The sequence below is a fragment of the Engraulis encrasicolus genome, chromosome 21, assembly GCF_034702125.1.
Source record: "Engraulis encrasicolus isolate BLACKSEA-1 chromosome 21, IST_EnEncr_1.0, whole genome shotgun sequence".
NCBI classification, from domain to species: Eukaryota; Metazoa; Chordata; class Actinopteri; order Clupeiformes; family Engraulidae; genus Engraulis; species Engraulis encrasicolus.
In genome coordinates this window covers 23283402-23427580 of record NC_085877.1, presented here as the reverse complement: position 1 = coordinate 23427580, position 144179 = coordinate 23283402, and the positions used below count along the sequence as shown (strand labels likewise).

At 41.9% G+C, this 144179-nt stretch overlaps 4 protein-coding genes and 1 long non-coding RNA gene across 5 annotated transcripts in view; all 5 read right to left on the bottom strand.

Moving 5' to 3' along the window:
* The window catches only part of LOC134437306 (basement membrane-specific heparan sulfate proteoglycan core protein-like), a 65789-nt gene extending 20111 nt beyond the window's left edge, over window positions 1-45678 (bottom strand). Inside the window, exons 1-14 of the mRNA XM_063186797.1 lie at window positions 45480-45678; window positions 43087-43359; window positions 42916-43002; window positions 40509-40775; window positions 39945-40217; window positions 37883-38191; window positions 37473-37754; window positions 34544-34794; window positions 13575-13860; window positions 12374-12625; window positions 5806-5907; window positions 5229-5330; window positions 4821-4906; window positions 3946-3967 (exon numbers count right to left, since the gene is read on the bottom strand). Of these exons, the coding sequence (XP_063042867.1) occupies window positions 3946-3967; window positions 4821-4906; window positions 5229-5330; window positions 5806-5907; window positions 12374-12625; window positions 13575-13860; window positions 34544-34794; window positions 37473-37754; window positions 37883-38191; window positions 39945-40217; window positions 40509-40775; window positions 42916-43002; window positions 43087-43359; window positions 45480-45678 (2791 nt within the window). The remainder of the gene's footprint in view (window positions 1-3945; window positions 3968-4820; window positions 4907-5228; window positions 5331-5805; window positions 5908-12373; window positions 12626-13574; window positions 13861-34543; window positions 34795-37472; window positions 37755-37882; window positions 38192-39944; window positions 40218-40508; window positions 40776-42915; window positions 43003-43086; window positions 43360-45479) is intronic.
* LOC134436999 (uncharacterized) lies at window positions 30204-32638 on the bottom strand. Its single transcript, XR_010032301.1, has 6 exons — window positions 32568-32638; window positions 32262-32336; window positions 31930-31998; window positions 31092-31154; window positions 30702-30767; window positions 30204-30371 (listed from the first exon to the last, which is right to left on the bottom strand). It is a non-coding gene; the product is annotated as an uncharacterized LOC134436999 (long non-coding RNA).
* Window positions 45679-63797: 18119 nt separating the features above from the next.
* On the bottom strand, window positions 63798-104897 carry LOC134437305 (cell adhesion molecule-related/down-regulated by oncogenes-like). The gene is made up of 13 exons (XM_063186796.1): window positions 104864-104897; window positions 104272-104307; window positions 103170-103436; window positions 101695-101967; window positions 99312-99623; window positions 98924-99205; window positions 98447-98692; window positions 98099-98161; window positions 97863-97961; window positions 96286-96310; window positions 96061-96194; window positions 95781-95831; window positions 63798-64087 (listed from the first exon to the last, which is right to left on the bottom strand). The coding sequence occupies exons 1-13, from the start codon at window positions 104895-104897 to the stop codon at window positions 63798-63800; spliced, it is 2112 nt and encodes a 703-aa protein (XP_063042866.1).
* Window positions 104898-111800: 6903 nt separating this feature from the next.
* LOC134437304 (galactose-3-O-sulfotransferase 3-like) lies at window positions 111801-115867 on the bottom strand. Its single transcript, XM_063186795.1, has 4 exons — window positions 115647-115867; window positions 112146-113209; window positions 111963-112052; window positions 111801-111817 (listed from the first exon to the last, which is right to left on the bottom strand). Exons 1-4 carry the CDS (start codon window positions 115865-115867, stop codon window positions 111801-111803), a joined length of 1392 nt encoding a protein of 463 aa, XP_063042865.1.
* A 24272-nt stretch (window positions 115868-140139) lies between these two features.
* The window catches only part of LOC134437302 (galactose-3-O-sulfotransferase 3-like), a 4843-nt gene continuing 803 nt past the window's right edge, over window positions 140140-144179 (bottom strand). Inside the window, exons 2-4 of the mRNA XM_063186794.1 lie at window positions 141614-142612; window positions 141356-141508; window positions 140140-140179 (exon numbers count right to left, since the gene is read on the bottom strand). Of these exons, the coding sequence (XP_063042864.1) occupies window positions 140140-140179; window positions 141356-141508; window positions 141614-142612 (1192 nt within the window). The remainder of the gene's footprint in view (window positions 140180-141355; window positions 141509-141613; window positions 142613-144179) is intronic.

Below are 144179 nucleotides of genomic sequence, written 5' to 3'. Positions count from 1 at the left end.
CTCTACTCTACTCTATTTTACTCTATTTGTACTCTATTCCACTCTATTAAACTCCCTTCATACAAGACATATTTCAGCATATGTATAGGCTATTATACATCCTTTCACCGTGAACATACAGTATGTTTATTATAGGCTACCTACTGTATTAATTATAGTGTACACTGCAAACACTGAACTACAACAATAGGCACATAAAGGACAGAAAAAGAACAGAGGAGAGAGAGAGAGACTTACAAAGAAGAAGAGGCAGTTGTCTGCTGTCCATCATGTCCAAAAAAAAGTATGAGTCTCATCTTCCTTCTTTTCCCTCACTGGCCTCTTGACTAATAGTGTGTGTCAACCAAAAGACATGACTGGTGGTCTATTGTGCAATGCTTTTTGTCTGTGTGTGTGTGTGTGTGTGTGTGTGTGTGTGTGTGTGTGTGTGTGTGTGTGTGTGTGTGTGTGTGTGTGTGTGTGTGTGTGTGTGTGTGTGTGTGTGTGCGTGCGTGCGTGCATGCATGTCTCTGTGTGTGTCTGTGTGTTATGCTGTGTCTGTGTGTGTGATATTTGCTGAGTGGGCTGAAGGTGCTTGTTTTCATGACTGGTGTAACATGGCACTTCAAACAACACAGAAGTAAATCGTTGGTTTTTTTAAAAAGTTGCCCTCTACACCTTGCATGGCTTTGTGTGGCACTGACATGCCTGTCTGGCCGTCACAAAAGTCACTCGCCGTCCGGCAGCCAAAAGTTACTGACAGCAGACTGTAGTTGGCCTATTAATGACTCATTTGAATCATTCATTGTTTGACTTGTGAAGGTGATTAACTTGTAGATTTGCCTTTTAGATTAATTTGTGTCTTTGCACAGAATGGTGTGTGTGCGTGTGTGTGTGTATGTTAGTGATCTATTGTGTGTGTCCTACATTCCAGGGGTACACAAGAATCTCTCTAGGTCATCCTCAGACGAGCCTTCCATCGTTGCTTCTAGTCATCCCGATTCTCCATACATCTTTTCAGTTCGCTGAAATCATTTCTGTACCTTTCACAATCAGCATTTCAAGATTGCTGTACAATATGCCGATCTTTTGAAATAGGCTATTTGTCTGGTGAAATCCCTCTGATTCATTTCTATGGAAGGGGAACTCTGGTGACACAGTTGAAACTAACTCTTCCATAATCTCTAAAGACTAATACTATAGAGCTCAAGAAGGAGCTTACACATGATAACATTATCTCTGCAGACAGTTGATTCACGGAACCACTTGGAGCAAGATCCATGTGTTCTTTGAACCTACATGAGCTAGATTCAAAGAACACAGGACTGTGCATGCATATACAGAAAACTTGGCGAATGATGGGCGGGGACGGGGAGTAACATTTAGGAGCTGTTCGGTATTTGTACTATGGACATTGTACTATGCAGAGAAACTTCTGACACTCCTGGACACTTTGTTGGTGACTTTGTCTTGGCGTCTAGTGCCACTCAGTAAAGGCACATGTGACACTGTGGACACTTGGTGTGTGTGTATGTGTGTGCTACTTAACACCTTAATTTCCCCCTTGGACCAATAAATGATACTCTACTATTTGCTGGGTTCTGGGGCTCTTCCTCCATCCACTCAACAACATGGGCGCTGGTTGGTTGGGTGCTGGAGCTAGCTAGGATTCACCATCCCCTCATTCTAAGTTTGTGAAAATATTCTTGTGCAAGTTGGTCTAGCACCACACTATATACGAGATAACTTTTGTTAGTTCCAATAACACATTGTGAAATCTTATCATTATAAAAGTGAAAAACCTCATGGTACTGAAATACCAATCAGTTAATACCAAATTCTGTTTCTAAATGAAAGAATGCAGTAAATAAATGTTTTGAGGAAAAACAACACGAGACTGTGGGAACAGAATAGTATGAGTTCATGTTGCCACAGTTTTTGTGAAGTTGTCTCTTCATTTGGCTGCTGGGGAGTTCCGAGAGTGACGCCACAACCAGCAGGGTGGTGATGGCCTCTTGTGGTAAGGACAGGATATGACATGATATCATATGACATGTTTTGAGGCAACCTTCATATTATAGGCCTACAGAAAAATACAGGTTACAGGTTCCTTGGAAAATATGAATAAGTCTTGTGACTCACTCAAACACTATAAGTCACTCACTCACTCACTCACTCACTCACTCACTCACTCACTCACTCACTCACTCACTCACTCACTCACTCACTCACTCACTCACTCACTCAAATATAACAAGCAACATTTACTCCTTTTGGCAGAGGGTTCTCTCTACTCCACAAATAGCCTCTAGTGAGGTTTATTTTTATGTGTGCACATATCAACAAACCTACTTCCTGTGCTATTAATTCAACAACAAAAATAATGTTAATCATCATCATCATCATCATAACCATCCTTTTAATCATTACAATAAACTTGCAGGTGTAGTGGATGCCAAGATGATCTCGGTTACACAGGTCAGTTACTCTCCCCAATATCCTTCATATTCACATAACTCCTATTCAGGTGTGACTGAAAAAAGGAAATCATATACAAGAGTCAAATACCATGTTTGTTTCTCCGAATTTTATTCAAATACAAGCTGGACTGGACAGTCAAGACATGACTATATCAAATAAATGTAATAGGAACATTAAGTCTGTATTAAACAAAATAAACAGATAAATATAAAATAAATAAATAGAAAGCTGTATGGTAGCATTCAGTAGGGCTTCACTAAAATATGTGTTGTTCACTGATAGCATGATCTATTACTTTAAATCCTTTTCCCCTTTGTTGTTTGTGTTTACAAGTATTATGATTGTCCTGGTGGTTCCATTGTTGATATGCAAAAAGGACGCGAAAATAAAGAAGACTGATGCCAGGCGAAACATGTGATGTGTTGCAACATGGTGAGCTTGACCCAATATTTTGTCCAACATGGGCAAAACCCAAAAACCAAACACCCTGTTCGCTCCTTCTGGGGCTGGTAAACTATTAACTGTATATATTTAAGCCTTCGTTGGAGCTAATGATAAACTATTTACATTTATAATTTAACCATAAAAATAGGTGATGAAGGCAGTAAAGTGCAGGCCGATGGTGTTGTGCTATATCCATGGACTATGCTGTTGTTTTACGTCTTTGTTTTATGTACTGTATGTTGCTGTTGAGCCATCCATGACCTTGTTGTTATTCTCTTTCCATGGTCCACACTGTTGTTTGGCGGGCATGGTCTTTGGCTTATTCTATGTTCATGGCCATTGGTTTTCTTTTTGTTCCATATTCATGGCCTATGGTGACGTTGTTATTCTGTCTCCATGGCCTATGTTCTTGTTCTACAGCGTGACCCATGTTGTTATTCTGGGTTCATGGCATTGGGCCTATGTGATATATGTTGTTGCTGTTCCGTAACCATGGCCATTAGTGTTATTGTTCCATGTCCATGGTCTATTTTGCTGTTGTATTTCCATATTTCCATGGCCTTTAATGCTGTTCATCTACATATGTGACTTTCATTTTTGTTCTTTGTCCATTGCCATGCTGTTGGTCTATGCCAATAGCCTATGGGCCTATCTACAGTGAGACCTATAATAGTTCATGTCCCGTGTTGTTTTTCGGTGGTCATGGTTTCTGTCTTATTGTACGGTATGGCTAGAGAATCTCTGGTATGGCCTATGGTGTTGTCATTCCATGTCCAAGGCCTATGTTGTTGTTCTGTATCCATGCCATGGCCTATGGTGTTGCTCTGTATCCATGGCCTATGGTGGTGTTTTGTATCCGTGGCCTATGGTAGTGTTCTGTATCCGTGGCCTATGGTGGTGTTTTGTATCCGTGGCCTATGGTAGTGTTCTGTATCCGTGGCCTATGGTGGTGTTCCATATCCATGCCACCATGTTGTTCTTATTTCGTAGTTCATATCACCATCGACATCTTGCGACTGTACGGTGGAGGAGGAAGCTGACCTCCAGGGGGCCTCGTTTGGACCTGAGACATGTAACAAGTACACACACACGTGTGAAATAGAACAGAAAGACAAACACTCACACCCACACCATGACACACACACACACACGCACACGCACACGCACACGCACACACACACACACACACACACACACACACACACACACACACACACACACACACACACACACACACACACACACACGCACGCACACGCACACGCACACACACGCATGGACACACATTCCCGCATTCTCATACACACATGTACATTGGAAGAATGCCTTCTCTGTATATGTAGAACTGCTGCCTGTGTGGACTGTTATATGTCCACTTCCTGTTACGTATGTATAGCCTACATTCATATGCATGTATGCATGCTGTGCACAAAGGCGGCTTCACAAAACAAAAAGGTGGTGGTGCCATGGGTAGCATGTGGGTGGCACGGAATAGGAGATGCTATGTAACTTTGCTTACAAGGCATTGTAGTGAAAAGCGTGTGTTAAGGACAAAGGACATTAGCTTTCTAGGCTAACTTATCAATTTTATGCATATGATTTTTACATGTAAAATTAGCAGGTCAGATGTCGGATTCAGTACTTACCTTGAAAGATCAAATGAGATTTCATTCATTCATTCATTCATTCATCTACAGTAAGGGGCCCTTTCATATGACTTTGTCCAGGGCCCAGCAAAAGCTGTCAGCTGACAGTAAATCCTCAGCTTCTCAGATACGAGGGTTTCTTGTGCACAACAGAAACTTTTTTGTGCCCACCAGAAACTACAGTCACATATAATTTTTAGGGCACTGTAATATTGTTATTACATGTGATGCGCGGGATTAAAGTAAATCCTGAGCTCCTCAGATACGTACCTTTCCAGACACGTACCACTTCCGGCCCATCTCCTTCAGTTCGATGTCAGTGTAGACCACCTCACTGGGGCCAGCATGGGCCCCTCCTGGAACGAGTAGAACAGTATACATAACAATTAGAGGTAGCCTATGCAGTTTTTCTTTCATGGAGTGTTTTGTTTTTTTGTCTTTTTTTAATCCTTCCAAAGATTTTCTTAGTTGTATTAGGAAGTGTGTAAGTTCACATTAGACTCATTTCTCACACTCACATAGACACATTCTCATCCTGAAAGCCCAGTTATAACTACAGGTGCTGTCACGAGTGCTGCTTAGAGTGCTTATTTCTTAAATTAAAATAGAGAGAGAGAGAGAGAGAGAGAGAGAGAGAGAGAGAGAGAGAGAGAGAGAGAGAGATTTAGCCCTACAAACTCACCACGAAACCATACAAAGCCATGTTTCTCCGCCTCCAAAGCTGCTGCTCCACGATGGTCATCACGTGCCTGTTGACTGGAGCGTTCCCTCCCCCAGACACTAGAGGGCGGCAGCGACCATAGAGATCATTACAGAGCAATCATGGACAACCTGGATTCATAGGCTAAAAATGTATGGGGAACAATATCTAGCCTACTGAATTTGACTACTTACAATCGTCCTGCTTGGCGACACAGCCCTGCAGAAACAAAACATAACCCTGGTATCATAGCATCACAAGTTATTGCTGTCTATAAAATGTAATATAGTTAATTAAACTTTCAAGCTAACATACATTGTGTTCTGTTTTGAGATACAACTGTGAGTGTGGTATATGTTTGAGTTGTGTGTGTGTGTGTGTAATTTTATTTTTGACTTTGAAATGGCCAATTAGCATTGTAAGCTATGCATAATAGTAATGCATTCTATTTCCAGTGCGTCACTGAGCCCCACGTGTGGTGTGTGGTGATATATCCCATTTTTGTTGTTGATGTTTGTTTGTTCTTTTAGAATCAGGCTGGTTGTGTTACTGTACCTCTGTAGTGATATAACAGCGTAGCCAGCAGGATGAGCAAGGCAAGAGACACGAACAGGCCCACCAGCAGCCATAGCATTAGATGCGTGTCTGTAGGCATATCTGATGGGATGACAGACAGACATTGAAACATGAGACATGTGTCTTTGTGTTAACCCTTCAGTCGTGTTTATGAAATATAACTTTTGTGCTTAGCAAACACCTTTGTCCTGAGTGATTTACCGTCATTCTAAAGATAATTGTCATTACATTTTGCATTTACATCACACTTAATCATCATAACAATTCATAATTACTTCGTTTTATATTGTGCTAACGTTTTATATAGCGCTGCCATTTTATGGAACCAGCTCGCTTTACAAAAAGGGAGGTATGCTCAGTAAACAGATTTGATCTGAAGTGCTTTTTAAAGGGAGACATCGTGGGGACTTGGCATATGTGGAGAAGTAGGCTGTTGCAGAGGGCGGGAGCAACAACAAAGAAAGCTCTGTCACTTATACAATGTAGTGTCACCAATAGCTCTGTCACCGATAGTACTGGTGTGGATGAGAAGTTGGTCCTTGCCACAGGACCTATAGAGTGTGAGTGGGGTTGGAGAGTTTCAGAGTGGAAATGAGGAGTAAGGGAGTGGAGTGATTTTGTCAGGAGAAGAAGCTGTTTGAGTGTGGGAGCAATGTGTTGCCACTGCTTTGTGTGCAGGGCCGGCCCGAGGCATAACATACCTATGCGATGGCTTAGGACCCCCACCAGGGCCCCCCATGAGCAGCAAAGTTCCAGGAAGAAATGAACTCTCCACCATTTTCCCTAGTCATATATTTGTTTCTCAACATACCACTTACTGCCACAATGGAAACAGGAGCCATTATATAGGCTCGGGGGACACCTCAATGACCGTGGGAACAATGTAATTTTTCATAGGCCTACCACTTTTAATTGTAAAAACCCTACAATAAACGCAGAATATAATGAAGAGTAATAGTTTTGAAGCAAAACTAAGATATTCCTTCGTGATAAATGGCGGCGGTGGTAGGGGGGGCCCTGTATGAACTTTTGCTTAGGGCCCCATAAAGGCTTGGGCCGGCCCTGTTTGTGTGCGATATGACCCTGACAGTTGAGTTCTGAATTTAGGGTAATCTTTCCAGGGCTTGGGTAGGCCATGTGGCCTACACCATTGCAGTAGTCCAGATGGGAAGTGATAAATGTATGGATGAGCATTTCAGACACTTTTATTCCAACTGACTGGCAGTTATTTAGGTACAGCATACATTTACTGGAGGGATGTGGCGTTATAAGCTTTGATTACGGGCACCTCAGCAAAGGATTGTGATGAACTGAAATTGCTCTGGAAATCATTTTTCAATCACATTGAGTCAACACAAAATACATAGGTTTGTAGAATAGGAATAATGCTATTTTAACTCAATTGTTCAAGTTGCTGCTAAAGCAAAACAATTGTATGCAACCGTCTACTCTCAAATGTAGAAAATCCAGCATACATTTTACGGCAGCTCCTCAGCTAAAATAAAATACACAATCTTTCCCTAGTAAAGCCTTAGGTTTACGTGTTCTTTCTGTACATATATATTTTTTAGCGAAATCAAAAGAATAGTGAAATATTTGAAGATTTTAGTTAATGAAACTATTGATGCCTTATTAGTGCAAAATTAATACAAGTGACTCAAGCAGTGGTGTTAACATGAAGTTTATTCGCAATCAACAACAACATGCCACCAACAGACTAGGTTTCTCTTTGTCACAATGACATGCAGGCTTTAAAATGGCATATTATGCAGATTAGTATGTTAGCAGTGCAAACTGTCAAATAAAAGGCATGAAAAGCTTTTCGCTTAACTGTCCAGCATTTTCTGTTGATATTTTTTTGTTGAAATTGTACCACAAAGTATTTTCTCATGTTCCTCAGCAATAGCAAACCAAAACACAATTCATTTAGTTTGAAGTTCGAAGTAATATGTGCATTTTAAAATGCCCTCTTCTGAGGTGTTCCCTTTCTCAAGACCACTTAAAATTCAAGCTTACTTCACCAATATACAAGTCACACAACTATTCATAACGAAAACAGTTCATTTCTAAAAGTCGATATTAAACACATTATTGTTAGAATAATATGTAGTGTCAGTAGCTACATTTGGCAATACCATAATAAAAGACAAAACAAACACAGCAAAGACAAAAACAACGGAAAAATGCATGTTCCGGTAGGCTAATACTTGATTTCATACCATGTGAGATTCCCTGATAAAACGCCTATAGTACTGGGATTTGATTGCTATGATGAGACCTGGAGGTAATATGTCACTGTGTACTCGATAGCAGTAATTCTCAACTGGTGGGTCGGGACCCAAAAGTGGGTCGCGGAGCTGTGATGCAATGCACTAAAAATGACTATGATGTTGAAGACAGAGTGAAACATGGTTAATAGGCCTTTTCCTCTCCACTACTTCATAAGACACATTGTATATCAGCATACAATGCAAATAATAATGCATATTATGAAATGCATGATAATATTTCCTTATTATTATTGGAAGAATCTGACGTGCGACACGCAGTTTGGGTCGCAACGTATTGACCATGGTAAATTGTGGGTCACAAGACTATTCCAGTTGAGAACCACTGCTCTACAGTATAGTGTAACTTTCAGCATTAGCCGGGTTTAGCACTTAACCATATTCTTGGAACACACTTCAAGTGAACAATTCAGACTTACAGTATGATTATGTAACAGCTACAGCTCCTGCTGTGCCTACTGCTACTGCTGTTCTATAGCTCAATGCTCACAGTGCCCCAACACAGTGACAGCACGTATTGACGCTGGCCGTGGGGTAGTGCACAACATTGCGCGAGGCTTTTGTCTTATTCTCAGGGTACCGTGCTGTATAGCGTGTAAGTTCATGTTTTTGTTCCGTTCGTAGTGTGGGTGTGAGTGTGTACAATAGGTGCGTGGGGTGTGGGGTGTACAATGCAGTGGACTATACAATGAACAAATGAGAAAACAGTCAACATTTCAGACCCAACCCCCCACTACCGTACTAATGCTCACAAACCCTGGCCAATATTTCAACACTTCAGACCCTTTCCCTGATATATTAAAGTATGTAACTGCTCTATAACTTATTTGGGGTGCTGTTTGCCACAAGTCAGATAGTCTGGTAGCTACCTATGCAATTTCTGGTAGGAAAGGTGTGGTTTACGATTACCCATGGTCATTTATTGGGCATAACGAATGTATCATTTTGCATATACACATACATCCGTAAGTAGTGCAGCCCCCATAGCCAATCGAGTAAGTTTTATCTGTTCAAACAAACTGCAAGGTTCCGTTTGTCCAGCCTTTGCACCCCTACCAGCTCTCTGATTGGCTCCCTTGCTTAGGCAACCTTGCTTTGGGCAGCTGCCATGCTGTCTTTCAGATCGGAAGGATTGTGCAAAGCAGCATGGGATTTCCCAGGCTAGGATGCTGTGGTGCTGGGGTGCATGGTGCACTGTGCTGTTGTATGTATTGTATGTATTATGTAAAATATGTACAGAATGTACGTGTGTATGTACGTATCTATGTACAGTATGTGGGTCATTTCACGTGAAATCAGACACTTTGGGACCCGACCGACCCGGATTTCGATCATACTTGGTGTGCCTTTTCAGTAGCAAGGTAGCACCCCAGAACTGCATTGGTTTGAATCTGACACTAATATTAAGGGAGAAACAGACTAGGAAAGGTTCACATGTGAGGGTAGGACACTATACATTCAGCCTTGAATATATCAGTCAGTGTTAGTCACAAAAAGATGCCTGTGGTGTTGTTTGAAAGCTCTTTTCTGGCTCTACATATTACACAATCACCTTGGAATACAACTACTCTCAGAATATGAATTATGATAAATTGAAAAATTAAAAATTGAATATCTAAAAAACCTATATTTTAAAATGGCTAGTTCCTTGTCCAAACGTAGCCGGCAATGTCATGAGCAGCACCTAAAATGCTGGTGTTCGGTTTGTTATTCATTTCAGAGAGAATTTGACTCACAAATATGGCGTCATACAGACCACTTACTAATAATATGGTAATACCATAGTAGCATCACATGACAAAACAAAAACAAAACAAAAATGGTCAGTGTCCATGGTCCCAGGTTTCAGAAACTAAGGCAGATGTCCATTTATACACACCAAATGATGATATGTGAATGTTTGAACATTCCTTCTCTGTGTACCTGTGCCATCTTCCCTTTACCGTACTTTAAAGAGATAATCAATGGCTACACTCTCATTTTGTACTCTACCAGTGCATGTGAAGCAACAGCTGTGTCTTTTGTAGATAATGTATAAGTACGTCCCGTTGCAGTTACAGGTTCCACTACCAGAAGCACATCCTGATGATCCATGACAAGTCTATCTGGTCTGAAGGGAAAAGTGAAGGATGGAGATGGCCCATGAGGATGCAGGAAGTTCAATTTCACCTCTCCAGTGCTCGGCATACATTCCTCAGCACATGCTAGCCACCAGTTGCCATCATATACAGCTACAACATACCCTTTGATGCTTGAAAATGTAACACATTCCTTTACTGAGCTCACTCTTTCAACTCTGCCTTCTCTGACATTATCCTTGACTGACTCCCTTGAACCAGGAACGTTTTTAAAACTATAGTTTTGTAATTCAAGATGCTATTCAATCATTTCACTGGAACAACCAGTGCAGGCCACAATCCATCCATTTGTATGCTACTACCAAGATCAGTTGAAACTGGGAAAAAAATCTGTTTTGTTGTTATTTCAGACTGCAACATTCATGATACAATTGCTGTACATCTGTTTCAGAAGCTCCTAATTCAGTTCCTCAGTGACACTTCATCAATGACAGAACGTCCAAAGAAGATCCTATATTTTTTCTGATGGCTGTGCTGCACAATATAAGAACCTTAAAAACACAACAAATTTGTGCCACCACGAGGCAGATTTTCACATACCTGCAGAGTGGCAGTTTTATGCCACATCACATGGCAAAGGTCCATGTGATGGCGTTGGAGGGACAGTTAAATGGCTTGCTGCACGAGCAAGTCTGCAACGTCCTATTGACAATTAAATTGTAACGCCATACCAACTGTTTGAATTTGTCAAGGATAATGTCAAGAACATCCATTGCCAGTTTGCCACAACAGAGATGTACCATCATGAAGCTGAGAACCTGTTGAAAAGGTTTGAATCTGCAAGAACTATTCCGGGTACTCAAAAACTACACAGCTTCTGCCCATTGTCAATGGACACAGTGGAAGTTAGGCCATTTTCAGCATTCAGAGAAGGCAGAGTTGAAAGAGTGAGCTCAGTAAAGGAATGTGTTACATTTTCAAGCATCAAAGGGTATATTGTAGCTGTATATGATGGCAACTGGTGGCTAGCATGTGCTGAGGAATGTATGCCGAGCACTGGAGAGGTGAAATTGAACTTCCTGCATCCTCATGGGCCATCTCCATCCTTCACTTTTCCCTTCAGACCAGATAGACTTGTCATGGATCACCAGGATGTGCTTCTGGTAGTGGAACCTGTAACTGCAACGGGACGTACTTATACATTATCTACAAAAGACACAGCTGCTGCTTCAAATGCACTGGTAGAGTACAAAATGAGAGTGTAGCCATTGATTATCTCTTTAAAGTACGGTAAAGGGAAGTTGGCACAGGTACACAGAGAAGGAATGTTCAAACATTCACATATCTTCATTTGGTGTGTATAAATGGACATCTGCCTTAGTTTCTGAAACCTGGGACCATGGACACTGACCATTTTTGTTTTGTTTTTGTTTTGTCATGTGATGCTACTATGGTATTACCATATTATTAGTAAGTGGTCTGTATGATGCCATATTTGTGAGTCAACTTCTCTCTGAAATGAATAACAAACCGAACACCAGCATTTTAGGTGCTGCTCATGACATTGCCGGCTACGTTTGGACAAGGAACTGGCCATTTTAAAATATAAGTTTTTTAGATATTCAATTTTTAATTTTTCAATTTATCATAATTCATATTCTGAGAGTAGTTGTATTCCAAGGTGACTGTGTAATATGTAGAGCCAGAAAAGAGCTTTCAAACAACACCACAGGCATCTTTTTGTGACTAACACTGACTGATATATTCAAGGCTGAATGTATAGTGTCCTACCCTCACATGTGAACCTTTCCTAGTCTGTTTCTCCCTTAATATTAGTGTCAGATTCAAACCAATGCAGTTCTGGGGTGCTACCTTGCTACTGAAAAGGCACACCAAGTATGATTGAAATCCGGGTCGGTCGGGTCCCAAAGTGTCTGATTTCACGTGAAATGACCCATGTATGTACTATGTATGTATGTTTGTATGAATATATATGTATGTATGTATGTATGTATGTATGCATGTATGCATGTATGCTCAGTTTCTATGTGTGTATATAACTACTCATTGCTCACAGAGCCCCAGTGCACTGACAGCGCGCGGTGGCAGGGACACCCGGCACGCCAGCGACACCCTTGCCAGTGACCCCCCTGCCAAGGGTCCTCCTCCTCATCATCTCACCTCGGGGTCGCACGCTGACCCAGCTGTCGGCCGAGTCCCCGCGCTCGGCGTGCCGGCACCGGTAGCGGCCCTCGTGGGCCTGCGACGCGGCCAGGATGGTCAGCTCGCCCGTGAGGGTGGGCTGCAGGTGCATGCCGTCCTTGAAGATGTCGGCCGTGGCCTTGGAGGGCGCCTTGCGGTAGCGGCAGTGCAGGGTCAGCGGATCGCCCTCGGTCACCGGGTGGGCGGGGCTCTCCAGGAGCACGTCCGTATCTGCGCAATACAGTCACACTACATATACACACACAGCAGGAGTAAAAAGCCCAATACCATCACACTGTGGGCTACAGTTAAATCAACACCTAGAGCAGTGTTTCTCAACAGGGGCGGGCGATACTGTGAGAGGGGGCGGTGTTTAGTTGCCATTGAGGGGCATTTAATTTTTAATACTTAAGGGGGCGTTGTCAGGCTTATGATGAGGTCAAGGGGGTGTTTGGAGGCTTGTGATGAGGCCAAGGGGGCGTTTGTTCAACCACTGACCTAGACAGTACTCTGGAACCAAGTACCCACTGGATGATGTTAAATCGACCCTCAGAGTGTTGATTTAACTCTACATTCTTTTACATTGCAGCAGGAGTAAAATGCACAATACAGTCACGCTGCATACACAGCAGAATCCCGTCCATATCTACGCGATACATTCACACTGAAACAGTCACACTGAAGATGTGTTGGTGAGAGTAAGGTGGGGGTTGGCGGGTGGGGGTATCATTTTTCTTTACTTGATGTTTACTTTTCAATGAAATGTCTTAAGTGTCCATTAGCTGCATGGTTGGGAACTTCACCCATCGCCACCAGTGCTTTAAATGGCTGATAGGTATCTGGAAATATAAACCTGAGTATTACATGCAGGTACACCATTAACCCCTTAAGACACGACATTATAAATAAGCTGCTATCAGAATGGCAATGACCAAGTCGTTATGTATTACTAAAGGCCCTGTGCACTGTCATAGTAGTGTAGTACTATAGTAGTTAACTTTCAATGTCTATTACCGCGTGCCTCAGGAGGTACGGCGTGCATTAAGGGGCTACAAGTCTCTACTCTGAAGTGATACATGTCGGTATTCCGTACTGGTGCATACTGGCCCAGTGCATACTGACTAAAGCACTGCACGCCACACACCATTAACTCATCACACCAACCCATCCATCCACTTACCATGAAAGGTGACGTTGACAGGGTTGCTGCGCAGCCCGGCCTCCGACTGACACCAGTAGACCCCGCTGTCGGAGGTGTGCGGGTGGACGATGGTGCAGGTGGAGCCCACCACGGACCGCCAGCCCGCTGGGCACTCGGTCATCTCCCCGCGGTCCTCCGTGAACCAACGCAGCCTCCAGCCTACAGGGGGTTCTGAGTTACCTGCGGTCTCGCAGCTCAGAGACAGGGACTTGTAGACGAAGTGCTGGGTCCTGTTGGGCCTGACCACCACTGAGGCTGGAGGGCTGTGTCCTGTAGAGAAAGGGAAAACATTTGCACATTGTAATGATAACCCCTCTGATGTCTGATGAGGTTGCTGGCTGCCACCTTGGTGGATACACTCTGAGCATGGATGTGTGTGTCTGTGGAGATGCCTCAATAGTTTGCTGTCCTGTGAAGAGAGGGAAATATATACAGGTACTCTATGTGAAGTACTACAGTGTATAAAAAGTATGTGTGTTGGCTAGGTGTATATGACTACAGTAATAATGGCGTATCATCCAAAGGCAATGTTCTGTGCAGTAGCCCTGTGACGTGTACAGTTCCAGTTCCACTATCGTACTCTATATTTGTTGACATAACTTACTGCGTAGCCCGGCCTACACCATATACACTACACCATAGCACTACACCGCTGCAACATTACCCAAGAGTCTGTAGTGACACATAACGACTTGGTCATTGACTTGGTCAATATTACAATAGGCCTAGGGGCTTTGTGTACACATAATTACAGGACTGTCACAGTTTGTCTCTTCACATGTTAAGCTGAAAAATGATTTGTTCTGCAATTTGTTCATTATGTGATCTTGAATGACTGGCTTACCAATGACCCAGACTGGCTGCAGCTTGCTGTGTTTGGTGTAGTAGGGCGGGTCTCCCCTCTCCGCCCGGCACATGTACAGGCCCGTGTGGCGCAGAGCCACCGGCCTGAGGGTGTAGGAGTCTCCGTTGCTGTACACCAGGGTCTGTTTGACAGGCGAGTCCACCCTTAGTAGAGCAGATTAGTGAAATAATTATTCACTTTGGTATTAAAGCATGACATGACATAAATGTTATCTTAGGACCACTGTTTTAGAAAAAGTCCCTGGCCACTTAAACAGTCAACATGGAGGCCATTGCCACTAAATGGGTAGAGTAAAAATTTTTCACTTTGGTATAAAAGCATGAGGTCTGGCAGAAATACTCTCTAAGGGTCACGGTTTGGGAAAAAATCCTGTCCACTCAAAAATGCATTATTCAAAATTTAAATTCATATTTTTTTTTACCTGTACCACTGGAACCGCCAGCCCTCTGTGGAGCCCAGCACCTCGCACTTCATGGACACGGAGTCACCCTCGGGCACCCAGACTTGTGCAGGGACACTCAGCACAGCCAGGGGGCGGTCTATTAGTCGATAGGAAAAACAAACAATGCAGTTCAAGATTAAAAAGGCAAAAAAGGTTTTAGCCTTAGTTTATTTTTGTCACACGTACCAGCGTGTTTCGAACCACTCAGGAGACCTTCTTCAAGCTCTTTTATACAGGAAATGCATTGTGTCTAGCACAAATAAAACTCAGAGCTAAATAGCAGAGTTGCCCTGAGACCTTTCTTTTATGTATTTGATGTTGAAGATACCCTTTTCCCTTGAAGAGCACATGTGCTATAGAATATAAAAGGGCATCCAAATGATCATTATTACAGAACTTTATATTAGAGAACGTCTATAATAACATTTCTCTCTCAGTTAACTGAACAAATTCATGTTTCTTAACTAAGCCAAACTCACCAAATACTGACACGCTGTATGGTTCGCTCATCTCCGAGTAGGTCATCTCTCCCTTCCGCCTGCCGATGCAGGAGTAGTCATCGCCACGGTGACCGTACACCAGGGTGACGCGGTACTCCTTCTCGTGGTTGACAGGGCTGTTCAGGTAGCTGTTCTTATACCAGATGTAGTCCCAATCTGAGTCTTCTGTGTCCCAGACGTCACAAAGAAGGGATATGGTCTCTCCACTGAAGATACGGGTCCAATTGGATAACAGGGTCACGAAGGCCTTTGGTCTTTCTGTTTAGATTTATTTTACACAACATATAAAAGATAAAATAGAGAATCAACTATTATGAATTGGAACTCATTAAAACTCAGTTTAAATCCATCAGTTAGTGTATGTACCGTATATGATATGACACTATGACACCTACAGTACTTGGTAAATATCTAACAAAATCTTCATTATAGGCCGCAATCATCAGGTAGTCATCTTGGCTATATGTTAGTCACACATCTAGACTTCAGTACGCATAATATTTAAGCCATAATACATTCAGTGAAACATTGGGAATATCATACTACAAAGACCTATGGATGACCATGTATCTTAAAATATACCAAGGTGACATCATAGCTTTTCCACATACAGAACGGAAATGAGGACAATATCATTGGCTGTGAACAAAGCTCATGATGGTTTTATTGGTTACTGTAGTTACTGTATATTACATATTGACAGCTAATGTTGTTGTGGTTGTTGTTGGTGGTCATTTATGCCTCTTTTCCACTGCCGGTTTTCTGGTAGGCCTACAGCTCGACAAATTTAACTCTATTTAATTTAACCCATTTTTTGCTTTTGAAATAGGCACGACACAGCTCAATCATGAAGCAAAAAGTGCCGACCGAGTACCGCTGGGTCGAGCTGTAGGCCTAGCAGTGGAAAAGAGGCATTAGTTACCTGTGACGGTTATCCATGAGACATTGCTGTAGTGGGTGAAGTAGGTGGGACTTCCCCTCCCGGCATTACAGAAGTACGGGGCTTCATCGGACGTCTTCACATAGTTGATGCTGTAGTTGTTGGTATCCGACAGGGCAAAAGGCTGCGCGTTCTGGGAGTCTCGGTACCAGTAGTAGGTCCACCCACCAGCTTCGGACGGGTCAACCTCACAGGTGAGTGTGATGGCCGAACCAGTGAAGACCTGCTCCGACCTGTTTGAAGTTAGCCGAGGTTTCGGCTTGAACTCTGCAAATGGGAGAAATCAACATTACAAATGTTTGTGATTGTTGGACGCTCTGCCGTAAGTAATCATGTCCACTCATGTCATGCATCAACTGTTGAAATTACAAGTGAACAGGTAAAAATACATGATAAGACGTGATGGCACTCTTTCAAGGCAGCATTGTGTCAGCTGTCAATAGGGATAGACTAATTACTTTTTTTCTGTATAAGTTTTATTAAATACATAATCCCAAGGCAAATTATTGAAGGACAGTGTGTTTTGGTGGATGTTTAATGAATTAAGTCTTTCATTTAACCCCATTTGTACAGACCCTTCATCCTCTTCCACCTCATCATGTCAATAACATCTGTCGGATAAGACAAATTCCTTGGAAATGTATTGTACAAGTGAAAGTGAAAAGTGAAAGCCCATTGGGAAACTCCAACTCCCATTGTCATGGTGACACAGCACTCCACAGCACACAAGTGAACACTCCACACTGCACACAACGAAATTGCATTTATGCCTCACCCGTGCAAGGGGGCAGCCCTCAGTGGCGCCCCATGGGGAGCAGTGCGGTGGGACGGTACCATGCTCAGGGTACCTCAGTCATGGAGGAGGATGGGGGAGAGCACTGGTCAATTACTCCCCCCACCAACCTGGCGGGTCGGGAGTCGAACCAGCAACCTCTGGGATGCAAGTCTGACTCCCTAACCGCTCACCCATGACTACAAGTGTAGGCCAATAAATCTCATGCTAATTCTCATTCTGAATCAAGATTCCAGATTATTCTGATGCGTCATCGCTACAAAATCTCACACCCAAGACGTTATAGTATGTTGACCTCCTTTGCGTAGTGAATCAATAGGTGACAAATATGTTTCAGTGACAGTTTACTGTTTACTGAAGTTTACTGTAGGTCTAGGCCACCATGTCTTGTGTCATGATGGAATACAAAAGGTGAGCCTTTGGTTCCATATATTTAGTGTTAGGAATAAATACTCACAGGAGATGATTTTGCACAATTGCTTTTTCCTCCTCCCCTTGACTTTGACCTGTGTTAATTCTTGTTGTGTATATGTGTGTCTTGAAATGTCCTTGTGGGCATTGTGTGTATTTGTGTAAGCTAATTGACACCTTATTTCCCTGGAGGTCAAAAAAGGTACTCTCCTCCATTCTACTCTACTCTGCTATACCTTCGGTGTCATACATATATTGAAGCATTTGGATGTAAGACTGGGTTGCTCACCTATCACATCCAGCGTGATATTGTGACTGATCTGTGAGACCAAGGGTCTGGAGTCTCTCTCCCCCTGGCACCAGTACTGGTCCTCGTCCTCGCCCTCCGCCCCTCGGATCGTCAGGGTGTTCCCGGTTCTGCTGTAGCGGGCCGACTGGGACACAGTGTCAGTGTCCTTGGAACCACGGCGGTACCACCTGTATTTATGATCACCATCGTCATTATCATAATCATAATCATCATCATCATTACTGTCATCGCCATCATCATAATCATCATCATCATTACTGTCATCGTCATCATCATCATCATCAGAATCAGCATCACACTGATTTATGATTGTGGTTATTATCATGATCACAATTATTGTTATGATGATGACGATGATGACGATGATGACGATGATGATGATGATGATGATGATGATGATGATGACGACTGCTTATTTGTATAGCACAATTTATACAAACTACTTCATACAAACAAGCAACTTGATACAATTTAACGTTTTAAGGCTATATGGTTGTTACCAGAATATCAGTAACCAAGTCATAATGTAGACTTTAAGTCATATGGTAGCAGTGTAGTACTGTGGTACTGTATAGGGATGCAAATTATCGATTAATTCATTAATCATTAGTTGATAGCCTTATCGATCGACTTACGATTAATTGATAAGCGGCGTTTTCCCCCCAAAATCTCAATGTTTCTCGGAAAAAACCTACTAAATCTAAAAATTTTAATAAAAAATTGAGATAAAATACCCCATTTAAATTCATTCTATTTCAATTCTTAAATCCAAGGGTGATTTAAATATTCCCATTATTCACACCCATCTTCACACACACTCTTCACATGCCCATTTCACCTGGGTCTCTTGTCAGTTGAATTGTCGATTAATTGCGATTCATGTTTTTTAATCAATTATTAAGGCATTGATCGATTAAAGTCGATTAATCGATTGATCGCTTGTATCCCTAGTACTGAAGCTTTTTCAACCAATAATGAAACATTCCACTGGGAAAACAGTGCAAGTGCATGATTTAACAGATAAAACAAAATACAAACCAAGTAGCTAAATACAAAATATGAAAAAAACAAGAAATGCACTCAGAGAGTACCAAGGAAGCTGTTTGATAGAACATTTGACTATGTTACACCCTATTTTTCCAAGTCTTTCTGTCTTGTTTTTGTGGAGTTCGAAACTGGAATGACAAATCTCGCAATATCCTGCAATGGTGAAGAATCTTTTAGAAAAAATCCTGGATCCATATCATGATCCGGATCATCACCAAAACATAATCACTTGTTCCTTTTGTCATTTCACACAACTCATCAAAATCCGTGCAAACTTTTTGAGTTATCCCGCTAACAGACAGACAAACAAACCAATGCGACTGAAAAGACAACCTCCTTGGAGGCAGGCAATATGGAAATGAGAAAATACTTGCCTGTAGGTCCAGTCTTTGAGGTACTCTATGGCACACGTGAGGGTCACTATCTCACCACTGAAGATGGGACTTGGGGGCTGCAGAGACAAGGTGGCGGCGGGCAGTGCTGTTTGGGAAGAGGCAGATAAACAAGCTTTAAGAATGGGTTTGAATGCAAGGACACGACCTAGATTGTTCACCCACTAACAGGGAACGTGAGCTGACCGCTATGAAACAGGTTAGGTACTGGTGATGTGTTGTTGCAATGGTAATCCTTTTCAGTGCGAGAGGAGCCGCAATTTCAGTCATTTGGAGTCTGTCGTTACCAGAATGGCAAGGACCAAGTCCCAATGTATCACCAAAATTAGTAGTTGTAGCAGTGTAGTATGTATGATAGTAATTCGCATTAACCCCTTAAGACACGGCTTTATACATTTGTTGTTACCAGTATGGTAATGACCAAGTCGTGGTGCATTACTAAAGGGCCTGTGTTGTGTCATAGTATTGTAGTGCTATGGTAGTTACATTTCAATGACTATTACAGCGTGCCACTGGAGGTACGGCGCGCATTAAGGGGCTACGCCCTTTTCAAGAAACTAGTGGGGCAGTGAAGGGAGATACACACATATATTATTCACAGACAGCAGGAAAGGAAAAAGTCTGCTATGGCCTGGTAATGAAACATTCAATCATTTACCAACTTATGAAGAAGATCAACTCAATGCCAGAGGTGTCAAACGTAAAAGGAAAAAAAAACACAGTTTCCCTCCGACACAAGTAAATCTGAGTAACCATTAGACCTGTGTACTTTTCTTACAATCAGTTAACTCTACACTGGTTGGATCAAGTTTGTGATGGGTCCTTGTTAGGTTTTCAGTGTTTTTCAGTATCAACACAGTCAATCTATCTCATTAGATACAATGGAGTGATGTAACAGCTATGTAATGCCATGTGCTAGTGTTGTAATTACACCACAAAAGTAAATTTACCTTTACTTTTGACACCACTGCTCAATACTGTCAAATCATGCTCCTTTAATCCCCTTCTAGAACCAAACCACATCTTTAATTTCAAACACATGTGCGGTGCATTGCTGACTCACGTGTCACAGACAGGTAGACGTAGGTGCTCATGTGTGAGGATGTGGGCCTGGTGTCCTTCTGGCCCTGGCACCAGTAGTGGTCCTGATCCGACTCTGCTGCCGCCCGAATGACTAAGGTGTTGCCGTCTCGACTGTAGCGGTCCGACGGTGCCACCGGACTCTGAGAGCTGCCCTTGTACCACCTGTACTCCCAGTCGTTGTGTGGCTCTGTAGCGCAGGTCAATGTGACGGTTTCGCCGGTGAAGATGGGATTCTGGGGCTCTGCAGTCAGGAAGCTGGTTGGCAGATCTGGAATGTCATGAAAGAGTTAATTGGAGGTAATGACTATAATGCGAAAAGCACATACACATAATGCTGAAGTATTAATTGTGTCCTGCTTCAAACCACCCTGTAACATGCAAAAACATTAACGACAAGGTGTTGCTGTTCAAACTAGGTTGTCCATTTTCTGTGTCAGCATATTGACCAATTTTGACATCTTTTACTGTGTCCTTGATGGCGGGTCTGGTCACTCATCAGTGAAGTCGTTTTGCTGTTACAACTCATTTGCTACCGTGTTCTCTGTCTATATTTTCTGTTTTGGCCTTCTGCAACCTACGTTGTGATTCCATTTACAGCTTATTTTTGAAACACATATCACCTGAGAAAATACAAATAATCAAGGACAGCTGAAAAAAATCACAGTATCCTATGACTTGTTCCACACTCCGAACCTGCCTGTCGTGGCATTGCCCTTTACCATGCCTCCAGAACTGACCGTAGAAGAAGAAAGTGATTCAGCTCGCGGCCATGCCGTACTACGCTCTGATGACGTAAGTAAGCACTCCTATCCTCCTGACTACCAGGGGGAAAAAAATTAAAAAATCGTTGTTTTTTTTCACTCCCCCAATTGTTTGAAGTCAAAAAATGAGATTGACAAAAAAAATTTCAAATTTTTATTTTTCATTTTAAAGATTTAATGTGTCCATTACAGTGGACATTGGAAGGCCGTACATTGAAAATGTACCTTAATTGCTATCAATCAATCTGGATGAAAAAGCATAACAATCAGTTTAATAATTAGTAAATTTGAGCATTTATGAGTTTACAATGAGTGTTTTATTGGTTTGAGGTGGAAACTGGATGTGTCTGTGACCATTATCATTCATGCAGGTCATCTCAAGTCAAAGCAATTTTGTTTTAAGCAACTGGATTTGCAGTTGAAGCTTGAATGACATGTGGTCCCTCAACTGAGGACTTTCACCAGAGTTGACTAATTTTATAGTTCTGATGTGTGAAATATGGGTTATTATCTCTGGAACAAACATGTGTTCATGTCTATAGGATTAATTTAGTCTTAATTTAATTTTTGGTTGAAATATTGTTCAGACACACATCAGAGTCATGCTCCACATGGGGCGACAAATGCATCAATAGGAAAAGTTCTGCTTATTCTGATTCTACTTTTCCTGCTTGAAATGAATCCTAAGAGGTCTCTGAACCTTCAGCATCTTCCTCAAACATCACATCTAGGATTATTTATCAATAATGTGCTGTAAAGTGTCTCTTCTTCTGATTCTGATACTGACTTTCTGATTAGAAAAATACTAAGAAAATGGAAGATGTCACTACCAATGTCCATTTTGGAGGACATTTCTTTAACGCCTAAATATGGGAATTAAATTATGTTACATTCATTTAGAAATGGTTTAATTGTGCTCTGGAGAGATTAAAATAACATATAAAGATGATGTTTTAAGACAATAATTGCCCACTTTAAAGTATTATGCATTTACTTTCCCTTTAACCAAAAGCAGCCTATTTTTAATGGACACCATTTTCCTTGCAAAGAAATAGAAAGTTCCCAAAACCCCACCCCTACACACATGGTATCATTGGAAAGCTCTGAATGTCCTCTTCAAAGACCATTGGGAGTTAGCACAGTAGTGTGTATGGGGTGGGAGATATTGCGGTTTACAAATGTCCTCTAGAGAGGACAAAAATGAACTGCTGGTAGTCAGGAGGCTATCTCTACTATCCTTGTTTGAGACTGCTTTATGGAGCAGCACACAACATGTTCATACTGTACTGTATATAATAGTCTTGACACGTACCTGACACGGTCAGGTAAACAGGGTCGCTCATCAGCGACGAGGTGTTGCTGTTGACCCTCTCGCCCTGGCACCAGTACTCGTCCTCGTCCCCGTCGGTGGCCTGGCTGATGGTCAGGGTGTCCCCGCCTTTGCTGCTGCGCTCCGAGGGCAGCTCTCCTGTCTGGGGGCTGCCTCTGAACCAGGTGTAGCTCCAGTCACTGCGGGACGCCGTGCCGCACTCCAGAGTGACCGTCTCACCCTTGAAGATGGGGCTGCCCGGTTTGACAGACACCGACACCTTGGGCAGGCCTGTGAAATAGAGACAGACGAGTGTTATGCTTAGAGAGTGACCGTCTCTCCCTTGAATATGGGGGTGTCAGATTTGACCAACACGGACAGCTTATCCCTTGATTTAATGAGCATCATGTAAAAGCAGAGAGTAAGGAGACAGCAGAAGCATTAGGGGTTGCTAGCCTAATTCAAGATTAGCGCAGGGCATTTGCCCCTGGGCCCAGGTCTCTTCCATATTGGCCTATTGGCCTATTATGACATTGGCAGGCCGTATGGGGGGCTCTATCTGTGTTTTGCCATGGTGCCCTGTGTGCAAGAGTTCGGAAAAAATGAGTTTTTGAAATGTTTTTTTAAAATCTGACCAAACAGAAGCTAGGACAGTTCATTAGTAGATCTAGAGCACCTGAGACAAATCAGAAGCACCAAACAGTTGACCAGCATGGCCTGGCCAGAACGGAACCTGACACTATAATTACTGCAGTGCTGTAAAAAAAAGTTTACTTTTATGAAGACCTACGTACCTGATACAGCCAACCGGACAGCCTGGCTGGTGTGCGAGTGCTGGGAGTCTGTCTTGCGGGTGCCGCGGCAGGTGTAGTCCCCGCTGTCGGCCTCCGAGGCAGGGCTGAGGCTCAGCTCCCGTCCCTCCCCAATCTGGTTGTGGCCCACATAGCCTCTCTTGTACCAGATGTACCTCCAATCCTCCTCATCATCGATTTCCCCATCATCTTCATCGCCCTGCCCGGCCTCCACGTGACATCGGAGAAGGACGGCCTCTCCACTGAAGATCTCCATGTCCTTGGGGCTGAGAATGGCCACTGCCTGGGGTCTCTCTGGATGACAAAATTGAGACAGTGAATACTCTGGTAGCCCTTAATGCATGCTGTACCTCCAGTGGCGTGCTGTAATAGTATTTAATAAGTTAACTACCATAGTACTACAATGCTATGACTTAACACAGAGCCTTTAGTAGTGCACTAGGACTTGGTCATTGCCATTCTGGGAACAGCCTTATAACGCAATCTTAGCCTACACTGCTATTACAAAATGTAGTAAACAGAGTAAGAAATTGTGTTTTTCATTGTATTGTATTGTGTCTGAAATTCTCAGTGGCCACTGCAGTGCTTGAGGTCTCTGGTAGATTAAATAGAGGTATGGTGTACATATAAAGTGCATCGCTATTATAAAATAAATCTATTGTAATAAATTGGGTTGTACACATTAAAATGTGTAATAAATAATACATGTTGTGTATTTATAGGCGAATGATAATAGCTCATGCTTAGGGTTTGTCTGGTAAACTGTGCTACCATGTTGTGTGACACGTGAAAATACGATTAATGCAGCATATGAATAGTTCAGATGCAAAACCCCCTAAGTGCCTTTTCAGAAAATAATCTTAATTCATTTTTATTTAATACAAAGCTATCAAAAATGCATATTTTTAAATTGTATTTATGTAATATAACTATTTATATGTATTATCAAGTACATGAAGTTTTGCATCTGAACTCTTCATATAATGTATAGCTCCTTGTATCTGAAATATGCTTTTCTGAAATAAAAGTGCTGTGCATACATACGATATATGCCTACTTACCTCTAACGGTCAGTGTCACAGAGTCACTGAGGAGTGAGAACTTGAAGTCGCTCTTCCTCAGCCCCGTGCAGGTGTACTTCCCGCTGTGCGATTGGTCCGCTGAAGATATCCTGTAGATGTTGGTCTCGCCCGCCGCCTCGGACTTCACCTTCTGGCCGTCCTTGCGCCACCTGTAGCGCCATTCGCTCAGCACCTGGCCGGGGATGTCACACCTGAAGGTCACCGTCTCCCCACTGAAGATCTGCACCCAGTCTGGCCTCTGCATGATCACTGCTTTGGGCCTTTCTGGAACAGAATAGAATAGAATAGAATATGCAGGATAGAATAGAATAGAATAGAATAGAATAGAATAGAATAGAATAGAATACAAAACAATACAATACAATACAATACAATACAATACAATAGAACTGAAACTTTGCATAATCTCTAGAGGAGCACCGTCTTCAACCTTTCTGTAAGTCAGGATCACTGGACGAATAGAATAGAATAGAATAGAATAGAATAGAATAGAATAGAATAGAATAGAATAGAATAGAATAGAGCAGAGCAGAATAGAATAGAATAGAATAGAATAGAATAGAGCAGAAAATTTAGAGTAGAATAATACATACACTCATATACTCATAACTAAGATATTCTGAAGAGACTGTGGTAAAAAAATAAACAAATGCAACTGAATTGACAACTATTAGAAGAGCAAAACACACATGGTTGTGTGGTCGGATCATGGTTGAAGTCACTGTGGCATTTGACCGTCCTAATGCAAGGTGCTGTGCAATAAATCACTCAAAACCAAACTTAAAACAGTCAGTATATGGCGAGTTATAATAATCCACCACTGACCTGAAACAGTCAGTAATACAGCATCGCTGATCTCGGAGAAGACCGAGTCCACCTTCCTCATGCCCAAGCAGGCGTACTCTCCCCCGTCCCCTTCCTCCACGGGGCCCAGGTTCTTGTACTCGTTGCTCTCGCTCCACGCCTTGTAAGGGTTCAGCTCCTCCTCGTTCTTGTACCATATGTACTCCCACTCCACCGACGGCTCTCCGGGGACGGCACATCTGAGCGACACCGTGTCTCCCCGGAACAGCTTCGTCCAGTTGGGCTTCAGCACCACAATGGCCTTTTGTCTCACTTGGTGTGGGCAAGATAGGAGAGAGAGCGAGCGAGCGAGCGAGAGAGAGAGAGAGAGAGAGAGAGAGAGAGAGAGAGAGAGAGAGCAGTCAGTCAGACTATGTTTTTGTTCTTTAAACAGCGTTATCACCGCAGAATGTCATTGTGATTTTATTGTGAAGTTGTTGTGTTTTTGTTTATTAAAAACATTACAATTTCCTTCAGTCCGAAGAAGGAGGTATATTAAAAAGCCTTTATTAGCTGTGGCTACTCATAATTGAAATTAAAATGCCAACATGTTGGCATTTTAATTTCAATTATGAGTAGCCACAGCTAATAAAGGCTTTTTAATATACCTCCTTCTTCGGACTGAGTTACCTCTGAGTGCCTGGGACCTTCTGCTTTCTTAATTCTGGATTTCCCAACCCCAAGAGCACCATTTTGGACATTTTTTTCCACACACCTGAGCGCCGGGTTGACTTCTCTCTTTTTACAATTTCCTCATTGAAAGAGGGCACTCAAATACATAAAAGAAATACATGCACAAAATAAATACAATTGCTTATGTGAAGATGTATGTTAGGATGTGTTAAAAATATAAACAAAACATGCCTCCATTAGAATGCCCGGGACCTCAGAAAGGGCAGAAAAAGAAAATGCTGTGTCTTAAGGTACTGACAAATCAAGGGCATCATGGGCCATACAACAGCATGTTGAAATTGGCTGGAATTCTCCTATAAGTGAATGGAATTATTACATCAGGGCCATGGCCTAGCTCAAAGGACATAATATGATAGGCCAATTAAATACAACTCTATTACAATCCGGGATGTAATAACACCAGTAAACTGGCCAAATGCTGGTGAAATGTCATTTTGGCTGGTAGAGAAGACCAACTTATTAGCCTCGTTGACCCATTCATGAGTGTGTGTTTGGCTAGTGAGACATCAACTAGCCATTTTGGGTGGTAATGAAAGAAGTTAATTTACTGTAGAACCCTGATTACAATTGCAATTAAAAAAAAAAACAGAGTTGATGTCTAACAGTTTATCCATGCAGTGGACAGTGAGATAATCGGATGTTGTTAGGCCCAAACACAGGAAATGAGGTAGTGAGATGATGAACACACAATGGAGTGAATCAGCAGTTCCTAGTCAGCGAGCTGGAGTTAAATGGTGTGATCTCTCACTGACCTTCCATGTGTCCATACTTTAACACTGAACTGAACACTGTGTGGAGTGGAATAAAGTAAAGACACTTTATTAATCCCAAAATACATTACGTTGTCCATCAGAAAGATTACACATTATGCACATAAACAGACATAACACATTGTGTACATAATCCCAATACAACATAAATGCATGTTGGTTAAATGCTTTGACACACTGCGTCAACAACACCAGAAAACCAAATGAGAAGTAGAACGAGGATCACTGTCAAGAAATAAATCAATGCTTGCACATAACAGTCTTTAGCTACCACGGCCAAAACCAGGGACAGAGAGCTCATCAAAACAACCAAAGGACACAAAAAATGTACAAATGTATAAAGATCAAAAAGATCTAAAAAGACCCGTGTTCCACACAATATTGACACATTTCACCCAAATCAATGACAAACATTTACGGTAATTATCAGCAAATATTCATACAATCTAGTGTACACATGCCACATTTTGACTCCCTACAAGAAACATCATGCACAGCATTATGCAAATGTCATGGAATGACAAAGAATGATGGACAGTATGCTCATATTTTAACCAGTTCTCATAAAAGATGACAAACAATGGGCATATAGGCAATGGAGAAATATACTTACAAGTTAGCAGATACAGGGCCGTTAGTGCCATGCTGTCCTCCCCAGCTGACCGTCCCACTCCCCAGGGCTCTCTGACACCTACTCTGAATGGGGTGTGTGTGTGTGTGAGAGAGAGAGAGAGAGAGAGAGAGAGAGAGAGAGAGAGAGAGAGAGAGAGAGAGAGAAAGAGAGAAAGAGAGAAGAGTATTGTAAGTGGGAAGAGGGAAGAGGGAGAAAGCGAGTGAAAGGGAAGGAGGTGTGTTTATTATTCCATCTGCTAAGTCTCGATTTCTCCTTCTTGGGGTGTGTGAGTTGTTTGTTTGTGCGTGCACACGCGTGTGTAGGCAATGTGTGTGTGTATGTGTGTGTGCGCGCGTGTGCATGCAGTTACGGATATGCGTATTGTTTTTGTGTGTCTGTGTGTGTGCGTGTGCGTTTGTGTTTGCATATGTTCCCAGGCTTAGCTCATCCCTGGGCAGTGGCCGTGGTGACACAACACAAGTATTGTTCTCGTCCGCATCTGCAGTGTCATTAATGGCATGAATTGATTGCTTTGTTTGTCCCCCGTGTGAGAGGGCAGTAATTCTGCTGTTGAGCTACTACACACTTATGAACATACACATACGGTATTACCGCATTATTATAAACATGCACTACAAAGAATAGGTAGCACTTAATTTCATGGTTCTATTATATGATTGTGAACATACCGTAGGTAGGTAACACTTAAGGCGGTGAACATTGTACTTAATTAAAGAACAAATGTCACAGTATTTTTTGTGCAGCCACACAAAACATCTAATATCATCTAATAACATAATATCCCCTAACATTGTGAGAAAATATAATGTAATATTTGCCCTTTGTATAATAATATTACATGTAAGTATAACATCACTTATTATAACATCACCTGTAGGCTTTGGTCGAAGGTATAGTACAGGGGTGCCATAACAAGGCTCCTCATATACCGATATATTCCAGCCAAGACCACATTACATGGGTCGTGCCACATTATTTGTCTGTGCATCAACTTGCGCAACCAAAGTGTAGGTCTGTTAGTCAGTGCCCCACTGGGATGTAGGCCTATACAAAAATAACTTAATGATAATAATAGTAATGTTCAGAGATGCAATAGATTATTATAATGCTGTTATTAACTTATGGGAATATTATTGACATTCTTTTTTGGTTTATTCTGATGGATATTAGTATTTAATTCATTGAAATATTTATCTTGGTTTGCTATACTTTTCCTGCCAAGTTGCAGCGGACCCCCTAGCATCCTCTCGGCCCTTCAGGGGTCCCAAGCCCCCACTTTGAAAACCACTGATATAGAACATGTGTTTTGTATACCACTATTCATGGTAATGAAAGACACTTTTAAATACACTGTGAAAATGAAGTAGTGTGCAATCCTCAAGTATCACCAAGTGTGTTATCCTCAATGAAGGCACAAAAGCCCATTAAATATTTGTATCTATATAACAGATCAAACAAAGATCTATTGAGGCACAACTTCCTAAGAGGATGTGGGATGATGTATTTTTCTGCACAAACCCCTATTGCTCACTGCTACTGTCTGTAACACAAAAACACATTCTTTCACTTCCTGCTGTAAAGAATGTGTTTTTTGGTTCGCTGAGGTTTTTGGGTTAACCCCTGAGGTAAACCGCCTTGCTTTTATCACGACTCCATGAGTCATTTCTAACATTACCTCTTTGCACCGTCACCCTCGAATGCTTCCATTATCTTAACTGCTCCCCTTATTTTGACAAAGGGCATTGATGTTTACTTAATAAACCATAACATAAACCATTCTTGTTTCATTTATTATTTTCTCAACTTCTGACTTTTTTTTTGGACATACTGACGTTTAGGTGATGGACCATATTAGCATAACCTTTTCTGGTTACTTTTATTATTTTTCCCCATTGTATTTGTAACAAGTGAGTAATAAATGTAATCTGAAATAAATGTTATTAGAAATGCAAACTTTGAAGAAATTTGATTAATTGAAAGATTTGAGGCAAAAAGTCTTTATTGAATTGAATACAAAAATACAGCATATAAAGCTTCCACAATATAACAATGTAAAAATGGATACAAATACAAAAATAGAATAGAAAGCAATACAAAACTTTAAATATATTAAGAATATAAAAATACGGTATCATATGCGCTCTCATGTTTACCATTTTGACATTAAACATTGTAGCTTCCGATTAAAAAAAAATCATTCTTCTCAATAAAAAATGATTAAATCTATTCATATGCTCATGATTTAGCATTAGATTATAGCATATAGCTTCTTCCCGCAAACCTTAACTGCTATGAACTACTATAGACAAGAACAATTCGTCTTTCGCTCTGCATTTCTTTTTTCAACCTGCCTTTATCTATTTCTTCTTCTTTTTTTTCTACTTTTTCACATTCTTTTTTTTGTTTTTGATTTTTTTTTTGTATCTTGCATCTTGTATTACTGTATATAAAAACACCACTAGCCTATACTATACAATCATGGTGAAGCTAAAAAAGGCCATGGTTTGCCTTGGGTACTAAGTAACTGTACATTTGGCAGGGCATATAACTTCAATTATACAGCACATAGGAAAGACTCCAGTCCATACAAAACTAATTTGAATCCCACCCTTACAGTAACAATAGGATGAATACAGTAACTGTCCCCTCACTCTAATCAATGGCTGGAGTACCCTCAAAGAAGGCACCCATGCTCCAGAGGCCGTAACCAATACTCAAGTAAGTCAATGCCCTGATAACCAATACCCTGACAATTCGATGAAGAAATACAAACACAAATGACAATGAAAGTGAAAAAAAACCACTACACCGTAATGACAACAAAACAGAAATGAGGCCCTGATCACATTGTTGTATTGCCTAAAATATAAACTCATTATATAATCAGTATGCTAAAACATCAAAAAGACACAGTAGCAAAGTCAGGCAATGACTGGTCATTTTACTGGCACAACTATTCCATAACCAAATCCATAATCCCAGTCCAAATCTCATTTGGCTATCTATAATATCTCTTTGTTACATCATTACATCATTACAGGAGCAGGCATGGGCAATGTACTGGTCTCACATGTCCATGACTCAGTCATCTGCGAACAAGTTAAAAATAAGTGAACAAAGTGAATAAACACACCACAAATGTAAAAAATACATATGAGCACAGTAGGCCAACAGTGTGGTAAACATTATGTAGGCTTACTGGTGAAATAATCTGATATTTACAAAACACTTAGAAATAATTGGAGGCACATGACAACAAACAATGTAACTACTTATAGACAATACAATGAACAAATAATTGGGCAATGATCGGATCTTGGTAGTTTTCAGTAAATTACACAAAATGCATTATTGTATGTGTGTTCTTATGCAGTATAATGTATGTTCCTTTGTAAGAGTCTATCTGTGTTTATGTTTACCTTGGGTTTTAGGCTTCTTGCCTTTCTTCCTAACTTGTGCATAGGTTGCATCACCAGATCCTGCATCTGCAACATTATGGTGAACAGGAAACGATGGATCAATGGACCATTTTGCAAAAAAAACAGTATTAGGTAAGACAGAACACTGATCAACCCACTTGATGCAACAAGATGAACACACACTCATCGCTGAGGAGAGCTTAATTCATTAGAAGAGACATGATCAAATGATACGATTGACAATGTGTCCCAAAATTGCACGCATGCACGCACACGCACACACACACACACACACACACACACACACACACACACACACACACACACACACACACACACACACACACACACACACACACACACACACACACACACACACACACACGTTACCTGATGAAGCTTGATGATTGATGGATGAGTAAATGGTGTCTTCTTTAGGGGAAGTTGGTTTGGCTATAAGAGAAGCAGAGACAAAAACTGTATTGTATGGGTTTTTTTGATGGGTTTGTCTGCATATTGACACGCAAGTCTGCATGTCATGTAAAGTAAATCATTTATGTTCTGTGTCATGTACTGTATAGTAGGCATATAGCTTCTAAAGCGCAATTCAATTCTGAGCATTGAAGGTTTCAGAGGAGTTGACTCCCCAGATGCAAAAGCATCAACTGACACAGCAAATCAATGACCAACCAGAGGTAATGATGTTTAAGTTATTCTAAAAGGAAAGCTCTTTCTCTGAAGAAATCATCCATACAGTAGACATAAATGAGGCCTGTTCTGCTGCCAACAGCTAATCATTTTGCTGAACTGAATGAACAGTGTTCCAACCATCTTGCAGCTTCTTTCTCCACTGAAATTTTAGCAACAATGTTTCAGAATCATTTCACTGAGCATTTGCAACGGAGCTCACTGAATACAGTAATAGCCTTGATGTGACAGAAGTAGGCTACTACGCTTGCGCAGTATCAAAATATCCTGTGAAAAAAGTGGCGTTACGAAGCTTTATTTTGAGTCACAAAAAGTACCTGAGCACGAATCCACTTTACACAGCGGGTTTAACCATATACATTACATGACAGTTACCCAAAAGTGTGATGGAGACTCATGTTTTCATATTCATTTCCAGAGGTTCTGGTGTTACTAATCCGAAAAAGATGCCCAAAGGCATTGGCAAGATGGCCGCAGAGTGAGATAACTTAGTTAGAGCTACTTTGGGGAGGCGTCTTACCTGTACTCTTCAGAGGCTTCATCTTGATGTGCACATCAGCGTATGTGACATCACTGGGACCAGCAGAACCTTAACATGACAAAATAACAACAATAACACACTAATCATCGAAAAACAACAACGTATAAATCCTCATGTAGCGACAACTCATAGGCCCCTAAGGTAATCCCCCATAGGTCATCGCAATTTTGTCACCATTAGTGCTAATGAAGTGATATTTTCAAATTGTAAGATGAGTTGACACAGAATCAAACAAACAAACAAACAAACAAACAAAAGCGAAAAAGTGCAACAGCACATCCTTGTGCTGTAACCTCAGGAATACAGCTCACCGTGTTTCTTTCCCATCTTGTTCTTGATGGTAACCTCTGAATATGTCACATCATTGGGGTCATCGTCATCTTCACCTGAGACAACACACACACACACGCACACGCACACACACACACACACACACACACACACACACACACACACACACACACACACACACACACACACACACACACACACACACACACACACACACACACACACACAGAGACACACACACACAATGACCAAAGATACAACAACAACAGCCATGTACTGTACATGTTCTGATGCTCTGCCCATATAAATAAAGAACAAGGTTTTACTGTTATCTGTAGTCTTCAATGGCTTTAAGGTAGAATACAGAGTGTCTGACTGGGCTGCACTGGTCTTGGCTGAAAGAGGCGTCCACAACAAACATGTACCGGTATTACCATTTAATGTAAATAATGTATCCCTTTTCAACCATCTGAACTGGACACATAGTTGGCGTAGTATACAAGGCCATTTTGAAAAGTACAAAGTCATGCCTGACTGACCTTTCTCCTTTTTATTCTTCTTGGCAGCTTTTTCTTTTAGCTTGATGTCAGCATAGACCACCACATCACTGGCTCCAGCCACAGCGCCACCTACAGCAGTGGGAGGAATTTTGAAGGGACAATAATTGAGCTATAGAAATTAAGAGTAGCTTTTGTGTTCAACATTTTCTTTTCTTAAGGCTTTACATAGTATGGGCAACCTACCGTAGGAAAAGTTTTTTTTTCTTTTGTGAAATTTGTCAAATGTTTATTAATAAAATGGTCACATCAAATGCATTAGCAAAACACGAATGACACAGAGGAGTTACTACTTCCACTCCACTTTGTGTCATAGCAATATCATCACCATGAACATGAATAAATGAGCTAATTTCTCCATTATGTATGTGTGTATACTACTACCCTGTCATAAAAGTTTCCTTCTACAAGAACCATTATCAAGAATAACATGAAGCTTATCGTAACTTACCGTAAATTATTTAAAATGCTCAGTCTGAACTCTTTTACCTGATGCTGTAGCTGGTTGTCCATTGTTACCATTGCTCTGATGGCCACTAGAGGGGGACAGAGACAAGTTCCTAATAAAAAAGGGGGACTGAGTGTGTGCACAAACGCACATACAGAGAGAGAGAGAGAGAGAGAGAGAGAGAGAGAGAGAGAGAATATCTAACTTACAGGTTTGGTATTGTAGAACCTAAAAACAGAAGTAAGTATTATCCTCTCAAGCGTGCATAGTCGTGAAAAATCGCCTACTGTATCTTCTAGGACAGGGGTGTCAAACTCATTTTGGTCTGGTGGCCGCATACAACCCATGTGGACCTCAAGCGGGCCGCATTAGTAACATCATCGCAAAAAAAAAAAACGTAAAGCAGAGGATTAGTGTTCAGTACTATCACGTTTTAAGTGTGTTGAAATCCTATGCAAAATTTCCTTGATTTCATTCATTCATTGCATTAAATATGGGACAGTTCATTTTGGCAGGGGGTCTGGGGGTTTTCCCCCCGAAAATTTTGTATTTCTTTGATGTAATTTTCTGCATTTTCACGCATTCTAACATCCCGTTTCCAATTTCAGCTTAATAGGAACCAATTCAAATCTAATTACATTTATTATTTAATTACAACCAATACCAATACAATACGAATAAGAAGTATTAACATTTTATCTCTATATATGAGGTCTATAATATATGAGCTTTATCAAATGCCTGTTACAGTACAAATTCACCATTTATAATAGAAGTGGGATGTGCATTTTACTATATACAGTATACAGTAACAGAGGGACCATTATCTTAATGTCATGCAGGTCTCGATTTTGCCCCGAGGGGCGTAATGTTATTTCATTGAAAAAAAAAAACTTAAAAAAAAAAACCGTTATTTAAAAAAAAAATATATATATATATATTTACACCCGGGTCGGATGGAACCCTCTGGCGGGCCGGATGCGGCCCACGGGCTGTACGTTTGACACCCCTGTTCTAGAGTGACCTTAAAGCATTGACTGTTGTCAAATGATATTTTTTTCTTACCTTTAGATTTCCGTTTGCGATAAAGCAGGACCAGTAAAATGACCAAAGCTGAGGCTATGGCCAAGCCTACCAGCACACCAACTGCCATGGAGATAGGGGACCCTGAATATGAACCCGATGAGAACAGAAACATTTATAAGGATGTGATTAAATAATAAAATGCTAAAAACAATCATGTGACATCGATAAACACTTTACCAGCAAAACGCCACTAAAATTCCTAACCTGCAATTTTCGGCATCACTGTGATCCAGCTCTCTGGTGACTCTCCTTTCTCTGTGTCGTTGCACTTGTAGAGGCCCTCGTGTGACTTTGAGACTGCAGGGATGGTCATCTCTCCTGTCCTGGAGGTGTGGAGGAGTGTCCCATCTTTATAGAAGTCAGCACTGATGTTTGATGGCTGATCGCGATATCTACAGCGCAGAGTCAGAGGATCTCCCTCCATCACAGGATGGACAGGACTCTCCAGGATCACATCACCATCTACACACAAAGGTCAGCTGGTTAAAGTGTTCAAATTGTACATTTATTAACTTGGGTGAATAACAGCTGACGGGCTCTACACAAGTTAAGAAAATCATTCTTGATTAGAGGTAAATATTGTCTGCACACATTGCAAATACAGTACAATAACTAGAAATGCACTCAGAGAGTGCAGACCTCCGCCAAGGAAGCCGAATTTGTTCTAATATTTGGTGTGGTGTGATCCATGCAGGCCTACTGTATATAGGCTAGGCCTACATTCATAGAAGTGAACCTTCAATGTTAACCAAATTATATGTCTCTTTTATTAGCTAGGCCCTAGGACGTAGGCCTCTGTCACCTGGTTAGCTGTGGTATTACTTCACCTGACATTGTGGGAATGGCAAATGTGATTGGTCATGCCTGGCTGGCATATATGCCCTACTGTAATTTGGAAATTATTGGATCCCATCGCTGTAGCCTCTGTGACTTTGTTCTTTGTGTTGTAATAAACATTTTGATGATTGATTTCATTTTGATTTTGATTTCTTCACATAAATGTTTTAGTAAGTAAAGGGGTGGATCGCAATCAGGGTCTTCCTCTCTTCCTTTTTCACCTTCTTCCTGAGTAGAATACCCTGAGTACGATCCACCTCTTTACTTGATACGTTTTTTCAACTGGAGACGCACCACACGGAAGAGCACGGTGTAGGCCTATTAACTATCACATAATTAAAAGGCACGTGCTATTAATATCCACCCATAATACTGAATGATATTAGGCCTACTAGGTCAACCTTCCCCTTGCGTTTGCGCTTTGGGATCACTGTCACACAGGCTCGCAACCCAATTTTGATTAACCTTAAATGTTCAACTGGATACCTTTCCCTCCTTGGCGCTGTCTGTTCATCACTAATAGCCTAACCACTGTTCACCGTTAGACCTATTAATTTCCCCACCCTTCTTACAAACTTCAACTGGACCGACGAGAGTAGCTGATTTGGATGACCGGGAAAACGGAGACCAATTAACTCAGCGAAAACTGTGACGATATGCGTGACATTATTAAGCCTATATTAGGCTACATTATGTTTCAGCCATGCAGACACAGGAAATCTGCGCGTTGTGCATTCTATCTGGCTTTGGTCACTCTCGAAACAACACAATTTTGATTTAGTGAACTGGATAGGCTACCTATCCCTCCTTTGCGCTGTCTGTTCATCACTGTTAACCGACTGTTCGCCGTAATATCTCCACTTCAACTGAACAGGTAAACACTCGGAGAACAATTAGACTCCGCGAAAGCTGATTTGGTTGACAGGGCAGGGACACTCGGAGAACAATTAACTCCGCGACGATATGTGTGCCATATTGTGCATTATAGCCTATAGACCAGGGGTGCTCAACTAGAAACTGAAAAGGTCCACTCGCCAAATTTTGTATGTTTCCAGGGTCCAAAAAAGTCGCTACGGACCGATGCAGAAAATAGCCTCACTCGCTGGCCGCACTGGCCTCTTGCTCACTCACTGAGTTGTCATAGTGATGATACTTTTATTTGTCATAAGACTGGCTTCGCAGAAATACACCTATAGATCGCATGGCAGCAAAATCTCATGTATAATTTATACATATTAAATACATATGGATTTTGTCTTGGTCCGGATGACATTGCGTTTGGGTCCGCATCCGGACCTGGGTCCGCCAGTCGAGCACCCCTGCTATAGACTATTATTTGGTGTGCTGTGCTATTGACTACGCAGCCATGTAGGCACAGTAAATCCGCACGTATAGGCATTCCGGCTGTGGTCACTGTCCATCAATCCACCTCGCAAGCACGCTCTGTCATTGCTCAATTCACCTCGACCAGAGAGGGGATTAGATCTTTGAGTGCCATGTGGCATGTGTCAGTGACATGCGGAAGTGCCGCAGTGACATGTCCATTGATTTTATATTAACCACAGACTTATACTAATTATTATCAATAAGTGTAATAATATTTATTAATAAAAATTATTATTTTTAATTATTTATATATTCTAGGTCTGTAATTAATTAGGCTACAACAGTTAACGGGCTTCAAGCGCCGTCACGGTTGGCATGTCACGTTGGTTACTATGGTTACAGTGGCTACTACGATGTCAAACTGTGCCTAACCCTAAACTTATTCCTAAACCTAACCTGTCAGTGAAAAAATGTGTGTAAACCAACCGAACTGTGCCTAAACCTAAACTAATTCCTAAACCTAACCTGTCGGTGGAAAAATGTGTTTTATAGTTGCATGCCAGTGATGCCACTTCCGCATGTCGATGTCGAACTGTGCCTAAACCAAACTCATTCCTAAACCTAACCTGTCAGTGAAAAATGTGTGTACACCAACCGAACTGTGCCTAAACCAAAACTCATTCCTAAACCTAACCTGTTAGTGGAAAAATGTGTTTTATAATAGCATGTCAATGATACCACTTCCGCATGTCACTGGCACATGCCACATGCCACTCAAAGATCTAACTCCTACTGCTGACCACCTTGTGGCAGGCCGCGAAATAGCATGCGGACTAACAGACGGACAGACGTGCCAACACAGAAATCGGCCGATCACATAACCTCCTGACGGAGGTAATAATTAGTAAGTAACAAACAACAGTGCATAAAGCAAACGAATATTCAGAATTCATCAAATCATGTGTCCCTGAACTCACCGTGCACAGTGATGTTGACAGGATTGCTCTGCTCTCCAGACTCAGATTGACACCAGTAAACTCCACTGTCTGATGAAGATGCTGAGCTGGTGCTGCAGGTGGATCCAGTTTCTGATCTCCAGCCAGTGGGACACCCTGCTGACCCTCCTCCTCTGCCTGTGAACCACATCAGGCTCCATCCAGTGGAGTTGCCCTGAGCCCCACAGCTCAGTGACAGAGGCTCACGTGTTAAGATCTGGGCCCAGTTTGGATGGCTAACTACAGAAGCGTTCGGGGAGACTCCTGATGCCAAAACAAAGAAAATGGTGAATATATGAAGATAATATTCTCTGGTTTATTCAAGGTGTTTTTCTGTCGCCGGTGGATGTACCCATGATGACTACAATGTATAACCTTGCAACATTTCTTACCTCTGATCCAGACAGGCTGAGGTTGGCTGAACTCTGTCTTATAGGCAGGCTCTCCTCTCTCTGCTCTGCACACATAGACCCCTGTGTGTCTGAGAGCAGCAGGGCTGAGAGTGTAGGAGCCTCCAGCTCCTCTGCTGCTGTCTGGGAGACGTTGATAGCTCTGAGGACTCTCTTCTGGATTGTATGACACTTTAGACCAGTTGAATTTCCAGCCACCAGATGACTCCTCCACCTTACAGCTAAGTTTCACAGAGTCTCCTTCAGTTAACCAAGGCTGTGACGAGACACTCACAACAGCCTTGGCCTTCTCTGCTTGAGACAAATATTTGATCGAATATTATATAGGCTAACACTACTTCTGAACTTGGCTGTTTTCCAGATGTATTTGTACAATATGATTATACCGGCAATGTCTATGCAATCACAACAATAATGTATGCTCACTTTTAAAACCCACCACAAGAACAGGTCTACTTTCACTTGTTTTTTCCCAGGTGTTTTGTTTTTCTCCTTTGCAAGAGTAATTTCCAGTTGATGACGACAAAGCATTAAAGTTGTACTCCTGAGAAGGCATGTATATGTGTGGTCTAATCTCTTTCCCATTACAATACCAGCCGTAGTTCCATTCACTGTTTCCCCCACCTTCTATGTGGCATTTTAGGGAGACTGCTTCACCCTGGAAAAACTCAGTCCAATTCGACCTCAGGGTAGCAACGGCTCTTGGTCTTTCTGCAGAATGAAAATGAAGTAATTTATACAGGTAAAAATAAATAGTTATAATAGTAATTTATTATACCTGTACATAAAAACACGGCAAAGTCTGTAATAAATTAAATAAATCAATCATTGTCAACAGGGCCGTCGTTAGGCCTATTTTAGGCCCCCCCTACATTAGTAGTAGCCCCCCCCCCCCCCTAACGATTTTGCCAAAATTACCTTTTTTTGTTTTGTTTTTTTTGTTTTACATTTTTCCAAAGACAAACGCAGTAAAGCACTGAATATGAACCACCAAGAAGGCAAGTTAATCTGCATACAGGTTCATGGTTGCTTATTTATTGTTTAATGCCGCTTATATCCTACTGCACAGCAATAAAAGCAGGGTGCACAGCAATATGTTATGCGGGGGGTGGGGGACAAGTAGAGGATTGTGCTTTGTGACTAACACCTCGAGAAAAGTGTAATTACTTACATGGATTAAATCTTCAGACCCAAAGTACCAATTTTCACTCACAATACTCGTGTAATAAATCAATTTGACATTGTCTTGAAATTATAGTTGAGCTTTAATATTTGTCTTAACAGTTTGAAAACACACATGAACTGATTAAAATAGCTACTAATGGAGTAAAAATTACCTAATATCTGCCGGGGATGCATAGTTTTCCAAGTAAGGAACTTGTTTAAATGAATCGCTTCCTGACCACTGCTTCTCCTGGAGACGCGCAGTTAGTAACTCCTTAAAGTTCCTAGTCCTTGTGTAAATTATGCTCTCTGCATTTTTATCTAATCATTTTAACTTCCGTACATAATATTCATCAGTTGAAACATTTTGAAATGTTTTGTTTAGCTTACATATAAGGAATGTTCATTAAAATGAGAATTAAAAAAAAAAAATCACTGTAACTAGTGTTTAAAAACCGGTATGGTGCTCTTAAAATAATTGTTCAAGGAGACGCTTTTGCACACCTCTGTAGGTGGGCAGGTGCGTAGGACATTATCCCAGTGGGATAGTCATTCAAGTGTAAAGAAATCCTGCACACTGTCCATTCCACCAACAAACTTTAATACAACATGGGGAAGGTCGGATGACCGAAACAATGTATTAAAGCTTGTTGGTGGAATGGACAGTGGGCGGAGTTTCTTTGCTCTTAAAATAATGAATTCATAGACAAAACCTTAGCAGGTGAGCTGATTTTTTTTGGCGTGCGCTATGTGCGCGCATTTTCTTCCTCTGGGGCTAAGCCCCCCCTGTCTCTCAGACCTAGTGACGGGCCTGATTGTCAATATAAACAGTTTATACAGCTCTGTATTCTGTAGATGTCGTTTTCAAAGTCAAACTAACCTGTAACATTTAGCAGCACCTCATTGCTGTACTGTGTGTAGTATACTGGGTCTCCTCTCCCAGCTCTGCACCAGTACTGTCCTCCATCAGACACTTTAGCAGAGTTGATGATGTAGAAGTTTCTATTGGTCTGGGCCACCGGAGTAGAAGTCTGGGTGTCTTTGTACCAGTAGAACAACAAACCAGAGCTAATGTCCAACTCACACGTCAGAGTGACAGAGTCTCCAGTGAATAGCTGTAGGTTCTGACTTAATGTAAGTTGGGGCTTTGATTCTGGAAAGGAGAGACCATGTGATTTCAGTCGAAAGCCTCAACACACACAGAGCATATTGGTCTCAGGAAGAAACATAGCTCAGACAACATTTTTCCCAAACACAATTAAGATGTTGGCTGTTAAATACTAAAAAGGTTCAGAGTACTGCTTGGAGCCATATTATGCTCCATGGTGACCTGTTATCTACATAATAAAGCTCTCTCTCTCTCTATCTCCCCCTATCCCTCCCTCTCTCTGTATATGTACGTGAGAGAGAGAAAGAGAGAGAGAGAGAGAGAGAATGTGTTTACCTTTTACATCAAGGGTAATGCGCCTGGTGCTTTGTGATGTTGTGGGTCTGCCAGTCCTCACCCCTTGACACCAGTACTGGCCCTTCTGATCCTTAGCCACCCTGTCAATGGTGAAGATGTTTCCCTCAGACACTGGGACACTGCTTGACCCCTTATACCATTGGTATCTCCAGCCACCAAGAGACTCTATCACACATGTCATAGTGACCGTCTCTCCGGTGTACACAGGACCCTCTGGATTTATGGCCAGTGTAGGTGTAGGAAGGGCTACAGAGGAAGAGATGGAGGAAGATTAAAAGAGAATCAGTGTTTGTTGTGTTAAAATTATGTATTTGACCAAAACTCAATCGAAACATAATGAAAAAATAGTTTGTTTTACTGTAATTTTTCAAATAAAAATCCCAAATCATCCATTAAACGGTCAATACTTTAACAAAAGAATCAAAATCTAAATATTGTATACGTCTTGATTTGTAAGTAGGCTACCATACAATGGATTGTGATAACATAGTGTATTGCACATCATAAACTTTACACCTTAATTATTATTATCATGTATATATACAGTCCCAGGAAAAAGTTTGTACACCCTTTGAAATTTCTTACATTTCTGTCAAAATTGATCATAAAACATGGTCTGATCTTCCCGGAAATCTCAAGAAGGAACGATCAGAGTCTGCTTTAATTAATTCCATCCAAACATTTACATGTTATAATATTTTTATTGGTCATAAGGCCATAACATTCACAGGAGAGCAGGGCATAAGTAAGTACACCCTTGCATTAAGTAGGTTTTAACCCTCAGTTAGTTGAAATATCATCGACCAGACTTGTCCTGTAGTTGCAGATCAGATTAATAAAACAATCTGTTTGTATCTTGTCTCCCTCTTCTTTAGAGAACTGCCTCTCGTCAGCAGGGTTTGTGGCATGTCTGGAGTGCATAGCTTTCTTGACTTCATGCCATATAATCTCAATTATTTTTTGTCAGGGCTTTGACTGGGCTATTTCAGAATGTGTATTTCATTATTATGAAGCCATTCTAAAGTCGATTTGCTTCTAAATGATGGGTTGTTGTCACATTTCAGGACCCATACTCTTGTGTGCTTCATCTGTGTGACAGACTTTTTCTGTAAAATATCACAATAAACTTGAGTTCATTGTTCCAATGATGATAGCAAACCGTCAAGGGCCTGAGGCAGCAAGGTAGCCGCATATAATGACGCTCCCGCCACCATACTCAGAAGAGGAGATGTAACAAAGAATAGCTAAAAATGGGATTCATTCTGCCAATCTAAAATGAATGGGGTTTCTGTCCAAAAAAATATTGCAGCACCTTTGAGGTTTGCGAAAAAGCATTTATATGCTTCATAGAATTACTGCAAAATATTCTGTAGACCAACGTTGAAACCAAAGTTGAATTGTTCAGGGGAACACACAATGTCATGTTTGGAGGAGAACTGGAAAACCACACCTTCACCAAAACATCATCTCCACCTTTGAGTATGGTGGCGGGAGCATCATTATATGCGGCTACCTTGTTGCCTCAGGCCCTTTTCAGTTTGCTATTATCAGTGGAGCAATGAACTCAGAAGTTTATCGAGACATTTTACAGACAAAAAGTGAGGTAGTCTGTCATACAGTTGAAGCACACAAGAGGGTGGGTGGTGAAATGTGACAACAACCCATACTTTAGAAGCAAATCGACTTTAGAATGGCTTCATAATAATGAAATACACATTCTGGAATAGCCCAGTCAAAGCCCTGACAAAAAACAATTGAGATTATACGGCATGAAGTCAAGAAAGCTATGCAAGCAGACATCCCACAAACCTTGCTGACGAGAGGCAGTTTTCTAAAGAAGAGGGAGACCAGATACATCCAGATTGTTTTGTTAATCTGATCTGCAACTACATTAAACATCTGGTTGAGGTTATTGCGACTAACTTAGGGTTAAAACCTATTGAATGCAAGGGTGTACTTACTTATGCCTTGCTGTCCTGTGAATGTTTACATCTTATGGCCAATGAAAATATGAAAACTTGTAAATCTTTAGGTTGAATTAGTTAAAGCAGACTTTGGTTGTTCCTTCTTGTGATTTCCGGGAAGATCAGACCATGTTTTATGACCAATTTTGACAGAAATGTAAGAAATTTCAAAGGGTGTACAAACTTTTTCCTGGGACTGTATATAAACCAGGTAAAATCAAATTCTTCACCTTGTACTGTCAGGTAAGTAGTTTTGCTGTAACCTGTTGATTTTCCGCTCTGCCTCCTTCCAATGCATGCATAGTGTCCTACATTAGACCCATCAGCACTGCCTATATTGTACGTGTTTCTATCTGATTCTCTGAGTGACCTGAAGTTATTTAATAACCGGCGCTTATATCGCCACCCATATGTCCAGCCACCTGATGGCTCTATGACACAAGTCAGAGTGACTGCTTCTCCATGGTACACAGGGTTCATTGAGATCTTCACTGTAGGTACAGGCATAGCTAAGGGGTGAAGGGAAGACATTAAACCAAGCTGTTTCAGAATTATGAAACATATCAAATAGATAAAGTTACCATTGCCAATACCTGTTAATGTGAAAGCTGTAGGTTTGCTGCGTTGGGATTTCTCTGGTCTACTGCTTCTTTGTCCTTCACATGTGAACTGGTACTGCCCAGGTTGTTCAGGTAGAGAGATGCTGCTGCTCTGATATAGTCCTGTACTAATATAAGAAGAGTCTCTATACCAGTAATACTTATCCCAGTCTGTGTGCTCTGCTATGTCACACCTGAGAGTGACTCGATCTCCAGGGTAGTATGGACCCTGAGGAGACACTACAGACACTGTAGCTGTGGGCAGAGCTGTGGAGAGAAAGAGCACATGCACATTTACTGATTTCAGCCAGAGAACTCATTTAGCCATTTAGGGTTGTGCCGATAGACGATGTCATCGTCCATCGGCGATGGACAGCTGGCATCACGATGGACAGCCAACATCGTGATGCCAAGGAATTTGTATTTTTGAAGCCGCTGCTATTGCCATCATTACGGTGCTTGGCATTGCAATAAAGCAAAAATACTGGATAAGAGGAAGATAACGCAAACCACGCCCACTCAATGCAAAAGCGTGGGCTCAAGTTGGGTCTCCTAAGGGGGCGTTGTCCCCTCCTTCTTCTTCTATTTTTGAGGTGTTTGCTCAAGACGTGCGCTACCGCCATCTACAGCGCTAAGGGGGCTTGATTTATTCTCAACCTCAGGACTCCGAAGGTCTCCTAACCGAAGGTCTCCTAAGGGGGCGTTCACCCGACATAAAGTGGATACCGGAAAAGAAACAAAATGACGCTTCTTCTTCTAGATCCAATTTCTTTGAATAAACTGAAACATTACCGTAAAATCCTTAGTAGCAGCGGACTGCGCAGGTAGCAGCACAGATTATAAGGGCTGAGGTAGCAGGACTGAACGGACCGAGGTTGTCAACACAAGCCTCAAGCAGAGTGAATTTTATAGCTACGAAAAAAAAACGCAATGGAATAAAAAAAAAAACTTGTGAACTAAGCCCTACTATTGTTTGCTGCATATGAGTTCAAGTAAGTGTCTGATTGCCTACATTTATTTATGTGACCCAAGTTTCTACAACGGAGAGTCATGAGGCATTGGTTCTCCCTCCGGAGTAGCCTAAAGTGAAAGCAACAAATCGTTCAGCAATTGCGACAGTTTACCATTTCATGTTTAACGGAAATTCGACTCAAAATGTTTAATCTCTCCGCGATGGAGATGTCTTGTGAAGTAGGCTATCCACACAAGATTGTAGGCTACACTTCTGATTAGCCCACTGCCAAGAGGGAGCGCAAGCGATTCCATGTCTGCCCGCGTCTTTGTGGCTTCACCGCAATTGTTTCCATTGATGAATTAAAAAGTCTCGCCGTGTGCTTAAGAAACATTCGCGTCGGGTAATTTGCTAACTCGGCATAAAATCCATTGCAGAACTTCGAGAAGGCACGCGTGGGTTCTCATCTCTTCCATTTGACAAACGTTCTGGGCTTCCCTGCATGGCTAAAGTTATGTACCGGTATGCAAAAAACGCCGTGACACAGCTGGTCTTGAAATAGAACTACGCCGTTAAATAACACACTAGTAGCAGCCTGCAGTAGGCTGCATCGCGAAATTTACTGAAAATAAGTTTCCACGCGGTGGAGTTTGGAAGAGCGGGCTTGAAGCAGCTGATGGGTGACATGAGAGACAAGAAGGGCGATGGGGAGGGGTCGGTCGGGGAGAGTCGCTCTCACAGACAGCAGAGGAGCGACCATCTCTGTTGCAGACAGTAGCGCAGCTGGAGGAGGTTTAAACTTTTTTTTGGTAAGAATTAAAAAACTGTTACTATATTTGACTTAGGCCTACTCTTAAAGCAAATATATTAAAATAATAGCTTAGCGAAAGCCAAAAAAACGAAACATAGGCCTATGATAATTAAAAAAAAAATGTAATAAAAAAATAATTCTGCAGTAAACACGGGACTCTTGGGTCTTTACACTCACTGTAGATACAATGGATATAGATTCATTTTGCACAAATGTATCATCAAAATTAAACCTAACTGTATTTTACCTGTAGTACTGATAGGGAAATGGCCACTTCGGTGTGAGTATATTAGACGATCAGTTATACAACCTGCACATGTATACTGGCCATTTCTACTAGTCAAAAACATGATATCAGTCTAACACATTATTGTACAGTAATATACATAGGCCTATGTATGTATGACAAATGTATGACAAGCGCTTTGAGTGCTCGAAGGAGTGGAAAGGCACTATATAAATGCAGTCCATTTACCATTTACAAGAAAACAATCTCATAGTCTCTTTTTCGTGACTAACTCCCTTGTATATTGGACTCTTGGGCCTCTACAGTCACTGTAGATACAAAACCGTTGATTTATCGTAAACAAATGTATCATCACCACTAAGCCTACTGTAATTTACCTGTAGCACTGATAGGGACACGGCCACCTTGGTGAGAGTATATTAGACGATCATTTAAGCGGCCTTCACACGTGTACTGGCCAGCTTCATTAGGAAGAGAGATGGTGATAGTCTTGCTGTTCTTATTGGGTATCAAGTTATCGTCTTTGTACCAGATGTACCGTGACCAGTCCTGGTGCCCAGCTATGTCACATCTCATAGTGACTGTCTCTCCCCAGTAATAGGGGGACTGAGGGGACACTACCACCACCTCAGCTGTGGGGAGGGCTATGGATATAAGTGGCATGAGACACCATGATATTACAAAACCAACCACATTTGCTGTTAATGTTAATTTTGTGGAAACGTATCAGATAAACACCATAATCATTAGTGCCAATTGGGTAGACAGACACTATTACTAGATGTTTGGGGAGTTGTGGAAAATGTCTATACTATACACATGACTACACATACAGTAAATATAAAGACAATGGTTAATTTGTATTTCTACTGGTCTACAAAACATGATCTGATTTGACCATACCATACTGTAATATACTGTATGACAAAACAATCTTATAGTCTCTTTTTAGTAACTAACTCCCCAGTATACTCGACTCTTGGGGCTCTACAGTCACTGTAGATACAAAGCCGTTGATTTATCAAAAAAAATGTATCATCATCATTAAGCCTACTGTAATTTACCTGTTGTTCTGATAGTGACAAGGCCACTTCGCAGAGAGTATGTTGATCGATCATTCACATGTGTACTGGCCAGCTTCACTAGGAAGAGAGATGGTGATAGTCTTTCTGTTCTTCCTATTCATCAGGTTATTGTCTTTGTACCATCTAGTAAACTGTGATCGGTCCTGATACCCAGCTATGGCACATCTAAGAGTGACTGTCTCTCCAGGGTAGAAGGGCAACTGAGGAGACACTATCACCTCAGCTGTGGGGAGGGCTATGGATATAAGTGGCATGAGACACCATGATATTACAAAACCAACCACATTTGCTGTTAATGTACATTTGGTGGCAAAGAACAAGATAAACACCATAATCGTTAGTGCCAAATGCGTAGACAGATACTATCTGTTTTTGAGATGTGTAAGAAATCTATATACGCGTACATATACAGTAATTATAAAGACAATGGTTCATTTGCATTTCTACTAGTAAAAAACATGATCTGATTTTAACATATTACTGTACTGTATGTACTGTATGACAAAAAACAATCTTATAATCTCTTTTTAGTGACTAACTCTGCCATACACTGGACTCCTGGGCCTCTACACTCACAGATATAGTAGATGTTGATATATCTCACACAAATGTATCATAACAATATACTGTAGTCTGCTGTATTTTACCTGTAGCTCTGATAGTGATAGGGCCACTTCGCCGAGAGTACGTTGGTCGATCATTTAAGCGGCCGTCACATGTGTACTGGCCAGCTTCATTAGGAAGAGAGATGCTGATAGTCTTGCTGTTCTTATTTTGTATCTGGTAATTGCTATTGTACCATCTGTACTGTGACCAGTCCTGGTACTCAGCTATGTCACACCTCAGAGTGACTGTCTCTCCAGAGTAGTAGGGGGACTGAGGGGACACTATCACCTCAGTTGTGGGGAGTGCTGTTGACATAAAGGGACCATTACTTTACAGCAGTAACCATACTGTATTTACTGCACCTTTGGTGATAAAGTAGTCTATTCGATGAACACCCTAATCATGACTGCCCAATTTACAGATGGTTACTGGAAGAAATGTATAAAACACATATAAAGGCAATGGATATTTCAATTGATTAAAAAGATGATGTGATTTCAGCATCAACAGTATGATTATAAATCATATATGTCATTGTTCAGCCATTGTCATCATCATGTCTTACAGTGGTAATTAAATCTGCAGTAAACAGTCTGCAGTCTTGGGTGATACAATGGATATATAGTTATCTCTCACAAATTCATCATCACAATAAAGTCTGTATTTTACCTGTACTACTGATAGTGACAGCGCCACTTTGCAGAGAGTATGTTGATCGATCATTCACATGTGTACTGGCCAGCTTCACTAGGAAGAGAGATGGTGATAGTCTTTCTGTTCTTATTGGGTATCAGGTTATTGCTATTGTACCATATGTAATGTGACCTGTCCTGGTACCCTGCTACGTCACATCTTAGAGTGACTGTCTCTCCTGGGTAGAAGGGGGACTGAGGGGACACTATTACCACCTCAGCTGTGGGGAGAGCTGTGGATATAAGTGACATGAGACACCATTATGCTACAAAACCAACCACATTTGCTGTAAATGTTAATTTGGTGGGAAATGATCAGATAAACACCTTTATCGTTAAAGGGGTACGCAACTATGTTGGGGCTTAATACAGTTGAAATCGTTGGTCAGGGTTTATAAAGGTGGTAAAGTGTCTTATTTTTCATGTAAGCCGTTGTCTTGCTTCAAGAAGACTAGTTAAAAGAGAAAGCATGTCGCTAAGCTAGTGAAAGTCAATGCATCCGTGTAGCATGCTACATGCTACAGTGATCCATTGACTTTCACTAGCTTAGCTACATACTCCCTCTTTTAACTTGTCTTGAAGCAAGACAAAGGCTTACATGAAAAATAAGACACTTTACCACCTTTATAAACCTCAGCCAATGATTTTAACTGTATTAAGCCCCAAAATAGTGGCATTCCCCTTTAATGCCAAATGGATAGATAGACTATATTACTAGCTGTAAGAAGAGTTGCGATCATAGAAGTAATATGCATATATACATAGAGTAGGTCTACCTATAAATGCAATTATTAATTTCCATTTCTACCAGTCAAAAACATGATATCAGTCTAACACATTATTGCACAGTAATATACATAGGCCTATGTATGTATGAAAAATGTATGACAAGCACTTTGAGTGCTCGAAGGAGTGGAAAGGCACTATATAAATGCAGCCCATTTACCATTTACAAGAAAACAATCTCATAGTCTCTTTTTAGTGACTAACTCCCTTGTATATTGGACTCTTGGGCCTCTACAGTCACTGTAGATACAAAACCGTTGATTTATCGTAAACAAATGTATCATCACCACTAAGCCTACTGTAATTTACCTGTGGTACTGATGGTGGCAGGGCCACTTTGCTGAGAGTATATTTGACGATCACTTATACGGCCTGCACATGTGTACTGGCCAGCTTCATTAGGAAGAGAGATGGTGATAGTCTTGCTGTTCTTATTGGCTAGCAGGTAATTGTCTTTGTACCATCTGTACTGTGACAAGTGCTGGTACCCAGCTATGTCACATCTCAGAGTGACTGTCTCTCCAGGGTAGAAAGGGGGCTGAGGAGACACTATTACCACCTCAGCTGTGGGGAGCGCTGTGGACATAAGTGACATGAGACACCATTATGCTACAAAACCAACCACATTTGCTGTAAATGTACATTTGGTGGCAAAGTAGGGCTGCACGATTATGGGAAAAAATCATAATCACGATTAATTTGGTCAAAATCGTAATCATGATTATTGATTTTTTGCAGATTTTTTTGAAAATTATAATAAGATGAAATACAACCAAGGATGAATTATATACGGGATGAGCAAAATAGAATGAATTGTAATAATTATGTAAAGGCAATAGCATGAAACTTAGGTGGACAGATTTCTGGCCAGAAACACCAGCCTGTCAGTATGTCCTGGCTTCAAGGATGCTCTCAAAGGTAGGTTACTATTGCCACGATAAAATCACGATTGAAATTACGACTTCTATTTCATGATTTTATCACGATTTTCGATTATTTTCGATTAATTGTGCAGCCCTATGGCAAAGTATCAGATACACACTCTAATCATTAGTGCAAGTAGACAGATACTACTGTTTGGGGAGTTGTGTAAGAAATCTATATGCACATGTAGCCTATATGTACAGTAATTATAAAGACAAAGGTTAATTTGTATTTCTACTAGTCAAAAACATGATCTGTTTTTAACATATTACTGTACTGTAATATACTGTATGACAAAAACGCAATCTATCTCATAATCTCTTTTTAGTAAATACCTTCCTGGTAAAATGGACTCTTGGGGCTCTACAGTCACTGTATATACAGTAGATGTTGATTTATCTCACACAAATTTATCATAATAATAAAGTCTGCTATATTTTACCTCTGGCACTGATAGGGGCACGGCCACTTCGGTGAGAGCATGTTGTTCGATCATTTAAGCAGCCTGCACATGTGTACTGGCCAGCTTCATTAGGAAGAGAGATGGTGATAGTCTTGCTGTTCTTATTATGTATCTGGTAATTGCTATTGTACCACATGTAATGTGTCAAGTCCTGGTTCCCAGCTATGTCACATGTCAGAGTGACTTCATCTCCAGGGTATAAGGGGGGCTGAGGAGACACTACAACCACCTCAGCAGTGGGGAGAGCTGTTGAATATAATGACATGAGACAGCATTATATTTCACATCTGTTCTTACACATCTGTTCATATCCTGTAGCATCCACATTGTCATGAGATGCGCAGAAAGCAGAAATCACTGTATACCAGGCATTCACACATAATACAGTAATCAGACTGTACTCACCCTCAACAGTAATCCCAAGAGGGTCACTGATGAAGGAATTCTCTGGTCTATTTTCGCTACGTCCCTTACATTTAAACTGGTGCACACTAGCAAGTTTAGGGAGAGAGCTGGTAATTGTCTGAATGGTCTTATCAGGAATTGTGTCATTATTGTTGTACCAGTCATAACTGTGTATATTGTTAAAAATACGCCACGGCAATAATATCCACATTTGAAATAATAACACAAAATTATATTTGTCTCTTACGTACATTATGGGATGCATTGGTGCTTTGTGTGTGTGTGTGTGTGTGTGTGCACGTGTGTTTAACGTAATGACAATTACTAATATTAATGTTCAGCACTCACCTAGTACTTGTAGTTCCACCTTCTCACTTTCTTTGGTGTAATGGCCACTGCCAATGCGACCAATACAGGTATAGGCACCACTATGGGACACATCTAGAGGACTGATCTTGTGCTCATTACTTTCATCCCAACTTTTAATGTCAGCACTACCTTTCTTCCACAAAAAATATTTTGTGGACTTTCCCCCCTCTATGCTGCATCTGAGGGTGACAGACTCCCCACTGTAGAACTGCAAGTGATCAGGGTCCAGTTGGAGAACAGCTTGTGGAGTCTCTGTGTCATCACAAAACAGCCCCGATGGGAAACCATGTTAGGCTAGAACCACGTTCTGTACAAATAGACTGCAAATAGACTCAAGTAATAACAATAACTAATAAAACAGAAATGAATATCTGCAAACCGTACACATGCCAATGAAATGTGTGTGTGTGTGTGTGTGTGTGTGTGTGTGTGTGTGTGTGTGTGTGTGTGTGTGTGTGTGTGTGTGTGTGTGTGTGTGTGTGTGTGTGTGTGTGTGTGTGTGTGTGTGTGTTTGGCTACATTATTTACATTGCCTCTATTAATGATCACATATTTGAACCATGTTGCCTGTTGAGAAATATCATCCCTAAAAACTATAGCTTGAAAACATTAGAACATATATATGTCCCCGGTTCTCTGAGGGAGTGTAGAGAGACTGCTCTCCTATGGGTTTCACTCATCCTTTGAGTAATATCACAAATACATTTACCATCCCTGCCGAAGGCAAAAAGGCTGGCCTTTTCCCACTGTCCTTGGGGGCTATAAAAGGCAGTGCGCACCTGTGAAAATCCTCTTCCACCAAGATCCTGAGCTTTTAGAGCGAGAAGGGGGAACTAGAGAGTCTCTCTCCACTCCTTCAGAGAACCGGGGACATATACATGTACAGTTCTAACATTCTTTTTCAGTCGCTCCTTTGACTGCTCTCCTGTGGGAGTCACAAACGCTCCAGATCGAATCACCGATGAAACGGTGATCGACCGGAGATCTGTCACGAAGCACGAGAAGCCCAGGAAAAAGTGGAGCCCATACGGCATAGTCAGTGGCCTTCGAACTGATGGCAGACACCTGCAGAATGGGGTCCTGGCCTCCCTCACTGACGTCCGCTCAGCCTTGAATGGGCCACACCCATAAAGCCCACAGCTCTGGATGTGGGTGAAAGAGTTCTCCAGCTCCCACAACTTGCCCACGAGCAGGCTAGTGATCTCCGCCAACTAGGGACCCTCGCCACAACGGGGGGCGACTAGCAACAGAGATCGGCGTTTAGAGACGCACTTTGTGCAAAACCTCCATTAACAGGGCCACCGGAGGAAAAGCGCACAGCCTCCCGCTAGGCCAAGGATGCGTCAGGGCATCAGTGCCCATGGCAGAGTCACACGGGTCTTTAGAGAAAAACAGCCCGCAGTGGGTTTTCTCCTCTGTCGCAAACAGGTCCACATCGGCCTTGCCGAAGCGGTCCCACTGTCCCACTGTCTTGGGACTCCTCCGAGCACAGGCCTTATCTGCTCCAGTGTTCAGGGCGCCGGGCACATGCAAAGCTCTCAGAGAGAGAAGGTGCCTGTCAGCCCATAGCAGCAGCTGCTTGACTAGGGAGTGCAACTACCTAGACCTAAAGCCACCTTGGTTGTAGATGTGGGCCACCACAGTCATATTGTCCGTCCGGACTAGGACGTAGTGCCTGATCAGGAGAGGACAGAAGTGCCTGAGACCCAGTAACACCATCAGGAGTTCCAGGTAGTTGATGTGACACACGGCTAACTGGGGAGACCAGGTGCCGCTTATGCCACGTACGGAGAACTTTTCGAGAGGACACCGTCCCCACCGGGGACCCACTACTGAAGGTATCCTGCTTCCTCCATAGCTCCAGGGAGGAAAGGCAGCTATTGGACACCACAACTGAACGGCGTCTGTGATGGACTGGGCATAAGCGCAGAGTGTTAACCCAGCGTTGGACGAATAGATTCAGCTAATTCAGTTAGAGTTGCAAGTCTGTGCCTGCACATTTTCACTTAAAGATTGCTGCATGGTTCGCATGAGTCACCGACTAATGCCTCTGGGGCCTCTTTTACGTCCAGCCATCGTATACACCGTTAAGGGATAGGATGCTAAATTGACCTTTTATTGTGGGATGATGCTCGTGCAATCCCAACAGTGACGAAGTGAAAACTAGGGAGTTAGCCGCAGCTAGCACTGCCTCTGTTTGCTTCTCTAGGTATCCCGGGAAGGTGAGCTGATTAGCTGGGTTGCTAACGTAACCTTACCATGAACTTGGGGTTTCCTTCGACGGTAAACCCACAGGATACAAGTATATGAATCCGCATGTTAGGCGAAATACTTGTGTTAGTCGACGGTAACCAAAGGGTAACCAAAGGGAATCCAAGCGAGGTTCTTGTCGGAGAGTTAAACTGAATTAAGGGAGGTAAAGTAAATCTGTGATGACTCGCGAAAGCGAAGGATGGAAAGAGGATGTGCGTGCTGCCTTTTATAGCCCCTGAGGACGGCGGGAGAAAGCCAGCCTTTTTGCCTTCAACAGGGATGGTAAATGTTTTCGTGATTGTACTCCAAAGGATGAGTGAAACCCATAGGAGAGCAGTCCAACGAACAACTGAAAGCACCCAGTTGTATTTCCCTTTTTGGGTTGCTGTCTGACTGTCTTTCTCTATCCATTCTGTATCCTGGCTCCCTACACACCTACCACACACACACACACACACACACACACACACACACACACACACACACACACACACACACACACACACACACACACACACACACACACACACACACACACACACACTGGCCCTCATGCTTACCGTATCTCTTTTCATATACAGTACATCTCTCTCTCTCTCCTTATACTGATATGTCTGTATTTCCTTTGGTTTAAATTGCTAATCTGTAGAAAATGGTGTGATGTCCCTTTGATATCACTGCTTTATAAGCCAAGTGGCTCTGACACATGACACATGATGGTGTGACTTAACTCACCTGTGCTGGGCTTGGATGTCGGGTCTTTCTTTTCATTCATGTTGTCACCAGATTCTCCTGGAAAATGATGTACATGTATTTTCTTTAATTGTTTGAAACATTGAAACAAATATATTGTTAAAGGGGAACTCCTGCGAATTTCAATGTGCTGTTGTATTGCTCACGCTACCCTTGACTTGACTTGACCCTTGAGCCGGTGACGCCGCAGTTTTTGGCCCTTTCCGAGATACGAGTTATTCTAATGGGGGCAACTTTTGTTTATATATATATATTTTTTTAAAACAGCATTTTTATTTATTCCTAAAAACATCCAAAAGGCTGTGCAGTGTGGAGTAGGCCTATGTCATTTAAAAAAAAAAATGCATACAAAAGTTGCCCCCATTAGAATAGCTCATATCTCGGAAAGGGCTGGGCCAAAAACTGCGGCGTCACAGGTTACCGACAAGTCTTCAAAATTCGCAGGAGTGCTCCTTTAAGACTAACAAAAAGGACAGATACAGGTATAATAACTTAAATGTCATTATGTACATTTAAATCAAACCATAAACCATAGAAATGTAAAAAATGGGGGAAGTTCTTATTTCTCTTGGGAAATCTATGTGTGTATTGGTTACAAATTTGTTCTAGAAAGAACCTTAAGACCCCTCAGAGATCCTTAGAGGTTCCTCCACAATGTAAAAATTAATGTTCGTCAAAGAACCTTTGGAGTAGTGGTGGCAAAATGAAGCCTCCCATCCCAACAGTTTGAAGCCTTCCATCCAAATGTGCTGGAGAACTCCTTTCTCGACCCTTCAAGGGCACTGTGACACCTACGTACTGTTGCGGGCTCCAATACATTGTAATGTGCAGTCTTTATCTACTGTATCTATGTCTTCAACGTGCCCAATCACTTACTGTGAACCCTTACAACACATAACAGCTTTCTACTTGAGATGTCCATAATTTAATGACTCCAGTGTTCCCAAGCGAGGACTCAGTCACCTCACACGATTCAAATGCTTACAGTAATAATACTAATAACAATAATAATAATAATAATAACAAATTCACCAGAGAGTCTTTCTGTCTTGTTTTTGTGGAGTTAGCTGGAATGTCAACATTCGCCCTATCCCACAATGGTGAAGAATGAGTGTAGCTGAGTGTAGGGGCTAGGGGGAAGGGGTCAGGGTGGTTAGAGGTCACATTCCTTTGTGAATAGATGGGATTTAAGTGCATCTTGAACTTAGCCATTGTGGGGGCTTGGTGTACTGTATGTTGTGAGGTAGACTGTTCCAGGGGGTGGGGGCAGCAACACAGAAAGCTCTGTCACCATTAGCACGAAGTCCGGCGCAGGGGATGTCAGACATCAGAAGGATATAGTCCCCAGGTAAGTGTAAATCTGATGTAAGTCCACATTTATCAGAATCCATAGTAATATTTTTAGGATTCAGCCGATAGCGAACACAATTGTGAGTTATTAGTGCCAGCCTTATGGGCTGCGCTCGCTCGAAAGCACTCCTAGGTCAATGGCATGGGTTGAGCAGCGTGTTTGAAGGCTGTGGGTACATCCCAATATGTGACCTTGCCTCCTCCACTTGTGCTTGTCACCTCGTCCCGCCTCCTGGCCCCTCCTCTGTGGAGAAAACGATAAAGTTTCCCAGCTGACCTGATTTTTGAGGGACTGTTTTTCATTCACCATCCCAATTGTAAATGAGAAAAAGACTTTACAATTGAGCTTTTGCAAGATATTGAAATATAATGCTGTTGTCAGTGATGTCATCATGACGAGAACCAAGTGGAGGAGGCAAGTGGAGGAGGCAAGGTCGCATATTAAAACGCACTCCCAATGTAAACTGACTGTGATCAAAATGGTACTAAGGAGCAAGAGACTGAAATGATTTGTATGTCAAGAGAAGAATTTGTATTCAGTACAGGACTTCACTAGGAGCCAATGAAGCTGTGAGTGTGGGAGTGATGTGTTTGTCTGTGATATGATTCTGGCAGCTGAGTTTTGCACATACTGTGATCTGTAGTACCATACTCCATTGCAGGCAAGTAATGAATGCATGAATGAGCGTTTCGGTCACAGAGTCAGAGAGTGAGGGCCGGAGTCTGAAGATGTTCTTGAAGTGGAAAAAGGAATATTTGGCGAGGTTTTTGATGCAAGACTGCAGTGAAAGCGTAGGATCAAGAATGACACCTAGGTTTCGGCCTTCTGAGGATGGATTGATGGTATGGCCATCCACATCTACAGACAGATCACCGACCTCCTTAGCCAGTGATGGGGTGCCACTATTATTAGCTCTGCTTTGTCACTGTTGAGTTTCACAGAGGGCAAGCACTGATCTCTGGGGCAGACAGACAGTGGTAGACTGGAGCTGTGGTGGAATTTGCGTCCTTGGTGGTGACAATATTGTGTCCGTCCAGAAATGTAAGAATGGAACCAGAGGGGCTTATCTTCAGTAACATGATTGATACAAGTCTCAAAGCAACACCTAATCTGACACAGGGTGTCAGGCCCAGGCCATGACATCTTGCTTCAAATGCAACATTTGACAAATGTAACAAATCTAACCCTTGTAACATTTTGTAAAACCATGCTTACGATTTCCTCAACGATACATGTCACCAGTCAACAAATGGGCCACTTCATCACTTGCTAATTACCTCCAATCACCATGTCATCATCATGAACACCTGTGTCACTGACAATATCATTCCTCCCCTCACTCTTTACAGTAGGTGCGTTCAGGTTGACAGAGAACCATGCCAGTGCTCTTTTCTGAACCTAATATAGAACGGGCAGGTCTGTTACTCACTGCAAGTCTGAGCGTTTGGGAACCGGAAAGATGGTTCAGGATGTGAGCTGAAAAATACTTTGTTTCTCTCTTAGCGCGTTCAGGCCAACTGAGAACCGTGCTGGAGCCCGTTCCCGCACCTAATCTTGAACCGACTGTCGTGTTCACGCCGCAGATATTTGCGTTCGCGAACCGGAAAGTTGGTTCGCAATGCGAACCGCAAAATACTAGGTTTTCCTCCGCGAACCGTGACGCAGCGTGGTCGTCAGCAGGTTCATCCGGGTAACACAGTCACGTGCGGAAAAAGTTCAGAGCCCGGTATGAACACGGGGGGGTTCGCAGATAAGCACCACCGCACACCAGCTCCGGCTCCGTTCTGGTCGGCCTGAAAGCCCTATCTGAGAATCATGATGACTTGTAATGTTTTCCAGTGCTGGGAAAATTACTTTGAAAAAGTAACTAATTACAAGTACCAGTTACTTCTCCAAAAAGTAATTGCGTTACTTCACTATAAAAGTACTGTAACTAGTTACCAGGAAAAGTATTTTTTGCTTTACGTTTTTTTTTGTCAAAGAAAATGTCAAAGAAACGAAAGAACAGTTAAATGGGGATTTCATCCTTGTTCTGTGATGTTATTTTGGCTGTGGTATTATTTTTGCTTAAAATACTAATATCAAATATCTTCATGACCTATTATCAATGGTGAATGTTAATCCAGTTCACGTTTTTCAGCAAAGGGGTGTGCTCATTTCTCTTCCACGAGATGGAACTTTTGCAACAAGAGCCCTAAACGACTCCATCTCCACAGTGGAGAGGGGCAACATGTTTTCAACCACATACCTGGCGATTATTTTGTTGAGCTCACTAGTGTCCTGAGAAACATACCTGTCAACCATCCCTAATTTCCAGGGAAACTCACTACTTCTGACTCATTTCCCAATTTCTTCCCGATTTGATATTTTCCCCAGAAATATCCATTTTGCACGGACAGAGAACTTATACGACAAAACAACAAGATGAAACTCATTGCGCTCATTTCATTGTTTCTCCACCACGCTGTAAAACGTGTGCTGAGGGATTTTAGACAGGATTGTCTGCACGTGTGCTGTGTGAAAAGCACAGTAGAACGCACCGTCCGATCAGTCTCTGTCATCCCGTTGATTTTCCCGAATTTTGGCTTAAAATATGGTAATTTTCCCGAACTGTGGGAGCTCAAAGTTGACCGGTATGCTGACAAATCAGGTTTGGCTTGCCTCTGTCTCCCTCTTTGCTACAGCTCAAACTAGCTGCACACACAGGGCTTGGGGGTGGCGACACTACCTAGAGGTGTGCTACCATGCGATGATGTGAGGTGCTTCGTGAAATTGGAGTTGCTTGTTACGGACATAACTTTGTTTCCAGGGCACAGTATACTTTGGATATAAATATTGCCTTGGCCTTCAAATAGTGTGAAATTTCCCATGGAATTTCCGGTATTTCCCGGTACAACCTCATGGCTTTACTGCCATTGTCTCTTCTATTCCTTATCTCTCCGCTCCCTGGACCCTGTGGACTCTGTGTGTTAGGCGCGTGGGAGCACGTTCCTCACTTAAGTGCTTATCTGCGAACCACCCGTGTTCATACCGGGCTCTGACCTTTTCCCTCACGTGACTATGTTACCCGGATGAACCTGCTGACGGCCACGTTGTCATCAGGGTTCGCTGAGAAAAACCTAGTATTTTGCAATTCGCATTGTGAACCAACTTTCCTGTTCGCGAACGCTAAAATCTTTGGCGTGAACACAGCGACAGGTTCGCGATTTGGTACGGGAACGGGCACTGACATGGTTCTCAGTCGGCCTGAATGCACCCAATGTGGACATCAGATGGTTCATTAGGATAACAAATGTTCATATACAGAAAAGGTTTAGAGCATGGTATGAACACGGGTTGTTTACAGAGAAGCATTGGAGTTCTGCACCATTCTGGCCTGCCTAAAAACAGCACTTGTAAATCGTTGCAGCGGTTCTGCTGGACTCTCTGCACGTATGCTAGGCTACTCTCTGAGCCATTTTACAGGTTAACAGCTACCTGTACAATCCTGAAGTCCTTGCGAGTTGTTTAATTTGAGCTTTCTGTTTCCTCTCATGTGGTAGGCCTACTGTGTTGTTTGGTGCTATTTCATTAAATCACTGGATCCAAAATTCAGTTGTTATATATACACTTGTAAGAAATGTAACACTTTGGAGTTTCTTCAGTTTGCCATTGTGGCTTTTTTTGCAGCTTCAAAACATTTAGTCTGTTCAACCGTCAGACTTAAGCCGGGCATACACTGTGCGATATTTTCACTCGTGGGTCTTGAGCTTCTGCTCACACTGCACGATGGAATTTCACTGTTTAAAAGTTCACGACTCACGTCCTCACACTACACGAGCCGACAGTCGGATGCGAGCGAAATGCTTCCACCGTACAACGCGACAGGCATGTTTCCCCGGTCTGCAGAGGAGGGAACATGCGCACCTGAGGTGGAGATGAGGTCGCGCTCAACAGCGAATCGCCCGGCCCTATTCATTTGTGCATGTGAAGTGTCAAATCGGGTCGTAGCACTGCTTTAACTGTGCGATTTACGCACGAGCCACGACCAGAATTTCAAACAGTTTTGATTTTCTTGCGACCCTGCGATTGCACGATCGTGAGGCGAAATCGCTTGTCGTTACCCCATGTACACTGCACGATGCGAGACTCACGATTGACCTGCGATTGAGCAAGAAATCGGCCCGACTCTCAAAGTCGGGGCAAAATCGGGGCAAAAGTCGCACAGTGTAAGCCCAGCTTTAGTCTGTTCCAATTCTGACTCGGGAATCAAATGTAGTTCTGTAGTAAAAAAAAAAAATGTTGAAGTTTGTATAAAGTGTCAAACTGAATTAAGGCTCTTCAAAGGAAAGGGAAAAGAATCTGGTGCCACACGGATGTCTATTTTCTGTTATTTATTTTTTTCAGTGCCTGATGAAGACGCATGTCGAAACGTTAGTCTTACTGCACTGAAAAAATAAATAACAGAAAATAGACATCCGTGTGGCACCAGATTCTTTTCCCTTTGCACTTATTATTTAGTCCTGCTCTGGTTGCACCGGATTGTCAATTTAGAAGCGCGGAGTGCGTATCTCCTTTGTTTTTAAAAGGAACTTTTAATTTTAAATTGTACTGTCAGACTCACCATGGTCAGTGTGATCATCTTTCTCGCTAGAGCCTGCCGCTTCTCCTCTCTCTGCAAAGAATTGGAAGTTTAATCACATTAAACTTTTTAGTTAGATTATGTAACATTTTTTAATTATACATTTTATCAAAGAGTCCACACATTTGCAAAACACTGTCATTAATTAATCATTTAGTAGTTAATCCTATGGCCCTTTTCACATTTTAACAGGATTACTTGAGCTGGGAGCAAGCACAAGAAAAACGCTCTAAAGGCAACAGGTCACCAAGAGCACCAAAACACAACTAAACTTCAATTCATTATATTTTATAATAATATGGTTCAACAACCAACCAACCATCAGAATGTCGGCACACCAAAACATAAGCTTATTTCATGAGTTTCACACAATTCCTATTTAATTTCTTATAGTTCAAAAACATTTAATCTGCTCAACTGTAAAGGCTTTGAAGGTCATTTGAGGAACTTTTGTATTGTCACTCACCACGTCCAGTTCCATCATCATCGTGGCTATTTTCAGCTGCTGCTTCTCTGATGCCTGCAGATAAATTAGGATTTCCATGAAATAGTCTATATACACACACATCTACAATAAACAAGAATAAAGTCAAGAAAGTGTGCGGTAGACTTCTTTCTAGGGAGAAGAATAAGTTGCTTCTGTGGGGTAGTCACATAAAACTCTTTAGGTGCTCATCAGTAGGCCTATCCAAAATTACAAAATGTCAGGTCAAGAGAAAGGGTCCATGTCTTAATGAAGGTCTTTTAAATGGACGAGTGCCTCGGATCGTCTCTTTCGACCTCATTATTTTCTATTATTCGCCATTATTTACAATTTAGTAGTTACTGATCAAAGCAAAGCAAAACAAAACAAAACAAAAGTTTTGATTATCAGGAGATATTTCCTGTTGGCAAGACTCAAAAAATCAACATGAATTTACAGCGCATTGTAGTAATGAGTTATGCCATCTTTGAACTGCAACCAATCTCTGTGTGACGGAGGTCATCTTGCACCTGTTCACCCCCCTCGGAAATTGAACCTGCTACCTCGTCAACTACAACAATCCAACAATGGGACACACAGTACGATATCGCTGGGCCAAGAAATTAGTCTCCCAGCCCAATGGCATCGACACTGTATGAGGCTTTGGGAGGGAGGTTTACTAACGTTCCATGCCAACTCTGCAAGTTAGACTCCGTTACATCTGCATGCCCAAAACATGAACTTCTTGCCCTGATGGAACATCAAAATGTTTCACACCATTGCCTATTTCACTGATTTTGAACAATGTCACTCTGTACAGTCGAACAGGGCTTCTTGGGTATTATGCTTTTGATACATTTGATCAGTAAACATGTACTGTAGGTACATGAAATAAACTGAATGACAACTGCACAAGCTGCACTGACAAGCTGCACATGCATGTAATGTAGGCTACACTCTTCTGGACCAATTAGGTAATACAGACAGAAAAATCAGGGGAGACAGACATAAAGATGTAAATAAATCTTACCTGTACAACTGAGGTAGACCAATAGGCTCAGTCCTAGAACACAAATACAAATATGTTTTCAACCTTAATAACAGGATAGGGGCCTTGGCAATTAAATTTGGATGCGGGCCTTTTTTTTCTGACGAGGGCATCCATGATTTTCTACTGGGTAAAAAGTTGTTTTATTTTTTTCCCCATTATATTAGAAATAGCCTAAATGTACTTAACATAAATGCAAATAATTTCTTGTGATTTGATGTTAATTTGAAACTTAAAAATGTAAGAATGTTCTTCTATGTACTGATAATACTGTATGTGCTGCTGCATCTCCTGCCGTCTCTCTAATGAAAAGAATGACCTGCCTTAAAAACCTGCCGTAACTAATGTCATTATCAAAATGTCATTGTCAAAAGCCATGAAATCAAAAGTTGATTTCGAATGCAGGGCGTACAGAATCATGAAAGTAAACCCAGGGCCGCTGCTAGGCATAATAGTGCAATGCTCTGTTCTCTGGCCTTCCAGCAAGCACAACAAGGAGTCTATAGCTTGTCCAAAATGCTGCAGCTAGAGTGTTGATGAGAGCAAAAAAGTACAGCCATATTACACCTATCCTTGCCTCTCTCCACTGGCTCCAAGATCTTCCTCCCTACATACAGAGCATTAAATAATCTTGGTCCATCCTATTTAAGTGAGCTCCTTAATCCCTACATACCAGCAAGCCAGGAATGCTGGCTCTGTGGACATTTTTAAGGCCAGGCTGAAAACATTTATGTTTTCTAATTATTTTTGTTAGCCAATTGTATTTTTATTTTCAACCTGAAATTTTAATCACTTGATTTTTGACTCGGATCATTTATTTTCTACTTATGTAATTTTTGTTTACTATTATATTATCTTTTATTCAATATTTTATGTAATATTAATCATGCATTTGTAAAGTGTTCTGAGACCATACTATGGTGATACCACACTATAATAAATTGGAATTGAATTGAATTGAATAAGCAGAGTAAACAGATCACTTAGGGCCTCAACCACTTTGCCCCGATGTAAACATTAATCTCTCTGCCGTGCTAGGTGTTGTTTGAGTGCTTTTTTATAAGTGCTAGACTAGAGAGACGTCATTGTTTCAGGTGAAGCGGTACAGAGACATTATTGTGTGTGGGTACCAGCCCGACATAGCCTACATTTCCTCAGGCATTTCATGGAACACAAACAACAGTCCTGTTCCTGAAATCTTGCCTGTGCCATATCCAAAACATTCCGTGTGATAAAATGCATTTTGAAGACCGTCAAACTGATACTGTCGATGTCTACTCTCACCAAATGTTAGTGTTGCGATCCTACATTTGCGACTTATTGAGATATTCTCATGTCAGACGGTAAACGTGTAGCGCTGTACTGTAGGGCCAGAGCTGTACGTTCTAGATATCTAAACTAGTAGTCTGGCTCTACTGTGGGCACTTTGATGTCCCTGCTAGGCAGATTCTCTGTCTTCTTCTTAAAGGAGCCGCCGCCCTTTTTAAGAGTCAATGGCATATTGATTCTCTCTCTCTCTCTCTCTCTCTCTCTCCATCCCAGGACAATTAGAAATGCTGAACTGATTTAATTTTGTTTAAATAGCCTAAAATGTAGGCCCTAAATGTTTGATAGATTTATCTGTATTTGCCTCTACAACTTATAGCACTGTTTATTTTGAAATTCCAGTATCTTATGACTGTAAATGCTTCCTAACATATTCGACACAATTAAAAAAATATTGCTGTGATTTTTTTTCATCACCAAGTATCGACATGACATTTTGACTTTTTTCAAGCTGAGATGCATTTTGCAAAAAAAGGAGATGAGCTCTGGTCTAATGCACCATCTGTCTTAACCAGTTAATGTTCACCAGCCGCGGGCGGGATACGGCCTGGCCGGCGGTTACAAATCAATTTTTTGAAAGAGTTTTCTCCACCACCATATCCACACCACCATATCCACACCACCATGACTTCTCGAGAGACACTTGCTTTGGGTAATCAGGGCACATTAGACACTCCAATCTGCCAGGCCCCACTACCACTGCACAGGGCTGAGCTGATACCAACCAGCCTGCCCAGATGCCACATTCCATGGGCACTAAGCATCAGTAGGCACCCCGACAGTACCAGGCGCATGCAGCTGCAAACCCCAGCTGCATGTGTAACACCCAGCTGCCGCTGCCAGCTGAGGGCCAGTGATTACAACCGCCCGCGGTCTCAATTAACAATCAATGCACCCCACCCGCGGGATGAACCCCCGTCGACGGGTTCCAATTAACAATCAATCAGCCCCGCGGCCGGGAAGAACACCATCCGCGGGTTCCAATTAACAATCAATGAGCCCCGCGCCCTGGTTGGTGCAACATCCAATCAGCATGCAGTTCTGTACTGCACAAGTGCAGCTTGTTATTGAAGCTGAAGTGTAAAAGTGTACATGCTACCCAATATTCGCTGTTTTTGTCGCAATTTTTTGCCGTTTTTTTCCGTGGAACAAGTCGACTAATTTCTGCATAATGTCACAAAATCCTCGGAAAAGAATATGCAACACGGCTGAGGCGAGCGACGAGGAGTCGGCCGCCCGCCAGGAGGAAGGGGGAGAGACTTGCCGCAAACTGAAGATGGACATGGATGGCAGGACACAGAGGTACAAGATATAATTCCACAACAACCAGTGTTTAGACCAACTCGTACTCCTGGTCCGCAAGTTATTACTGGGTGAAATTATTCCATATTGGATTTCTTTCGCCTATTCATCTCCGATGCAGGTCCTCAGTAACACAAACAAATTTGGGAGACGGAGGCATGCACATCTTTGGGAAGAACTGACCATGGCAGACATGTTCAGCTATCTATCTCTGATCATTTACATGGATCTTGTTCACGCCCCAGCTCTTACAGACTACTGTCGAAGGGCAGAATTGTATAGCTTTCCGTGGGCTGGGTCAACCATGTCTGGCCTGTAAATTCAGACGAATCTCCACCAATATCCATATGTCTGACCCTGATGATGACGAGCTGAATGCAGCTCGAAGAGGCACCCCTGAGTTTGACCGCCTTCAGAAGATTAAACCCCTGTACACTGATATCCGGCAAAGCTGCATTTCCAACTTCCAGCCAGGCCAGAACATTGCCATTGACGAACGAATAGTCGCCTCCCGTGCCAGGATAGGAATCCGGCAATACTGCAAAGATAAGCCATCGAAATGGGGGTACAAATTGTTTGTGCTAGCTAGCAGTCTCACAATCTAGGTACACCTGGGATTTCATTGTTAACGAGGGGAAAAACAAAGCAGGGTCTGGGAAAGGGTTCAGCTTTGACGTAGTGATGGAGTTAGTGTCCTCCCCAGTTTTGGGGACTGGCTACAAGCTATTTGTGGACAATTTTTATACAAGCCCAATGCTGTTCCAGCAACTGCTGCATGAGAACAAGATATGGGCATGAGACACATCAGATGTCATTAACAATCGCCCCCCCCCCAAGGGGTACGATACGTTGGATACGGGAGGGAGGTCTGCTGTTCGTACAATGGAAAGACACTCGTCTAGTTCTGATGTCTTCCAGCATTCATCAAACTCACAGCGAAGGCAGCACGATACAGCACAGCAGGCACGTGCACTCCAATACGGCAGGGGAGGCACGGCCTCACCAGCTCCAGATGAGAATGATGAGATGCAGTTAATGTGAATAATAGTAACAATAACAGCTATTGTTTCCGAGCATCTGCACCATAACTACCATTTGAGCAGTATTTAAACAGTTTCACTCATTTTCAATCATTTCCGTGGCCAAAATCGTAATATTTGCCCATTTCATGTCAAATTGCTCCGAATACGCTGAATTTGGGCCAACTCTGAACTGGCCTCACCCCGGATTGCGCAATCCCTCGTTAACAAGTTTGCGCGCATGCGCCATGTTGCTCGTTCTGTGAATGCAACCTGGTAATATTGTATTAAACGTTTTTATACACTTAATAGAAGTATGTATGGTGTGCCCTCATTTCCTGATATTTTTAAAATATTTTCTACGTGTGATTATCATTTCTTTACTCTGGACGCTTTGGCATAACGCCCACTGAAAGATACAATGGTGAGGCGAGGAGTAGCCTGGCCGCAGACTCCTTCTGGTGTTGAGTCTTGCTGGACAGTTACGTCATAGCGAATCTGAAGTTCACAATACAGTCAGTTGGTGTTGTTGGCTAGCTTGTTCACTTTGACTGCTACAAGTGGATTTCATAACGAAACTAAGAGCATTCTCAAAGTTGGATTTCCAAGGGGGAAATATGTGATAAAGAATGGAGGACCGACAGAGCTGAAGGGTTTGCTACTCAGGTGACTGGTCAGAATAACTTCCCGATCATTTCAAAGTGAGTGGTACAACACTGCAGAAAATATTTGTTTCCCCTGTGTCTTGTTTGCAACCGGCGAGAATGTGTGGAAGACCGCATGGGATTTTACGATTTAACAATTTACTAAGGACTAAGGAGCCTCACGAAACACAAATCCTCGCGGCTACTCATATTCAATGCCAAATTGCTTTGGACGTTTGGGGCGACGTTTGGGGCTTTGGATGAACAGCACCGGCTAAAGTAACGTTAGCATGTACAACGCCAAAGTGGAGGAAAAGAGCGGCGCATGGACCTGATGCACGGGTTCAGGTAAGACCAATTTCCTATGTGTGTGAAGCCTGTGTTTGTGAGACCCGTGGGGAGATAGAGAATCCGCCGTGATTCTGTGGTAGCTTTTGTGATGGGCACCGGATTCTCATGTGCCCGGTAACTGTTTGTAAAGTTGAGTACAGGGTACCGTTGAGGTAAATCAAATATACCCCTGTAACTACAAGACTCTGATTTAATTCCAAGGTGTAGGCATAACAGAAATGACAGTCCCAAAATATTTGGTGACCATATCGAAGCGTGTGTAATATCTGTTTACGTTGACATTCGCTTCCTGCCAAACCTTTGTCCCACATCGCTTGCCGTAGCCTCGTACAAGTAGATGTAGGCCTACATTTGCACGAGAATCCAGTTCGTATCACAAAAGCCATCACACCGGTTTGTTCGCCGTGGTGCTCAGCGGTCTATATGACACCATGTTTTGAATCCTGTGTGTCTTGAGCATCCGCCGTGATGCTCAGTCCACATTGCTGCTGCTGTGTAGTTTATGTGAGATCACTGTTTGAATCCTGTGTGTGTGTGTGTGTGAGAGAGCAGTGGGCTGTGAAGGAGCTTACACTCTCCACTACTCTCCCCTCACCTCCCCTCCTCTTCTCCTCTCCTCTCCTCTCCTCTCCTTTCCTCTCCCCCTCTCCTCTCTTTTCCCATCTCCTCTCCTGTCCTCTCTTTTCCCATCTACTCTCCTCTTCTCTCTTCTCCTCTCCCTCTCCTCTCCTCTCCTTGAGCTCCTCTCCACTCCTCCTCCTTTCTCCTCTCATCTCCTCTCCTCTCTCTTCTCCTCCCCTCTCCTCCTCTCTCATCTCCTCTCTCCTCTTCTCTCCTCCTCTCCTCTCCCCTCCCCTTCTCTCCTCTCCTCTCCTCTTCTCTCCTCTCCTCTCCACTACTCTCCTCTCCTCTGCTCTGCTGTCCACATTGGTGCTGTGTAGTTTATGTGAGACCACTGTTTGAATCCTGTGTGTGTGTGTGTGTGTGTGTGTGTGTGTGTGTGTGTGTGTGTGTGTGTGTGTGTGTGTGTGTGTGTGTGTGTGTGTGTGTGTGTGTGTGTGTGAGAGAGAGAGAGATCTAATAGCATTTTCTCTGCGGAAATGCAGTAAGCTTATGTCAAAATAATATAGGCCTAAGCTTACCTTATGTTAAGAAAGCTGCTATGACATATGGAACTTGTCGGTAGGCCTATTTGGCAATTATTTATTTGAAAATCTGATATTGAAAAAGTTGCCTCACCAGCCATAAATCCCAGCGCACGTCACTGTAGCACAGGGTGAAGACAGATGGCATATGGAATGTGGAACAATTGTCGGTACCTCCTGCAGTACAAGACCAATAATAACTAGATTGCATTCTCACAGAAAATGCTGGAAGCGGGCTTGCCTTTTGGGGCAGAGATGAAACAAAGTACTATTGAGAAAACAAAGCTAAAATAAAATGTTGGAAAAAATCCATCCACCCAGTCAGAAGTTATGGGCCAAACAATTCAGCCATCTTGAATTCAGCCATCTTGAAAGTGTTGTAGCTCTGCGTTTTGGGGATATACTAAATGACATACATGGTATTTTAAGTTGGCTAAGGAACACTGCATATGATATAATTTTGAAAATCAACATGGGTCCGAGTGGGATTCGAACTCACAACCTCCAAGTCTGTAATCCAGCACCTTTGCCATTGATACTAAATGACATACATGGTATTGTAAGTTGGCTAAGGAACACTGCATATGATATAATTTTGAAAATCAACATGGGTCCGAGTGGGATTCGAACTCCCAACCTCCATATCTCTAATCCAGCACATTTGCCATTGATACTAAATGACATACATGGTATTTGAAGTTGGCTAAGGAACACTGCATATGATATCATTTTGAAAATCAACATGGGTCCGAGTGGGATTCGAACTCACAACCTCCATATCTGTAATCCAGGACCTTTGCCATTGATACTAAATGACATACATGGTATTTTAAGTTGGCTAAGAAACACTGCTTATGATATCATTTTGAAAATTGGCATGGGTCCGAGTGGGATTCGAACTTCCAACCTCCATATCTGTAATCCAACCCCTTTGCCATTGATACTAAATGACATACAATACATGGTATTTGAAGTTGGCTAAGGAACACTGCATATGCAGTGGTGTAGTCTACGTACAACGCAGGTATACGGAGTATACCCACTTCAAAATTTCAGGGATTTCAGTATACCCACTTAAAATTGATCGATCCATTATTTTGAGTAGCACAAATATATACAGTATACCCACTTCAAAAATGCTTAAATATACAGTATACCCACCATAAAAAAGTAGACTACAGCACTGTGCATATGATATAATTTTGAAAATCAACATGGCTTCGAGTGGGATTCGAACTCCCAACCTCCATATCTGTAATCCAGCACCTTTGTCATTGATACTAAATGACATACATGTTATTTTTTAAATTGGCTAAGGAACACTGCATATGATATAATTTTGAAAATCAACATGACTCCGAGTGGGATTCAAACTCCCAACCTCCATATTGCTGATGCAGGACTATTACCATTGGGCCAAGCAGCTACCTATGAAAATCATTACAGCAAGACAATATTAGATTGCATTGAAGAGCTGAACAATAGACTTCTAGAACTACAGAGCAGCTGGTCGTTAAGAATAGAATGTTGAGAGAAAGTCACAGTTGAGATGGAACCCTATATTGGTTGCACCAAAGATTCTCTGTTCTCTGGTTGCACCTGTTCTGATTGACTGAATGGCAGTTAATATGGTGCTGTAAGGCAGAGGGCAGAATCAGAAACAGTTTTTTTGTCTTTAGATTGATGTTGCTAAAAAAAACTAAAAGGAATTGGCACGTGTCATATGTGTGATCTCTCTAACAGTCTTTCAATGAAGTTTATAGGTTAAACGGTTCAGTCACATATGAACCTCTTGTGGGACATGGGCTGACCTCTTGAAAAAAGCACTTCAAGCCGCAATGGGAAACGCCATAGACCCAGCCGTGTCGTTTTTACACACCTGCCATTTAAAAAGTAATGGGAGTTGGGAGATGAAACTTTGACAATTTGTAGACATCCCAAGAGCTCACCAACAATGCGTCAACTAAACTTCTAGGTGAAAGTGTTGATGTTTTATGACCGAAAAAGCCTCCTACACTCTAATCTCTAGAGTGGCGGAACCTTGGTTCATGAAGGTTCTACCATTGTTTTCAATGGGGACCCAAACTTGCACAAAATCGCCAAAAACGACAAGAGACACGGACATGCTATATCACTACAAATGATCTCCAAGCTGAGCCAGTCCTTTTAGTGTTTGAGCGGTGTCTCTATCTCGAAAGGCCTAGGAGGATATCCATTTTCTATTTTTACTGCCCAAGACGAGGAGGTGGTACAGATCGTTCTTTTACCATTTTATTGACATTGCCATAGTGAACACTTTCATCCTCCACAAATACATGATGGAAAGCAGGGGTGGAAAGCCCTTATGCCCAGAAAGCCTTCCGTGAGAAGCTAATTCTGGAGCTCCGGCGCACTGGACATGGTGAAATTGTCCCCTCTCCTCCGCGAGTGCCACCACCACCAGCGCCACCACCTGATGCCTTGCATATGCCCGCACACTTCGGGGAAGATGGCAGAGAAGGATGGCGACAGTGTGTGAATTGTAGACAGAAGACACCACGTCTATGCACCACATACGACGTTGCCCTGTGCATGGTACCCACAAGGAACTGCTACAAGTCCTGGCATATAAAAGGCCAGGCAAACGGGGAATAAGGTGAATACATTGACCTCCACGTAGTAGTCTCCGGGCTGTAGTCATTTCTGATCGAAAAAAAAATAAAAATAATAATAATTCTTTGAATCCTTTGTCCTGGACTTTTAATAAGACTTGAGGCAAGGTTTTTTTTCCTGTTTTGGTCGGGAGAACTGCTTTCAGAGTGACATTTATTTGGATTAACATTAATTTTCTGCTTTTTTTCCAAGAAATGTTGTGTTTTATTCCAAGTAGATTTCTAACAAAACATAAGAGTGCTCTTTTAACTATATAGTGACAAACTCCAGAGTCATAGCTTTCAAACAAGAACACAGGTGTTAGTGTAGCACAAACAGAGATATGACTGCAACCCCTGGTGTAAAAGAAGCCAAAAATGTATAAAATGTGTGACGGTTAAGTGGTTAAGAAACTCCCAAGATTTTTTTTGGCATTATTTCGTTAGCATGCCTATTCTGAATGAGCCATTTTGATATAGATTAATCTAGATTAATCTAGAATAATTTCATAATTACAGTGAGATTAATCTAGTTTTAAAAAAAACTTTGCCCAGCCCTCGTTAATATTATTATTATTATTTAAATATGAGGGGGGGGGCTCCTGACCAGTTATGCTTAGGGCCTCCAAAACCTTAGCAGCGGCCCTGAATAAAACTGTCTGCATTTTTTTTTCGATAAGGCAATTTGACTGCACTGCACTATTTGCTACATCTCGTGGGCCAAATATACAGCAATTTATGGCGGACCAGATTTGACCCCTGGGCCGCTTATTATTAATAATAATAATGCAATTTATTTAAAAGCGCCTTTCAAAACACTCAAGGAGACTGTACAGAGAGAAACAAAAATAAATAAGAGATTAAAAAAATATATTAAATAGGAAATAAAATAAAATAAAACAAAACAGAGTTTAAGAATCATAAAGAATAGGCTATCTGCAACAGATATTTTTTTATTGCCTACCCCTGCTTTCAAGAGAAGTCATGGGGCTGACCTGGGCATGGGGTTGGATGCTATTAAGCAAGCATGGACTGTGGGAGGACAATGGACTACGTATGTGTGCACTGGGAGGGAGGGGGGTTGGGGTCTATGTGTGTGTATAGAGTGAGGGGGGATTCAGTGCTGGTATTGTTTGAGAGCCTATTATGAGTATGCGGGGAGGATGCGCTGTACCTGTGGGCTCTAATGGTTTGATTGTGAGGATCATGGTTAACATGGGCTGTGGGAAAGGATGAACTGTGTGCGTGTGTGTGTGTGTGTGTGTGTGTGTGTGTGTGTGTGTGTGTGTGTGTGTGTGTGTGTGTGTGTGTGTGTGTGTGTGTGTGTGTGTGTGTGTGTGTGTGTGTGTACTGCACCAATCTACCATCGTGAGGCCACTGCTATTGGAGCACACCATCAAGGTGGTCCTGGACCCCACATGATTTGACCCCTTTTGCTAGGGTACTTTTGTTGTTACTGGTAAAAGTAAAGGGATTGTTTTGGTGTGGGCATAGTTTAGCAATCTTTAGCTATTGTTAGTTAATGTGAGTGGAAGTCAATGGGAGGGACCCACAAATATATTATATTGGTGAGGATGTGTGTGTGTGTGTGTGTGTGTGTGTGTGTGTGTGTGTGTGTGTGTGTGTGTGTGTGTGTGTGTGTGTGTGTGTGTGTGTGTGTGTGTGTGTGTGTGTGCGCGTGTGCGTGTGCGCGCATGTGTGTGTGCGTGTGCGTGTGCGTGTGCGCACGCATGTGTGTGTGATTTGACTGAGTGTGTGTGTGAGGAGCCTGAGCAACGTGTGTGATAGAACATGCACTGTGTGTACATTTGTGATCTTCACCTAAACTGTGCAGTATGACCAACTGCCAACTGTTTTTAATAAGTCCCATTGTCATTGTAACCACAGCACACAAGGTGCACACAACGAAACTGCATTTATACCTCAAGTAAGTACTCTAGCTCTAGCATGTGCATACCGTACATGGAACTGGTTGTTGAACAGGAAGCTACAGTATAGTGCTGTGTATGTGGTTGCATGTGGGTGTTGGGTCTTTTTGTGTCATTTTTAACCTGCTGTTTTAGGTTAACCCTAGCATCAAGAGTGTTCATTACATACAGTATAATGCCACAAAGAGGGTTGTAAGGAACCACATGTTTTCTGACCACTATTCAGAAACATGTTAATTCTGGACAATATTAATGATGACACCTGAATGGCATGACACTCGAGGAGATATGAATAAATGGTGAACGTCACAATTTAATGATACATTGCGTGACCAATTGCAAGCAATTTAATGACCACTACTGGCTACTGAGATGGCTTGTACTCAAGATCCATTGGTCACAAGTCCTCTCAGTTATTTAACATGTTGTGAGGAAAATCATTTTAGTTATAGGTTATGTGATAGGGACAGATAGACTGTACAATAGCCCAACAGATAGCACTATGTGGATATCCATTCTCCATTGCTGTGCTTTTCTGAGGTAATTCATCAACGGTCGCAAAAAACATGTGTTAAAATCCATAGACTATTTCATGATGGAAACAGGGGTTAGGTTCCGATGACATTTATGTGACGTCACTTTACAAGTGTGCTAGTTTACGCTGTGTAATTCTCCTTAAAACAGAACCTTTGTTATAACCTCACTGTCACCATAGTGACGATAAGGCCTTAACCCATTGATGCTGAATGTTGCGTTGCGCAACATTGGCCCTGGCACCTCGAGCTGCATGACGCAACATTCAGGCTCATGAGATTTAAGACAATTTTATATCTTGGTATGTTGGAGCTGAATGAACACATTCTAATGTACGACGAGGGCCTTAGCGTTTAAATGCAACTTATTGCATGTTTTTATGTGCCTCAGAGGCCAAGATATTTCGTTTTTTATAGGCTGAGGGAACCTTTTCTGAAAAAGGGCTTAGGCATTCAGCAGCCTTTTTTGCAAGTGCTTTAGGCATCAATGGGTTGATCTGTTGTTTGAGGCTTGGTAATGGCATAGCAATGCTATTATTACCTCCGCCAGGAGGTTATGTGATCGCCTGGGTTTCTGTGTGTGTGTGTTGTCTGTGTTTGTTTGTTTGTTAGTTCGCTGCTATTCCACTGCCTGCCACAAGGTGCGCACGTTGAGCATTGAGCAGAGGCGTGCCTGCGCCTTTCTTAGCAAGGAACAGGGGAGAGACTGCCACCAGCTCCAACACCAAGTGCATTTCACCTAAAAAGTTGTTCATCTGCAGGCAGCCTTCATCCGCAGGCAGTAATCAGTCCCGTCAAATGATTTACCACCGCTACCAAAATTATTCAATTTCTGATGTGTGGCCTAGAATAGTAGCCTATGTTATCATTGCTGTTGCGAGAAGGACAGTGACCACCCCCGCAGATCGCTTGGTTCACAATGGTGTCGAATTAATTACGTTGTCAAAAAATATGGAATATGTGATCGTGTTGTTGTGGACTGTGACTTAGGTTCACAATCCTGTCGAATTAATTAGGCTACCGTTGCCAAAATAATTTATGACTCTAGGCCTATTCACAATGCTGGTAAAATTCATTACATCCCCTTCGCTACATTTAAAGATAACCCCAAGTTCTTTGCGAGATGGACAGGGATCAGAAAGCCCGAGAGCATGCATAATGGTCGAGCACCGGCATATTCCTGACGGGTGAGCCTGCGCCATTCTAAACAGTAGGCTAAGGAACAGGGTGGGACCGTCTCCTTTGCCAGCTCCCACACCAGTGCTGCTATCAACCTAAAAAGTTGCTCATCAGCAGGCAGCCTATAACCTGCTACACCCTCGTTGAAGTTAACAAACAATCATGTAAAATCAATCCGCTGCCTAAAATATGTGTGAAGTGGAAGTGAATTGTTGCGAGATGGACAGTGACCACCGCAGATCATTTTGGTTGACAATGTCGAATTAATTGGGTACCATCGCCAAAAATATGGAATTTGTGGCTGTGTAAGTTCACAATGCTGGTCAAACACCCTCCTCACTAAGTTTAAAATCAAGCCCAGTTGCGAGATAGACCACAAATTCCGACAGCAATGCCCGTGGACTGATTAACGGTGAATAGTGATTTGAGGAATGGGGGGAAGCAAATGCCGCTTCAACCGACAGCGCCAAGACAAAACCAGTGGCCCATGAGAACGATGCATAGGCTATACCATCGTAGGCAAAAAAAGAGGCCTTACCCTTCTGTAGTTGTTTCAGTTTTGTTGGTCAAAATCATTACATTCCCTTCATTAATTAGGCTCTATCAGCGCGTGATCACAAGGTTTCAAAGCAGGTAGATTTTGCAAATGACTGAACTGACATGAATGTGTCATTTTGAAAGTTCTGAAAGGAATAGTCGTTCATATTGGCAAAGTGATTATTTTTGTCCATTATCTAATTATGCCATGCCTGGCGGAGGTATGTGATCTCGGAGCACTTTTCTAGTTATGTATGTGCCTCTTTACAGCAAGCAAACTAGGACCCAGCTGGGTGAGGGAGTATTTGCCTAGGCCCCCCAAATACCTTATAACGACCCTGGTCACAACAAGAGCTTCCAAATCAAAATAAGGGGATTTGAAAGTGGTCTGACTCATGCACGTTTTCAGCACTAATAGAAACTCGAACTTTACATATCTTCTTTCCATCTGTATATATACAGTGAGTCCAATATGTATTTGATCCCTTGCTGATTTTGCCGGTTTGCCCACTAATAAAGACATGATCAGTCTATAAATTTATGATAATATGTATTCAAACATGGAGAGACAGAATATCAAAAAGAAATTCCAGAAAATAACTTAAAATAATATATTTTAATTTATTTGTATTTAATTTAGGCCTAATAAGTATTTGACCCCTCTAGCTAAAGAGGATAAAGTGCTTTGTGGCAAAGCCCTAGTTGTCTAGCACTGAGGTTAGATGCTTCTTTTAGTTAATGACAATGTTTGTGCATATAGTAGAAACTATTTTTTGCCCATTTTTCTTTGCACATTATCTCTAAAACATTAATAGTTTGTGGCTGTAGCCTGGCAAATGGGAGGTTCAGTTCTCTCCATAGAATTACTATAGGGTTAATATTTGGAGACTGTCTAGGCCACTTCACGACTTTAATATGCTTCTTATTGAGCCACTCCTTTGTTGCATTGACTGTATGTTGTGTATTACTGTCATGTTGGGAGATCCAAAAATGGCCCACCCTTCAGTGTAGTGGTGGAGGGAAGGACGTTTGCACTCAGGATTGCACATTACATGTCTCCCTCCATCCATTCATTGACGATGCGAAGGTGTCCTGTGCCTTGGCCAGACAAACACCCACAAACCATAATGATACCACTTTCATGCATGATGGTGAGGAGGGTGTTCTTGGGATCATAGACAGCAGTACTCTTTATCAAAACACATTGAATTGTGATAATGCCAAACAGCTTGATTTTGGTTTCATCTGACTACAGCACCTTCTTATCATATCCTAAACCAGTCTGATGTCTGTTGGCAAACCTCAAGTGGGACTGCGCAGGTTCCTTCTGAAGTAGAGGTACCATATGTGCTCTACAGGATTTTAAACCTCTGTGGCATTAAGTGCTACCAGTAGTTTTATCAGTGATTTTGGTCCCAGTACCTTTGATATCATTGCCTAGTTCATCCCGTACAGCTCTAGGGTGATTTCTTTCTGTTCTCATGATTATCAAATCCATACAAAAGGTCAAATCTTGTATAGAACCCCAGACAGGCTGATGGATAGTCATTTTGTATTCCTCACATTTTGGAAGAAATGCATCAACAGCTGGGTCATTAATACCCAGTCTCTTTCTTGTGGCTTTGCAGTCCATTTAATCTTTGTTCAGGTCTAAAATCGTGTCCCTGATATCATTTGACCACTCTTTGGTCTTTCCCATGCTGGTGAGGTTGGAGTGTGACTGATTCACTCATACTATGGACTGATTCTGCTGATTCAATGTGTCTTTTACGCACGTTAGTATGTACAGGTGTCTTTAATTCAGATGACAAGTTGATCGGAAGTGCCCATCTGGTCTGTGGGCCCGGAACTGTAATCAGTTGGCAGGGGATCAAATACTTATTTTGCTCGATGAAATGGAAATAAATTAATATATATTCTCTTCAGTTAATTTCTGGATTTTCTTTTTGATATTCTGTCTCTCCATATTAGAATACATATTATCATATCATTTATTGACTGATAATGTCTTTTTTAGTAGGCAAACCAACAAAATCAGCAAGGGATCAAATACATATTGGACTCACTGTAGCTGACAAACAGCACTTCCTTATTTCAGTAAATGCTCTGAAAATATATCAATGTGCTAAATACGTGTCTGTCAGAGCATCACACATCTTTATATTGTCATGCATCACAGTCAATGTCTCTGGTATATGCCACAGTAAAAAATGCAATGCCAATTCAACAGTAGTTGAGACAAGTAGAGTTAATTTAACATCTATCTGTGCTGTATTAACACTGGATTTGTACTTGTTCATTCTGGTGCTATTTGTGTCTGTTGCTATTTCTCAGTGCTAGTTGGCCACCTTGGCCAAACAGGACTGTATGCAACGTAACAATGTGAATGCGAAGTAAGATCTCTGTACGATGTAAGATCTCTGTATGAATAGGTCAAAAATCAAATCAAATGTGCATGATGAGTATACAGTTACCAAAGGAGCTGGGTTCCTGAACTGGCCTACCGGTCAGAGGCCCAGGCTCAGGGGAACAGGGGTCCCAAAAGGGCCAGGACATGCTCAACCCTTCCACACCACCCTCACTGCTTAACCCACTCACAACCTTCCCCAGATGCAGGGCACAACTTACTGTAGCATACACAGTTATTAGCAGGGCTGAATTCCTGAACTGGCCGTAATACGGCTCAAGCTCAGGCCCAGGCTCAGGGGGCACAGTCCACAAACAGACCAGGACATGCTGAACCTCCACATCACCCTCACATTTTAAACCCTTCCCTCATGCAGTGCACACCTTCATGAAGTGCATGAATGCAGACAGATGTTATTTTTACAATGCTGTCCCATTGAGATCTTGCATCTAATCTTCCAGGGAGTCAGCATGGGCAAGGTAGCCAACTTGCACTGAGGAATAGCACAGACCCAACAGGACTACCATGAGTACACTGCATAGACATTCCCCATGTCTCAAACCATGCACTTGTGTCAGTGCACTGACAGTCAGTGCTCAGTGCACACAGTGCACTGCTTCAGTGCATCGTGTCGTGACAAAAATTGAGCACTATGCACTGTGCCCTCGCTGGAAGTGCATGCATGGCATTAGCTCGTCAAAATATTGGTTGGCTATTGTTTACAATGCACAGCGTCTGGTGCTTGTATTTACATTTACTTCACCCCAAAGACCAACCCTTGGTGTGCGAGTTCTCTTCTTCCTCCTGTGTTCTACAATACCCAGAACCCACGCACCCACAAGGCCTGGAGTAATTGGCGCGACACCCTTCCTGACCTAACTGAACTTCACCCCAAAAAGCAACAATCACACATACAATACTTGACTTGGCATGAAAAGGTTGGCGTCTCAGCAACATTACTCACAGAATTACGAGACTGTAGACCAAACTATTCTACTCAACTGAACACCATGGCTGGATCTCGAATGGTGCACTTGTGCACTTCGGGCACTATGTTTCAGTGCGTAACTAATACGGCATACGCAACATGAACACTAAAGTGCACAAGTGTGCCATTTGAGATTCAGCCCATGTTTCCTCCGTGTCATTCTCAACATGGCGGCAGTTTAGTGCGTACACTGTCCATTATTCAAGCACTGCGTTTTTCCACCATTGTTAGGGGATCATCCTGGCACTTTCAGTACACTGGCTCAACCGAAAAGTTCAGTGTGAGCGCCCTAGGCACTGAAACATAGTGCCTGAAGTGCACAAGTGCGTGGATTGAGACACAGGGATTGATGCATCATAATGTAGAGATGCATAATACACTGTCAGAGATTCAACATGATAATAGCCTATATTATTTTTCAGAACTGTTAAACGGAAAGTAGAGTCTACGTAGCCTACTGTAAAAGGAAGCTAGGGCCCACATTAAAATAGCCTCCTCAATCTCCCTTCCTACATTATAACAATTAGAAGTTCCCCAAAGAAACTTCAGTCTGCCACTGTGGAGGAACTCTGAAAAGTTTTCTCCACAACATAAAAGTTCTTCAAGGTGACAAATTGGTTCTTGAAAAAACACTAAGGCAAATATTTTCTTAGTTCTTATAGAATAGAATGTCTAAGGTTTTCTGATAAGGAACCATGAATTGCCACCGTGATGGTTCCGAACCCTTGAGGTTCTTCTCAGAACTTTCAGGTTCCTCAAAGAGCCTTTTAGGTCCCCTAATGATGCAACTGAAGTTTGTTTTGTATGCATTTATACAGATTTTTATACAGTCCAAAGACAATCATGCTGGCATGACAATAAAGTCTATTTTATTCTATATATCCTATCCTATCCGATTCTATCCTATCCTATTCTATTTTGTGGAGCCTTGAAATGTTCTAGTGTTTTTTACGTAGGCCTACCATGCAACCACTGAAAGTGCTTCAGAGGAAGGCCTACAGTGAACTCTGAGCATGAGCGGTAACCACACACTGCAAAACACAGTCACAGCTAACGCTTACTCGCATGCGAGTGATAGGCTATACATTTCTGCAGGAACTAATGATTGAAACCTAATAGGCAAGAATGGGCAGCACCAATCATGTGTAGTATCAGTATTCTAACCATCTAACCATGTCTTTACACAGTGGCATCTCAGATTACCACAGTAGTACTACACCATTGTTTGCAACCAGCAAACATTGAATCAAATACTCTACTCTTTTTGGACACAGGTGTTGACCACACTTCCTGCCTTTACAACTTATGTAATGACTGCTGGCATGTCTGCATGCATCCGTGTAACAATTTCAGAAATTAGCTTCAAACGTTCTCAAACATGTGCAAACAATAGCATGCTTAAAGCAACCGAAACAGTGTGTTTAAAATAGCTTTACACATGTAAGTATTATTTTCTGATATAATGCAAAATCATATCCATGCTCTGACTGAATAACCGAGAAAGGCATTTGAGACATTTTTAAAGTTATGTCCTTCCTTACTCAAACCAATGCTCTTGCACCATGAAGAAGAATAGGCCTAGACATAGGCCTACAGTATGAAGCATTTTAAAATGTGTTCATAGCGAGCTTAAGCATTACATACAGTACATCAGAAATTATTTACATGGACAGAAAGACACTAAGATGAAACAAAATCACATATCTACGCTCTCAATGAAATTCAAACGAAGATCTGGATTTCTTTGCTCAACAATGAACACAAAATACATTTGTACAGTAAAAGTTAAGTGTTTGCACAAACTAAAGCTCTTTCCCCATGAACACAAAAGAGGCATTTGAGAAAAGCTTGAAGCCCTTAACACACAGCCCTTACGTACAAGTATTACAAATTTCCTGTCACCAGAATTGTAATGTGTTACCTAGGACTCTCTGTAATATCGCAGTAGGGCTACATAATGTTATGTAGAAGTTTCAGCAAACAGTGAGGTGTGCTGCACACTAAGAGGCGACAAAAAAACAAACAAAAAAAACAATGCTCTGAGAACAATACCACCACATATCTCCTGTAACAATGAAAACACAACCATACTGTAATGAAACCATGCTGACAAGAACATTTAAGGCCCAAAAAAGAAAACAGACAGAAACCAAAACTCACCGACTAGCCGACGAGCAAACGCCATGCCACCGTCGCCACAGACTCACTCAACAGAGTGACGGAGATGACTGACAGATGGGCAGCAACAGATAGACAAACCACACCTCCCCCTGTTTGTCGAAAGGAGCGTGGGGTGGGGAGAGACTGACAGTGAGAGAGAGAGAGAGAGAGAGAGAGAGAGAGAGAGAGAGAGAGAGAGAGAGAGAGAAAGAGAGAGATGCACCAGAGAGAGTGTGCATATGTAAAAGAGAGAGGAGAGAGAAAGACAGAAGACAAACCACACCTCCCCCAGTCAGTTGCAAGCAGCGCATGGTGGTGGGACTGAGTCAGACAGAGAGAGAGAGAGAGAGAGAGAGAGAGAGAGAGAAAGAGAGAGAGAGAGAAAGACAGACTGTGAGAGACAGGGGAAGGCAGAAGGAGAAAAACGAAATAAAGGAGTGTAAAAGAGGAAGAGAAGAGATGAAATGTGAGAGTGAAAGAGAAATAGAGAGGGGGGAGGGGAACCGAAAGAGAATGAAAAGAATGAATGAATGATTGAATGAGGAAGAACGAATTCAGTATATTTGAATTTACAGAGGTAAATGTAGGCCTATTATTTATCTGTTCTCCCAAGGGAATGTGTTTGTGTGTGTGTGTGTGTGTGTGTGTGTGTGTGTGTGTGTGTGTGTGTGTGTGTGTGTGTGTGTGTGTGTGTGTGTGTGTGTGTGTGTGTGTGTGTGTGTGTGTGTGCGCGTGCCTGCGTGCTTGTGGGAGTGTGTTTGTGGGGGGGGAGTTGACTGAAGCGTAAAACTTACACAATCAGGTGACCAGAAATCTCCCCCATCCTCCTCTGTGGCTGAGGTGCCCATAAACTGCTCCTTTGGCAAAAATGGATTTCCGGTTGTGGGGCACTGTATGCTATGTGTTTCTCAATGCCAAAAAAATGTGTCTTTCCCTTCACTTTCTTAGAAGCATCGTCAAAATACATCTTAAAGGAGTGTATTCAGTAGTGTCGTAACATTGCCAAATGAGTACATGTCATCATTAGAACATTGCAACCAGTGTGATGTGCCCAGTGCAATATCTAGCGAAATCTAATTACAGTGGAAATGTTCATGTTCCAGCTCCACTTCAGCTGATACGCTCATGTGTGAAGTAGAAGAGGAACTGGAACAGTAAAAGAACTTTCAGCTCTCAAACATCGCAGAGGCAGGCAGGCCTCTCTTCAAGACATGGCTTTTTATTATAATAATGGCAGTAGAAGAGGTGCCAGTGTGACAGACTGTTGGTGCCCCTGTAACAAGTTACTCCAAATGTGACAAACACAGCGATTGGTTAAAAAAATACATTCCATTAATCTAAACTAGAAATGCAGACCTCTGCCAAGGAAGCTGTTTGATGTTATACCCTATTTTTATTGTAAGTCCTTCTACCTTCTTTTTGTGGAGCTAGAAAGTGGAATATCAAAATGCGCCTTGTCCCACAATTCAATTTGCGGCCGGTCACTATAGGGTATTTCTAGTCTAGTAATTGTGAAGAATCTTTAAAAAAGATCCTGGTTCCAGTTTTGGATCTGGATCACCACCACAATGTAATAATGTGTTCCTCTGGCCATTTCCAACAACTCCACAAAGTTTCATCACAGACAGACAGACAAACAGACTGACAAACAAACAGACAGACAGACAGACAGACAGACAGACAGGCAGACAAACCAACGTGACCAAAAACATAACCACCTTGGCGGAGATAATTAGGTGTAACATTTACTTCTGACATCTGGGTCAACATTTTATACCGCATACCAGACAGTCTGTCACACCAGCCTAGCACCCCTAAGAGGAGGAATTTTTTTAATTTATCATGAGCCGAGATTGATACATTGTACCTGCTTCTGTTCATTCTCTCTCTTCGCCCTCACCCTTATTTCTCTTTTCCCCCTTACTGTACATGCACACCAAAATGTTCGCGTTCACTTAATGTCTCCGGGAGCATCGCGAGTCCGAGAGGTTCGCGGGCTGCCTTTCACACAGTCAACTTCCACGTTCTATCTGCGGGCAGCAGCCATTCATTTTCATTGAACGCGGACGTCCGCGCAGGAAAACAGACTCGAGTTCTATTTTCAAGGAGCATCGCCGTGCTTACACCGTGTGGAACATTGCCTTGCCAGACTATGAAACTTTGTGGTCTAACTTCTTCACATCATAGTCTGTCTTGCCAGACTATGTGAGCCCTACGCTGTAACGTGCTTTGAGTGCTTGAGTAGAAAAGCACTACGGTAAATGCTATCCATTCACAAAATCTTAATCACATTTATTCTGTTTTCTGGTAGGCCCGTTTATGTGTTTTCATCTATGTACATTTTTTAAAGAAATATATTTGGGGGCTTTTTGGGGCCTCTGTTCACTAAGCCAACCGAGCCACGGTGCCCCCGTTTTCTTTTTTCTTTTTTCTCATCGCTTTGGTTTTTGAACACGTGATGAGGACCTCTGTGGAATGAAGAAATAACAGACAACTGTATAAAAATGAAGAGCTGCTGAAAGAAAAAAGAAACCTGTTGAAATAAGTGTCAATGGCAAGCATGAAAAGGAAATCTGCTAATAGTTGTATGTGTGAAGTGTGCAGATCCCCACCACAGTTTCCCATTAACACGCATGTGCACACACAGACACACACACAGACACACACACAGACACACACACACACACACACACACACACACACACACACGTGCATGCACACAGCGACACACACACACACACACACACACACACACACACACACACACACACACACACACAGACACAGACACAGACACAGACACAGACACAGACACACACACACACACACACACACACACACACACACACACACAGAGGCCATCCACCCCACCCCCAGCCCCCTCATGCGAACAGTGTTATGTCCCTTTGCAGTAAATGTGTAATGTCACGTCACAGTGGAATAAAACCGCTGTATGCAAGGTGCGCCTAGCCTCGCGCACCATCCTACGCACTTCCGCCAAGAGACTTGGCGCCGCACTACGTCTGGTAACTGTTTTCTGTGGAGCTATATTGAGCGGTAGGATTTGTCCATCAGGCATGTTTGTTCAACAACATATCCTGATTTTTCTGAAAATTTCCTTCCAGCTTCCTGCAACTGCGTCAAATCAAACAACCTCCAGACCATGAATATGAAATAAAATGGTAGTATTATGGGATGGTCAAGACCAGGCTAAGGTGCGCCCTCTTTCTTGAAAAAATTGAGATGAGATTTTGGGCCAGCACCCTCATTACCTGACTATTGCCATCTGATATGACGCAGCCAGATGATGTAAATCAGGTTAGCACCCTCACACTCACACTCACCCTCACAAGTATATAGAGTGACGCCTGTTCCAAGCTGAAAAAATGACTCCATTATCTACATCACTGTGTTTGCTTTTTTCTCATCTCTCTCATCTCTCCAGAGTAGTGTTTCTCAACAGGGGCTCTACAGCACCCCAGGGGGGGCGTTGGCGGGCGTTGGGGAGCCGAGATGGGGCGGTGCTTAGTTGCCATTAGGGAGCACTAGTCTATTTCATTTTTTAATACTAAGGGGGGCGTTTGCAGGCTTATGATGAGACCAAGGGGGCTTTTATTCTCAAAAGTTTGCTCTACTAAGGAAACATGCAACTTGGGGCCTACAGCGGAAACATAACCACAACCTGACACACACACACACACACACACACACACACACACACACACACACACACACACACACACACACACACACACACACACACACACACACACACACACACACACACGGTAGCCTAACCACAACATACAAGATAGAGACACAAAGAAAGACAGACTGAATGAAGTGCAGATGTAGATAGACAGTTGGAGTGGTGAGGACAAATGCCTTTAGATGAAGAGGGAGCAGTTGTCCCAGGCTGAGGGAGAGGAAGGGCCCAAAAGTATATTAGGTCCTTATTTACATTGTAAGTATTGGGGAGGGGGCCCTTTCAGATTACTTTGTCCAGGGCCGCCAGAAAGCTGTCAATGTCCCTGATGCAAATATCAGCTGTCTTTAGCTGTGTCCAACTGTGCACTGAGAGTGAAAAAGACACTCGAGATTACAGAGGCGATTAAGATTGCCACAATATTTTATTATTTTGGCTACATAAATATGCCAATGTGTGTCTTCATCAACAGGGACTGCACCATCGGCGATAATCCAAAAGGATGCAAAATCCATCCTTCAGCCACAACACACTATCTATGTGTATCAGGGGTGTTCCCTATCTGAATCTGTGCAGTGAGTCGTTGATGGTAATGACATGGCTGTTTTCATGGCGCATTACCTAACACGCGAGCGCGCACGCGCACGCACACACACACACACACACACACACACACACACACACACACACACACACACACACACACACACACACACACACACACACACACACACACACACACACACACACACACACACACACACACACACTTTCTCTCTCTCTCTCTCTCTCTCTCTCTCTCTCCACCCCCATCTCTCCCATTTTTTAAAGTAAGAGAAAACTAACAGACTAATGGGGACTGCGGTTTGAGGTATAGCCTGGTTACTATAGTGATAGGTATACAGTTGAGGACGATATTATTAGCCCCCCTCCTGAAATTAGACATATCTCTTCATTGATCATTGAGAATGATCATTATTAATAAATGTGTGTTATTCTGGAAACAAATACACCATGGAGATAGTATCCAATAAGTTAAATTTGGACTTTTCCATTTTCACTATGAGTTTAAACAAAAAAGTGTAAAAATGGCAAGGACAAAATTATTAGCCCCCTTATCATTAATAGTCAATACAGTGCCATTTATGAACAAAAATTGACACCAGGCACTTTGATTAGTTGTTAACTATGTTGGCACATGTCCTATCAGGGATTTTGGCCCATTTTTTTCATCGTAAATAGTTAAGCTGGTCCAAATGGCATGGATGTTGAGGATGGACATTCATTTTCAGCACTCTTCAAATACTATCTAAAGGATTGAGGTCTAAACCACTCCATGACCATAGTTTTAGTATCCTTGAGGAACATTTGAACTATTTTGGATGCAAGTTTTGGGTTATTATCTTATTGAAAGATCCAGTGAAGATCTTAGCTCCCTCTATGAGCATATTTTTGCAAGGTCACTTTCCACATTCTATCATAATTTTCAGTTCTTATGGTGCCGTACACCCAAACAAGGTTTCCTGTGGCTGAGGCTGCCACAGAATGATGCATCCACCACCATGTTTAATTGTGGAAACCATCTTATAACGATTCAAGGCCTATCCCTTTCTTCACCTGACAGAAGCAGAATTCATGCATCAAAGCAGGTGCAATTGAATATCATCAGATGAAAGCAGAGATGTTCAAAACTCATTTTTGACTTTCAAATGTTCACAGGCAAAGCTCAATAACACTCTGATATGCACTGCCTTTAGTAAAAGGGTTCTTCTGTGATGATGGCCCCAAAGCCCAATATGATGACAAGCCCTAACAACTGTCTTTCTTGGTGGGTGAAAAAACTCCAGGTGAGGCCAGGTCAATAACAATCATCTAGGCAGGTGTCCAATGCTTCTTTGGTCTAATGAGGCCAAGCAGTTTCCACAGTTACACACAGTGGTGGGGCATCAAGTTTAGTCTGTTATTCAGCCTCAGACACAGGGAGTCTGGGTCTGAATCTGGATTGCTGGGTCTTCCAACAACATTGTAACCCAAAGCATACATTTAGATTAGTTCAGAGGTTCTTCAAGGACACTAAAACCATGATATTGGAATCACCCGCTCATAGTCCAGTCCTCAATCCCACTGAGAGTCTGTGGTTAATGTCTATGCTCAGCATCCATGCGATTTGGACCAGCTAGAACATTTTGCAGTGAAGAAATGGGCCAAAATCCCTAGTGGGGCATGTGCCAACCTAGGTAGCAACTTATCAGAGCCTGTTGTCAGTTTTGGTTCATAAATGGCGCCATATTGACTATTACTGATCAGGGGGCTAATAATTTTGTCCTTGTCATTTTTGCCTTTTTTTGTTTAAACTCATCGTAACAATAGAAAAATCCAAATTCAACTCATTGAACATTATCTCCATCAGTGTATTTGTGTGTGCGTGTGTGTGTGTGTACGTGTGTACATCTCTGTGTATGTGTACATCTGTGTGTGTGTGTGCGTGTGCGTGTGCGTGTGTGTGTGTGCAAATTGCAATTGTGCATGTATGTGTGAATGTGTGCTTGTTTTATTGATAAGACATGACATTTCTGTTTAGCATGCCAGCTGATCACAGTTCTTTGAGTACCTCTTGTGTGAAGTGTGACTCTGCTTTCTTTAGCTGTGGAACTCTACCAGGCTTTTCAAGTCCTCTGTGCAAGACCAAATAACTGATTATGCTCTACTTATGTGAAAGATATATAGGCCTACAGTACTGTATGCTAATGTAATAACAATGCAAAATCAAAACAGATAATACATCCAGCTGCCCCTTTAATACAACTTCGTACTCCCACCAAATTTCCTATCGGGTAGTTCAGGCAAGTTGGGGTTAATGGTGACCACTGAAGTCTATGGACTCAACTGCACCACCGGAAATCCATGTGAAAGCATTGCTGTGCACGTGTAGCTGGTGGATTATTATGTGTATAGAGTAGGCCAAGGTCTATACTGTACAACACACAATTGCATGTACGCAGGGTTGTCACTGTATGTTTGTGCACGTGTGAGGATGCTGACTGATCACAGCTGTACTTGACTTCCTCTTTTTGCTAAGCAGGCCTGTCGCGAGAGTGGGAGGTAAAGTAAATAGAACTCTGACTCATGAGGGGGACTGATGAGGGGGGCTTAACCCATTTGCGCAGTATGTTATAACCTTACTGTCACCAGAATTGTAATGGCTGTCTTTATCTTTTAGCCTAAGGCTCACACTAATGCCTTAGCGATATTGTTATGATGTAGTTGAGTTTTTTTCAGCAAATAGTGAATAGGCCTGCTGGCGACCCCATCTGCTCAAGTAGGCTACGGGTTGAGGTCTTGTGGCCATTCAATGGGAAATCAACAGGTCATACTGGTCAGATTTGTGTACCTCTGTGAGCTATTTTTAAGTAATAGTTTTAGGGATTTTACCTTTATCATGACATTGACAGTGAAGAGAAGTACAGTTAATGGGTTGGAAATGGCCGGACTCTAACCTGGGTCCCCATGGTCATGCAAGCCCGGTTGTAGAGAGTTACTTGTGCACAATCCCTGGTGCTGAACAAAAAAAATAAGTATTTTTTGAAAAAAGGTTTGGAAAAAGTCCAAAGGAGTGTGCAAACCTTTAAAAAAAAAAAAAAAAAACGTGCAAGCCCGGTTGCCTTAGTGCACTGTGCCAGCCACAGCACCCTTGTGCCATTCTTTTCTAACTCACAACTTATGACCATTTCATCCCTTAGATGTGATTGCAAGTGATCCCATTCACTGGGCTGCTGGAAAATTCAACTGTTTTATATTACGGTACATCAGGATTACTATGGCATTGCCAAGACTTTATAACCATTTTGGTAGCAACAAGCTTACACTGGTAGGCAAGGCTCTTATAAATACTCCACTGAACATTTCATCAGACAAGTACACACTGAGAAGTACATTCTTTGCTACTCATTTGCCGTAGGCCTACATGTGAATGACGAGATGCACAGTGGTGCTCTCTGCAGAAGTGTGAAAGGCAGGGTGAACACTAATGACTATTTGGGGACATGGTTGTAAGCTCTGTTGAAGAGTGAGGGGGAAGTGAAAAATATTGGGGACGTGGTTTTGCAGCTCTGTAAATTGTGTAGTGTTACAGTAATTCAACACTTAGAGAGTTGTTTATTATCTTCTGGCATGTATTTGGATCCACGGTACTCTGTAAGTGTTGAATTAACACTATTTTTGCTGTGTAGAAGGATGTAAGGGAAAGTGAACAACATTGAGGTCATGGTTTAGAGATCTGCAGAAGCACGAAGGGGGAAGTGTACAATGTTGGGGACATGGTTCTGAGGTCTGTGCCCATTGGGTGGTAGTTTGTCAGGCCATGTTCAAATTTGGGTCTGTGGTTCCATGCTTTGCAGGCTAATGAGTGCTGACTCCTGTCACAGTCAAGGCCCATGTGTGACGCTCCACACGACACGCCTCGTCGTAGTAGATCCTCCAACGCTCCACACGACACGCCTCGTCTTAGTAGATCCTCCAACTCTATATTGCTGTATATTTGCTATGCTATTATAGTGTGCATATATTGCTATGTAGGCTATTTATTTATTCGTTCTACATTGCTTTGTTACTACTATACTCTACATGCTTTGTAGGTTCTCCTTGTAAGTCGCTTTAGATACAAGCGACCGCTTCTCCTCCCCCCTTATAGACTGACCTGAACCATGTTGTCCATTCCATGACCGTATTCACAGCACTTTAGACCTTGGACCTTGTGGGTTAGGGCTACTGGTTTTAGGGCTGGTTCTAAACCTCATGTTGTGTGAATAAGGAAGTAGAAAAGCATGAGAAAAACTTTGAGAGAAGTAAAAAAAAAGAAGTAAAAAAAGTCCGCAACTAGCATCTTAAACTGTCTTGTGGTATTTCCAGTCATTTTTTTCCCTCTATTTTAACCACAGAAACTCAAGCTCCCTGCTCAGAGAGGTGTCATCCAATGACGTTTATGTGCAGTTGTAGGTTAGTGTGGTGGTAATACGAAGTAGTGAACACTGCCGTGTGGGCTACTTGAGATGTGTCTGGTGTTTGATATGACATCTGAAACATGACCCAGATAATGGTGATAGTGAACTTTTCATGATACTCAGACTCAAATATAACCAGAACCCTACCATTTAGTGATGGTCAGGGAAACAGACAGGGGTCAGTTGTCCCGAGCAGGGAGAGAGGGGGCCTACAGTTGCATCCTCATTACATCGTACTGAGTGCGAGGCACTTTCAACTGTCTTTTTCCTGGGCCCATTGTTCAAGAAGGTAGGTCTGCACACTGCCGAATAAGCTCCAGGGACCAGCCAAAGCTGTCAGATGGCCATTGTTTCGGAAATGAACCCATTGAAGCCTGGCTGGTTGCTGTGGATAATGGCCGCACAGAACTTTAGCACCCCTCTGTGGACACTTTTGAAAATGCAGCACTGCCTTCTGGGGTATGCTTGTGTGGATCTGCACAAATGTGCTCTGAAATACAGTACGTATATCTGCTCATGAGATCAGAATAAGTTCAAGTCTCAAGTCTCAAGTAGGTTTTATTGTCAATTTCTTTACATGCACTGGTCATACAAAGAATTTGAAATTACATTTCTTGCTTTCCCATACAGACATACACTAATCTAGGTAAGGACATAGACAGTATAGACATAGACAGTACTTATACATGGACTTAAGACAGTATGGACATAGACAGTGCTCATACAGACATTTAAAGTGCAAGACTGGACAACAGAAGACTTGTAGAGGACATACATTAGGAGGTATTGTTGTGCTTTTGTGCTTTTCCTAAAAAGTCCTTTATAGCGTTCTGACATGGTAATAGTAGCATTTTGAAGAAAAATAAATATTAAAAAGGTCTGTCAAGTCAAGTACACCAGCAGCAGTGTGTGTGTGTGTGTGTGTGTGTGTGTGTGTGTGTGTGTGTGTGTGTGTGTGCGTGTGTGTATGTATGTGTGTGTATGTGTTTAGTGCAGGTAGGTGCGGTGTGCGTCTGTGTGTGTGTTCGTGTGTCTGTGTGTGTGTGTGTGTGTGTGTGTGTGTGTGTGTGTGTGTGTGTGTGTGTGTGTGTGTGTGTGTGTGTGTGTGTGTGTGTCAGTGTGTGTATGTTTGGGTTTAGTGCAGAAAGTGCAGTGTGCTTGTGTGTGTGTGTGTGTGTGTGTGTGTGTGTGTGTGTGTGTGTGTGTGTGTGTGTGTGTGTGTGTGTGTGTGTGTGTGTGTGTGTGTGTGTGTGTGTGTGTGTGTGTGTGTGCATGTTTTGAGTTAGTGCAGGTTGAAAGTTCAGTCACAAGTATAGTAGTGCAGGTGGAATGTTCAGTCGCAGATATGGTGGTGGGGGATGGGGGGGGGGGTTGTCAGTGGCCTTGCTGGCTAGAGGCTGACAGTGGAGGGAGAGTGGGTTGAGTGTTCAGCGTCTTGATCGCTTGGTGCATTGTGCTGCTCGCCAGCCTGGTGGTACGGGAACGGAGGCGCCTGTACCTCTTTCCATAGGGCAGGAGGCTGAACAGTTTGTGTGCAGGGTGGCTTGTGTCTTTGATGATCATCAGTGCTTTCCGGGTGATTCGTGTGGTGTAATTGTCCTGCAGGGAGGGGAGTGGTACTCCAATGATCTTCTTCGCTGTGTTCACAACGAAGTTTCACACATTCAGTGCGTTCCTCACTCAACTTCTGCCATGTTTCTCCCGTTCAAGAAACGAAATGCTGTCCTCATCAGAGCAGTCATGGATAAGCGGTTGGAATTTCAAGCTCAATGGTTGGCGGTTCGATTCCTGATCTGCCAGGTTGGATGGGAGGAGTTAAAAATATAACCAGTGCTCTCCCCCATCCTCCTCCAGGACTGAGGTACCCTGAAAAATTTACAGAGCATGGCACTGTCGCACTGCACTGCTCACTTGAGGCTCCACTTGGGGCTGCCCCTTTGCAACGTAAGGCATTAAATGCAATGTCGTTGTGTGCATGGAGTGCTGATGTGTCACATTGACAATAGGAGTGTCCCATGTTGGCTTGCACTTTCTTTCACTGGGGTCTCTCACACCAGTGTCACCTACCGGTATTCTGAGGGTCCCTCGTATCAGCTCACAGAGTGGGTGTGTGTCCAGATAATCCACTCTTTTTTTGACAGGGCCGCTTTAAAATGGGCGATTGTCATTCAATGGTCTTATGGGCCCCTAATTGAGGGATTTCAGGTGACTTTGTCCCTGGCCTGGCCAAAGATGTCAACGGCCCTAGTGGTTTCCCTTCGTCTATTGCTGAAGCCTGGAGCAAGCCACCAAACCACGCTCCTGGGCCTGTTACCAATACCAATTAAGAATGAAGTGTAATGTGTAACAGTCTCATTAATGTAATTCTTTCATAAACACCAACAGTGTGGATTAACCATCAGCTGCCATTTGCTAATCACCTCAGCTATGTCCCCATTCTCCGTTGCCCTAGTAACAGCCACGTGGCACCAAGTGTTTTTTTTTTTTTACTTTCTGAGAATAGACATGTCCAGTACAAGTTCACCAAGACGACACTGTATTTTTAAAACAAACATTGTGGCAGAGAATCACCAATTTCCACGAAGTGCTGTGTCGCTGGAACATAGCCACATTTATTTTTTTGCTGTGTCAAACTGCCCATTTTGGTTTCACACGTCGGGTGTGTATATAGGCTACTGATGTTTTGACAACTGCCTTGCGCTCACAGTCGTGCTCTCTGATGTAGTTCCTCTTCTCGTCTCTCTGCCTTTGAAGGTGCATCTGCAAGTCTATTATGCCTGATCCGGGTCATTACATTATATTACCTTACATTGCATTTGGCAGACGCTTTATAGCCAAAACGACTTTCAAAAGAGGACATAATCAAGCCAACATCACAAGCAAATACAAAGTGCACAGGAGATATACAGAACAACAAGTGCAGTTGCAAAGAGGGGTTAGGTTTTTTTTTTTTTCATCCGGGTCATCCGTTGGGTAGATAATCATGACATCTCAGAATGGTTGGAGCTAGGGGGCAAGTCACTGCAAAGTAGAGGGGTGTATTCCAATATGCAGATTCCTGTCCTCCCTTGCTCACCTGTCTGCTTGTGACCTCATGGTGATGTCCCTGACGACAGAAAATGAATTCAATATCTTGCAAAAGCACAATTCTAATGTCATTTTCTCTTTTGCAATCGGGATGGTGAATGAAGAACAGTCCCCCAAAAATGATCGTGGCTAGGCTGACTGCGGGGAAACTTTATTGTTCTCTCCACAGAGGCAGGGCGTCAGCAAAACGTGAGGCCACAAGCACAAGTGGAGGATGGGAGTCTGCATATTGGAATGCACCCGAGGAGTTGTTCTTAGGGGAGTCAAAGGATTCATCTTTTTCTCTCCGGGCCTTGGTTCTGGTCTGTTGACCTTTATTTTGACCGGTCCTGTGTGTAGCATAGACAATCACTGAGCACATTGTGATAAGGAAAGGACTTGCAGTATAGCTGGAGCTACAGGATTCAGTATGAGAAATTGGCGAACTGGCAATTGACAAAAGAGGAAGTGAGCACTGCGTTTTCAATTAAAGCGCAAACCTCAAAGCATTTTATAGTACACCGGCAGAGGCACAGGCATATGCCGTACACCCATGTCCATGTAACGGATGTCAACTAACAGAGGTTGGTGGTTGAACCTTAGTAAACCTCCCTCCCAAAGTCTCATACAGTATCAGTAACCCAGAGCTATCGATATGGACCTTTAGCTCAGCAGTATCATGCTGGACCTCTCATGCCGAATTAGAGCGTCGCCTGGTAGGTGGGGCGGGAGCGTTGACTGGTAGGTGGGTTCGAGCCCCGAGTGGTGGGCTGCGCAGTAAGATCTCTACTGGAGCCGAAAAACCTGAAATGGGAGTGAGGTGTAGAGCAGTGAGTGTAACGGATGCCAAGTATAGCAGAGTTTGTCAGTAGTAAACCTCCCTCCCAAAGGCTCATACCAGTCTGGACCTTTAGCTCAGTGGTATCGTGCTGTGCCTCCCATGCTGAGCTGGAGCGTTGACTGGTGTAGGTCTCGGGTTCGAGACCTGAGTGGCGGACTGCAGAGGAAGACCTTGGTTATATTCAGTCAGTTGCACCTGTCAAGTTGTGGGAGATTGCTTTATCTATTGGATTGTGGCATACTTTCTACGGTCAGCCGACAAGTTGTTCTTCATATTATCTAAGGTCGAAAAAGACTTGCTCCAACTCTGGTCAAACAAGGACTCTTGAGTACATGGCAAACTCAACCCCTGACGCTCTGAACAATAAAAAAACGCACATCAGATGAAACCTGTGTTGCTACTGCTTGTTTTTGACTTTTTTCCAACAGAAGTACAAATATTTTACACACAACACAGGCAGAGGCTGATTGAGTATTTGATGCAGGGTAAAGTATACATATCATCTTGAACTTCACCCTTTGTACACACTAGTCAAGCCGTTACATTTTTAATGTAATAACCTTATTTCAAAGGCAGAGATTGAGCAGGAAATTATTATTAAATTATTATTATAATTAAATATTGTCAACAACACAATTGTATAGACAATCTTTATTTTTCTTAAAGTGTAAACTACATATACATAAAATTACTTTAAACTAAACCAAACAATGTTCAGATTTCGTTATTACTAATATTCTGAATAATAGAATCTTGGTTCACAATATTTCACAGGCAATACAGTTTAATACTTGTTATATACAGTAGCCCTACATTCCTTATAGCCTACAACCAACTCACTGAAAAAGAGTCTAAACAACATATATGCGTAAAAAATAATGTAACCTAAGCTAAATGTACAGAATCCATTATTAACAATACACAATAATCATAATAACTAAAATAACGTGCTCAATATTTCACAGACAACTAAATGCTAGTTATACATTAGGCCTACGCTCTTTACACAAATAATAGGTGAATTATGTCAGAACTTAACCTTATACTTTGGCCCCAGCATACAGTAAAATTCCCAACAGTGACTAATAACTACTGAATTTTAGACATCCTGGCTGTTGCTGTTTACTGACATGGCTTGGTTATATTGGTGGTTAGGAAATGGATCACACTCAGTTTTTTCTTCTTTCTTATTCTTTTCTTTTTATTCAAACATTGCAGGGACAGACAGACGTTTGGCTGCAAGAGCCTTCCTCAGTGAAAGAAAAAACTGAGTGTGATCCATTTCCTAGCTACTTGATTACTTCAGAGATGCACCAACAAGATGGAAGAGTGCGGTGTGTGGAAGATAACATGGCTATATTGGTGAGAATGAGAATTGCTTCTCAGCTTACACACAGCTCCATTATAAAGCCCAAAACAACCTCTCCCAAGAACATAGCCTACTAAGGAAGGAACATAACAGACACTACCTTTTTGGGGAAAAACATGTTCACTGAAAAAAGCTTTGATGAGGCTAAAATACTGCACATACGTACAGTATATGGTCAGAGATGGTCTATTGCAGGGGTGGAGAACCTTTTTCATTCGAGGGGCTACTTCAAATTACTCTGAGGGCTGTAAAAGTCCTCCTATAGAGCTTGAAAGTCCCGCCCCTTAGTTCCGCATTTCACGGTACCTAAGCTGACCATCTAACAACATGGTAGTGAGTAAATATCTTCTGATCTCTGTCATTATATGCGCTGGGCTACAAATATGCTAGATAGAAGAGGCTAGATAAAGATTATTCATGAAGAAATATCAATGTTTTGTTCTGAGGCTGTCTGCATGCAAAATGGGAAGAAACACAGCTTTCTAAAAAGTTTGGGGGTTCGTATGAAAAATTAAACAAATATTAGAAACAACATATGTGGAGCTCGTGGCACAACTCGACGGGGGTCGAAATATCATTTTAATACCGCCATTGGATTACATGTTACGATTTTCGGCTAAAAACGCTGTTGAGGTCCCATGTAATCGGGGGAAGTGACGTCACTTTCAAGCTCTATGAACACAAACCAGGATTTCCCCCAAGACTTAAGTCCTATATTGAAGGCAGCCACCTTTAAAACATTCCCCTGAATATAACTCAATTGTATTGCAAATGTAATTTCTAAGATTACTTTACAAAATATGTCATATTTCATGTGATGCTGCTGCATTACATTAAAATTGTCTCGAGAACCGGATAAAACAGCCTCAAGGGCCACAAACGGCCCTCCAGACATAGGTTCCCCAGCCCTGGTCTATTGGATTAGAACTAAGAAAATCCTTGGTGCGGTCAGTCATAGAAAACACATCTGTGACTGTCTCTCATATCCATGACACATCCATGACAACTGTGACTCCTTTGTGAGAGCTACATTTGACTGTATTGAAATTTTGAGTCTAAAATGAAGCAAACATTTAAAAAATAAGATGTGAGCAATATCATGTACATATTTTATTGAAAAACTGGTCTTATTGTAATGAATAAATTATTAATTATAAGGCCTTAAAGTGATGGTTCAGAGTAGATTCACCCTATGCCATTTGAACCGTGACATCCATACAGTAGTCCACCCTAAGTGTTTTCTGGCTTGGGCGAACATTAGCAGAGTTACTGAGTTATTGTATGGTTATTCCGAATAGCTTGTCATAAGCGTTATTGGGCATTCACAGTATCTCCAAACTTACCCCACAAAAATAGAGAAGTCATAAACATTATGTCCATGTCATAAACAAACAAAGACCTTTGCCATAACCGAATGTCACTTAAGGCCAACAGTCATAACATAATGGACATAATGTTTATGAATAACCATACAATAACTTGGTAACTCTGCTAATGTTTGTCCAAGCCAGAAAACACTTAGGGTGGACTACTGGATGGATGTCACGGTTCAAATGGCATTAGGGTGAATCTACTCCGAGGCTGAATCTACACTGATGACAGCAGTGTTCTAGCCTGGGTTTACCATCCCTGTGTACAGAGAGTGGGTTTTAGAAGGGGGTTGACCTCGTTACCTGAAAACCGGTTTATCATCGAATGGGGGCCGGACGAAGGAGAGGGAGCGCATATTTCGAACATCAACAGAGTTCACCCCTCACCACCCTTTTCACTGACATGGACAATTAGCAATTGGATTAAACAGGACACGTTTTTTCAAATTTCACCCCTCCTTTCATTGAACGTTTCTCAGTTCAGCAGTTCCAGACCTGACTCTCGCCAGAACATGTTGCAGCCATTAAGTCTAACTTAACCCCCAGGAAAGTAGACTGGAACAAACTGGAGGTGGTGGGGATGGTGGAGGAGATCTTGAGCTGTGTGTGGGCAGCAAGAAAGAGGAGTTAGAAACATCACTAATAATGGAAATGTCGGCCGATGACTATCTGAGCCGAATGTTCATGTGATATTCGCAGAACTATCACAGGCTTATATTTCCGGACGCCTTTGCGATCTCCACTTTGTCTGGGAGAGCCCACATTGGATTCATTTTCACAAGGCATGGCTTCATCTGCCATTTGCCTGCCCTTGTCCTTCGAAACCGCTCTCAGTATGTGGAGTCTACAAAACAGTTGTCACATGACTCCTCCATGCGAGCCGCCATTGTTGTTGAAACAACAATTAAGCAATATCCTGGCCGTCAAACTTCCTGAATCCAATTAAACCAGACATGTGTGTAGCTTGGAACACCCCAACCCCTTCACAGCAGAACTGTGTGGAACTGCACAGGTCTGTTGAGAGCCAGGCTAGTTCCAGACCCTCTGTACAAATAAAAGTAGTATGAAGGGATGGTAAAACCAGACTAGTAGTGCTCTACTCTTACCTCATATACCTCACATAGAGACCTCTGGTTTAGACAGAGGAAGTGACATCATCATAGTCATGATTATCATCTGGAGAAAAAGAAAAAGGGAACAGAAAATCACTATTTCTACAACCCCTTTATGCATGAAGATCTTGATAACTGAGAGAGCTATCAAGAGAAAAAAGGTGCAGAAAATCAACCATCACTGATTTCTAAAAAAACAAAACAAATAAAGGCATTTAAATCTTGAGAAGTGAAAGTGTTATGTACCTTCATCTTGGTCCCTGGATGGTTTGATAGTTTCATAGACAGCTGTTGCACCTGTTGAATAAGGAGATAAACCATACAAAATCCCACATACAGTAGTGTGCAAAAACAAAACATATTTCAAAGTGTAAAGACACCAACCTCTCTGCAGTGGCATGTATAGAGGTGTGATAGTCTCATAAGTGTCAGCACTTCCTGTGGTGAAATGGTAAGTGGCATGAACTCAACAAGCGAAACAAACTAAATACGTATATAGTACACACCATAGTGTAACTGTTCTTACTGTTCTGAAGAGGCATGTACACTGAGTCAGACCCTGGATCCCGGTTGGAAATCTGCAGCTGGGCTGAATTCTGATTGGTTCTCTGGCCCTGTGTTGAATTCTGATTGATGCTTTGCTGCTGAGGCTGGTGGTCTCTACAGGAAAATGAGAACAATCATGTGCTGTCACTATACAATATGTTTTTCTAGGCAATCCATAGATTATGGGTGATTATAATGAACTCACGTGGCAGGTTCTCTAAGACATCCACCTGCAAATAATTCAAATAAATAAAGCCAGCAAGATATCTCCATATTAGAATTCCTAATAATTTGTAATGTTCAGAAGCAACTCTTAAAACATTAATTTTCCAAATATTTTTTTTGTTCAAATGTAACTTTTACTGTTCTGCTGTCCAGTTACAATACTGGGGTGCGTTTCTAAAAAGCGTAGTTATTAGCCAGTTAGCGACTTCAGTAGTTGCCAATGAGAAATTGCATTGCAAATAACAAAGTAGCCAATGTAGTTAGCATCTATGGTTTCGAGAAATGCAGCCCTGTGCTGTACACTTAAAAGAGAATTCCGGCCAGTTTGGATTAATATCCCATCTTGGGTGGACCGAGGGAAAGGGATGAATGGCAAAACCGCGAGAAATTTTCATGCCTGCTGCGCAAAGTTGTTCAATTGCGCTGTTTTCGGTTAAAACCTGGCCCTTCGGGCACGTAATTGACCTGTTTTAAAGCTCCTAGCATGCATTAAAACCCTTTTGAACGCTTTGGCCGTGGTGTGTGGGTCCATACAAGTCGATCTAGTGGTTCACATTTCCATTAGGTAGCATAGGTACGATACAACAGGAGTTTTCGAAAGTGGCGCACCTACCTCTTTCAGCTTCCGCCTTCCAACTACGTCCGCAAAATGGTTCGCCAAAGTGATACTTCATAGTAATCCATTTTATTTTTGTCCACCAAAGACGAGCCACAAGAAACATATTCACATGTTATCATGTCCTGAGTTGTTATTGTCGCGCAGATTCACTTCTCTGTCACTGAACGCAGTGTAGTGACGTCACGGTGTCACATGACTCCTGGAAGGAACGCCATTCGCTCTTCCAGTTATTATACATAAGCGAGAAAGAGAGGCGCTGTCGTAATATACTGTTTGATATTTTGAGATGGATCCTCCGTTGGGGTAGTTCAATTGAAGAGTTTGGTGGCCATGGTTATCTTTTCCGAACCAGAATATTTGTTACAGATAAAGAATTATTCCTTCCAGGAGTCATATGACACCGTGACGTCACTACACTGCGTTCAGTGACAGAGAAGTGAATCTGCGCGACAATAACAACTCAAGACATGAAAACATGTGAATATGTCTCTTGTGGCTCGTCTTTGGTGGACAAAAATAAAATGGATTACTATGAAGTATCACTTTGGCGAACCATTTTGCGGACGTAGTTGGAAGGCGGAAGCTGAAAGAGGTAGGTGCGCCACTTTCGAAAACTCCTGTTGTATCGTACCTATGCTACCTAATGGAAATGTGAACCACTAGATCGACTTGTATGGACCCACACACCACGGCCAAAGCGTTCAAAAGGGTTTTAATGCACGCTATGAGCTTTAAAACAGGTCAAATACGTGCCCGAAGGGCCAGGTTTTAACAGAAAACAGCGCAATTGAACAACTTTGCGCAGCAGGCATGATAATTTCTCGTGGTTTTGCCTTTCATCCCTTTCCCTCGGTCCACCCAAGATGGGATATTAATCCAAACTGGCCGGAATTCTCCTTTAACTGTTTTGTATGGTGGTGTTTGTTCATGTACTTTACCTGTGCCATATTTTGAGCGATGCACCATGAAAAGGACAAAGGCCAGGATTAATACGCCGCTCACCCCTCCCACTGATAAAGAGATGGAGGACGAAGAGCCTGTCGCAGGTAATGAGGAAAAACAAGAAAGTCACCAACCGGATGTGTGTGTGTGTCTTGGGGGGGGGGGGGGGGGGGCTGTAGGCATAATATCATATGATGATTTGTTTTTATGAATATGGAAAATAGCATATTACTTTGTTCCTCTTGGTTCTCTTCTTCACTGTGTTTGTGATCAACTTCAGTCACCCTAGGCACACCTGTGGGTAAAGGATGGCCGTCACATGCGTTGTACATGTAGGCCTACATGTACAGTACATCTACATTTGCTGGTACTATTATGCCAATTGACTTACAGTTACATTTTAGCAGGACCTTCTATCCAACAAACTCACAAACAAAGACATTCAATAGCATAATAATATACAGTAGGCTACATGAGGAATAATGTCTCCTTACATTACAGGACTTGAACCTGTGACTCTCTGGTGCGGACACTTACGGATAATGTTTAAATGTTGAATGTTAAACACAAACCAATCTACCTCTGACTATAACCCAGCTCTCTGGTGACTCTCCTTTCTCTGTGTTGTTGCACTTGTAGAGGCCCTCATGTGACTTTGAGACTGCAGGGATGGTCATCTCTCCTGTGCTGGAGGTGTGGAGGAGTGTCCCATCTTTATAGAAGTCAGCACTGATGTCAAATGGCTGATTGCGATATCTACAGTGCAGAGTCAAAGGATCTCCCTCAGTCACAGGATGGACAGGACTTTCCAGGATAACATCACCATCTAAACAGAAGATCAGCTCGTCAAGGTGTTTGAATTTTTTATGTGTATTAACTTGGGTGAATAACAATTGAAAAGATCAACACAAGTTAAGGACCTTATTCTTGAGTAGATGTAAATAAAAGTGCCTCTCAACATTATAGTTACACAGTACACTAATTAGTAAGTAACAGACACCAGCATGTGAAGTGATCCAATAAATATTCAGAATTAATCAAATGTCTATGAACTCACGGTGCAAAGTAATATTTATAGGGCTACTCTGCTCTCCAGACTCAGACTGACACCAGTAAACTCCACTGTCTGATGAAGATGCTGAGCTGGTGCTGCAGGTGGATCCAGTTTCTGATCTCCAGGCAGGGGGACACCCTGCTGACCCTCCCCCTCCGCCTGTGAACCACATCAGGCTCCATCCAGTGGAGTTGCCCTGAGCCCCACAGCTCAGTGACAGAGGCTCATGTGTGAAGATCTGAGTCCAGTTTGAATGGCTACCTACAGAATCGTTTGGGGAGACTCCTAATGCCAAAACAAAGAAAATGGTGAATATATGAAGATAATATTCTCTGTCGCAGATGGATGTACCCATAATGATTACAATATATAATGTTGCAATATTTCTCACCTGTGACCCAGAGAGGCTGAGGTTGGCTGTAGTCTGTGTAATATGGTGGCTCTCCTCTCTCTGCTCTGCACACATAGACTCCTGTGTGTCTGAGAGCAGCAGGGCTGAGAGTGTAGGAGCCTCCAGATCCTCTGCTGCTGTCTGGTAGAACCGTATAGCTCTGAGAGCTCTCTTCCGGATTGTATGAAGTTATTTTAAACCATTTGAATCTCCATCCAACGGATGACTCCTCCACCTTGCAGCTAAGTTTCACAGAGTCTCCTTCATTCAGCCAAGGCTGTGATGATAAACTCACAGCAGCCTTGGCCTTTTCTGTTAAAGACAAATATTTGATTGAATATTATATAGCACTACTTCTGAACTTGGTTGTTTTCCAGATGTATTTGTACTGTGGGATTATACAGGCCACATGTATGTAATGTAAAAAGACATTTATGCTCACTTTTAAAAACCACCACAAGAACAGGTCTACTTTCACTTGATTTTTCCCAGGTGTGTTGATTTTCTCCTTTGCAAGAGTAATTTCCAGATGACACAGCATTAAAGTTGTACTCCTGAGAAGGCATGTATTTGAAGGCGCTAATCTCTCTTCCATTAAGATACCAGCCGTAGTTCCATGTACTGTTTCCCCCATCTTCTATGTGGCATTTTAGGGAGACTGTTTCGCCCTTGAAAAACTCAGTCCAATTCGACCTCAGGGTAACAACAGCTCTTGGTCTTCCTGCAGAAAGAAAATGAAGTAATTTATACAGGTACAGAAATAGTTATAATAGAAATTTGTTATACATGAAAACAGCAAAGTCTGTAATAAATTAAACCAATCATTGTCAATATAAACAGTTTATAAAGCTCTGTGTTCTTTAGATGTCAAACTAACCTGTAACATTTAGCTGCACATCATTGCTGTACTGTGTGTAGTAGACTGGGTCTCCTCTCCCAGCTCTGCACCAGTACTGTCCTCCATCAGACATTTTAGCAAAGCTGATGCTGTAGGAGTTTAGATATGTCTGGGCCACAGGAGTAGAAGTCTGTGTGTCTCTGTACCAGTAGAACATCAAACCAGAGCTAACGCCCAACTCACACGTCAGAGTAACAAAGTCTCCGGTGAATAGCTGTGTTTTCTGATTTAATACAAGTTTGGGTGCTGTTTCTGGAAATGAGAGACAATGACAGGAGATCATGTGATTTCAGTCCAAAGTCCCAACACACACAGAGCATATTGGTCTCAGTAAGAAATATGGCACAGACAAACCCAACCACACAGAGAGAGAGAGAGAGAGAGAGAGAGAGAGAGAGAGAGAGAGAGAGAGAGAGAGAGAGAGAGAGAGAGAGAGAGAGAGAGAGAGAGAGAGAGAGAGAGGAGAGAGAGAGAGAGAGAGAGAGAGAGAGAGAGAGAGAGAGAGAGTGTGTGTGTGTGTTTGTGTTTACCTTTTACATCAAGGGTAATGCCACTGCTCCTTTGTGATGTTGAGGGCCTTCCTCTCCGTTCCCCCTGACACCAGTACTGGCCCTCATCAGACTCAGCAGCGCTTGTAATGGTGAAGGTGTTTCCCTCAGACACTGAGACACTGCTGGACCCCTTATACCACTTATATCTCCAGCCACTGAGAGACTCTATCACACACGTCATAGCGACCGTTTCACCAGTGTACACAGGACCCACAGGCTTTACGGCCAGTGTAGGTATAAGGACTGCAAAAGAAGATATAAAAGAAGATTAAAAGAGAATCAGTGTTTGTATCCATTACTGTGTTAAAATTACGCATTTGACCAAAACTCATAATTAATAAATAGTTTGCTTTACTGTAATTTTTCAAATAAAATCCCAAATCATCCATTAAAAAGCCAACACGTACAGTATTTAAACAAAAAATCTAAATCTAAACACTGTATATTGTAGGCCCTATGTATTGATTTGTAAGTAGAATGGATTGTGAGTGTACTGTATAGTGCATCATTAACTTCATTAACATCATTATTTTCATGCATTCATAAACCAGGTAAAATCACATCCTTCACCTTTTACTGTCAAGTAAGCAGTTTGGCTGTAGCTTGTTGATTTCACACTGTCCTGCCTCCTTCCAAAGCATGCATAGTATCCTCCATTAGACCCATCAGCACTGCCTATATTGTACGTGTTCATATCTGATTCTCCGAGTGACCTGAGGTTATTTGGTGACCGGCGCTGATATCCCCACCAATATGTCCAGCCACCTGATGGCTCTATGACACAAGTCAGAGTGACTGCTTCTCCATGGTACACAGGGTTCATTGAGATCTTCACTGTAGGTACAGGCATAGCTAAGGGGTGAAGGGAAGACATCAAACCAAGCCGTTTCAGAATTATGAAACATATGAAATAGATAGTTACCATAGTCAATACCTGTTACTGTGATGGATGTGGGTATGCTGCGTTGGGATTTGTCTGGTCTATCCCTTCTGCGTCCTTCACATGTGAACTGGTACTGTCCAGGTTGTTCAGGTAGAGAGATGCTGCTGCTCTGATATAGTCCTGTACTAATATAAGAAGAGTCTCTATACCAGTAATAATAATACCAGTCTGTGTGCTCTGCTATGTCACACCTGAGAGTGACTTGATCTCCAGGGTAGTATGGACCCTGAGGAGACACTACAGACACTGTAGCTGTGGGCAGAGCTGTGGAGGAAAAGAGCAGACACACATCCACACACCTATTAATTTGCCGGTAATAAAAATGAGATAGTCCTACTGAAAAAAATAAATTGAGAGTAAGTTACCTCTGACATCCAGAGTTATCTCGTTGCTGTGATATGTTGATATGGGTTTGTCTTTCCTCTCCCCCTGACACCAGTATTTGCCTTCATGAGACTCAGCAGCAGTGGATATGACATGTGTCTTGAAAGAAAAACGTATTGGAATATTGCGCTGGTCTTTATACCACTTATACTTCCAGATATCCTTGTTCTCTATGCTACACTGCAGAGTAACTCTCTCTCCTGTGAACACAGTGCTGTCTGGCTCTACATATAGTACAGGGGTTGGCAGAGCTATGGGAATAAATAAAGATAATAATTAGTGAATTACTTAATAATGGCACGGCACAAGAATTGTTGATTTAACTGACAGAAATGTATGATATCAATAATGTCTGCTGTACACATTAATGTCCCTCCATTCTCATAATCTATTGCTCACTTCAGAGTAACTGACTCTCCAGTCAACCTAAAAGTCTGGGGGATTACGGTCAAAGGAAAGACTGCAGGAGAAAAGATTAATAAAAGAAATAAGTAGGCCTATCTTTAACTTCACAACTTCAGTCTACCTTTGTTCATGCAAAATGGCTCACCTTCAACCGTGACCTCAGCAGTGTTGCTGTAAGCTGTTTGCTTCCCACTGCACTTTCTCTTTCTACTGCATGCATAGTGTCCTCGATTAGACTCATCAGCACTGCCTATCTTGTAAGTGTTTGTATCTGATTCTCTGAGTGAGCTGAGGCTATCTGATGACCAGCGATTATATGCCCACCCATATGTCCAGCCATCTGATGGCTCTATGACACAAGTCAGAGTGACTGGCTCTCCAGGGTACACAGTGGCCATTGAGATCTTCACTGTAGGTACAGGCATATCTGTGGGGTGAGGATAAAACGTCAAACAATGTAGGTTCATGCATAGCTGTGGGGTGAAGAGAAGAAATTAAACCAAGCTACTTAAGACTTAAGAGTCATATTATTAATATGACTCTTAAGTCTTAAGTAGCTTGGTTTAATGTATTTCTTCACCCCACAGCTATGCATAAACCTACATTGCTTAATGTCTTCTCTTCACCCCATAGCTATACCTGTTAATTAATTAATTAATTGAACTAGTAATCAATACCTGTTACGGTGACAGGTGTGGGGGCACTGTGCTGGGATTTCTGGGGTCTGCTGCTTCTCTCCCCTTCACAAGTGTACTGGTACTGTCCACGTTGATCAGGTAGATATGTGATTATGGTTTGGCTTTGTGCTTCAATATGTTCCGGACCTCTCCAGTAATAGCGGTTCCAGTCTGTGTGCTCTGCTATGTCACACCTGAGACTAACTCTATCTCCAGGGTAGTATGGACCCTGAGGAGACACTAGAGTCACTGTAGCTGTGGGGAGAGCTGTAGAAGAAAAGAGCAGACACACATTCACACACCTACTACCTGGTTTTATTACCTCTGTAATAATAATCAGTGAATTACTTAATAATGGCATGGCACAAGAAATGTTGATTTAACTGACAGAAATGTATGATATCAATAATGTCTGCTGTACACATTAATGTCTCTGGGGGACTACAGTCACAGTTCAAGACAGGAGTGCAGGTGTGAAGACCCCCTGTGCGTGTGTGTGTGTGTGTGTGTGTGTGTGTGTGTGTGTGTGTGTGTGTGTGTGCGTGCGCGCGCGCGTGCCTACTTGCGTGTGCAATGTGCATGCGTGCGTGTGTGCGTGCATGCGTGCGTGCAGTGGGAGCTGGGGGAGGTTGAAATGAGCTAGGTTTCAGCTCCCTCTGCAGGGCTACAACAGAAAGACAGGCAGACAACTGAGTGTGACAAAGGTGACCCCCCCATTAACAATATGAGACAACATTATATTGAGGTGAACATTTGAGGCAAGTGATCATTTGGTAATTTGTGAATTACTTCATGAAGTGAAATCTATCTTCTACATTTAAAGCAGATTGAGAATTCCTTGGTCGAGAATGATAGTCTAATTCCTTAGCACACTTTCCACAAATATTCAGAGTTTAACCCCAAACAACTACATATAGGCCTACCACCACTACTACTGAGCAATGCTGATTGTGAAATCATGATTTTGAAATGCCATTCAAAGAATGTAAGGTCATAACAAAAGCTATGTGTCTACCAACTGTTTTATACAGAACTTCCTTTGCATGATGACATTTGCATTTTGTTTCTGGTCGCTAGCATAATTGGGTAACAAAAATCTCACCTGCGGCATGTCCATAGTATGAGCACAGGCACAGCTCTACAACACAAACACATGAAATGACATTTGCCTTATTATAGGCCTACTGATCAAACACAAGTTACAAGACAAAACAGTCATATGTCTCTTCTAGGGTGGCCATCTCCGTGACAGGTAAAAAGAGGACATATTTTAGGACATTTTAATGCATTTTTGTCCGGCTTAACGCTGTGCCTTATGCCGGGCAAGGCACTGAAAAGACGGACGGTCCGTCCTGAAGACGGACATCTCCTTTAGCATTTCATTTCACATTTCATCTGCACGTGTCCTTTACTCAACTCTTACAACAAGTACATCAATTATGCTGCTGTAAGTATGCACATTCTGCTTCATAGTTGGTCATTGTAGCCTGCTAAGTGCATTAGAGATTTGCATACCTCCATACCACAAATATACGATATGTTTTAGCCTTTTAGAATGTAAAAATCATTAGGCCTATTCAGTTTGAAAGGGTTTTACACAGTTGTGAGTCAGTTTACAGTCAGTGTGTGCAGAAAACACTGTACAAGTTCAACTTAGCTTACACAAAAGATGACACACAAAAGACAATACTCACCAAGAAGCAGAGCAAGCGCCATGTGGCCCGCCATCTTCTAAGTGATGGCGTGAGAAGGCTGATGCCTGAATTTCACACTGCACTTTAAATACGAAGCAGCAAAATGACTTCCCCTCTCAACAAGAACATATGAGGCGGGTTGTGGAAGATGTGTGACAGAGGAGGCACGTATTGTGGCCAGTGGTGGATGCATGCAAGCGTGTGTGCACTATGTAGGCCCTAATCAGTTTGTGTGACAACAGGTAACACTGCTGTTCACATGAGGAGAATCTCTTAATATAACACCCCCCCCCCCACACACACACACACACAATTGTCCCTGTATAGAAATAACAAAGGAGAGATAAACATACAGCATTTAAAGACAAAAGGCGGAACTTTTAAATTATATTATGATTACAGTTAATGTACAAATACTTAACCAGTGTCATTATAGCAGTAAATACAGTTTATTGTGAATAGTCTATAGCTGCCCAAAGTGGGAAAGGCTGACTGGGTAGGCTATATAGATTTCTAATCTCTTGTTCCTGTGGTATAGACATTTATGAGTTTATACTTCTATTACCTCCGGTGGCCAGCCAGATGTTTAAGCTTTATTTGAATGTACAGTAGCCTAGGCTATGCCCGCCTCTGCACTTCTATCTGCATTGCTGATGAGGTGTACAAAGGAAGTGGTTGGGGTTTGTTCTCTTTAACATGCACCTCACAGCAAAGGACATCACAACCACAACGACATTCATGCTTTTTCTTTCAGTGGACACATGACAGCCAGTGACATACAGACAAGACAGACAATTGTGATACAAGTGCAAACATTCGTCTACTTCTATTGCCACTACTGTCATGACAACTACTACTAGTGCATTTTTAATGTAAAAGTGTGTGTGTGTGTGTGTGTGTGTGTGTGTGTGTGTGTGTGTGTGTGTGTGTGTGTGTGTGTGTGTGTGTGTGTGTGTGTGTGTGTGTGTGTGTGTGTGTGTGTGTGTGTGTGTGTGTGTGTGTGTGAGGAATATTGAGCATTGGGCCTTTTAACCCTTTTCATGCAGCCTCTGTTTGTTATGAACTTATTGTGACCAAAATGGTGATGACCATGTCTTATGTTATGTCATGGCAAGAGTGTAATGATTATAGTATTTGTTAGCTCCTTGTGTGACAGAGGTCTTCCTGCACCTATTCGTCCCCCTCGGGGCGCGAACCTGCGACCTCGTCAACTACATCGGTTCGGAAATGGGAGGCACATTATGATATCGCTGGACTAAAGGACCAGTCCCCCGGCCCAGCAGCATTGACACTGTATGAGGCTTTCGGGAGGGTGGTTTACTAACGTTCCATGGCAACTCTGCTAGTTAGCTTCCGTTATACCTGCCCAGGGACCACAGATGTTAATTAAATTAGATTCCTAGCTAACTGGTACTGGAACTGTACTGTACTGGAACTGTCCTCCTGTACATGACCCATGTCAAACAAACCAATAAACCACAATAAACTAAACCAGTTGAGTTTGTTCAGCAAACAATAGTAAGTGGGATCACCAGCAAAGTCATATTCTATGATGAGTCCTATTTTTTGATGAGTATCCTATTTTCATTCTTTTTTTTGCTATTTACTTAGGTTTATTTCGGGTCTTATGATGGGGAAAGCAAACAGTTGATCCCATCGTACCACAGAAAGTCTTATTTCAGGGCCATGGACGGAGTCAGTGGATATTTTCTCCATCCCTGCTTTTCTCCTCACTTGAACAATTGGGTAGCAAAAGTGATCTGTATTCACTATGATGTCTTTTATTTTATTTTTTTTAATTAAACTTGGGTAGCCATGGCCCGTGAGGTCTTATAATTGGAAGGGTTGCACGTTTTAATACCATGCTATCCATGGCTGGAGTGCCCTTGAACAAGATGCCTAACCCCACATCGGTCCAGGAACAGTAACCAGTTAGGTATTACATTACATTACACTTAGCTGACACCTTTATCCAAAGTGTCTTGCAGTTATTACCAAGTCAAACATGGGAGGGATACAGCTCTTATGTGGAGCTGCATGCATGCTGCTGGTGTGTGAGGGCTTTTATCATTGATTACATCATTAAGTTAAAAATGTATCGCTCTACGAAAAGCAAATATGTCACCATCTCTCATTGAACTCCATTGATTTTCATTGTGTTGCTTTCCATGATTACAATGACCCTAAACATACACCTAAGGCCAAAGTTGATTTTCTGGAGAGGTGTGAGTGAATCAGTGATTAACCCTCCTGTTACCCTCAAATTTTAGAACATCCATGATCCTTGGGGTCAATTTGACCCCAACCACTTAAATGTCTACAAAATCAGTAGAAAACAACACTTTGGCACATGTTTATGCCTCAGATATGTATTATTGCTCTGTTGGTGACATAAAAAGTCCTTTAAATATATCCTAGCACCCCCACACATAGCCCACACACCAAAAAAACTGAATCCATGACTAGGCGAAAATGAGAAAAAATAGCAATAAAATGTCATTAATTGGTCTAAAAACATATGGATACATATTATTGAAATTTTAGTGGCTCCATATACTCCCTAAATATGAATTTCTATTACTTATAACATTTGAAAAGAAAAAACAAATTTGATTATCAAGGATATTATCTGTCTATTACCGTATGGTTTAATTTGACCCTAAAAGAAATAGACATTTTCCCAAACATTCAGAAGGTTTTTAAGTCCAACATTCATTTTCCTTGAATGTTTGAATGTGTATTTATAACACAAGTATAATAGTTAGGTAAGAACATGGATACATTGCCAACCAAGAGTTTCGGGAACATCATAGAAAATCATTGTTTTCTAAAAAAAATTCTACGCTTGAATTAGTGTGAAGGGAAAAGGCATAAGGAGCATAAAAAAACATAAGCAAAAATGAGCATGTGTTCCTTGTAGACATATTACATGTTCATGGTAGTGGGGTAATGTTTGAAGGAACAGGGCTAGCAAATTGTATGTTTACTTCTATTCACTATGTATGCCCACTGGAGAACTTGTGGTAAGGACGTCAATGTGTATGTCCTTCACAAAAGTTACAGCTGTTGCTGTTCCTGCCTTCTCTATGTCAGGTAGCAGCAGTTTATAACCAATGCTGCAGACAACTATGTCAATTTGAAACACCATACTGAATAGAGGAGAAGAATAGCACCATTATATCTCTCAACATAGCAACCAACCTTGAGATCGCATCAATATAAAGAAGTACATCGGCTTGTCACCATCAGAACAGTACATTTCAATATTTGGATCACAATCATAAAGCTTCTGTTCAAATATACCATCACTTATAATTATGTATGCTGGGCACAGAACAGCATGCACAGCAATATGTGACCCATCTTATGCTAGCGTGTGTGTGTAGTGGGAGGGTGCAAAAGTAGCTCCCAGGGTACAGGGCTGGGGGGTAGGGGGGTTGCTGTGGTGGGTGCCATGATGCTACTATAGGTACAACAAGGTTCAGTTGGTGGATTTTGTCAAAATGTCAATGCTGTACAGCCACCACTGTCCAAAATGTTGCCGTGAATTAGTTTTAGGCCTCCCCCATGTCATTTTTTTGTTATCAGGGGCCAAACAAAAGCAAAATGTTCAGAGGAAACATGGCTAAATAGCTTATTTTCATGTATTTCACATTATCTAAACATATTTTAACATTTATTTGCAAAATATGGATGTTCCATTCATGTTTTATACACTTGAAACAATTGGGGTCAAATTGACCCCAAGGAACACGGATGTAACCAAAATGTGTACAGTACTTAGTAAAAACATTTTTGTTGAAATTTCACTTTTTTTACATTCATCCCATCTATTTAGGAAAAGTCATCAAAGATGAAGCAGAAGAAATATGTACTTCATGTATTTTTCAGGTGTTAAACATTGAAAGGGGTCAAATAGACCCCAAGGATAACAGGAGGGTTAAGTATGACACCCAATCTGCGTATTTGAAGTGTTTTGAAGTGACTTATCTGCTCATTTTCCCATTATATTATGTTCGATAGGCAACAAAACTTTTGTCTTGTCAAAATCTGCCCTGTCTGTGTTCATTAAAGGATCAATCTTTCTTTGGTGCATGAAATTTATTTTTGTACATTCATTTTCATTCGAGAGGGTTGTAGCTTTCATATGAGTGACTTCTGAAGCCAAGTGATTAATTGAAAGTCAGGTTATTAGCTATTATTCCAAACAGATGGGTAGGCGACAACTCTTTTGGAGGCGAGGGTAGTGTTTGATGTGTTGGGCTCTTGTGATCCTTCCTGGATATGACACTAAAATGGCCGTGGCACCTGCTTAGTCAGGATTTGGCCACAAGATGGAGAGAGAAGGTGCTAGAAACTTTTGGGGAAGTTCACCAAAGTGCCACACCCACAGAACAATTGTCATCAAAAATATGAGATCATCTCATGGACAGTAGAAGGCTACCTGTATAAAAGGGTCACCACATGCCCCAAGTTTAGACGGAGTAAGAAGACGCGAAGGAGCAGACGAAGAAGGAAGAAGACCAGGAGAAGAGCCAGTCGGGGCTTGCTGCGTCAAGATGCAGCAGAGATGGATGGCCCATGGACAGCACTGCCTGTTCACACGTCGGGAAACTTTTTATTTTTACATTTTTCCTTTTTGACTTTTAGTCATTTTCTTTCTTGGTTTTCTAAAATAACATCAAACTATTTTGTTTATTTTATGTACCTTTCTATTTATTTACTTATTTATTTTTAAAGGAGATTGTCTCCAGCTGAAAGACTTGGCGGAGGAGTATTTCTCTCTCCAGCTCTTTGGCCGTAAATTTCAAGCTGTTAAATAAATTACCTCTAGGTCAAGATTGTTGCAAGCGAGTTTTTGCTCCTCTTCATGCATGGCTGTCGGGACTGAGAGGTGAGATTCCAACCATCTATTCTTGGTCATAAATTATTTCCCCTTGGCATAGGGCAGGAGTAAAGTAGTTCTTATTTTTTAAATAAATGCTTTATCCCTCCCTCTCTTTGTCCACTATTCCCTGACTTCATGTTATGAGGATGACGGTTTGTTTGTTTGTGTGTTTGTTTGTTTATTTTTGTTTGTTTTTAAAAACCTAATAAAAGTTAATCACAAAAAAAAAATGCTTTATTGTTTGATTCAGACTATTTGTTGAAATGTTTATATCGCACGGTTCCTTTACATTAGAAGGTGCTTATATGTGTGAGTTGGGGAAACTAAGTCTCAATTAAGAAAATGGTCTGAATTAGGTCTCATGCGAGCGGAGACATTCCGCGGGTTGCGCTACCATTTAGGAAATAAATTAGCCAACCTGATTGGTTGGATTGAAATGGATAAGCCAGGGACACCTGGTGAAAAGGTTCTCTTGTTGCTGACTCGGCCCGGTTACATACAGTAACACAAGCCAAACTGAAATTACAACAGCATTTGTAAAGTTACCTGGTGTTCAATTGAGAGCCCCGTTATGAACCATTAGGCCTAGTATTGCGCCATTTCAGCATCACATGCAGGAAAGAATCTATAAACATCAACAAATAATAATAAAAAATAAAACCGTCGGAGTGAATCATAGTCTTTATGGTTCAATGGCAGCTTTTTTTTACGTCAAGGCACAAAGCAGTCTCATCTAAAATGTAATAAAACCAGGGTTCTCTTCAGGTAGGCCTACGACATTTAAAAGTCTGTCAGTCATGCGCGCTGTCAAATGAAAGTCAATCAGAAGGGACCGAAACATCGCCCTATGTTTCGCAAGTTCGCCTACCGGGGCTAGCTACGCTTCTCAACCGCCTTTCAAACCTCGCTGTCGGGTTAACCCACGGCAGACAGACCCGGCAGACCAGGCGAGAAGCGGTGAACGATCGTTTGCACACATTACCCACTCTGAGTCACTCGATATCACAACACAGTGTCTGCATGGCTTAAATTGCGTGTTGGTCCTAGATAACATTTAAGCCCTGTTATATCGTTAAAGAAGTAGGCCTACAAGAAGTAGTGTAATATAAGCCTGGTTGTGGTAAAAGGCTAACAAATGCTAACTGTAGCTTACCCGGTTAGCTAAAAACAACGAGTGATCAAATGACAATGTAGGGAAACCTATTTGTGTCAAATAAGTTAGAAGTGCATAGTGCATTTTTACACCAATCCGTGGTCGTCATGGTATTTATAAGCATCTACAGTATATCACGTAAGTGAGTACACCCCTCACAGTTTTTGCAGATTTGTTAGTATATCTTTTCATAGGAAAGCATCAAAGAAATTTCACTTTGACACAATGATTAGTGACCTTTTAACAACATATTTAACCACTTAAATTTCTTGTTCACTCAGAAAAAAACAATATACAGCCATTAATGTTTGAACATATACCCACAAAAGTGAGTACACCCCAGATTGAAATCCGGTAGAGAAGGGGCCGTGTTGGCTTGAATCGTCTCGAAATGAAAAGGGATTAAAAGGGAGGTCATCGGTGTGCGTTTCAACCTTTCTTTGCATTGAACTTTTACATTTTGAGTGTGCACCTGGCTTAAATAGATTGGTGTGAGATTTGAATGCAATCCTATGGAGAATATCATGATCTGCTTCAGTAGTCACAGTGCATGTTGACATGCATGTTTCTTTCAGGTGTATTTCAGATTGCCAATGTTGACAGCATTCATGCATCCCCAAACCATGTCAGTCCCACTACCATGCTTGGCTATTGAGAGGATTAACTTTCTTGTAAAACTCACTTGTTTACCACCACACATGCTTGACACCATCTAAAGTAAATTTGTTTATCTTGGTCTCTTCAGATCACACGACATGGTTCCAGTGATCCATATCCTTGGTCTGTTCATCTCTCTTGAGACCAAGATAAACAAATTGGCTTTAGATAGTGTAAAGCATGTGTGGTGGTAAATAAGTGAGTTTTACTAAAAAGTTAATGGTAAATTTTGGCCAAATCTAAACTCTGTGCCGCCCTGTGGACACAAGAGAGAATCACAATTCAGAAACGCATCACGGGCGGGCGGACGGACCGACAAAGCCTCTTATAAAGATGCATAGGACGCATCTAAAAATTTGTCATAACTCAATAGTGAAAGCCAAACAAAAAGTTAAAAATGCCTTTTCTTTTTGGGAGAGGCTGGGTCCGAAACAACAGCTCTGAGTACTGCAGCTCTGGCATAATCATTTTTATGCAGAAATCTTTTATCCCTTTTCCCTCTCCATCTCCGACTACCCCTTCTTTACTGTCTACATTTTCCTGTGCTCGTCCTCCTCCATCCTTTTTCCCAATTTTCTCTTCACCCTTCTTTGCCCTCTGCAATGTCTGGTTTTTGGAAGGCAGTTCATAACCAACAATGGACAGTTTGCCTTTGGGCTGCCAAGGCTTCAGCTCCTTGTTACGTATCTGTCCTGCTGCCTTCATCTGTGGCTTGGCCGTGCCAAAGCATGTGAGCATCACGCGGTCTTCGGCCTCGTGCAGCAGTCTCAGCTCATGCTCCAGGCAGGCAGGACCCAGCTGCTCAAGCTGACGCCACAGTGAGGCATTGAAGTAGTCGTAGAGTGCTGCGTCCAGCCAGTTCCAGGTACGGATCTTGGCCGGCAGCGTCCCTTGCAGCCGCTTGCGGGACTCGTCTGCCCGCATGTTCTGCTTCAGGTACACCAAGTCTTCGGGGTCCCAGTTGAGCAGGCGACGGAGAAGTACCAGCGACTCATCAAAGTGCTCCATGATCATCACGAGCGAGAAAACATCCTCCAGGTGTCTTGTGAACCTCCAGAAGTAATGCATGTCACCCAGCGGACGGTCCTTGTCTCCTCCCAGGTCAAAGGTCGCAATGTTGCGGGCGTACATGGAGTCTAATTCCTTGCTCCGGTAGTACAACTGAGGCTGTCGGAGGAATTCCTCAATGGAGCCGTTGGGCACACGCTGGAAGCTCTTGCACTCTGACCTGAAGTAACTGAAGGCAGACTCGAACATGGCCACAGGCTCACGGAGGATGGTGAAGAACCGTGTGTCTTTGGGCATCAGCCGTCGCATCTCGGCCACGTCGAGCCGGGCATGGTTGGTGAGCACATCAGGTGGTACAGTGTTCTTGTGCACAAATTGGGCCCTGAAGGGGAATGGGTAGCAAAACATATGATGGCACTTGGACACAGGCATGGCTACAGTGAGGTTGTGGCGCTCGGCGAAGCGGAAGAGGATGTTCTGAACCGTGCTGCTGCCCGTCTTGTGGGTCTTCAGGAAGACCACGCTGGTGTGCTTGGCCTTGCCAGACGAATTGCCAGAAGAATGGGGGCAGGAACCAAGAAGAAGTGAGGAAGAGTTGAGGGTCTCCAGAATGCTAGAAACCCAGTTGGTGTACAGGTAGCTGGAAACAAGATATACATTTGAAAAAGATATGAATATAAAGAAGAGCACACCATATTTTGTGATCAACAAACCTGACAAAAGGAAGATGGGTAAAGGACTGAGGACATACATGTAAATGGAACAATAAACTGCTAAATATCCTCGGACAAAAGTACCAAAAGTATATATTGTTTTCCCGTCAAGAATCCTTAGTCCTTTAACCCACTTAAGTTACTTTCTTGCAAGGACACAACTGTCTACTCTTTTTTGAAACGAAAACTTACAGAATGCATGATGGACATCAGTGACAGGCAACTTGGATTCATAAGATACAATCCAATGCCACAGCATTATGGATGTTCAGTCCATGTAGCCCATCATTGCACATACTACTATATAGGGAGGGGGAGAGAGATCTATTCAGACATACCGCTATTCAGACACCAGATATGCCATAGGGTTAGGGTAACTGTATGCACTCTCCCTAAACTGAAAAAACCTGAGCAACGTAGCACAAACCACAGAAATGGCAGATTTCGGTGGGAAACATGCCGTTATTCAAATGAATAGACATCAATCAGGGGCGTAAAGTATACCCCCGCAGCCCCCACGAGGCAGGGGGGCCCATACGAGGCGGGGGGGCCCACATGGGCCCTTGACTTGAAGAATGGGCCCTTCCACATGATATTAGGCCCTCTTTTTTCGTTTGGGGGCCCATTCTTGGTAGCTTGCAGGGGGGCCTGAAGAACTTGTGTTACGCCAGTGACATCAATGTCTGAATAGCGACATGTCTGAATACTGCCATGTAACCATTAAATACAGTACAATCACCTGCCATGTGGTCCTAAATAAGACAGTAGAGTGCCTATGGTGATGATCACCAAAGCTAAGAACATCTTCTTGTTGGCCATCTCTCTATAAACAAAGAATAAACAACAGTTAAATGGTTTAAAGAAGAAGGCTTAACAAGAATACAATGGTTTTAAGAAATACACGATGGTAACTTCACATTACGGATCACTGATAAGGTGGTACTTTCATGGTAGTTCCATGGTTATTTCAGGGGACAGGACATTTCGTCTAATGAATGTTCAAAACTTGGGACCATTCGTATAAGGCCTGGGACGTTTCGTTGAGGACAGTCCGTCTACCACAAAGACCTACCAAACGTCCTTAAATATGAACTAAACGTCCTTAGGTCTGAACTTAACGTCCCTAAGTTTTCTTGGAAATCATCCGTCAATCCCTTCAGGCTGCCTATTTTGTTTTATAGTTTTTGATGTTTTATCTACTAGGCCTATTAGGCTATTTGTTATTTAAAAAGGCAACGCTCTTGAGCAATTATTTTATTTGTATATATTGTTCGTTATTATAAATAAGCTGATAGGCCTGTGTCCGTTATTAAATAAGCTGTTCCCTATAGGCCTAGGCTAGATAACTGCCTTTAACGCATCATTTTTACACTGTTTTGTTTTATCTATAGGCCCTACTAGGCCTATTAGGTTATTTGTTATTTAAAAAAATGTAAATCAGCTGTTCCAATGCATGACCTTTACGCTCTTTTTAACTGTAAAGGCAACCCTCTTGAGCAATTGTTTTATTTGTAGGCTATTAGGTAGGCCTATATCAGGGGTGGGCAACCGGAGGCCAGGAGGCCACACGTGGCCCTCCTCCTCACTCAGTGTGGCCCTTAGATAAAACATAACGTAAAAAATGATAATTACAAGATTATTTTAAACCACTACTGAATTCATCTGTTGTAATTACACTGTTGGCCAATAGAAAACACTCCTATTCCTTCCCAACAATATCGGCAGTCAGTGAGCAACCAACTGCACTTCAAACTCTGCAAGTTGCAGTCAGGTCCGTCGTTATGTGGCCCTCCGAAAGTGGCAATGAAAAAATCTGGCCCTCCTTATCATGAAAGTTGCCCATCCCTGGTCTATATTGTTTGTTATTATAAATAAGCTGTTCCCCAAGTAGACACAAGCTAAATAACTCTGCCTTTAACGTATCATCTTTACACAATTTTGAACAGTAAAGACAACACTCTTGAGCAATTATTTTACGCTAAATCCCATTTCTAATTTCTACCCCTACACCCCTACGCCTTTGCCCCTCGTCCCGTCAAATGGAGCTGTATTATTATTCGTTATTATAAAAAAGATATCAGCATATGCTCATGGTCATTTTTCGGTTTGTCTCTTCCAGCTCTCCTGATTTGTTTGAGGACACCTTTGAACACATTATTAGCCGCTGCGAACTCAGTGTCCAGCATTATATTAATATTGCGGCTAAGGGGAGGCTCATTGAGATGACGATTGAGCCCTGCACGCAGCCCAGCATAGCTGCTAATGCCATACATTTCCCCTTTCACTGTTCTTATCGAACCATAAACTTCTCTAAGCATATGGCCTAATTCAGCCTTTGCTATTGTTTTGAGATCCGCTGTATACTTGCGCTCTTGCAGCCAACTCGTAAAGCACTTCACTGCCCACGAAGTTTGTTTAACGGTATTCCCTTCGTGTCGGCTCTTTTCTATTGAGTCCAATTCTTGCAGGGTTAATTTGACAGCTCTTGTTGCGATGTTCGGCGTAACCTCCATGTTTGCCCTTTCCTCCCTCTCCTCCTCATCTGATTCATACTTCAGATCGAAATTAATGATAAACTCGCCCATAGCTATTCTTTTTTCTTCTCTAGGCTACCTGTCAACTTCCTCGATTACTTCTCGCTTGTTTATGTATGTATTTTGTGGAATGATGGAATGGAATGTTGGTGTAACGGTTACTTTGTATCTTTGGTCGCGGAGTGATTATTAGATGTGAAGAGTCATTCATAGAGTGTTGGAGGATACCCTCACTCCTAGTGACGTGTAGAACGCCTCTTGTCCAATCAGAATTTGTGAAATAATTCGACCGGATCTAACTATTGTATAATTGTTGATATTATTCGTTATAAAAACATAAATCAGCTCTGGTCAGTCTTTGGTGTGAATATTTTTTGAAATCCTCGCCGATTTGAATGACAAAGATGCCAACTCCAATTACGTCTGTAATTTTCCCAGGTTATGCACACTTGATGGATTCCAGCCAGCACTACTAAATTAATTGGCAGCAGTAAACAAAAGCAGTCACTGGTTTGCGACGCTAAAGGTGTTGACTGTACAAAAAAGCTCATCATAACATCCCCTCTCTTTCATGCATCAGTGGGCTATTGAAAGCTGCGTATGCGGCTTGCTTTCATAAAGAAGACGACTATCTGTTTGTAGTTTGGGTAATATAGGGCCTATTAAAAAGTGACACTGACACTTGTCAGGATCACCTCATATAAATCCCAGAATGCAGAAGGCAATTGCATAAAATACTCCTCGAGGAACTTTAATTTTGTCTACATCTGGCGCTGCCCACTTTCCGGCAAATTCAGAAAGACTAATGAAATCTGAGGAAGAACATCAATACATTAACCATTGCATAAAGTGACTCATAATCTTCCATTTTATGACAAAAAACAAGATGCTTAATGTAAAAAATTGTACATTTTAAAAAGTTTTAGTGACAGGTGTGTCGTCCTGGATGGACAAATATGCATTCAGGTAAAATGGGCCACCTATTCATTCCAGTGGTAAAACTAAGAATTGCACAAAAGAAAAACAAAATTAGTGATGATTTTAATATTCCTCCATTTTTTTTCCCGTTTTCAACACATCTGTTTCCAAAAAGATATCACAACTTCATTAAAAGAGCTCCCCTGACACCTCCATCTTCAATAATAGTCACATTGTTTTTGTAGAAAATATGAATGGTAATTCCTATAGAAAAAAACGGCCCAAATTACCTGAGAGGGGTGACCCACTTTACCTTAACATGTTCAGCCAAAATGGGCCGATGTTTTTTTTTGGACATTTTTAGGTATTTAAAATTCACAATGTTGCCACAACTATGTTTTTCCAGATTAAAGGCACGCATTCAAACCTAAAAACATATTTGTTTTTCCAGTTTTTATCACATCTGAAAACAGTATCATCCTTATTTCATCTACACGATTTCTTATTTTGGCAAGACTGAAAATTCACTTTCTTCTGTCACTTTCCATATGAGGGTTCCCCCTGCCCATCAAAAAAGTGTTATGCAATTCAAATGACTTTAAACACATAGAGTAGTAATGTTGCAACAATGTCAGTGCATTTGTGGTGGTTGGTCTGTAGAATTAAAATAAATGAGAGACCCAATGCTTATCCTGCCCAATTTAGCTGATGGCCCAGTTTACCTGAACGCACCCTACCTAAAAACACTAGTTCTCATCAAATATTGTTTTTCATCTCATATCTAACTTAGTATGTATTAATATCCATGACAAGACTGTTTTATTTATTAATCTTTTCACTCAACAGGTCTTTTATCTTACAATGAGCAATTCATTTTTGACGAACAAAACTACCAAAACCTGTATAAATTCACTATTTGAAGAGTTCAGATGCAAAACCCCCTAAGTGCCATTTCAGAAAATAATCTTAATTCATTTTTATTTAATACAAAGCTATAGAAATTGCATATTTTTCATTTTATTTATATAATATAACTATTTATATGTATTATCAAGTACATGAATGTAAACCAAAAAATATGGAAGTGGAAGTCTTCAGAAATGGAGTTAGGGGGTTTTGCATCTGAACTCTTCATTTATACTTCCTAAAGTGATACAATTAGTGGTTATGTTGTCAATGTATTACAGCTAATATGGGAGTACAACAACCCCAAAAAATGTTTTTCTCTATTATTAGAAAATATCATCAATAGTGACATTTGTGGTGTTCGGGTCCACACCAACCCAAAGAGATACATAGCCTTATGAAGACAAAATGTCAACTAAATTAGTTTTTCAGTGCATACTGAATATTTACACATGTTGATTTGGTGTTTTTCAATATATCTATGGTTTTAGTGTTATAAATATAAGAGGGAACAATTCTGCCAGAGTCAGTTATTACGCCAATGTAATGCAAGGTAATGGGAAATGAACACCTCAATGAACATGAAAAATTCATACTATTCATTTGAATCCACTATGCTATGAACCTGTACCATTATCTCATTGCCACATCAACTCTATGGAAGGTGTAAGACCAGTAGTGGGGTCGTAGGCATGTGCAATTTTTCTCAGTCATTTCAATTTGGTGTTAAAGTTTGGTTTTCACTTCCAAGTTGAAGTTAGGGTCTATAGAACAATTTGTGAATGTCAAACATACAGATAACAAAATGGCCTTCGGGTGGCGCTCTAAAATATATAAACTGCTATAACTTTTGATTAGTTTAACCAAATTTAACATATGAAAGACATTTAACATAAACTAGTGAGCTAAGTATTTGGTTACCAGATTAAAGGCACACTATGTAATAAACACACTTTTAGCCCATTGACAGCAAAATTCAGGGTTTTTTTAAATATAAAGGGTGGAAATGCCCTCCAAATTGCAATGAAAGATCTTTTTTTTTTTTTTTTTTTTACAAGTTATTGTAAATAAAGCCTTGGATATCATTCAACTTGATTTGTTCAGAATATCCCTGAAGCACAAAGATACCTAGGATATACGCAAATATGGCTGCATAAAGCCTATGTGATATTTAGGACCCAACATGCAACTTTGAGTTTATGAATTTAGGATCATGAGTACCAGCTTTTTCCAATCAAGCCATATTCTATTCATACATAAAATCACAAAAAAAATGTTATACCTGGAAGAAAAAAAATCAATAATAATAATCATAATAAGACTGCATTTCCGGAGAGACAATGCTATTACTATGCTTGGGTGGGTAGGGAGAGGTAAGGGTGGGATTCGAACCCAAAGATTCTCTATTGTAAACATTTAAACCGTCTCTGTTCGAACCTGCAACCCTCTGACAGGCCAACACCCTATACCCAGTGCCACTTACTGTATAGAGTGGCCACAGCAGCATATTAGTCCACGGTTGCCCAGGTTCTACAAGGCTGCATGTCTGTGTGTGTGTATGAATGAAGATTCTAAAGGTGACAGTTTGTCAGTCAATAGCTGAGTAATATGTGAAGGGTCTATTTGCAAAACGGTGTAAACGACAATTTTTGACTTTTGCATTTTATTATTGGAAAGGACTGTTCAGACGTCATTTCATCTATGTGCAAAATATTGGCATTCAAATATTTTGAGAACATACTTTTTAAAGCTATCTAAAATGACTTAAGTTGCAAAACGGTGTATCTGTCAGAACACTTTATTTGCAAAACGGTGTATTCGCCATAACACTTTCTTTGCAAAACGACGTTGCATTCTATTTGAATCTCGGACGACATGAGAAGCGTGGGGAAACTGCGCTATACTGTCCTAACTTACCATCAGTCAGCTGACAGCAATAAACAAAGAGGATCTGACCGGAAAAATAACTGAAATTGTGCTCACAGCACACGACGACAAAGTAGGCTATTCAAATTAAACTGCAAACTTCGTCTTTTATGAGCTCCATAAGCAAGCACCATCACGCACGAGGCAGCGGAGTTCAACAGCTGTAGACCTGCAAACGTGAGTAGGCTACCAACATCGGAGGCGTTTGGGGTGGAGCCGCGGTGAAACCAGTGGCTGATGTTAAACGGAGAGAGAGAGCACTACAGACTTTATTGAGAATAGCCTACCACGATTGGTCCAAGAGATGGGTTTAAACAGGCGAGAAACCCGCGAAAACGGCGAGTGTTGAAGTCATAGAGGTAGAAAATAACACTAGAGAGGACCCCGACCCCCTTTTTACGGCAATCTGTAGCGGGTAGATCAGAGAAATGGAAATGAACGTAGAACGAGGCTCACCTCTGTCAAAAATGGCTTAATCATGTGAAAATGTCCATCAACACACTATACAAGGACAATAGTTGAAGTGTGTTGCTAACTATGTTCATAAAATATATTATTTGATTTTTAAATGTATTTTATCGACTATGATTTCAGTAGATATTTATCCTGACATTTCAAATCTGGTCTTTGATTAAAGTGTTACTTCATATTTACACAGTTTTAGTCAATTTCTTGACAGGGGTGGGCGTGTTCTCCATTGACTTGCATTGCCTGAAGGTACCTACACTACCTACGGAAGTTGGGAAGCTCCAGCTGCCATTTCCCAGTGCTGTCGCAAATTGCTGTGTCCTCTCTAGTGTTATTTTCTACCTCTATGGTTGAAGTTGTGTCCTCGACTCCGATGATGGGTCTACTACCATGCCGAAATATCGGACCGACAGCTGGGGACGCGCGGCCAAAACTGCCGTGGTGCGTCGCTTATATCGCTTTGCAAAGAAAATAAGTATGTTCGGTAATTGTGTACAAAACTACCTCATAATTTTACTATTTCATGTATCTGATTGATTATTGTTAATCAGGTATTGTACCTAGGGTCCCATGCGTTCATGAAAAATTATTTTGCTAACTGGTTGAAGCTCGTAGGCAGAATGACGGCAGATATGCTGCATGTGGGTATCAGTTTCCACTCATTTTTACCACTTTTTTTACCCTAAGTTCATAATAATACGTAATACATTTTCAAAACATGTGTCATTTGCCTTCAATTAGCTCAGGAAATACTCTGATGAAAAAAAAATGTGAATGAACATGATAGTTAATGCCCGGTACAAAAATGTCAATTTCCCAAAATTTTCCAAAATGGAGATACACCGTTTTGCAAATAAACCCTTCATGTGCAGCCTTATTTTTACGCTGTCATATCTCCAAAAGTTTTGCAAGTTGTCAAATGATATTGACACACAAATGGCACAACCCTGCTCTTCATGTCAAAGCTGAGATCACTTTTCTAGAAAATATGGTTCAGTCAAAAAAATGGATATATTCAGGCCTATACGCTGAGCTGTTCACACATTTTTTTGTAAGTGCATGGGGTCACATCATAGGGATTTTAAAACTGCTCTCTCTCAAAAAAATTTAAGAGTTGGCTAATGATAACACAGTTTGTAATGGATTTACCTAGTCGATAGGCGAAGCGGTTTATTTTATTTTATTAAAAACCCCAGAACAGGTCACCTCTCACTCTAACTGCCACAGTTTGTGACATCATCATTTTGACCATTCTACCATTCATTTCAATGAGGGGGGAAACAGAGAGAAAACTGAGGAAAACGGTGAACGAATGAAAGGGGTAGGCCAGAAAAAAATACACCATCCTGAGCCCTTTTCGAGCTGTTCGTTTTGGCACTCAAACCTTGTCTCTATCTCGAACGATGCAAAGATTCAAAGCCGATGTACTAATGAATGGCAATTCTCATAGGCCGGGGTGAATGGAAAAATGTAGAATAAATATAAACTGTCGATGAACAATTAGTATGCTTTCCCGCAAGCATACTAAAAATTAACTGTCGGAGAACAATAGTATGCTTGCTGGGGGCAAGCAGAGGCCTTTGGCAAGCATACTAAATAATACTTTAGGACTATTTCATACATGGTAGACACAACCATCTGCTGTTATGGAGACATCTCTGTCATCTGGGAACTGTCCATTTGTTACCAGCGCAGTTGATAGGAATGAAATCCGTTCGGTCTTATTATCTGCATTTGCCAGAAATGCCTGCCAATCTGGTAACAAATGGACAGTTCCCAGATTTAGACTACACTACCAAAGATGCAGTTGCCAAAGATGTAATTCAACTAGAGTTGAAGTGCAGCTGTAGTAGTACTTGTACAAATAGACCTGTCAGATCTTGGTGCAAGTGCATGAAGGCAGAGTAAAAGTGCACACGTCTGTGCAAGTGCACATGCAATTTCTAAGACTGATCATTGTTATTGTATCTGTTCTCTGTCATAGTTATTGGAGTGGAGTAATGGAATAAATGTTAGCCCTATGGTCTTCTGTTTGTTTTTTGAATGCCGGAAAAACTGTTGTTCCTCATAGTATTTATCATCATCATCATTATCATTATTATTATTGTTATTGTTATTATTATTGTTATTATTATTGATTTACTTTCTTCCAGATATAAATTTTTTTGTGAATAAAATGATGGCTTGATTGAAAAAAAAAAGCTGATACTCATGATCCTAAATTCATCAACTCAAAGTTGCAAGTTGGGTGCTAAGTATGACATAGGCTTCATGCAGCCATATTTGTGCATAGGTATCCTAAGTATCTGTGTGCTTCAGGGATATTTTGAACAAGTTAAAGGGACAGTTTGGTCAATTTCAACATGCAGTTGTAATGCTCACACTAACCTTGACTTGTCAGTGCCTGAGATTTTTTTTTCTTCTTCTTCAGCCGTTTCCGAGATCCTGGTCATTGTAATGGGGGCAGCTCTTTGTTTACATTTCAAAAAAACATTTTTATTTATTCCCCAAAACATCCAAAAGGTTATAAAACATCAGCAGACAACTAGCAAACAGCAGTACCTTTTGGGAAAATATTTGGAGTTGGCCTATGTTTCATTTTTTAAAAATGTAAACAAACGCTGCCCCCATTAGAATTGCTCATATCTCGGAAAGGGCTGAGCCGAAAAATGTGGCATCACCAGGTACTGACAAGTCAAGGGTAGCGTGAGCAATACAACTGCATGTTGAAATTGACCAAACTGTCCCTTTAAGTGATAACCCAGGCTTTATTTACAAGAATTGTAACAATAAATTATGTTTCATTGCAACTTTGAGGGAATTTCCACCCTATATCTTAAAAAAGCCTGGATTTTGCTGTCCATTGGCTAAAAGTTTTTGTTACATAGTGTGTCTTTAATCTGGTAGCCAAATACTTAGCTCACCGGTTTCTCCTCTTCATGATGAATCCATACATACCTCATACAGTATGTTAAATTTGGTTAAACTAATCAAAAGTTATAGCAGTTTATATATTTCAGAGCACCCCCCGCAGGCCATTTTGTTATCTGTGTGTTTGACACTCAAACTCAAATTGTTCTATAGACCCTAAACCTCAACTTGGAAGTGAAAACCAAACTTTAACACCAATTTGAAATGACTGAGCATATAATTCAACCCCACTACAGTTCTACATGCTTGGATGCCTTTATGGAGTTTTTGATACGTTTTTCTGACAAAATAATGTGCAAAAATTTATTTTGCAAAAGATGTGGAAAAATTCTCATGATATACTGCAGAAATGGATTCCCTGACCATGAAAACATGAGTAGAGACCAGAAATACTGTAACTAGACCTTCTCGTATAGCTGAAGCCGTGCTGTGACGCAGCCTCAATAAACGGCCCTGTTTCTAAACTAACTATGCACTAGAAAAGTTCTCTATGCCTCGTTTTACATGTCAACAACCCAGCGACTCTGCGGAATGAAGTATTGAGCAACTGTGTGCCTCGTAAATGGGTGGAAAGTAGAGATTTATAACGATGGCTAGGCAGGTGCTGGTCCATCATAGCGGAAGCTAAATTTCACCTAGCTCTGGAATTTTTGACAAGCAGTGGGACTTTGTAATGCAGGGGACCTTCGGAGGTGAGGTATGAGACAAAAGCTAGGGCTCATCATCATGTTTTAACACAACGTAAGCCATTTCACACCGGATTATCCCTTTAACTAGCAAAATTTTACGCGAGGCGCACACACTTTCTACATGGTTCATTTTTTTTGTGGTCATTGCATTGTGGTGGTAGGCACACATGTTTAATAAAAATAATAATAAAATAATAGAGGCGCACACACTTTCTAAATGGTTCATTTTTTGTTTTGCGGTCATTGCATTGTGATGATTGGCACACACATTTAATAGGCTATAAAAATAATAATAAAAAGGCAGCCTGAACTAAAATATAAAAAAATTATAAAAAATAGAGGCACACGCACTTACATGCTTCAACTTTAGTTTTGTGGACATTGCATTGTGGTGGTAGACACACACGTTTCATAAAATATAAAAATAATAATAAAATAGGCAGCCTGATGGCAATGTGTGCTTGTGGCTGGTACTTCAATGGATGCAATGGACTACAATGCAAGTCAAAGACATAGCAGTAATCATGGAATTATCTACACTAGACGAGGCAGTACAGAGAACATTCTAAAAAAGCCCACTATTTTTCAACTTCATGTATTTAACTCACATGGCTTGTGGTCTTTTGTTGTTCAGCCGTGTTGGTCTGCTGTAAAAGGTGTGAAGATCCTTGCAAAATGGCAGGCCTTGCAAAATGAGAGGGGTTCTTTAGGATTTCGTGGGTGGATATGCTGGTGAGATGGCCAATCATCACTTGACAAGAACTGGTCGGGCCAGGGGTAGTCTACTGTCAAAAGCTATAGGGTCATTTGCATTTGAATAACCAAAGTCACAAGCAATGAGATGTGTCTGCATTAGACAGCCTGGCCATTCGGATCTTCAATAGTATTACCAATGGCTAAATTCTCCCTATTCACTGTCACTTTAACCTCTTTATTTGGGAAAAACTGTGCTGTGCCGTATCATTAAAACTGCTGCTTTACTGCCTTCTGTGAGCTATTTGTAGATTATAGGTCTGCATTAAAATGTAGTCAAAATATTGCAAACATAATGCAAAACATGTTTGCAGAACATAAAATGCAGTGGCCAGCTAATCGGACATTTAATCTTAATAGCAGCCAAACGTAGAGTATAGGCACTCCTGCCTCACACACACACTTCAGAAAACTGGAGAGACTGGAGAGACTTGCAAAACTTGAAAAACTGGAAACTGGAGAAAACATTTTGAGAGAAATTGACATTTACCCCAGTTTTTGTTCAGCAACTCTGTCTGTTAGGATGTTCCAGTCTTTGTCACCTGAAAGCCTTCAATGGATAACGATGTCCAAATTCTCACTTTCATCCAAAACAAAAGTTTGCAAGTTCAAGTTAACTTGAAGTCATATGAATCCTCCGTATTGCAAATAGGATGGTAGACCATTTACATGCAAATGTATATATTACAGTCTCTGAAAATCTGTTTGCCACCTTGCTTCCCTATTTTTCCTGTATAAGGATAAGGTGTACTCTGTAGGCTATTAGGTCTCTATTAGGTACTGCCCACATGCAGGTGGTGTGTGTATTTGCGTGTGTGTGCGCGCTTGTAAGCCGATGGGGGCAAAGGGGTCTGTCGTCCCGGGAGAAGGGGGAAGCAAAATTGGGTCCTCATTAAATTGCATTACATGGTGAGTGGGCCTTTCAGAATTCCTTTTTTCTGGGGCCGGCCAAAGCTGTCAGTGACACTTTGTGTGTGTGTGTGTGTGTGTGTGTGTGTGTGTGTGTGTGTGTGTGTGTGTGTGTGTGTGTGTGTGTGTGTGTGTGTGTGTGTGTGTGTGTGTGTGTGTGTGTGTGTGTGTGTGTGTGTGTGTGTGTGTGTGTGTGGAGTGGAGTGTGCCATGTCACATTCAGACCTTTTATGAACCATGCCACACTAAGACCTTTTATGAACTGTTCATTGCACTAATGGTCATAGTTCAATTTGTGCCTACTGTTTACATATCAGTTACAGTGCTTGAAGTGGAGGGAACTCAGGGGAACCCAATTCCGTATTTTAAAAGGGGTGAGAGAAACCGGTACCGGAGGAGTACCGGTATGTGTGTTGCGCTGGACTGGACTGGGAGCTGGGACGACACTGGGGACACTGACACTATTCTGTAAAAAAAAAGATAGGTCTACTCTACGTTATTCAACATTAATATCCCAGAGTCATTGTGAGAACACATCTTGTCAAACAACAAATAATGCAACACAACAACAGCTGAAAAGAGTAGAGAGCATTTCATAGCAAGTTTTTCAAAATGCGTGCAGGCCATAAGCCTACCAAAACGTGACTTGTAGGCCTACTGATTTGGTGAGACTGGCGGAAAATCAGTGTTCCTGCACTTCTTTTTAGATAGTATTTTCCGATGATCAGGGTTCCTGCACCTCTTTTTTTCCATGTCCAATTGCTTAGGGTGGGGCTAGGATGTTGTACATAGTAGGGTATTTGGGGCCCCCAGGTCCCCATTTGCCTAGGGCACACAAATACCTGGAAACAGCCCTGGCTGTAATGGATTGAACCCAAATGCTCCCTTTCTCACGTTTATTGCCCTGTAATATACTGGAACTGCTGATAAGATGAGGAGTCCAAGAGTGGGTCAAAAGGTCAAGTTCCATAATTATATACCCGAAACGCGGAGCGTTTTGCGTGCGCTAGGTCTTTGTGTTAAAGGGATACAAAGGAAGTCAGCGGGGGAGGGACATTAAATCTGTCGTACACGTACACGACAGGTAGAGGATTGTGCTTTGAGCAAAGTGTAATTACTTACACGGATGAAATCTTCTGACCCAAAATACCCATTTTCACTCACAATACCCGTGTAATAAATCCATTTGACATTGTCTTGAAATTATAGTTGAGCTTTAATATCTGTCTTAAAGTGGACCTCCAGGATTTTGGACACCGGACCTCATTTCCGAGTCAGCCAGGGTGTAAACAATGTGTCCAGAACGTTTTTTTCACATTCCATGCAGTCCTTGTGAATTCGCATGTCCATCTTGCTAAGCTAGCGCAAGTGAACGGCTATTGGTAGCCTACCCCCAAAAATAGTCTTATCCAGTTGCAACAACATTCAAAACAACCCCATTATTATGCCAGACTGCAAGTGTAAATACTTGTCTTGATAGAATGAAGTTTGAAATTAAACCAACATTGCAATCATGTTTGATCACCATCAGTAATTTGTGTTCCCTGATTTGAAAGCTTGACAGCCGCGGAGTGATATTCCTAGTACAAATCCTAGCTTCGTTTGACACATCCGTAACTTTTCCATAGCGAACCCCAACATCTTTGAAGTTTGTAAAACTGAACGTTTTCCCCCTCTCCCTGACCTCGCTCGCAAACACCAAGAGTAATGCTTTCTGTCTGACTTTGTCAACCTTTCGTATGAAACATATGCCATGACAATGTTTGGTTGTTATTAGATGACCCCTGTCTACAGAGCATTACATGTTGGCGAACAGAACAGTGCACCCATCTCTTCTAAATCCCTTTCATCTTCCCATTCCATTTCGTCTCAAAAAACATTCCATGTAATAATAACTAGAGCTACGAGTGACATATTTCACAATGTCAAGCCAGATCACATAGCGTTGATAGTCCATAGGAATACGGCAAATCATTTCTAATGCCATTTGTCACAGCAATTACACAAAATAACAGTAAAGCATTACAACATGCCAATCCAAAAAGGGTAACTTCTAGCCCAAGTTTTGGCTAACATAGGCGAAGCCATTATCACTGAACCACTGGGCTACAATCATAGAAGCAAGCAGAAAGCATAGCAACAAACCTGTTCTTCGGAGACTGTTCAAGCGTGCCACAAATGTTTTTGGTAGACCTGGGAATGCGGTTGGCACCGCAGACACTTTTAGAGTTTTCCATGTAGGTATTAGACTTCGAGAAGGACTTGTGAAGTCGTCAGGACTGAAATGGTCACTGCAAAGCACCCGGCTAGCCTACGGAGCGTCTCCATCGGTGTGTTGATGTCTAGCCCTGCAGCCAGAGTTTGGTTCTTTCAACATCTTTCACTGGAAACCGATGGAAACTTGTCGATACCCATTTGTGGGCTTTATTATTGCAGTTGGTATATACACACTGATGTACCATGGTGCGATGTCGTTGGGTTTTAATCCACTATTCGATCCAAAAGCAGTTGTAAAACTAGCCTTGATTTGCGATGTTTCTTGCGGCTCCCTGAAATGGGTGGGTAGTATTACATCACAACTGAAGAGAGCGAAGTAAAATTCCACTGACCCCGAGAAAATAGTCTCTCAACATGGCAAAATCCACGCAGTGCAAGGTTGGTTTAATTTCAAACTTCATTATACTGAGACAAATATTTACACTTGCAGTCAGGCATAATAACGGTTTTGTTTTGAATGTTGTTTATACGGGATAAGACTATTTTTGGGGGCAGGCTACCAATAGCCGTTCACTTGCGCTAGCTTAGCAACATGGACATGCGAATTCACAAGGACTGCATGGAATGTGAAAAAAACGTTCTGGACACATTGTTTACACCCTGGCTGACTCAGAAATGAGGTTCGGTGTCCAAAATCCTGGAGGTCCACTTTAACAGTTTGAAAACACACATGAACTGATTAAAATAGCTACTAATGGAGTAAAAATGACCTAATAACTGCCGGGGATGCATAGTTTTCCAAGTAAGGAACCTGTTTGAATGAATCGCTTCCTGACCTCTGCTTCTCCTGGAGATGCGCAGTTAGTAACTCCTTAAAGTTCCTAGTCCTTCTGTAAATTATGCTCTCAGCATTTTTATCTAATTATTTTAACTTCTGTGCACAATATTCATCAGTTGAAACATTTTGAAATGTTTTGTTTAGCTTACATATAAGGAATATTCATTAAAATGTGATTCACTGTAACTAGTGTTTAAAAATCGGTATGGTGCTCTTAAAATAATTGTTCAAGAAGACGCTTTTGCACACCTCTGTAGGTGGGCAGCTGCATAGGATATTATAACAGTGGGGTTGTCATTCAAGTGTAAAGAAATCCTGCACACTGTCCATTCCACCAACAAACTTTAATACAACATGAAGAAGGTCGGATGACCGAAACAATGTATTAAAGTTTATTGGTGGAATGGACAGTGTGCGGGATTTCTTTGCTCTTAAAATAATTAATTCATAGACAAAACCTTAGCAGGTAAGCTGAAAAAATGTAGGCGCGCGCTACACGCACGCATTTTCTTCCTCTGGGGCTAAGCCCCCCCCTGTCTCTCAAACCTAGTGACGGGCCTGGTTTAGAATGATACAATTACGCTGCTGTCTCATTTGAAAGTTTAAATCTCCTGGGTCCAGAGAACAAATGAAAAGTCTGTATGGACGTGAGGCGCAACGTCATCTTTGTGCGACACTCATTATGACATCCAGACAGCAACTACGGCAGTCGGCAATTGATAACAAGAAGTAAACGTTGGGGCTCTCGTTTTTTAATGGTTCTTCGGATAGAATGTTGCTATGGATTGATTGTGTGCATATCCTGGATGCTGAAACAAAATGACAAGCTTTATGAAAAACAATGGGAAAGGAAGGCACCACACTCTCCTGGATACGAGGCTACGTGTGTGAGGTGCACACATTTTTAGCTCCGAAGGTCTTTTTACTAGCAAAACAAAATAGCAGGACAGAAGTGACGGCGTCAGAAAGAAAAGAATGCTGGTCTGATTGCTGAGAGAGACAACAGAGGTAAGGACATTATGTATCTAGAGTTTTTTAATGCAGGGCTGGACTGGCAATCTGGCAAACCAGGCAAAATCCCGGTGGGCCGATGCCCCTAGAGGGCTGGTGATGTCGGTTTATAAAAATAATTGTTATTAATGTTTTTAAAAAATGTGACCGGTGGACCACAATTTCGTGCCGACGGCCCTCGGCCCTCCTCCAATGACATCAGCCCACACATAAAGGGGGTAGAGGGAGGGGGTGTCCCATTGGTGCATCTGAGTCGGACTTAACTATTCATTGCGGCCCCACCCCTACCCTGCATTACGCGCGCAAATTTGAGACACAAGCGATGGAGAGACTAAAACTAAAAGGTGGTGTGGAAAAGCTTGCGGAAAAGGGATAAAAAAAACTTGCAGCAGAGGCAAGATAATGTGTTCACGCATGTAGTGTTGTAGCAGCAGGAGAGGGACAACAACTTCTGCATGTTGGAAGTGAAGGAGCACGCTAGGAGACAGCAGGTGAAAGCTGCAGTAGCCTCTATGAGCCCTGACAGGTATGAATCAAGTCAAGATCTGTTCTTTCAAACTTTAGGATACTCCATGCCTCTCCCGAACTCTCAATTCAGCATTAAACATTAATATTAAATAGTCCATTCATTTCCACCACCATAAGTGTGCTTGAGTGCTTTGAACCGGTCGCACGACTCGCGGACATAGGCTATTGAGAAGACAAACATTCCATACACCAAACCACTGACGTGAATAATATTAACAATATAGTAGCCACGGCAGTGTGCCAAATGTATAGCATTAAATGGAACACCAGTGGTGTTATTCTAAAGCATTCCGTGTACCAAATGAATTGAAGACGGTCAAACTCGTGCCTACTCTCACTAAATATTCAGCGATCGTTTGCGTAATCACATTTACCACGCAGTGAAAATGTCCATATGTCGTGTAACGGTTGTCGCGTCTCGCGTGTGGAAAAGGTTTGGCAAACAGATTTTAAAAAAAAAAAAATTCTTGGAGCACAATCAAACCATATTCTGTAGGTAAAGACCTAGCATATCTCTCTCTCTCTCTCTCAGCTGTTATTTTATCCAGGACAATTATACATGATAAATGATTGAAAATTTTATTTTGAATAAGCTTTTGATACACTTTTATCTGTAGACTATTATATATGTAGCCTACCACTTTCAGCACTGCTCATTTTGAAACTTCAGTAGGAGCCTATGCTAATGCTTTCTTAACATATTTGACACACTAAAACATTGTGGTGATAGGCAGTTCATGATTTTCTTTCATTATTCAAGCTATTAAAGTAGCTTCCTTATGCAATGAGAGATGCATTTTGATAACAGGAAATTAACCCCTCTTCTAATGCACCTGTTAGAAGAACCCCTCAACATTAATCTAGGTAAATTTATGAGTAGGCTATACACTGAATACTACATTCATTTGAATATTTTGTGCTGCATACATTGTGATAAATAATCTATCTCCCTCTTCTCATCTAGTCAAACCAGGCCAGGATGAGGTTGAGTTAGAGCAGGGGTCGGGAACCTATGGCTCGCGAGCCACATGTGGCTCTTTTGGGAACTGCATGTGGCTCTCGGACAAACCTGTCATTTGTTTACTCAATAAGCCATGAATAATTTTGTTACGGCACTAAATTAAAAATGGACCTACTGAAATCGAAAAGTTAAGATAATATTCAAAATATAAAGTATGATCGCGCATTTAATCCATCCCAGGTCCGATCAGCTGAGCCAAGCACAGGCCTTCGACGAAGGCTACTGTACAGATATGAAAAACGCGTTTTTTTTTATTGGACAATGCCGTGCCAGCGCTGGGTCGTGTCGTGTGAGATAACATTCCATCCGTAATGCTTTACCTAAAGTTCAGCTGGCTAACGGTTGTATCCAAAACAAAGAAACTGTTCGCGACCGTGCCATTATGATGGCAAATCAAGTGGAGGAAACGCAAGTGAGGGATATAAATTTTAGCGCTGTACCCCATCGATTACAGGAAGAACTTTTGCTGAATCAACTGACGTAAGTCTTTCCCAGTTTAGTGTGATTGCGAGATAACTGGTGCCACAATGCGAAGGCAAACGTAGGGTTGCCATTCGTCCCCTGAAATACGGAATCGCCCTGTAGCCTATTTGGCGGTTAAATCATGCGTTCTGTATTGGGGACGCATGTCGGTAAGGGACGCGCTTTGTAGGGCATTTTCGCGAATTACTAAAAATAGACATGTCAGCCACATATCAACTGTAAAATGTTAACTATGTCAGCGCGACCAAGATGAGCATCCTGTCTTGAAGTTCTCTCTCCCTCCCTCCTCCCTCCTCATGCACCTTCCCTGTGTCTGTCTGATGGCTAGAATAGAAGCACCTCCGTCATTCTCATTGCTCATTGGCAACTCCGATGCATAAAAGATAGAAACTTAAGGTAATGCATGCGCGTGGCTTCTTAAATGCACATCAGCACATCTACAAGTAGTTTTAGTTCTTCTTTCGTTAGCTCTCCCTTCTTGTCCCCAATGCAAGCGTTACTTTTATTCCCTTCTGTGCATGACAATTAGCATTAGAAATAATGGCGAAAATGGTATGGCTCTCACAAAAAATATATATTTTTAAATGGGCGTTTATGGCTCTCTCCACCAAAAAGGTTCCCGACCCCTGAGTTAGAGAGAGAAGTAGAGTAGGCCTAGATTACTTTTGCTGTGAGTGTGGTCATCTATTGCATTTCTAAACCACTGCCCAAACTAAGATTCATTTTAAATAAATAGTTGATATAGTCAGCGCACATTTCCTGGTGTTTTCTGGTAGCTGAAAGAGAGATTCATGCATGAATATTGCACCTTTTCGCATAGACCACTTGGTCAATAAGTAGTCGGATGTGCTCCGCTGATTATGAGGGGCCGGTCTGGGCCAAAAATGCCCGGGCCATTTTGTTCTCCCAGTCCAGGACTGTTTGAATGGCTAATGATGCATCTCAAACTAGTTCTCTTCTTGGTGCCTTCGTAAGGCAGCTCAATCTATGCTACCAGCTATTAGATAGTCAAATGAATCGAAGCTACGTTTGTTCTCAAACAAAATTATACACGGAAAATGGTATTCGTTCAGTAGGCAAGGAAATCACAATCATATATGATAAGCCCTGCACCAAAGCATGGAGTAGCCTAAGTAGAGGTGGCTTTTACTTTTACTGCTAGTAGGCTTAAAAAACATTCAGCTGTCTGGTCTACTAAGAAATGGTACATTGATTTTCATATATCACTTGGAGGTTTTACAGTGTAATACTGATGTAGTGACACGTCTTTATTTATTTAGGAAGGTGCCAACTCTGGAGGATTTTCTTGCCATGACGAATCGAGGTGTGATCATAAAAATTCTTCGAAGCTGAATCGGAGATAGCAGCCAAAACCTGCAGGAACACACAACTTTCAATTGAGTAAGTCGCCGAGGAATTTGTAAATTCTGTTTGATTTAATATGCCTAGACAGCTATGTCGATATTGTATTCAGTCAGTGACATTAGTAGTAAGTAACAGACTTCACAGCTAGTACCACGATTGTATGGATTATTATATTTGTGTGGTGTGTGATCTTAGTGGATTCCAAGGAGCATTTTCATTGCAGTATACTAAGTCTACTAATCAATTATTATGAACATAAGCTGTGGTTGTACCACATGAGCGCCCCCCCCCCCCCCCCTCTTACACTTACACTGTACAGTGTATTGTGATTATCTGTCCCATAGGAAATGCTGTACACAGCGCCCTGGAGCTGAACGTCTGCGGCCATGTTACAGAAAGGTCATTCTAAGGTGAATTGTGACCCTCATCCATCTCCCACCTTACCTTAAGCTGGATATGCAGTCAGAGCTTCTCAACATCAACTTATCATCTTGTATAGGCTACTGTATCACTGCATCTCATCGCCCTAATTGTACAAAATGTTCCTGGTTCAAATCCCTCCTGACCTCTCCCTACATCTCCATCCATGGCTGAAGTGACCTTGAGCAAGGCACCTTACCCCACATTGCTCCAGGGACTGTAATCAGTACCACTTTTAGTAAATGAAAGCGTCAGCTAAGTGCAATGAAATGAAAATGTAATATACTGTATTCCCTGTCTTCGGATAACCTTTATAAATGTGGTACTCATGTCATGCATCATAGTTCCATTGTCACAATCATTAGGGACACTTTCTCAACTTCCAACTGCACAATATCTTGGAATCACAGAAAGAGATTATCTACATAACTCAAAAGACACCGGACATTGCTTACTGTTCTTTTTCTTACTTTATTTTGACGCACAGGGCGAAATGCGTTGTTCGCGCCGAAAAATAAAGGAAGAAAAAGAACGGTAAGCAGTGTGAAGTATCTTTTGAATTTTGTTCATTGTTCACCTTCTCCTGCCTCACACCAGCACCTGCTTTGCTGAGGGCTTGTGCACAAGGACTCTCTTGAACTTAGATCATCAACAGACTATAATTTGATGGCCATTGTAAATAAATTTTACACGTTTACCCATTTGTCATTACTGCCTCAAGTGTCATTACTTTAACTTCTTTACATAAAGAAAAAGAGAGAAGATTTTACTTGGACTTTAATGTCAGCAGGTGTGGCCAATAACAATGTGTACATCATAATTGTAATCATTCAGTCATGAACAAATGTAGTCAGAAGTGAGGAATCTTGTAATGACGTAAGAAATGTCTTATTGGGTAGCCAAGATGTCACTTTCAAATATCAGAAAGTATGTGAGATAAATAGGGTTTAGCTCTGGTCCTTCCGAAATGATTGCTCCATCATGACACTAAAACATTCATGTCTGTTCTTTTGACTGGAGCTATTTAAAAAAAAAAAAAAAAGATTTTGTGGTAGAGTGTTTGTTACACTCAGTTTATACTATAGAAGGGTTGTCTCCTTTCCAGCACAGTCCATTAGGTCCTTTCAGAAGGTCTGGAGTCTATCTGGAAAATAGAAATGACAAAGTATTAATGAAGTGTATTATGTATGGCCATTGAACAGGAATGGTAAAGGCCAATCACATGAGTGCACAGTAGGTGATGGCAGTAATGTAACAGAATGTTAAACTCATAATGAAGATTGTCTGCTCTCCAGAAACACCGTAATGAGTCAAAAGGTTTCAGTTGAAGGCCACTGGACTTTCATTTTTTACTATTGGACAGGCAAGCAATGGGCATTTTGCCAGAGTAGTACTGGATGGATAAACCCTTTGAAAAATATCAGCATGAAAGTTAGAAAATTATTTTTATAATGAGTAGGCCTACACACATCTTGCGAAAGTGGCACACTACTATTTTTCCGAGCCACACACATCACGTGTTGCAACAACATTTCAGTTTTTATATTTAACATTTTTATGCGATAATACTTGCCTATGGACTACACCCTCGTGTGTTGTTTAGACTTCTAAAACAAATGCAATGGAGTCTTGGTAGGCTGTTGTGTTTACCTTTGTGGTAGGCCTAGACCATGCCGGTGCCAAGCCGAAGTATCCAGACAATGACGGTCTTCATCGTGGTATTGTCCATCTGTGAAGGGCTAGTGAGAAAACGGGTCAACAATGAGGAAATTACGGCCAAGTCAACAGTAATTTGGCCCTTTCGTGAAGTCTTAAATCAACTTTAAGCCTTGTGGTGCCTTTACGAATAGCCTCGTTTCTCGTGGTTGGGCGACGAAAGGGGGAACTGACAATTGGGGTAGTTTGGTTCTGGGGGGAAGAATAATTCGGACGGATGTCAACAATCAAGCGCGAGTGAAGGCTAACTGGAAACGACGGTAATCAAACATTTCAAACAAGTGATTTATGGTTAAGTTTAGGCTTAAATTAGGGTTAGGGTTAAGGTTAGGGATAATGTTGGAGGAAGGGAGACATGGCATGAAGCTGACAAAACGACAGCACTCCCCTCCCGGAATGCAAGCTTCTCTCTCACTCGCTCTCTCTCACCCACTCTCGACGACAGCGCACGTTGCCCAACTACGATAAATGAGGCTATATCGTAGCGGCACCACAAAGCATGTAGTTGATTTTTCACGAGAATGGGCTCGCCCAGTAGATGATGGCTGGTCACTGTGGGCTGCCTATTCACAGGGGTCAATTGAGGACGTCATGGAAAGTCCGGCTCTTGAGTCTTGACCTTCTCCTGTCTTCCTAAATAACAAATAAAGAAGTGTGTCACTATAGTATCGTCTGTATCACTGTAAAACCTCCAAATAGTATGACATGAAGATCAAGCAATGTACCAGTTATTGGCTAGACAGCCGAATTACTTGCCATCATAGGTAGTCTGTTTTTACTAGCAGTAAAAAGCCACAGTAGACCTGTACTTACTCCATGATTTGGTGCAGGGCTTATCATATGATTGTGATTTTCTTGCCTACTGAAGGAATACTACTTTCCGTGTACAATGTTTTTGAGACCAAAGGTAGCTTTGATTCATTTGACTATCTATAGCTGGTAGCATAGATTGAGCTGCCATACGTTCAAGGCACCAAGAAGAGAGCTAATTTGAGATGCATCAAGATTAGCCATTCAAAAACTCTAGATACTTAATGTCCTTACCTCTGTTGTCTCTCTCAGCAATTGGACCAGCATTCTTTTCTTTCTGACGCCGTCACTTCTGTCCTGCTATTTTGTTTTGCTAGTAAAAAGACCTTTGGAGCTAAAATGTGTGCACCAAACACACGTAGCCTCGTGTCCAGGAGAGTGTGGTGCCTTCCTTTCCCATCTCAACGCAACATGCCACGGTTTCATAAAGCTTGTCATTTTCTTTCAGCATCCAGGATATGCACACAATCAATCCATAGCAAAATTCTATCTGAAGAATCATTAAAAAACGAGAGCCCCATCGTTTACTTCTTGTTATCAATTGCCAACTGTCGTAGTTGCTGTCTGGCTGTCATAATGAGCGTCGCAGAAAGATGACGTTGCGCCTCACGTCCATACAGACTTTTCATTTGTTCTTTGGACCCGGGAGATTTAAACTTTCAAATGTGACAGCAACGTTATTGTATCATTCTAAACAAAATAAGAAAATACTGTTATTGCGTGCCCCGTTGACTCCCGTTTTATGGTGGTTTGTGGATATCGCGTAAACCGAAAATCTCACAGAAGGCTTCAAATCAAACAAAAGTGACACAGGTGAGTAGCTCAGTGTATAATACACCATAATTAAGGCCCCAAATGCAAAATACCGACCTATCCCTTTAAGTAGATATTGTATCGGTCAGCCGAAAAACCTTTTTGGTAAAAATCTTTTGGATTCAGGTAAATGCCCAGGACACAGAGGAATCACAGAAACCGGATTAAAAATATATATCAAATTTTATTAGACAAACATTAAGAATAAATTGTCCTTTAAAATAGCCTAAGCTAATAAGAAAAGAAAACAAAATAAAATAAATGAAACAAAAGCAGTTCGGTTATGGCGCAGATGTGCCTCCGTAGGCTCCGTATAGGATCGCAAGTCGTGGCCTATTCGAGGTGCGTGGGGAAGCCCGGTCCGTGACGTCAGAGCTCCGACGATCGAATCCCCGATGACGTCAGTGGCGCGTCCAGGAAGCGGCCCAACCTTCAACAGCAGAAGCAGGTTTCAGCACAGAGCCAGGTACAATGCCAACAATGTCAGGAAAACAACAATGGGGAAGGAGGAGTCTTACTTCCCGGTGTCGTTCCTGCTCTCCAGGGTCCAGTGTTGGCTCGTCTGCTGCTGCGTGCGTCCGATCCCTGCCAAATCTCCAGTAAGTCTGCAAACATCCCTTTTTATACCCAGCCCCTTCAACGTCCAGGCAACAGGATAGGTAGAGTCTTAATTGTCCATGCAGGTGATGTCATTCAAAGCAATAGAGTCATTAGTGCGCCGCCAATGAGGAGTCAGTATGTGGGTGGCAGTCAGTTAAAACACACGGGGTAATCACAGCAACCTAATTGTATCCACAGCACAGCAAACCATAATCACAGCAACCATTATATATATATAACCACAGCAAACCCAAATAGTAAATAAACACAGCAAACAAATAAACAAAATCTCCACACCTCCCAGCAGGTAGACATATCCACTTGTTGCACTGTAGCCACATTTTCTTCTTGCACATTAACTGCACCAAACATAGGTTTCACAAGGCATTTTTAAATGCGTTCCACGCATCTCTATAAGAGGCTTTGTCTGTCCCTTGGTCCGTCTGTCCGCCCGCCGCCGTGATGCGTTTCTGAATTGTAATTCCCTCTGTGTCCACAGGGCAGCACAGTCAGTTCAGCCCTTAGGAACAATATCTCTCTCTCTGGTTCAGCTTTGGCCAACATACAGAGAAACATGGCGGCGATTTCTGTGATTTCCAACATCGAAGTTGTTGCTTCATTTAAAGAGCATATGTGCTTATAAATACCATGACTATCATGGATTGGTGTAAAAATGCACTACAAACTTATTTGACACAAATAGGTTTCCCCACATTGTCATTTGATCACTCTATGTTTTTAGCTAGCCGGGTAAGTTAGCCTACAGTTAGCATTCGTTAGCCTTTTACCACAACCTAACCAGGCAGCCACAAGCTTATATTACACAACTTATTGTGTTTCTGTAACGATATAATGGGGTTTAAATGTTATCTAGGACCAACATGCAATCGCATTTAAGCCATGTAGACACTATGTTGTGATATTGAGATTGTTCGCCATTTGCTACCTGGCCTGGTCTGCCGGGGCTGACCGGCTAGCGAGGTCTGTAAAGGCGGGTGAGAAGTGTAGCTAGCCCCAGTAGGCGATCTTGCGAAATATAGGGCGATGTCGCGCCCGCCCGCATTTTGCTCCCTTCTGATTGACTTTCATTTGACTGCGCGCACGACTGACAGAATTTTAAATGCCGTAGCCTATCCAGGCTTACACATGGTAGGCTACCTGATAAATTACCTTGACAGGTTATGAAGAGGCCTGGGGGACATTTGGGCAAAAAAGGTTGAGAACCACAAGAGTCTGTCGCATCTGTTGTCCGCCTGTCGGACTTGTTTACTTTGCATATTGGTCAGTGCTGTCTGTAGAGTATCATTACAGTAGACTAGATCATCATTTATTGATCCCAGGGGGGAATTAAGTTGTCTGTACTCTTTCATTTATTTGTTTATATTGAATATCTTAGATTGTATATACACTCGCCTCCAAAAGAGTTGTCGCCAATCCATCTGTTTGGAATAACAGCTAATAACCTGACTTTCAATTAATCACTTGGCTTCAGAAATCACTCATATGAAAGCTATAACCCTCTCGAATGAAAATGTATGTACAAAAATAAATTTCATGCACCAAAGAAAGATTGACCCTTTAATGAACACAGACAGGGCAGATTTTCACAAGACAAAAGTTTTGTCGCCTATCGAACATAATGTGAAAATGAGCAGATAAGTTACTTCAAAACACTTCAAATACGCAGATTGGGTGTCATACTTAATCACTGAATCACTCTCACCTCTCCAGAAAATCGACTTTGGCCTTAGGTGTATGTTTAGGGTCATTGTAATCATGGAAAGCAATACAATGAAAATCAATGGAGTTCAATGAGAGATGGTGACATATTCGCTATTCGTAGAGCAATACATGTTTAACTTCATGATTTAATCAATGATAAAAGCCCTCAAACATCTGCAGCATGCATGCAGCTCCTCATAAGAGCTGTATCTGTACCATGTTTCACTTTATGCACCATTTCTCTTTTTTCATTCTGTGTGTGACTGTGTGTGACTGTCCCAGGTGAGAGATTGTTTTATTTGTCATTGTAACACATACAACGAAACTGAGCATTTCTTGTTGATTGAAGGGGAAAATGAAAATAATGAAAAACAATCAAAAACATATTTCTAAAAAAAGTAGATATAAAAACTATTCTTTGGTAGCAGAATTAAGTGCAGTGATGGCCGCCAGATAAAAACTGTTCTTCAGTCTATTTGCCCTGGTTTTCATACATCTGTATCTACTGCCAGATGGCAGCAGTACAGACATGTCTCTAAGAATAGAATTTGCCTTTTTCAGATAGCAGGTGCTGTAAAGGCCTTCCAGAGAGGCAAGAGGGTGTAGTAAAAAAATATATATTGGCAGACAACCAACTCAGATGCAGTGTTGCCAGATTGGCCTGTTTCCCGCCCAATTGGGCTGCTTGGGATGGCCGTGTGTGGGTAAAAATGGCATTTAGCAGAAAAACCCGCCCAATTTTTGCCATAGAAATCAATAGAATTGGGCGGGATTTTGTGCTTCTAGGCGGGTTTTGAGCATGTTTTGGGCTGGAAATCATCAGCCTCATCTGGCAACCCTGCTCAGATGGTAAGCACTGCAGATTTTATTGTTAACGGCCGGAGAAGTTACTGCGTGGAGACAGGAAGTATTCCACCCAGCAAGTTCTGAGGTGGATGCAAAAAGCAACCCTATTTAACCATTTTCCTCCCCCACAGTCCATGGCGTGAGCTTCTTCTGTGCACGTGGGGTCCCGCGTGGCCAGATGCCCACTGTCCATTGTCTTGTTGTCCAGTTTATGCAGCCTTGTGACCACACTAAGTAGATGCACATGCTTCCAATAATGTTGAGTGTACCCTGACCCATTACAGAACAGCTTACACAACAGAATATGTCACTTTATGGGGACTTCCCCAGTCAAATCATAAGAATAGAATGAGAATATAATATAGGAATAGAAAAAGATTAAGAAAGTTAAGATGAAACAAAAAATATTCTACAAGGGCGTTCTCTGCTGCCTTTAAGGCCCCCTGGAGCTCTCCTTCGTGCCACAGTGCAGCCTGGGAACCATACACAGACAAAGGACAATATGCCAATATGCTCTCCACTGAGCAGCGGAAGAAGAACACAAGCAGCTTCTGGCAGAAGTATTGTTAGAAAATAAAGTCTTTGCTGTGCCTTCTTCACTAGCCCAATGTGTTGATACCCCAGGTCAGGTCCTCCCTGATATTAACTCCCAGGAAGTGAAAGTCTGATACCCTCTCCACACAACCACATTGAGAAAAATAAACAATATTTTGTTGATTAAGCTTTTGTATTGTCATTATTCAAAATCCAAGTGAAAAAATACTTCTCATTGTTCTCAAGTCAGATATTTATATGTGATTAAATAAATTAATTTCACAGCCTCTCTACATTTTTCACTCACTCCCAGCCCTAATGTAATCCACATGAAGACTTCTGAGTATACTCATCCTCTGGCCAGGAAGAGAAAGTCAAAGATGGGATATCCTGTAATGCTGTTTGACTGGGTCCAGATGGATAAATGAGGGCAGAGTAATGGTTAAAGATTTTGGAGTGTAGATCACAGTGTTGCAGGTTCAATCCCCACTCTTAACCACACACATGACCTGAGGAAGGACGACAGGCCGAAACTTTGTCACATGAATGCATTAAAAAAATAAAAATAAAAATAAAAATGCATTGCAACTAGTCTTGCCAGTGTTTTTTAACTGGTTTCCTGCACCTCCTTTTCTGGTGTATGTTTTGCACCTTTACTCATCATTGCCTCTTACCAATCTCTTCCTCCCTCCTTGGATGAGATGCCCTTGAACAGGGGTGCTCAGACTTTTTCAACATGTGAGCTACTTCTTCAAATGAGCGTGTGAAAATGATGTACCTACCGGGGGGTTGGGGGTTTCTCCCCTGAGAAAATTTGAAAATACAGCTGTTAGAAATGCAGTTTTAACACGATATGAGAATGTATTTGCATGAATGTGCTTCAATAATGAAAGGTGGAGAATAACAACCTCATACAGACTAGCAATCAGTAATTGAAATATAGTAGTTGCACTGCCCTTTTAACAGTAGATAATACGGTGGATTCTATTCTATTCTATTCTGTTCTGTTCTGTTCTGTTCTATTCTTTCTGCTGGTTGTGTGGACCACAGCGTACAGTGCTTTGGGTAGTCTCCCAGCTGCAGAGTATTGTACCAGATAAATGCAGCTCATTTACCAGAAGTCTGAGGGGACGATGGGGGACTGTCTGCCTGTAATACCAGCTCTGTGTCCATGTGGGAGAGACTGTGTCCGAAACAACAGCTTTGAGTACTGAACCTCTGGCATAATCATTTTAACACAGAAATCTTTTGTCCCTTTCCCCTCTCCTTCTCCCCCTTTCTTACTGCCCCCCCTTTTCTGTCCTTGTTGTCCTTCCTCCTTTTTTCCTCCTTTCTCCTCACCCTTCTTTGCCCACTGCCATGTCAGGTTTTTGGTAGGTAGTTCATAACCAACGATAGACAGTTTGCTTTTGGGCTGCCAAGGCTTCAGCTCCTTGTTACGTATCTGTCCCGCTGCCTTCATCTGTGGCTTGGCCGTGCCAAAACATGTGAGCATCACACGGTCCCTGGCCTCGTGCAGCAGTCTCAGCTCACGCTCCAGGCAGGCGGGCCCCAGCTGCTCAAGCTGACGCCACAGCGAGGCGTTGAAGTAGTCATAGAGCTCCGTGTCCAGCCAGTTCCAAGCCCGGATCTTGGCCGGCAGCGTCCCTTGCAGCCGCTGGCGGGACTCGTCTGCCCGCATGTTTTGCTTCAGGTACACCAGGTCTTCAGGGTCCCAGTTGAGCAGCCGGCGGAGAAGTACCAGCGACTCGTCAAAGTGCTCCATGATCATCACCAGCGAGAAGACGCTCTCCAGCTGTCTTATGAACCTCCACAAGTAATTCATGTCACCCAGCGGACGGTCCTTGTCTCCTCCCAGGTCAAAGGTCGCGCTGTTGCGGGCGTACATGGAGTCCTTTTCCTTGCTCCGGTAGTACAACTGAGGCTGTCGGAGGAATTCCTCAATGGAGCCATTGGGCACACGCCGGAAGCTCATAGACTCTGACCTGAAGTAGCTGAAGGAGGACTCGAACATGGCCACAGGCTCACGGAGGATGGTGAAGAACCGTGTGTCTTTGGGCATAAGCCGTCGCATCTCGGCCACGTCGAGCCGGGCATGGTTGGTGAGCACATCAGGTGGTACAGTGTTCTTGTGCACAAATTGGGCCCTGAAGGGTAAAGGGTAGCAAAACATATGATGGCACTTGGACACAGGCATGGCTACAGTGAGGTTGTGGCGCTCGGCGAAGCGGAAGAGGATGTTCTGAACCGTGCTGCTGCCCGTCTTGTGGGTCTTCAGGAAGACCACGCTGGTGTGCTTGGCCTTGCCAGACGATGAGGAAAGTGGCGAAGCACCAAGATGAAGTGAGGAAGAGTTGAGGACCTCCAGAATGCTAGAAGACCAGTCAGTGTAGTTGGAAACAAGATACACATTTGCAAAAGATATGCATTTGAAGAAGAGCACATTTATTTAACCATATTTTTGTGATCAACAAACCTGACAAAAGGAAGATGGATTAAGGACTGAGGACATACATGTTAAACGAAACAATAAACTGCTAAATGTCCTCTAACAAAAGTGACAAAGCGGTTTAGTTACTTTCTTTCAAGGACACAACGGTCTACACTCATTTTTTAAAAGGAATCTTACAGAATGCATGCAAATCAGTGACGGGCAACTTGTATTCATAAGATACAATCCGCTGCCACAGGATTATACATTCTGAGTGACAATTGCACATACTATATAGAGTACATTCACCTGCCATGTCGTCCTAAGTAAGACAGTAGAGTGCCTATGGTGATGACCACCAAAGCCAAGAACAACTTCTTGTTGACCATCTCTCTCTAAACAAAGAATAAACAAATAATTAAATGGTTTAAACAAGAAGCCTTAACAAGAATACAATGGTTTCAAGAAATACACATGATGGTATCTTCACATTACGGATCACTGATAAGGTGGTACTTTCATGGTAGTTCCATGGTCATTTCAGTGTAATAATCATTTATAACTATCTATAACAAAAACAACCATGTAGTTTCAGTGCAATTACACTGTGGTTTCTAAGTAATAGTGATGCAAACAGCTTTCAAATAAAACAGTGAATTTTTGGTAAACATGTTTACAGTCAAGTGTTATGATGTAACAACGACATGATAGAGAGTGACCAAGTCCTCATAGTCGTTTGATGGTAACATGACACTATATACCAGCAGCTGAACTATTAGCAATTAACCCCTTAGTGCAGAGCCTATGTTATAGCCTTACTGACTGTCATCAAAATTGTAATGGCTATGTCTTAATATGTTACTTAAGCCCTTCAGCATTGTCATAGCAATGTTGTTAAGATGTAGTTGAGTATTTTCAGAAAATAGTGAATAAGCCCACCGGCGACCCCATCTGCAGTAAGAGGCTACATCATTTCATGGAAACTATCAGAATATGTAAAATACACTATTGCTTCTTTATAAATAAACTCATATACATTCACTGTGTTTGCCTGTTGACTTCAACCCTTTTAGTAGGCCTTCATAGCAGTATCATACAGGTACGTGTATATCATATTCATATACTAAGTAATTGGGTGGCAATATGTGATACTGCATTTTACAGCCCTGAATGTTCCACCAAATATTGTAAAGGGAATTTTCAACCCAGAATCGTGTAGCTTGAGCATGACTTTAGGGCTATGTTAGCAGTCAACAAAGTAGCCTAATTCGTCAGAACAACTTCAGTTGTTGAAATGTTTTCGGAAGAAACAAGAAATGTACGAGTCCTTCTCGGTCGAAGTACACTGCTTAAAATCCTCTGACAGCGATTACCCTCAAATCTAACAGATGAACCTGTATGGTATGACTTGGAGAAAACATTTTGAGAGAAATGGACATTTACCCCAGTTTGTGTTCAGCCTCACTCTCATCCACAATAAATGTTTGCAAGTTCAAGTTAGCCTGAAG

Bases quoted from the DNA above. Each gene is read 5' to 3' on its own strand.
- LOC134437305 (XM_063186796.1), bottom strand. From the start codon at position 104,897: ATGGCGGGCCACATGGCGCTTGCTCTGCTTCTTG. The intron at 97,962-98,098 runs GTAATATGCTAT...TACCTGCGACAG, and splicing joins AGAGAACCAAGAGGAACAAA to GCTCTTCGTCCTCCATCTCT. The intron at 96,311-97,862 runs GTAAAGTACATG...AATTATTTGCAG, and splicing joins TCGCTCAAAATATGGCACAG to GTGGATGTCTTAGAGAACCT.
- LOC134437304 (XM_063186795.1), bottom strand. From the start codon at position 115,867: ATGGGCGAGTTTATCATTAATTTCGATCTGAAGTATGAATCAGATGAG. The intron at 113,210-115,646 runs GTATACAGCGGA...TCTTGTTTCCAG, and splicing joins AGTTGGCTGCAAGAGCGCAA to CTACCTGTACACCAACTGGG. The intron at 112,053-112,145 runs GTGAAGAGAAAA...GAGAGGGAAAAG, and splicing joins ATTGCAGAGGGCAAAGAAGG to GGATAAAAGATTTCTGCATA.